Raw genomic sequence first — 129,916 nt, 5'->3', positions numbered from 1 at the left:
GGTTGGGTGGGGTGGGAAAGAGTTAGGCCTGTGGTCTCTGCCAGGGGAGGAGGCTGCAGCCACCCTGGCACCCAAACAAGACCAAACTCACTCCCAGAGTTGGAACTCCTCTAAGCCCAGAAGTCAAGAGGGACTTTGCAGCATGGCTGCCAAGGTTTATCCTTTGAGGGGTGGGGATTTTGATGACGAGGCTGTCTCTCCCTCCAGCCATGTTTCCTAAGGCTAGTCTGCAGCTTGACAGGAGCCCTTCAAATTAATCCAATAGCTTTTTCTCCCAAGCCGAAGAGGTTTTTCCTCTGAACTCTGGAGTTCTGCTCCCTTCCATTTGGCTCCAAGGACCTGTGAGGTTTCTCTGTCCCCTTTCTCAAGAGGAATCTGATTTCCAAGTCCTCAGCTACTCTGATAAATAACTGACACCAATAAGTGCTCAGAACCTTAAGACAGTTTCTTATTTGCATTTCAAGTGGATCTGAGCTGTAGGGATGACAATTAAAATAAACAGAGGACCCCCGAGTTGAGTCCTATGAGTGTATGTATGTGTGTGTGTGTGTGTTTGGGGGTGGGTGAGAGGGGAACTCAGTTTGAAAATATTTGAGGGCCCACCATAGGCAGCTTTATCTCACTAGTGGCCATTATGGAGTGATGGAGAGAGCTCCCATGCTGGGTTAACACACCCTGTCCTCAAGAAGCTCCCAATTGGCAGGCAGAAATGGTCTGCTTGGCACTGGCTACAGACCACTACTGCGAGGACAAATTCTACTTAAGACATAATTGATGGAATTCTTTGCTCCCACACCCTCAGCCCTTCTCTGTGAACATCTAAGTTCTCTCTGGTTGCAACTAACTCAAGTAACTTAGTAGGGAAAGATGGGGCACTGATGGAACTGTCTTACACAGGCCAAAAAATCTTGCCTGCCCAGATCTAAAATACACATGAGAGGTCTTCAAAAGGATAGTGGGGCATGGTCTCCCACTGTGATGTTACTCAAGGCACGGCCCAGCCAAGTGCCCAAAAGAACAAAGTGCCCAATATCACTGCAGGAGCCACAGTCCAGCTGCAGAATTCTTTTTAGAATTTTGCCTGCACTAAAAGCTGTGAGACCTTTGCCAAACTGCCTAACTCCTCGGTACCTCAGTTTTCTCATGTGTAAAATGGGACTGGTAATACTAATTCTCAGCTTGTAGAGCTTGAAGCAGGTGACATAAGTCCATGTAAAGTTCTCACTTCCTGTGGTAAAGGCAACCAAAGATAGTAATATTGGGTGTTGGTGAAGCTTCCATCCAGCATAGTGCCACATGACTGCAAGTCATCATGCCTTGCAGGCCCCTAATGCCACAGACATCATTGATAATTAGGAGAAAATGGATTCATGAATGGTTCCATTTTGGAAATTTCTTTATTTGCCTAGATCTGTAGGCCATCTTACAAAGTCCTTGTTAAAGTAAGGAATTCAGTATTTTTCTTGGTTACAGAGGGACCACTTTCCTCCTTGCTGGCTTTCCGGGGTACTTGGCAATGGGCCAGAGTGCAACGTCTCTTGTGGCTGTTTGAATGGGACCAGCAGTAGGACTGTTCTGCCCCAACTCTTCCCCAGCAGCAGCTCAAGGGACTCCGGCAATGTGTGCCTCTCAGCAGACACCCACGTATGTGTCTCTGGTCTGAAAGTACGGTCAGGTTATAAAACAACATTTTAGAATTATATATATCAATCTATATCTACTTATTTACTTCAGACTTCTGGAGGTCTCGTTTGTCCGGGGCAACTGTGCACCTGATCTTGCTAATCTCCTTACCCTGACTAATTTGTGTCACAGGATGCTACACCTACCACCCAAGAGTTCTGAAATCCTTCCTATCCCCTTTGATCTGGTTTCAGGTAGAAGAGGTAGCCCATGAGTGATGAGCCAAAGTCACATAAAAGCCTCCCAAGGACTAGCTCACACCCTGCTCCTCCAGCCTCATCTGAGGCTGTGGGCAGAGGCAAGAACAATTCCAGCTGCCCCAGCTACCCTGACCTTGGCAGCCTGGAGGATCGAATACCCCAGCCCCACCTAGGAGCTGCCCAGTTGTTCCAGTGTGGAGAGTTGTTTTCCACTCTCCTTGAATAATGGAGAATAGCTATTGAATAATGGAGAATAGCCACCCCGCTCTCCTTGAATAACTATTTCCACTGGTGGAGAGGGGAGATTGAATGTAAGGAGGCTGTAAAAATCCACATTTGGGACTTCTTGGGTGATGGCTCAGGGCTGGGTAAGCTGTTGAATTTCCACCTTGAACATTTTGCTTGTAGGTGGCCATTTATTAGCAACAAATGAAATTCAACCACTCTGGAAAAAATAAAGTCATCATCAAATTAAATCCCTAATGCCTCAATTCAGCTGCCTTTAGCTGCAGGTCCTTCTGCCCCAACAGATTTCAGTGCTAGAGGCCCCTCTCCCCGCCTTCTTTCTGCCAGCCTCAGCCTCCCCACCACCACCCTGCAGAAACCTCAGGTAACCCTTTTATGTCCCAGCGTTGCTACAGAGTTAGACCTCAGGGTCTGGTGCTTCTTCCCGCATAAGCTTTAGATAATTCTTCCTCTCAATGGAAAAACTAAAGGGAGAACTCTGCTTAGCCAAGCACCTGCAAAACCAGCATGAAGCGGGAGAGGGAGTCACATTTAGGGGGTGAACCTGGTAAAACTGGGGTTCCTGAGACCAGAAAGAACAGGAAAAAATTCTCTGTGTAGGACTCATCTGGCTCCCAAGATTTGGCTTTTTGGCCTGAGGCCTGCCGACTAAAGGGCCAAGGGGCTGCACATGAAACCAAGACAAAGCCCTGTTGCTCCCACTTGGCCCCACCATTTCTCACTGTCCTGTCTGTCAGTCCCTACTGAGGATCTTGGGGCTTTGGAAAAAGTCCTAGTCTCCCCCAAGAACTGGGTGGCTCTCCGGGGAGTGAGGGCTGGAAGCTGGGTACTCCTCATATTTCATTTCTTTTGTTGCTTCAGACACCTTGACCTTTCAGGCAATCCCTTGCAGATAAAGGAGAGGAGGCTACAGGACAGCCACATGGATTAAGCTTCAAGAAGCCAGGGAGATCCCGGGATAGTTATGGATTGGGGACAAGAGATGCAGCAGGAGGGATGCGTGTTGATTTCTGCAGACATTGGGGGCAACCGAGTGGGGCCAGGATGTTTCCTCACATGCCTGTGTGTGACGCTGTGTACCCACGTATGTATTGTTTCCACATTCATGTTTGATTCTGCAAAGGTACATGGATACAACGCGTCTGGATATACGAAGTGTTTGCATGCTTATGTGTGCTACTGGATAAACGTATGTCTTTGTGTAGTCACACATGATACGTGCATGATGCTTGTACTTAGCTTCCTATAAAACTTATATGGTAGTTGCTAGCGTACCCGTATTTTTTTCGGGGTGGGTGCACGTTGGGGCCTCAAAACTCGCTGACTTTGGATTGGGTTTTATGGTCCTGCCAAGCAATCCCGAGCTCCTGAGAGTGCAGAATGTTACCTTCCAGCATTGCGGAAGCAAGGCCAAGGAGAGGGGCTAGAGGGCTTCCCAGGAAGCCCCTTCACCTCCTACCCTAGGCCTGACTTTCCGCCTTGGTAACCTGAGGCAGGCTCCTCCCACATGCTCAGTGGGCCCAGCTCAGGCTCGAAGTTACGCATCCTGCATCCTACATCCTGCGAAGGCTGGGAAGGCCGGAGCTGGCGCCTGGCGCGGCGGGCGCACACTGCAGTCGAAGGTCGGGCTGCGGCATTGCGCTAAACGCCGTGGGGAAAGAGAAGCTGGGCCTGGGGGAACAGGATTTCCTCACCTCTTGGGCGCGGCCCCTCCGGCCTGGCCACACAAGGCTCTCTTTGTGGAGGGGCCCTGCTTCTGCGCAGAGCGAAGTCAGCGAACAATAGCGCAATTTTGCGGCCCGCCGCGCCCGGCTCTGCTGGCCACACCGCGGCGGCCGAAGGCGAGGAAACCGGGTGGCGCTTTTTTATAGTCACAAATATAAAATCGGGGCTTTCCCCCCCTTTTCGCTCGCCTCTTGCCCCAATGCCGATAGAAAGCAGATAAATTTATGAAGGGCAAGCTAAGAGAATAATTACAGGGTGAAGGCCGTTAAATTTTATTTCCAGTCCCAAAGGCAAAACCTGCGATTTTATTGCAAACATCTGGAAGGACCAAGGGATGGGCACGCTGCTGGTTTAAAATAAAAATAAAAGATTTTATTTCGTGAAAACAAAAAAACATCATTAAAGACCTTTCACCCCACGGACTTTTATTTTAAAAGTGTGAGGGGTGGTTGAATAGTTAACGACTTATGCGGGTCCCGCAGCTCTCTGCGACTTGAAGGAGCGACTGGAGGTGCGGTCTGCAAGAGTGGGCCCACGCCGCCTCCGCGGAACTGGCGTTGGGCGGGCGTTTCCAGAAATCCACTCCCTCTCCCCATCTCACCACGCCCAAGGGTCCCAGATCAATTATGCTGTCCCATTTCATGCTCCTGTGTTTTTTGTTTTGTGTTGTTTTGCTTTGTTTTGCTTTGGGAGCATCGATTTGGGAAAATATGTGAAAAGTGGAATCATTGACCTCACATTCTCAGAAGATTCGATCACAGCAATAATAAAATCTCAGGTCTGTCCAACCCCAGGGTCGATGACCTTGCCTGCTTTTCTTAGTTGTAAAGTTTTAAGAACCCCTTCACTCTGAGGATAGGGAAACTGAGGCATGGGCCATTAATCGACTTGCCGAAGGTCACACAGTTTGGAGGTGAACCAGACCTGGTCACTAGGCTCCAAGTTCGCCTTGCAGTCTATATGGTTTCTTCCCACCCCATAGACGCCTCATAATGTTTTATACCTACCTTGATGGGCAAATTCATTGTAATTCTCTCACTCCCGCAGGGTGTCCTACCCACGTGTTTAAGGGCAGCCTAATATGTCCCGCTGGCCAACTATTTTTAACTTTGTTTTCAATTACTCACTCAAAACTCCGAAATCAAAGCCGGCTGGTGGTTCATTCACCTTGGTATTGAGGCATTAGCAATGGTGTTGTTTAAGGTGCTATTCAGTGTGGGGTAATGGGACGAAAAGACAGGTATGTGGAGGATGTGGGCACTCCGTTTCTGGGAATGCCTATTTGTGTTTATGACTCTGATCTGTTGCCGCATGATTCTGCTCTTCCTTTGAAAAATCAAAATATCTGGACATGGTCAGTTGTAGGTGAACAGTTACTGTACTGCCTTTCTTTTTCTAACTTTTCCCCCTTCCAAGACTAGGCCTGGACCTCCACTTCCCTGTAAGTCCCTGCAGGTAGCCTGTGAAACCCCAGGGCTCCTCAGACTTCCCAGGTACCCGATAACCTTCGCTTCTTTTTTGGGGACTGCAAGGAGTAAGTGGGAGGCAGACATCTTGCTTGGTCTTTGTCAACCAGTTTCAGGCCTAAAACAGCCCTGAAATTGAGTCGTTTCAGGGTGGATAGCCTGTAGGATCCACTAAGGATGAAAAGCTGGAGCCTGTAGCAGGGAAACCTAGGTAGTGCCTAGGGAATTAGCCTCATAAACTGGGTACCCCACCCCTACCCATAAAGGGTAAAAGAGAGATAAACTGGGATAATGAGGAGAGATTTTAAAAGCCCGTTGATGTAATCAGTAGAAGAAAAATTTGTATCACACTTCCAGGTTCTTACATGTAATCTCCCAAACCCTCCCGCAGCTGCACACCAGTGTACACCTAAGTACATATATTAAGCCATCCCGCTTACTCTTTCTCCAGACTTTCCTCCCCATCAGCAGAGTCACCCACCAAGGAGTGCATGCTTCTGGTAAAAACCTTACATTAACTCCTATAGAGTCACAGGAGTTTTCACTGCTCCTCCCATTTACTTAGAGGAAACCCCTTATTTTCAAGACTGCTAAAACCCAGCCTGCTTTCATTTGGGTTCGATTGGTTTTAGTGGCCTAACCTACAATTCCAGGATATGTATGTCTGTGGAATGGGGGTGGGAGCAGCTTATGTGCAATCTGAAGGAGGGGTGTGGGAACTCTACCGGCTGACTACTGACTCTGCTGAGAGCAGGCTTCGGGAGGATGCAGATGCATGCTGTTGAAAGCATTGCTCATTCCTCTTTGTATGCCTCTCAGATGCTGTGTCCTTGGACACACAGGAACAATCGGACCTCTAGATCTGCAATTAGGTTCCTGGATAACCAAAAGGTCCTCCTTTTTTTTTTTTTTTTTTTTCTATTTTTGAGACAGGTTCTCACTCTGTCACCCAGTCTGGAGTGTAGTGGCCCAATCTCGGCTCACTTCAGCCTGGACCTCCGGGCTCAGGTGATCCTCCCATGTCAGCCTCCTGAATAGCTGGGGCTACAGGCCCACACCACCACACCTGGCTAATTTTTGTATTTTTTGTAAAGATGAGGTTTCTCCATGTTGCCCAGGCTAAGTCCTCCTTTTTGAGAAAATTTCATGGTCTCAGGGAGGGTGAGGCCTGTGGTGTACCCGCTTCTCAGTCCAAACCAGGCCTGTGAGAGACTGTGAAAGGAAAAAGGCTGCCAGAGAGAGATGGGAAATACCGGCGATAGGGAGGAGAAAAGAGCTGGGAAAGTCTAGAGGCCGGCCCTATTGCTACCCCACCAAGCTTGGTAGCTGCAGGCTCCAGCCGCAGGCGGAAAACGCCGGGCGACACCAGAGTTGGGAGCTAAGAGAGAAGCCCCAGCCGTTGGGGAAGGAAACTGCGGGTTCCGGGCTGCCTTGTCTCCAGTTTCTCTGCTGAAGCCCGGTAGCAGTGAATGCGCGCTGACTTTCAGCGACGACTCCTGGAAGCAACGCCAAAGGGTGACTGAAGTGGGAGATCCTGCGCCTCTCCATCCGGGCTCCCGAAGTCCTCTGGGCAGAGAGGCAGGAGACGGGGACCGGTACCCTGCTTCCAGCTTCCTAGCCTAGAGTGCATGTTCGTGCTCCCTGGGGACCTCCAAGCCTGAGACACAGGCTCCGAGGAGGTCAGGTTTGGCTGAATCAAACTCATCCGGTGACTTTTCCATTGTTCTTTTTGCATTCACTGGGATGCTAGCTTCCCGACATCCTGGTTGGATCCTAATTTGAGGCGGGGGCGAAGGTGGGGGGCAAAAGTAGCCTCTTGTCCAAAGAGGCCCAAGATGCATTCACAACACTGTGGTTGCCTTCAGCACCGGAGCACTTCCAACTGTAATAATAAAGACTAGATTTCCCTGGGTCCCTCCGCAGGCCGGCAGAGAATTCGGCGTTTCAGAGGCCTGACAAGTCATCTTTTCTTGCCGCAAGGTGGGAGAGCTGATTCTCCCGGGCCTCGCGAAAACAACAACAACAACAAAAATCTTAACAGGCTGTAGGCCCCTAACCTAAACTTTCAGGTTTGGAGACTTCTCAGGGCCTGGCTGTCGTCACGACTGGACTGCTTGGCCTCTCAGTCTGTCCCCCGCCCCCGGGACCCAGCTCTTTCCGGCTTCTTTGCAAAAGGATAGAACCGTCTGGACCAGGGCGCTAGGACTGGAAGATCGGGCTGTGTCTAGGCCGCTGTCCGCGAAATCTGAGACGTTTTTCCAGCTTGGCTAGGACCGACTTCGCCGCGGGTTTGAGCTTTCTCTGCACTCGGGGGTCTCCTGCCGTCCTCGACCAGTGGCGTAACTTGGGAAGGGGTGTGGGAATTAAGAATGGCCACGAGCGTTGGATTTTAAATTCCTTAGAAATCTATATTGAATGCAGTCCTTAGAGATTGAAAAAGGCGGGGACGGCCAGCGGGGAGATCAGTTGGCCGGGAAAGCCAGGCTCTTGAGGTAACGGGATTTGCAGGGAATTTTGAAAAAGCTCCTTCTCTTCTGTTAAAGTTCCTAGTTGCTCTCGCCTGGCACCTCTCCATAAGTTCTCCGGAACAAGAGCCCGGAATAGGCGAAGCTCAGCACAGCGTTCGGGCCGTAGGGAAAGAGTATTTATTTGCAGCGTGCGGGGCCCAGCTGGAATACGCCTGAGGAGCTCGCCCTAAACCCTGTGCTCCGCCGCCCGCTCCTTGCTCTCAAGGCCCCTGTGTCTCCTTCTCCACCAGGTAGAGCTGGAAAGAGGAAGCGGTCTTTGAATTTTCAGTTACAAGACCCTGGTTAGTAACAGAGCTTTTTGTTTGTTTGTTTCCCTTTGCCTTACCCAGATTTGCTTAGAAAACGTTCAATAGGAACATTAAAAACCTGTGTGGCGAAATCCAGGAGGAACCAGCATATTCTAAAGCACCTGGGGCTGATGCGAGATTATCAGAATCGTTTTCTGGCGTTTTGGACAGGTTAACATTTTACCAGAGTCCCCAAATTCCAGATCTGCAACTAAAGTGACTCTGGGCTTGCAGCGTCTATGAGACCCAGCAGATCTGGAAGAAAAACGTATGGATTTGAGATTTGCAGGAGTTTGTAAAGGCGCAGATCAGACCTGGACTTTCAACTCTCCTACCTCCCTCTTGGAGTAACCCATGGGGAAACCGGGAAGCCAGGGGTTAAAGTCGGCCCAGGAGCATCCAGGGGACGACTGGCGCGCCGCCTTGGCCCGGGCCTCAGTCTCTCCCTTCCTCTCATTGGTTCGCGCTCTCGGGGTTTCTCTTGTTCCCTCCTCGCTATTGGTTGGGGCTGGCTTTTTTCCCCTCAGTCTTTTCTTCCTCCCCTCCCTCTCCCTCACCCCTCGGACAGGAGCGCACCGCCTGCCCCCTGTTCCTCGGGAAGGGAGGAATTTAGCGGAAAAAAAGTTTCCCAGAAGTTTGGATCAGAGGGAGGACGGGAAGGCAGAGAGGAAGAGAGAGAGAGGGAGGAGAGAAAAAAAGAGGGAGGGGAGAGAGAGAGAGGAGAGAGAGACAGAATAATAATAACAAAAACAAGATGAAGTTCAGTGGACACAGCCTGTGAGCGCCTGCCCCGGTGGGTGGGAAGCAGGACTCGGGCGCTCATGCAGCGAGCGGGCGGCACTCGGGGCGCTAGTTCCTAGCAGCTGGGCCAGCGTAGGGGCGCAGGTCCGATCCGGCAGCGGAGGGCGGAGGAGGACGCAGGGGGAGGGTGCAGAGACCCGTGAGCCGCCGCCTCAGCCTAGTCCGCCGCGCCTCTGCCTCTCCCGGGCCGGGCCCGGTGGGCGCTCGGAGCTTCAGGGCGCCGGCTGCTCCCTCGGTAACGGGGGCGAGCGGAGGCAGGGGTGTGGGCGGCTAAAATGAGTGAAAGGAGAAGATCTGCAGTCGCCCTGAGCTCGCGAGCACATGCCTTCTCCGTTGAAGCCTTGATCGGCTCAAATAAAAAACGGAAACTGCGAGACTGGGAGGAGAAGGGGCTGGACCTGTCCATGGAGGCGCTGAGCCCCGCGGGCCCACTCGGAGACACGGAGGACGCGGCGGCACACGGCCTGGAGCCTCACCCGGGTGAGTGCGTCGCAGCCGACCGCGGGAGGCGGGCGGAGAGGGGACGCCGAAGGGCCAGTCGCCAGTCGCCGGTGAGGAGCTAGGCCCTGCCGTTGACGCCCTGCCGTGACCCAACATAAGTTTCTTTTTCTTCGCGCAAATGCCTTGAGCCTCCATAAATTTACCGGAACCAATTTTTGGGGCTGAACTGAACCTTGCATTTTGGTCGCCAACCTAAGCAAGGAGTCCTCTTTGTTTGCATTTCCTTCTTTTGGGAGCAGAGCGCAGCTTTCTGGGTGTCAGTGGGTGAAGGGGCTGCCGGTCCCTGGGATTGGGAGGGGCGCGGGCCGAAGGCAACGACGGGAGCCGAGATCTGGGACTAGCTTTTGTGAACTCGGGAGGACTGGCGCGGCGTTCTTCAATCCAATACCTCAGTCTCGGGGAATGACCAGTTTGTCTCATTTAGCTTTCAACCTCGTCCTTGCCCTTCTCCCACTAACTTTTCGATGGTGGAACATAATTATATTTCTACTCCTTTGGCGTTTACCGAAACAAGAATGGGTATTAGACCCCCTACTCCCTGGGTCACTCTTCAGGGCCCACATCTCTGTGTATTTAGGGTGTGAGTACGATTGATTTGTGTCTCAGATCCTACAGTAACCCATGTATATTATGTGCACGGAACATGTAAAAAGCAGGGCGGATGTCATGTCTGTATTTTAACAGAACCCTAGGAGGGGAGAAGCCAACTTTAACGTTTTGTGTTAAGTGCCAAGATTTCAACTGTGCAAAAACAGCCAGGGGGAACAGCTGTTGTCGGAAGAATCTTGAGTGTGCGCGCGCACACACACACACACACACACACACACACACACACAACGCTCGCAACTTGGTTTAGCGGTTTCAGAAGCTTTCCAGCTCGGACTTCTAAAACCATACTGGAAGGTGCTCCTGCTGAACAGCCAGAGCTGGGGAGTAGACCCCGCTTCGCACGCTGGCAAGCCTGGGGAGGGGGCAGCGGCCTGCACTGGGATAGAGACGGCCTGGGGCTCAGGAAATTGGGGATCCCAACCGCAAAGCTGTCCAAATCACAGGAGGGACAGCTGTCGCTTACATTTTCTCTTTAGGCAGTGACAGTTCAATTTCCATGCTCCCGAGGCTAATAATAATGCGATTAGCGGGTGACCTGCAGAGATAGAGTTTTATGAATTCTCCGTGTTTTTGTGGCCCGTTACGGTATTTGAGTTTAGTGCTGGGGAATTATTTTTATTAGTCGATGAAAAGAAAATTAAAAGGAGATTTATTTCGACCATCCAAGACTTTTCCTGTATTTGAATGCAAGTGCTTGTCCACGCGGACCCCTGCGTGGGCATTCCAGAAAGGGACCCAGGGCTAATGTGTGTTTCCCTTCCCTGGCCAGACCCTATTTCCTCACCTCATTTATCTATTGTCAAAATCTCGCGTGGGCCTTCATACAGTTAGAAGTTCTTGCAGGGGTTATGACACCTTAGAATTTGTAAGTTTCTTTTATTTTCCTCACGGCGGAAAAAACAGAAGTTGTTCAGCTGCGCGTGGCAGACGTCCTGTCCCCAGGAAGTTTTCTCTTGGGAGGCCGCAGTTCGCACGGAGCCCGTCTAGGGCCTTATGTTCAAAAGGGGTAATACATGGGGTCATAATTAGAGACTCAGATCAGAGTTTGCTCTTTCTGCCGTTCTCCTCAGCCTGAGCTCCATTCAGGAGGCGGAAGAGAGGAAAGTTAGGGAATGAGGCAAAAAGAGACCATTCCAGAGCGTGAACGTGGGGAGCTAAGCTCCCGAATTCTATTTACTCTCTCCCGCGGGATGGGGGTGGGGTAGAAGATCTAACAGAACTAACTTTATGTAACAGAGTTCGGGTGGTCATTTCCCATTACGTTATCTTTTTTTTTTTTTTTTTTTTTAACAAAAAGATGGGTCTTTGGATTACAGAAAATGAAATATACTTGTGAGGCAAGGGTCTAGGAGGAAGAAGCTGAAAGCCCAGCACTCTCTGGCTTTCTGCAGAGCTGGGCTACAGGCCGGGCCTAGCCTTTTAGTGGGCCGGGGGAAGCCTTAAGTTGGAGCCCCCGCAATGGCTAAGACTTTCTTAACGATTTGCTGATAGGTGAGAAAAGATCTTTTAGTAAAAAGGGAGCCTTGGCGTGGAGACGCAGTGGTCCAGGGAGCAGAAGAGGTGGCGCTGTGGGCTCCAGACTCAGGCAGTAGCGAAAGGCGCGACCGCGGCTGGGGTTCTTTTTAGGCCTTTATTTTGCTGTAATGTAGCACCCTGACGAACACACACAGGGACACATTTAAAGATCTGTGTATGGAGGAGTAGCACAGGCGACCCTATTGTGCCCAGGGCAGCGTCTCTTCCCGGGTGAGCGTCATTATATTTCAACTCTCTTCTCCTTCTTAGGGCCAAGAAGCCGCTGTGTGGCTCTCCCGCCCTAGGCCGATGACAAACCCGGAATAGGAAAAGAACAAAAAATTGTTTGGGGGGAAGAATTAAACACTCACACACACGCACACATTCATGCCTAGAGAATTCTCACCATCTCTCATGACACGGTTTTTTAGTCCTCTCTGCCGGAGCCTCAAAATTCCGCGATCTTTAGACAACCCTAGGGTCAGATTTTAATGTTTAACTTTCATTCAAAACGCGGCCTTTTCATTCAAAAACGCGGCCTTTTGCTTTCTCACAGCCCAAGTTTCTTTCCGCGTCTGGACAGAGCTGGCTTTAGTTGGCGCCCAAGCACCCGCAGCCTGGGGCACCAACCTGCAGCAACGCGGGATCCGTCCGGCCTGCGCGTTGTAGGCACTCACTCCACGGAGGAAACTATGTATTTCGAAAGTGTTTCAAAAATTCCACCGAGCCTGGTGGCCCCGAAAATCCCTAAGGCCCGCTAGACTTTGGAGAAGGGTCTGTGAGGTACCCTCACTGTCATACCTACGCCGGCACTCGTCTTTTGGAGAAGCCTCTAGGAGTGCCTCAAGACCAGCCTCGGAGGAGCCTAGCTCTCGAGCCTGCTCGTCCCCGCCCTCTCCCAGAGCAACAGAGGAACTTTAGAGCTAGGATCGGCTGGAACAGCTGCTCTGGTTGCGGCCTTGCAAGTATATTTCAGGCCCTTGGCGGCGCCATCTGCGCTCGGACCTCAGCCCCGGCTCCACCCGGAGTCCTCAGCTAGGGCTTGGGCCTTTCCCGCCAAAATCTGCTGCGTGCGGCTGAAGCCGGGTCTCCCGCGGAGCGAAATAATTCAAACCTTCTGTGGAGGGATTTCCTCCTCCAGAGACTTCGGGCCGGGCCACGCAGCCGCTGCGCTCCAGAGGCCTGGGGAGGTGGTGGCGCGCGCGGGTGGGCACCTAGACAGGCACACCCACGTGCACACGGGGCAGGTCTCGCATTCTCGAACGCACCAGACAGCTCAACTCCTAGTGAAATGAGACAGGAAAAGCCCGTGCAGTAAGCGCGGCCGCCCCAGGGCACTTTTTTCTTTGCAGTTATCTAGATCAAGTGGTCACATGAATTAATCTGCCAGTTTATGGTTTGTTTGCTCAAAATAAAACTCGGAGATTTTAATTCTGACATCACCTCTCTACCCACCTCCAACCCCCAATAGGGAAACAGGGTGAACACGGAGGAAGTGACTCTTCACTGACGTTTAAGTAACAAATAAAAAGGGATGAGTTCAAGCCAGCGGGGGAGAATGTGTTTGTGTTTGCGCGGAGCAAGCGCCAGCCAGGGCACAGGCCGGAGCTCCGACCGCAGGGACAGGGTGTTCCGCGAACGCGTAGAGTGAGATGCCGGAGGGTCTGCTGGGGTAGAGTCCAGGGATAAGGAACCCTGATTCGACGCTGCTGTGCACGCCCCTGCACTGGTGCTGGCCTGGAGGTTCGTGGCTTCGAGGAGTCAAGAGTGAGGCCTGGTGGACCTACGCAAGGCACTCGCTTGTCAGGTTAAAATGGTCTTCCGCGGAGGTCACCCTTTTGGTAAGTGACCTTGTGTGAAGGGAAGCGAGAGGGAGATAAGGCCCGAGTTTGTCATGGGCCAGTGAGGATTATTGTTCGCTGACAGATGACCGCCAAGGGCCTTTTTCTGCGCACTGATCTGATCTTACTAAATTAGAAGCCCTTTGGGTGCGCCGGGCTGGGTTCCCGGGCAGCTGAGATGGTTATGAAGACGTTCTAGGTAAAACTCTGGCTCCTGCGCGGTGGCACAAGACAAACCAGTAGGCAAAAGGAAGTAATTGTAACCTGTTCCCACCCAAAGAAATGACCACGGCAAATTGCACGAGGGCAATGGGAAGTTCAGAGAATGGGAAAACCCAGATGCAGAGTTTGGATTGTGATGGGGAGGAAGGTAAAATGGGCTGTGGTTTGCATTTCCAAAGGTCCCTTCCCACCCTAGGTTCCCGCGCTTCAGAAGCCAGTAATGATAGACCCAGGGATCACAAGCGGGTGTGCGGGTCTCTCCCTTTGCTGCCACGAAGTGCAGGGCGATCCCTCACCCGCCTCTGGCGTCCACCTCTGCACCTCAGAGACCTGCTGGGGAAGCACAAACCTCATGGGCAACAAAGGCTTTCCAGGCAACTTCACACACAGTCTACGGGCGCTGGAATTCTGAATTCAGATCTTCTACTCCCAATTCAACGTTATTTCTTACTGAGCACTATATTTGGGCTCTGAGCTTACCACTTTGGGTATCTTGATTCGTATAGGTGAAATTCCCAGAAGGAAAGTTTAATGGGGGCAACCTTCATGCAGGGAGGAAGGGAGAATTAAATTTCTTAAACAGGAATTCAGACTGAAATGATGGTGACACAAATTGTCTGACATTTTTCTGACGCCTCCCATACCAATGACTTCAAATGGTATAAAAATCTTTTAATTATGAAAGAAAAGTTGTTTAAAATAGCTTTTAATATAGACAGCATGTGAGAAGTGAGTGAAGAATGGCATGCAATGCCTAAACTGGGGACCAAAACTAAAAATACTGGGTATTGTGGTTTGTGTTCTCCATTTATCTGTATACGGTTCTTCATGAGTGTAAACATGGAAACGAGTCCCTCGTCATTAACGCTCATATTAGGCCACAAAGAGAAAGGGACAAATACATTTTGGCTTAGAAGGCCTAAACATTGTGTTCATCCAATCCTCTCTTAGGGCACTCAATGCTATTATTGAGTGAAATATTTCAGGTCCATCACAATCGTTCTATTGCCAAAAAAAATTACAAGATGAGAGGACCGCTTTGAGATCCTGATTATAGACTCTGGTAGAACTTTATTTCTCACACCCGAGAGAAAAAACAATTACCTCTTAAATCTGTGAATTCCTTCTCAGGGTGTCTATAGTTTTTTGTTTGTTTGTTTTTTGTTTTTTAAAGCAAGGCCAAACTGTGCAAATTCCATAGGGATAAAGGGCAGATTGCCATGCTATATACCTTTCTCCTTTCTGGAAACAGGACTCCATTCGATTATTATTCTGGGAGCGTAGCTGGTTATTGCTTTCATACTATCAAAAGATAAAGTTGTTCAATAGGAGAAAATATTTAAATGATTTTCCCATCTGAGCTTTATGTTTTGACCTTTTGAGATACTTTTTCACAAAAGGGAAAACTAAGGAACTGGTGGAATGTGGAATCTCTTTTCCTTTCTCTTTCTCATCACGTAGTTTATTTTTGCTTTGCTTTTCCTGGTTTCTAGTAAGTCTGGAATTTTATATGTGCATGACTGAGATACTCAGGGGTCTGCACTGGGAACAGCAATTAGCAAATTTATAAATTAGGGTCCTGTTTACACCTCTTGGGGGAAGGATAATCATTAGTTAATTTAAGTGAGGCCCTTGCTCTAAGTGTTGGAGGTGGAAAATGTGATTTGGTAAGGAGGACCCGCTGTGAAATGGGAAAAGGGGAATTCAAGCAACTGGTGAGGACCAATCAACATTTCTTCAGTGCCATTAATGGCTTCAATTTCAGGCAGGATATCTTGCTGACTGCAAAACTGGTGACGAGCTTTTGATACCAGAAGTGAAAACAGGCCTTGCAAATGACTACTTTTCATTTTATACTTTAAATATTAGCTAGTGTTTTATATATTTTATAGAAAAGTGTATAAAACACATGTTCACAAATGTATGTGCTTATACACAAACTTATATGTGTGAACACCATAATATCACCAGAACACTATATCCGCATCAAAATATCAGTTCTGAATTGGATGTAGATAAAATTTGGGACAAGAAACTGCCATTGTGTGTGTGTGTGTGTGTGTGGCCAGTTTAACAAATTGGGAATGTATAAAATTTGGGAGGCCAAAAGTTTTGTCACCCCTAGGTATCATGGGACGATTCTAAAGCATCCCAGTTTTGAAACTTCCAGGTAATGGGCATTGTCATTTAACTTGTAAATAAACTGATGACTGTGACCAAAGTCAGAAGTACCAGTCAAGGCCGGGCGAGGTGGCTCATGCCTGTAATCCCAGCATTTCGGGAGGCCAAGGCGGGTGGATTATGAGGTCAGGAGTTCAAGACCAGCCTGGCCATGATGGTGAAACCCTGTTTCTACTAAAAATACAAATATTAGCTGGGTGTGGTGGTGGGGGCCTGTAATCCCAGCTATTCGGGAGGCTGAGGCAGGAGAATCGCTTGAACCAGGATGCCGAGGTTGCAATGAGCCGAGATCGTGACACTGCACTCCATCCTGTCTCAAAAAAGAAGGAAAAAAAAAAGTACCAGTCAAAATACCAGAAATTGAGACTGTACAGATGCTATTTAAAAGAACAGGGAGAGTGGAATTTTTCTAACTAAATTTAATTTTGTAATTTGTATTAATTTTGGATGGGCAGAATTGTGCTTTTATTCTAAAAGTGGTTTCATGTTCTTCCATGTAGAAAGCAAACGGAATAACTAAGAAATCTTAATAATAAAAATGGCTTATGGAAATAACTAGAGAAACATCGTGATTTGGGGAAATTAAGAACATAAGGAATGTATGTAAAAGCGTCCTCTTGTCTTCTTATATTTTCTACAATATAGTTGCCAAGGCTCAAATGAGCTGACAGTTTCCAAAATGTTGTCATACACTTTAGAGGATTAAAAAACAAAAACACAAAGCACCCACTACAGATGACGAGTAGAGTTCCCTTGGAAAGGGAACATTAGAGAGGTATTTATTATAGACCTAGCTCGGAGCCTTGGAGTTTTTTTAGCTCCTAGTTCTCAACAGGATGAACTGATTTTCCTAATCCCCTCACCGCTGCGTTCTCTTTTACTGTCCCACACCCGGGGACGTGTAGTTTAAGCCCCGGATAGGGGTCCGGGAAGCAGTTAACCCCCTTACTTGCCACTCACTTCCCCTCCCCCAATTTTCCTCCACGCACGATGAAAACGTCCAGTTCTTCCCCTCTCCAAGAATTTCAGATTCCGTTTCGCCCCAGAAGCAACTGGGATTGCATCTTTTCCGTCAACCCATCTCTGGGAAAACAGAGCAGTTTAGGTGACCTTCACAAGTCAGAATTGGGCCGTGGCCGCGTCTGCCCGTCCTCGGCCCCTCGGCCCGGCCTTGGAGGCGCCGCGGGGCGGGAACGGCGGCCGGGTCAGGCGCGGCTGGGCTGCACCACCTCAGTGTGCCGGCCCGAGTTCCTGTTCTCGCGCGGGGCTCCGCGNTCCCCCAATTTTCCTCCACGCACGATGAAAACGTCCAGTTCTTCCCCCTCTCCAAGAATTTCAGATTCCGTTTCGCCCCAGAAGCAACTGGGATTGCATCTTTTTCCGTCAACCCATCTCTGGGAAAACAGAGCAGTTTAGGTGACCTTCACAAGTCAGAATTGGGCCGTGGCCGCGTCTGCCCGTCCTCGGCCCCTCGGCCCGGCCTTGGAGGCGCCGCGGGGCGGGAACGGCGGCCGGGTCAGGCGCGGCTGGGCTGCACCACCTCAGTGTGCCGGCCCGAGTTCCTGTTCTCGCGCCCGGGGCTCCGCGCTGGCCCAGCCGCCTCGCCTCGCCTCGCCTCGCCGCGCCGCGCCGCGTGCGCCCGGGGTTGTCGCGGGGCCTTGGAAATCCGGGACCCGAAACCCTGAGGGATGGCCACTGTTCTTAGCTCTATTTACATCCTGGAGAAATGTGGGGACCCTGCGCGAACCAGGAAGGCCCTGGCGAAAGACACCCCCCTCACAAACAAAGCAAAACAAAACAAAACAAAAACAAATCAGGAACCCGCCAACAGCAAATCAGAAATGCAAATGGAACCCAAGGGTCTTACACCTCACGCCCTGAGGGGAGTTCGAGCTTTTGCTTTCATCAGGCAGAACAAATTTCCGAGGAATCAAACTGACTTCAAACATTAGCAAGTAGAAACCAAGAATCCGCTGACTTGAAGAACTTTTAATCCCTAACCATTTCCAAATGGGTAAATCTAGGGTCAGTATATATCGTAGCTCGTCTGTTGAAAAGGAAAGTCATCCTGTGAGATCTTGACGTGGAGGATCTCTGGGTGCCAAAGAGACAGGGATGCTCACGCCCAGAAAGCGGGCATTGCCCACCGAGACAAAGAGAATCAAATGATTGTCCTTCACGCTGCTCTTGGGGATTAAAAAACGATGAACTCATTCTTTCATTAAAAAAAAGAAAAAGAAAAAGAAACCAACCAAGTGTAAAAGCAGAGAAGTGACTACTAGTAGCTGAAGTAACTGCGTTCTTTTAAGAAGCCGGCGGGAATGGCTTTCCTTTGAAGCGAAGTCCTGTCCCGATGCATCCTTGCTCCAAAGCTTTAATCTCTCCAGGATACAGGGCTCAGAATTGTAAACCTAGGGGCTAGGTACCTTGGGTGTTTTAGTGCTTCCACTCTTGCTCCTGAAAAATAAATAACTGAATTTCACAGTGGGAAGGGGCAAACATTTGAGCCAACAAGTGATTGTGAACACAGCAGTGCCTTCCCTGGGTTCAGAAAAGTTTTCTCAATTTAGAAACTTAATTAATAATTTAATTTTTTTTTGGCATCAAAGGGTGGAGGGGCTATACCTATGCGCTATTTAGAAAGAAGGATTTAGTTAGAAAATTACAGGTATAAACAAACTTACAGAGAAATACTGAATTGTAAAATATATCAGAAACTTTACTTACTTATGTGGATATGTATGTCTTCACTTTCCTGCAAAGCTTTCAACACAGACCCTCATGTTCTGTATTATATCCATATTTTTATGGTAGAAAGAGGGCTGGAGGAGCTTAAGTTAGGAGTCCTAGATTCTAGTGCTAGTTTTGCAATTGATGTTGGAACCAGGGATATTTGATTAAAAACCAGACATATTAATGTTGAAAAAAAGTTTTAAAATTGTTTTATAGCCACTGATGAGGCCTCAGTGCCTCATTTGTGAAATGAGGGAGATGAGGCTCAAATGACATGTGAGGCCTCTTTAGCTACAAGATTCTGTGATCCTAACTTTGGTTTTGTTTTTTGAAATATTAATATTTTCTCCTAAAGTACTTTGGCCATCACTTGACCCATCCTTACTTTGTTGGAACGAAAGAGTTTTACTGCAGTTGTAGAAATTAACAGCAATAGCAACACAAGGCCAAAAAATTAAAAAAGAGAGATTTTAGAGCTAGAATTAAAAGCTTTGGTACAGTTTTGAAAAGTTTTATATTAATATCACATGTTCAGAAGTCCTGGATCAGTGATTTCCAGTCCTTGTGTATGATGTAACCTATTGTTGCTTGTGTGAACGCTGTTGAAAGGGTTCTACGGCATTAGCAAATTTAAAGGAAATGTAAGTTATTTATGCTTTGAACATTTTCTTTGCCATTCCCAGAAATAACTGGAAAAACTCTGGATTTGAAAAATGAGGGTTGAAAGAAGCAACTTCATCACTGCTGAGTTGAATTGGTGGGCTAATAAAAATCAGTTGCCCCCTCATTACTATTTGAGCCTGATGGAAAGCACTAGCAACTATTTTCCATGTCTAGTCTGCTAAGCTGAGATCTTGATCTGGCAGAGATGTGAGAATGCTAAAAGGATGACTTAGTAACAGGCAAAACGCTTGTCAACAAGATAGATCAGAAGACAGCTTAGCATTCAAGGCCTCTATTCATAGCTGCTGAACTTGAGGGTGGGGTCAGATGCAAAACTGTACCCAGCACATACCTAGGAGGGTTTCTTGTGTTTCTATCTGTAGGGCTTTATTTCCTTACAGACTTCTGCAGGTGGGTTCAAACTCCAGTGATGGCTCCTCACCCTCATCTGATGTCTGCATTCTGTGCAGCCCCTGTAGGCCAACGACCTTGTCCTCATTGTTTTTGTATCTCCAGAACCTAGGACAAATGGCTGTTACATAGGAAGCACTTAATAAATAATAAAACTGTAATAATGATAACATGATAAGAACAGTGATAACAAACAGCAACATTTATTAAATAGGCACTCTGTGCCAGCCCCTGTGCTATGTATATGTGCATATATATGTGTATATAACAATTATATGTATATCAAAACACTCACAAAATACTCTTATTATCATTTCTACTTGGTGCAATGAATGAATGAATTATACAGTGTAGTGGTTAAAAGCTCAGATTCTTAGGGTCAGACTGCATGTGTCTGAGCCCTGGTTTTAATGCTTGCTAGTTGTATGACTTTGGGCAAGTTAGTTAATCACCCTCAACCCTAGTTTCTGCATCTATGAAATTGGAATGATAAATGTGTTCACTAAAGGATTACTTGAGAATTACATGAGATGGTTCACATACAGGAACACAAGATTTAGCATAGTGCCTATTATTCCTATCAATTGAATTGACAGCGATTACTCACCTTAGTGAGCAGCTTGGATAAGAAATTGTTGCAAATTGTAATCTATAGCAGCCATTGCCCCTCTCCCTCATTCTTTTGCTTTAAATGGAATGTTTGGGACTTGAAGTGGAATCCCTACTTTGTTTATAGCCTATGGCTAGAAACAGTACAGAATTTGAGTACCTGTGGCTAATAAAGACGAAAGGAATTTTGACAGCTGTTGCTATTGAAGGTTCCAGTGAGGCAGAATGCCAACCTGAGTGAGCATCTGGGGAAGGGGTGGGGAGTAGCTGACTGGCATACAGTAGGAAGAGGGGGTGAGCAGAAGCGGGGCTGAGGAGACTCAGCCTTACCAACTTCCCTAGGAACTCTGTTCTGAGAAGACAGGAGGGCCTTTCTGAATGCAGGGAAGTGGAATAACACAAGCATGTTTCTCTTTGGTTAGCTTTTGATATTTCTTCCCAGAGCTCAGAAATCCCTAAAAAACCAGACTTTACCTGATAGGAAATAGGAGGATTCATTCTTTGTTTGCAAAGCCATATTCCAATGTACCCCCCGATTATGAGAAAAAATGAGCCAGTTGCACCAGTTAGTTGAAGCTGCAGTAAAGGATTAGTAGGTGTTGCTTGGCTGAATTAAAACAACAACAACAACAACAACAACAACAACAACAAAAAGAGTAAAAGAAGAAAGAGACTAAATTATAAGAAAGCCTATAACTGAGCTGAATGTCGGGGAAGAGGAAATTGGGAAGTCTTTTTTTAGAAAAACAACAGAAACCTCAGCTCTGATTTGCCCGGTTTAGGACTGGACAACCTACATTTGGCAGCCCTGGTTTGCCCAGTTTTCTTCCTTCTGTAAAACAGAAGCCTGGATTTTATAATTTACTAATTTTTTAAAAATTTTTGTTTCACCCTAGACTTTGTTTATATTATTTCCTGGCAACAGAGGGAGAAGGTGGCTTCCCTAGGAAAGAGGAACAGGGAAGAGATCCTCTCCTCAGTCTCCTTCAAGAAGAAGCCCAGGGCCCTTAAGAAGAAGTGCTGAGGTCCTCGACCATCCAGAGGAAAAGGGAGCTGCCCTTTCCTTCTGGAATCCAGGTCTCAGTGTTCAAATTAGACTCTGCCCTATGTTTTATCTGCAAGACAGGTGTTCCTATACTTCTCCAATTTTCTAAGCATTATCTTTGCTCAGTGTCCACAACTCTAACCAGCAGTAGCTTTCATGAATTGAGAGCACACTCTGTACCAGGTACTGTGTGGATGGTTTTATTCACATTCTCTCACTGCATCTACCCAATAGGTCTCGAGGAAGGTAATTCTTTCTCCATTTTACAAATGAGGAAATTAAGGCTCAACAGATTAAATAGCTCACCCACCGTTGCACAGTTCCAGTATACTTTAAGTGACCCAGCCAGAATTTAAACTCAGCCCTGTGTGGCTCCAGAGTAATATCCTTAACCACTAGATTATATTGCCTGTCCTGTAGATGACTCTTAAGAGCTCTAGGGAGAATATTGAACCTTTGTAGGTGGAAATTTATGTTTGCTGCTCACATTGTCACCAAAACAGAAATTGTTAAATTGTGAATGAGAGAGAGGTTATTTATAGTTTCCAGGTCTTTTCATTCCTTGTTTGTCATTATTAGTTCCTCAGCTCCTAAGGTGACTTTTCCATACCTGCTAGTAGAGGTCTCTTTGTGGCAGTGATATAGGGTTGATTTTGTGGCAGTAATATAGGGTTGATTTTCTAAGCCGTGGTCTTTGGAGTGGCGCACTTGCAGCCCTCCCAACATGACCTGCATTTCTTTGACTTTAATGCACAAAAATCTCAGTGTCTGAAGTATAGTGACTACATATTGAATTTTATCTAAAACCTCTCCATCCTAAATCTCCTCACGCAGTGAAATTTGGGGGAAACTTTAACTGTTCTGTTTTACCCATTCCCTTCTCCATTCACAACGGGATGGATGGAATCTTATTGGTAATTGATTCAAAATGGAACAGCTTAGAAACATATCAGTTGCAATGATGGGCAATTCGTGCATTTCTAAGTACTGTTGATTTTTTTCAAACTCAGTAATCACAGCTGAAATCCCTTTGCCATGGATTGAATTTACAAAGGAAGAGATTCTGATTTCCACAGTGGCTTCTTTTTAATGCCTTAGGATTAGGAAACTGCCTTGAGGACCCACGGCAAGTACACCCGCTGTTAGGGTAGAGGTTTTAACTTTAACCTCTGAGTGACTGCTCTGATTCATTTATTTTGTAACAGCTCTATTTAGAGTAGCCTTGTTTGGTATGGTACTCAGCTATTTGCAGAAGTCTCTCATCTCAACGAAGACTTACACCCTGTGCTCCATTACTCTTCTAATGCTGTAAGTGGATGAGATGCCAGCAGTGAGTTTCAGAGAACTCAACAACAGGTTTCATGCTTTTCTGGTGCACCTGTTCACTGTCTTTCCATCACTTTTTCTCCACTCCGAGTAACCTTCCTCTCTTAGGAAGTCTGATGTCTCCAACAGGGATTTGAAGAAAATCCAGCCCCCTGCCCCTGTTTTGGTGCGTGGATTTTAGCATTAATGTGTTTCTTGGCTCTTTAGTTGTACAGTCTGTCATATTCCTGTCTGTTGTGCCCAGTGATTAAAAAAATGGCTTTTAGAAGCGAAAAAGAGAAAGCTGTAAAATCCATCTCTGTTTTAAAGCTTTGCTTTCTCCTATTGCCAGCACCACTCTGTGCAGGCAACTGATTGATGGGATTTGATATGCTCTTGCAGCAACAGAAGCATATGAATCTCTGGGTCCATTTCCTTTCCCAAGGAACCCATAGAGAGCCAAATTCTTGAAATATAGAGTGTGGCAGAGGATGAGATGAACACTGCAATCTTGGGTGATTTACTGGATCTCATCCATAAGATCTATCACATTAGAAATGTAGATTCTGCAAGATATGCAACTAGCCAGGCCTTGGTTTCCCTGCAGTGTTCAGAGCACTAGTTGCATTACCAACATTAATCCTGGGAACATTAGATCCCATCTGGTACAACTGTGCATTACCCAGATTAGACTGTGACAACACAGAGATTTAAGGCATCTCTGTGATATTCTGACTGGGTGGTAGGTACTGCAGGAGGTGCTTCCTAAAGACATAGGCCAATTTGATGGTTGTAGGGGTGAGCAGAGAGTAAGCCAAGCCTCAGCCAGTGTGTATGAGAGTATGTGTGTGTATGTGTGTAGGGGAGCGTTGGGGGCGGTGCTGAGGGATGTTACGGAGAACTGGGTGTAACAGTTCCCTAGCCTGCGTGGGTGAATTGGTTCCGGATGTTAACATTTTTTCTTTGGGGATTGACTACATTCTTCTTTTTCTTTGCCTGTCTGTTTTCCTGCCCAAATTGTTAGGCTTCCACAGCTGTGTGGCTCATTGCTGGTCAGTGCTGAGAATGAAAAATCTGCTTTATTGTAAGGGCAGTTTTTGGGCATTGTATATAGGTTTAGACTTTTGAGGGATTTTTTTATTCAGCACCTTTTCTGAATTCTGAGGGCTTTTTTTTTTGTCCATCATCTTGTCAGCTGACTACTAACCCTGTAGTGTATTGGATGGCCTCTGTTGGGAGATGAGCGTGAGTGTGAGTATGAAAGCATGAAAGCAGACAGCCTTCATACACTAGAAGCAGAGAAAGCTGGTTGGTATGGGAAACTAAGACAGTAGATAAGAGGCCAAAGAAGTAGCACTGAACTGCAGGGAAGAGTCAGGGAGACCTGATTTGAGCAACTCTTTTGGCTGTGACTTTGAACACATGACCTGGGCACACTGTACCTCAGCTGTGTACATGTCAAATGAGGGCAATAATATTGCTGCAGAGTTGTTGTGAGAATTAAGTGAGATAACAAATCTAAGGTGCTTGGCATAGTACCTGGTACATACATCATGTCAATTAACATTTATATCAAATTATCCTTTTCCATCTTAGAATATTCCTGTCATATTTGGTGCAAAATTAGAGAATGCTCAATATTGTCATCTGTCTATCTTGCTCATAATTACACTTTTCATACTTTGAGACAACTCAGACACTCTTTAGTGTTTTTATGAGAAACCATTTGGCAGGGCGCGGTGACTCACGCCTGTAATCCCAGCACTTTGGGAGGAGGCCGAGGCGGGTGGATCACCTGAGGTCAGGAGTTTTAAGACCAGCCTGGGCAACATGGTGAAACCCCGTCTCTACTAAAAATACAAAAATTAGCTGGGCACAGTGGTGGGCACCTGTAATCCCAGCTACTTGGAAGGCTGAGGGCAGGAGAATCACTTAAACCTGGGAGGCAGAGGTTGCAATGAGCCAAGATTGAGCCACTGTACTCCAGCCTGGGTGACAAGAGTGAGACTCCATCTACAAAAAAAAAAAAAAAAAAAAAAAGAAAAGAAAGAGAGAAAGAAAAGAAAAGAAAGTATTTGGAGAGTGTTGGCACAAGATGGTCCCTGGTCCCAAACTACCAAACTACCCTCCTTGCCTACTTTCTACTGCTGCCCTAATCACAGCTCCTCTCCACACGGCTTTTTCTCCTCCTCCATGCCATTATTGCTGCTGTCTGGAGCACCGTTCCTCCTGCTTTTTCCCATAAATTTCTTTCTAAAGAAAGTTTATTCTACTTTCAAGATCTATCTTGACACCAGATATGACAGGAATATTCTAAGATGGAAAAGGGCAATTTGATATAAATGTTAATTGACATGATGTATAAATCCAAACATGTAATGGCTTCAGAACATTACTTATGTCCATGCAGAGCTCCTATGTTTGGATATACTGTAATGGAAGAAAGTTTTTGGCTTCACCAATTTTACCTTTAACTTGGAGTTGGCTAAAGGGAGCTCTTCTTTTAGGGATGTCTTTTTGGTTTCCTCTCAAAATGGCGCCAGGGTGCTTCTGTGGTTTTGTGGTCACAAAAGAGCTCCAGTTAGGTTTTCTGCAACTCTCAAAGGTGTAGCTAAGATTGTACAAATACAAGGGTCCCCCTTTGGCCATCATTATCAGCTCCTCTTGGGAGGGGGTCTTCACCAAGTAACCTGACTTGACCATTAATCAAGGCTCTTGTCCTGCCTTTATCATCATAGAATACCTGCTGGCTTTACACTATCAACAGGACAGTAATTTGGTTTTAACCTGTTATTTTCTTGGCAGGATGCACACCTGTTCGATTCCTTTTGCCCTATTAGATTGGCATTAACCTTTAGACTTTTGGGCAATTGATGCCTATATCCAAAGGGTTGTTGGCTTTGGCTGTCCCTCTTATTCTGTGGCCATCTTTGTGCACATGTAAATGCATATACTCACTCACACAATGGTTTTGGGTGATATTTTCTACATTTTAGAATTGGTCACAGATGAATGGATAAGTTAGAAGCCTGTAAAAACTAGTATTTTGTACCTTTTTTATGACATCCAGCATGTTTTTGCTTGAATTATAACTTTTTGGAAGAAATAGTTATTTTACAAGCCCCAACTAGACTGGAAAACCCTGGAGAGCACTGTGTCTTACTTATCTTTGAATTCCTGTTGGCACTCAGTTAACATTCGTAAAACTGAATTGGTGGTTGTCAAACTTTAGTGATGGGTTTTGTGACCACTACAGCCACTTTACAGATGACTTGGCTTCAAGATGATCCTCGAGCCCAGCGTGAGATGCCTGCCAGTCACCTGTAGGTGTGACCTCGAATGTGTCAGTTAATCTCTGTATATTCTGGAATCTCTATAATAGGAATAAGAACCCTGGACTTAGAGAAGAAAGAAAGGACATTTAACATTTTTGTAGATAGAAATTGTTGAATGCTCATGGAGTCTCTTTTGGAGCTTTTGCCTGATGAGGTGTTAGCATTTAGAAGCATAATGAGTTTGTGGGAATCTCTCTGCCTCCTCTTTTCCTATTTGTTTCAGGATTGTGACCACAGCAGCCTCTGTTTTCTGCCCAGCAAGGGAGAAAAAGCAATAGAATAAAAGGCAATCTGAAAATATCTAGTGTTAAACAGAAGTGCAAAAAAATCTCTAAATGAAAGACAGATTGTGTGTGTTTGCCTGAGAGAGCAGAACTGGGTTAAGCTGAAGCAGAATGACAGAAATTTTTCTGGCTTTCCCTTCCCAAGAGCAGTGGGGAATATGTGCATGAACTGACAGGCGATCCCAGCTTAGGACTCAGCTCCATGGTACCAGGGAAGGAAGATTGTCAGGAGAAGGAACGAGGAAAACCCTCTCAAACACAAGATAATCACTGAGCAAAATGGAGGGTTGAGAAGTGTAAGGCAGCTCTGTGAGGATGCATTAAAAAACTCTACGGTCAAAAGAGTCAGCAGCAGAGATCCACAGAGTGCCAGGTGCTTTTTGGTTCTGATGAATTACATGTAAAATCCTCAGTACTGTTTTGGTTCTGATGCAGATGGTCAAGGAGAAAAACAGCCTCACTTTGCTATTTCCTTTCTTCTTTTATGCCTTATGACCTGCCTTCCTGCTGTTGCTTGGAAACAGATATTCTGACTACTATGGCAGTTGCTTTTCATGACTTGCAAGAGGGTTTCTCTTTAACCCAGATCTTGTTAACAATCCATTGGTTTAGAAGATAAAGGTCTCCTTGATTCAGTGTGAACTCTCAGCTAGTGTGCCCACAGTGGCACTGGACTGCTGGGGCTGACCCAGTGTCATTGTAGGTTCTGCAGGGGTGGTGGTTTCCAAGCCATTGTTATATTCTAAATCCTGCAAAGTGGAGACAGGTGTGGAGGGCCAGACTTACACAAGGAGGCCGTGTTAGTCCATTCTCACACTGCTATAAAGAACTACCTGAGACTGGGTAATTGGTTAATAAAAGATGTTTAATTGACTCACAATTCCACAGGCTGTACAGTAGGCATGGCTGGGGAAGCTTCAGGAAACTTATAATCATGGCAGAGGTGAAGGGGAAGCCAGCATGTCTTCACATGGCAGCAGGAGACAGAGAACACGCAGGGGGAAGTGCCACACACTTTTAAACAACCAGATATTGTGAGAACTCACTATCACAAGAACAGCAAGGGAGAAATCTGCCCCCATGATCCAATCACCTCCCACCAGGTCCCTCTCCCAACACTGAGGATTACAATTCAACATGAGATTTGGGTGGGAACATAGAGCCAAACTATATCAAAGGCCAACAGACTTAAAGTGAATGGATGCCTTGAGGTCCAAGCATGGGAAAAGAGTTTCTCTGCACTTAATATATAAATGATCAGAATAACTTAGTCTATCTTTCTCTAGTTAAGAATCTCTGATCCTGAATCTTGGAGGATACTTCTTCAAGATACGTTTGTGGGTCTCTAAATGTTATTAGCCAACAGACTCTAGAAATTGTTGAATGAGCTGGTGTCTTTTGGGAGAACGCCGCTCCAACATAGTTCTTATTCTGTATCCTCTTTAGACAGGGAATATGACCCAGGAACTCAACCCTAGAAGGGTTGTACAAGATGACTCACCAAGATCTGATTATAGGTCATGAAGCACCCAATTTGATGCCTCTGAAAACAACAAGTCTCTTCAGATGCTGAAGTGCTTTCTGAGGATATATATTGTCCATAAAGATTTGAAAGTTCATTATTCATTCATCTGTATGCTGATCCTTGAGGCTTATAGAGTTCTCTTATAGGCTACCCTTCAGGTCTTTCATGGTCCAGAGTCCAGAATCAACAACTCCAGAGAGAAACCCCAGAAGGTCACTGCTTTGACACCCCTATAATAATCACACAGTTTCAGCTCCCCTATTTTCTGTTTCACAGTGAAGTGGGTCCTATTGAGTGAAGGAGAAGATGGGATGAACCTGAACCGTAGGCTACTGGGCGATGTCTAGCCTTTGAGCTGTACTAGGTACAGGGAGTAAGTCCATTGGTCCATGATGCTAAGAAACATGGTGCAGACACTCTGGGGTAAGGGATCTTCTGACTGCTGTGCCAGTTGCTTTTCATGACTTGCAAGAAGGATTTTCTAACCCAGATCTTGTTAACAATACATGCTAGGTGACATATTAATTATGCCATTTGGGCTGTTTTATCTTAGGAAAACCCCAAAACCTACTTTCTAATCCCAATGGTATTTATAGTTTTCACAGAAGCTGAAGTGCCTGGTATTTACGATGGAGATAGAGGCCTGGTGTCTTTATCAAAAGGTGGGTCTGGGCAAACAGGGAAGCTCCCTGTGCCTGGCTCTGGGGCTCACTGTAGACTGTAATACAAGTTTCACATCATACGGTTCTCTTTAGATGGGAAGTGGAGCACCAACACCCTCTTTTGGAAGCCCAAATCAGAACAGACCCTCAAACTAGTTTCCATGCTGAGAACTTCTAGGTCTTTCCTTTCTTCACCCAACAGCATTGGCAAAACAGCTGGTTAACTCACAAATGCAATATGTATATATTTGCAATATATATATGTAAATATATATATGCCATTGAGAGAAAGCAATTAAGTTTGTTTTTCAGAAAATTTCTCAGACGATGTAAGACTGGGCGTGGTGGCTCACACCTGTAATCCCAGAACTTTGGGAGGCCAAGGTGGGCAGATCAATTGAGGTCAGGAGTTTGAGACCAGCCTGGCCAACATAGTGAAACCCCATCTCTACTAAAAATACAAAAATTAGTGTGATGCATGCCTGTAATCCCAGATGCTCTGGAGGCTGAGGCAGGAGGATTGCTTGAAACTGGGAGATGGAGGTTGCAGTGAGCTGAGATCACGCCACTGCACTCCAGCCTGGGTGACAGAGGGAGACCCTTTCTCAAAAAATAAAAAAAGAAAAAGTCCTCAGATGATTTTGATGGGCATCCAAGTTTGGAAAACACTGTTCTGTACCACTGTCTTTTTCTTAGGAATTCCCAGAAGAAAAAGACTGAGAAGTGTACATTTGGCAAAAATGGTCACAGTGCTCTGGAACCTGTATTTGTAATGCTATTGTAATAGTTCTACCAGTATACAAATAAATGTCTTAACCGAGAACATTCATTACTGTAGCTAAGTCAGAAAATTACTTTTTGTTTTAATAGGAGTGACTTGTGGCTATTGAAATAACGTGAGGGCGGTAAGTAATATCTGATTATAGGCTCCCTAAGCAAATGAGGCCTGGGATGTTTTTCTGGTTGTGGCAAATGCAACTTGTTATTTTATAGAGGTCATGGAAAATGAAACTCCTTCAGGATTTTAACATTGACAACAGAATACCCTTCTGGAAATGAATTAAATTAGAATTAAATTTAATTTGATGCAGGTTAACTCTGGGAGCTATGCTCAACATTTGCAACTGTTAGGATGATATTTAGACCTGAATGAAACACCAAATCTAATAAAACACAAGTTTAAAAGTGAAACATTTGGGTAACCTCTTCTTTTGTCTACATGGCTTTAAACAACTGCTTTGACTATTTTATCTTCTACTTGTCCCTTTCCTTCGCTTAACTGATGGATTTGATTTGCTGAGTTGGCAGATGAGGTGCAGTTTCTATGGAATATAGCTATCTTCGTCAGGCATAAAGAGAACACAAAATCTTAGCTCAGTGGTGGCAGACACATTGTTTTAAATAATTTCATTTGAAATATTGCCTAATTGTGCTACTACTTATAGGTCATTTTATGATTTTATATAGTATTTTGACCACTGTGATATCTTGACAATTTTAGTCCTTCATTTTTGAAATTATTCACTTAGATGCTTGACTAAGTGAAAACAATACAAAGCAATAAATAAAAAATAAAGATTTGGTGAGTCTGCTTGTGAAGGTCAATAATGTAGGTGTCACGAGGTCAACCCTTTTCTTTTTCTCTTGTGGCACTTTGTTGTACCTCTAACAGTATACCGCAGTGATGGTATTGGAGTACAGTTATTTGTTTGCATCTGCTTCTTCACTCGATCTGGTATTTCCTATAGGTCAGGAGTCTGTCTTTATCTCTGTATGTCTAGTCTTCACACCATTCCTGGCTTGCAATAAGTGCTCTATTAATTAACATGTGTGGCAATTAATGAATAATCATAGTTTTGGGTTTTGTCTGTGCTGAGCTATCAGATTAACTGTTTTGACTGAACTAGCTGGCTGGAAAATTTAGTCAAATCACTGGCTTTTCTCCAAAAAGATCACTTGCATAATACTCCTAATATTTTATATTTGTATATTAGTTTATTTTCTCAAAGTACTGTCTGTCCCAGGATGGAAAATCATGTTGACAATTTTATTTCATTCTCTCAAAAACATAGAAGATGAAACTACTAGTTTTATCTTAGAATTGGGAAAGGAAATGAAGACAGCTTAAGCAAGATCACAGCCAGGTATGAGCAGAGCTGTTGGGATAGATCTGTTGCTTTCCTGTTAAAACGCCCAGCCTCAGTATACCTTCCTTTCCTCACTATACTCTCCTCCTTTCCGTACCTCATTTCCTTACCCTGGGCAGTGTGGGTGGAACTTTAGAGGATGTGCTGGAGGCAGGCCGAATACCATTTTACATTCTAAGGGCCTCTGAATGTGCAATGGGTCTTCTCCTAGTTGTCCTAGGAATTGGGTTGAGGGCCAGGCCTAGAGGTACATAGTAGTGATATGGAGGGTTTCCTTCACTTTTTTTTTTTGAGGAGCCCGTGTTTCTAAGCCCAGAATGTCTACCTTTGTGTTTCCTCAGCTGCTGCCCAGCAGGCCCAGGAGCACCTGCTCTTCACGATTTGTGAAATCGCTGCTGGGTGACAGCCCATTAGGTATCTTCTTCAGTGCATGGGCCTCTGGTTTTCCCTGAAAGACTGAATCAAAACCTTAGAGTCACAAGATTGGTTCTATTCTTCTTTTCATCTTAAAGTACCAGGTGCACCGCTGTGCCTGAGAAGATTGTGTTGGCCACAGCTTCTATTCTCTAATAGGCTGTGATACTTTTTACTTCTTCTCCTTTTTTACTTATAAATTAAAAAAAACTCAGATAATTTGTATACTTTGAAAAAATCCAAATAGCCCAAAATGAACAGTGAGAAGCATAAAGTAAAGAGCAATCTCCCATCCCTAGTTTCTGAGCTTCTCCCAGGATAACCACTGTTACGTTTCCTTTTGCATCACTCCAGATACATGTATGATATATATGAGTCCTTATGTACACATACACACATGTGTATATGTACAAACCTTTAAAATTAAAAGAGAAATTGTGGCATAATACATATAGTATTTTAGACTTTATAATTTTAGTTTTGAACTTGTGTTGGAGACTGTCAAATAGTCATTCTTGCAGGTTCTCCACTTCCCCCTCTTTTAAAAGTCTAGTAGAATTCCATCGTGTGGATCTATCGTAATGTTTATTGAACCTATTTTGATGAGCCTTCAGGTTGTTTCCGGTCATCTCCTTCTTTAAATAAGGGTCCATGATTATTTTTGGGCATTCTTGTGATAGCACTTATAGAATAAATTCTAGAAGTAGAGTTGTACAGTTGAAGTCATGGCATTTACAATTTTGATGGTTATTCCAGATTACCCTCCTGAAAGATTGTTCAATTTACACTTCCACCCACAGTGTATGACAGCCCATTTTCCTATCCATTTGCCAACAATGTATTAGAAAATATTTTTGTCTTTGCTACCTAATACCCTTGTATTTGAAGGGTATAATGCTTGCAAATTGATTTCATCATAAATTCTCTTCTGTTCTCCCCCCAACTTCCCCATTTTTTCCAGGTACAGAGCTTAAGTTTATAGATTTGTAGAGTAATTCCTTCTTCCCTTTAAACAGGCATAGGGTTTTGTTTAATATCTCAGGCTTCCCTGTTCCTCCATTTATTACCGATCATTACTTTAACTTATTCTTTTAGGATCCTGGGGTGCAGGTCTTCAGTGCCGGAGGCTTTCAAGGTGTTGAGTAAATAAGAAATGGCAGCAAACATTTCTTGTTAGCGAGGGAGAGAATAAAAGGCATGTCACTCAGGGTTTCTGGGTGCAACTTTGGTTCAATTATCTTCAGATGTTTAAAATAAAGGCTGTTTCCAGACCATTTCAAAGAACGGCAGGGCAACCTGCTGAGAACTGTGTGAAATGAACACCCTGTTACAACTAATTAGTGTTACTGTTTTCCTTGCAGTTGGGGGTGAGAGGAAATATATGAAGGGTGTTTATCTCTTCCTGTAGTAGGAAAGAATTGGAACCACTGGAAAAGCCTGGAGGGGGACCCAAACCATGACTCCAGCTGGCTATTCCCACCTTTCTCCAAAGAGTGGCTGCAAGCAGCTATGAGCCATGTGGCTGATTTGACCCAGTGCATATGCCTTCTTTCACCATGCACAGTCTTCAGGTTGTTTTTATAAGAGGCCTGAGACAAATAGCCCATTCAATTAAATTTGACAACTATTTATTGAACACTTGCAATATGTAGATGAGTAAGGAATAGTCCCTGCCCTAAAAACTTTACAATCTAGGCAGAAAGGATAATTGAGTAGATGTTTGGAGTCCCTGGAAGTTTTCAAGGAGGAGAGTAGTTATGAGCTTAGGCTGGGTTTGAATTGTGACTCTTAATTCTTATTAGCTCTGAAAACATGGGTAAGTTTCTTAATTTCTTTTGACCTCCATTTACTTATCTATAAAGGTTTTGTCATAAGAATTAAAGTAATCAACAATTAGTGATCTATTAATGTCAGTAACTATTACATAATCAGGGCTATGCCTTAGGAAGATTCATGTCACAGTAGTAAATAGGATGCTAAAGCATGGAATGGGGAAAGATAAGAAATGCGGAGATATGAGTTTACTCAGGATAGGTTAGGCCCCATGGCAGTGACAAACAAACCCTGAAGTCTTAGTGGCTTAATATACACAAGTTTATTTCTTGCTCACTGTTTCAGTTATCAGTTTCCGCATTTAGTGCCTTAAAACCCTTAGTGACACCATTTCGTTTGCTCCTGACTCTGTGGGTCAGGTATTCAGGGCACAGCAGGATGGTTCATCTTTGCTCCATGATACATGGGGACTCAGCTGGGGTGGCTTAAATGGCTGACTGAGATGACCTAATAGGGGATGTATGTCTGTAGTCTCCATTTTGGCTGTCAGATGGTCTCCTCTTTCTCCTCCATGTGGCTTCTGTATGTTGCTAGCTTGGATTTTGTCACTGCATGTAAGCTGGACTCTAAGAGGATGTGTTCTAAGAGGACAGGCTCCAGTGTGCAAACATGTATCAACCCTTGCATCATGCTTACAAAAGTCCACTTGGCCAAAGCAAGTCGTGTTACTAAACTCAGCGTCAGTGTGGAAGGAGATTGTACAACAGTACAAATACTGAGAAGAAGAGTTCATTAATTTAGACCCACTGATGTAATAGTCTGTAATACTGTGAGAAATCTGGACATCTTCCAGCATGGCTCTCTTCTGAGAGATGACTCAGGGACCCAGTTTGCTTTCATTTTATAGTTCCGCCATCTCAACACTTGACTTCCAATATTGCCATGGCTAGGGAAGAGGGTTACACTAGGGCCTTAGCCTGTAAGTTAAGTATGTCACAGTCCAAAGCTAATCATAGCCCTAAGTGTAGAAGGCCTTAGCGATGTATTCTGATGCTCAGAAGAAGGAAACAAGTAAGAATGAAACTAGAAATCTTTTCTACTGTCACTAGGGAAGATGCCTGTGGTGGTCCAGGTAAGCAGTAATACAGGTCTGAAACAAAGCGTTTAGGAAGACATTATAAAGGAGAGGATTGATTCAATGAACAAGTGCTTCAAATACCTGGTTAGTAATAGTTTAGATTAAATAATATCCTAAATCAACTTTCTGCTGTATTTTTTAACCTCATAAAAACACATGTTTTCTTTATTTCTGTGAGTTAATATTATAGCTGGGTTTTGCTCTAAGGATGTGAGGTCCTGTCATGGATTATTTTATTTACTTAGATGTGTGTTCCCTACTTTTCTTTTTCAACAAGAATGTTAGGCTTTATAGCATAAAGCTTAGAAAGACTTTCAGAGATTAGACAATGTAATGATAAACCTGAAGGATAAACTTTTAAAAGTGACTTGTTTCTTATCTCCATTTTCCAAATATGCCATCTTCCTGAAAAGCAAATTTCTTAAAAGCTTCATTCTTCCCTTTTCTAGAAAGTTTTAGTTTTAATGGAACTGAGGGGTTGTCATGAACTATTTCTGCTTTTGAGATCTCTCCTACCAACTTGTAATTTAATTATGTAATAACCATTTCTAAATTAATTCAGTTACCTAAGTGGCAGTGTTCATGATGGATATTTTCCAAAGATCATCATTGCCATCAATTTTCTAGATTCCGACTGAAGGCGTCACTGTATAGCTATATAAACCAATAGAGTGAGGAAACTGTAAAGGGATAGAGAGAGTCCCTTAAATCCTAGAGGTTACACTTTTTGGGGACATGAAAACTTTAGTTTAGCACTTGGTTTGGCCATTTTTGAGAGCACTTTGATATGATGCACCAGTATTTCATGATTGATTTAGGGGTAGTGAGGTGGCTCACTGAAGTTCATGAAACCTTATCAGTTTTCCACTGTCCATCTAGGATATTTTGAGGCTTTGGAATGAGCGTCATTGTCATTTAAACACAGAAGGGAATGTTGTTGGTTGCTTTTCGCCACAGAGACAAGAGTAAGTAGCCTGTTTTACTTTTGAGAGAAGTGATGATGGTTACCCTTATCATCAGCTGAATTGTCATTATGTATTGAGGAAATGTAGGCACGATTTGAGGTTATGTAGGCAACCAGAAGTTGAAGGCTGTTTTTAGGGTTTGTCTAAAAAGGCTATAGTCAATTTTTTATTTATCTGATATTGGAACAAATTGTAAGCTCACATAGCCAAACATTTTATCAGTGCTGGTCTGTAGTAATTGACCCTTACAGAGTTTTCCTTAGAGTTCTGCAAAAAATGAATGTGCCTTTTGTGTAACACTGTCCTCATAGAAAAAAGAAATTTTGTTGGCTAGGATTTGAGCCTAATGTACTAGAACTTTTGAAAAATTGGCATATCCTCATGATATAAATGTTAATCCTGGCATCTTGTAGTTCTTCTGGAAAAGTAGAAGTTGACTGTAACTTAAAAAGTTCTTCTGTAAACATCCATATATTGGGTTGTAGGAAGACCAAAGCCATTGTCATTTGCTTCAACATGGGTACCATAGTCTGTCTTGATTATAGGAGAGGGTCTTATCTCAGCACTTAGACTGTACATACCTTGAGGACAGGGATAGTGCCTTAATCATCTTTGCATTTCCCTCAGAGCTCACCAGAGAGTCCCCCAGGTAGTACCAAGGAGATGTTCATGGAAGTGACTCAGCTTATAGTGGGAAAGAACGAGGTTAGACAGATGATACTCCCCGATCTGCAAGTACTGGATAGGAAATTTTGAGCAAATCACTTTTCTTCCCTAGGCCTCAGGATTCACACTTAATATGGGGATCTAGTGAGATGAAACTTCTCGTCCTTATTTGGCCTCCATCATGAAGCTTCTGCTTCAGAGAGTCAGAGGAAGGTTCTAGGAACCTGAATTTTACATAGTAATTGGGGCATTCTTCTGACATGTCCCTTCCCCCCATGCACTTTGAGTAATGCTCCTTCTCCCCAGGGAAGATGGCTTCCTTATTCCCAGCAGTGCTTTGCAAACACTGAGACTGTACAAAAGTACATGCTCAATTTCAGTGGAGAGAATGAATCACACTGTCATCATAGCAATAGTTGATTCACTTATTCAACAAACATGGTACTAGGTGCTGGGAGGTATAAAGATGAGTAAACACCATTCTCTGCTCTTAAGAAGACATACGTAACCAGACAAATGAAACACAGGGTGATGAGTGTCTCGACAGAATATGGACAGAGTATGGAGCACAGAGCCTGAGTTAGGAAGGGGGAGACAGGAAATCATTTTTAGTCTCTTTAGTCTCTTTAGTATCCTACAGCAGGGTCTGGGTGAAGAAGGAACTTGCATGAATTCCCTGTCCTTGGGGACCACCACTCTCCTGCGGTTCCTATAGCTCAGCACAACTGCCACCCCCTTCTTTTGCTCCCCAGCCTTTCCTGCTACTGCTGCTGCCTGCAGATCTCTGTCCATGGCTGCTTAGTGTTGATGACAGCAGCAATAACAAATTGCTCCTCCCTCACACCAAGAGGATGGGTTGGGCCAAGTCCAGGACGATTAAATTGCACTTTGAGCCACTGCTGTGTTGACCAGACCTCAGCTCTGCCCTCCCTCCTCCCTTCAAAGCAACAAGTAGCAAACACTAGGGATGACTGAGTCAGAGTGGCCGCTTGTCCCTATTTCCTCACACCAGCTGGACTTTGGAACATGAAGCCCTCATCCTGAGGGAGACTACCGGCTCACTCAGTAGCCTGCCTGGGAGGCTGTGTCATCTCCTATAAATTAAACCTTGTGCTTTCTACCCTGGCAGGCCTTCCCTGCAGCCCTTCCTCTCATTGTCCAGTTTGGCCTCCTGGTCGCTCAATTTTTTTGTGTAAACTTTGGTACTTTTTAGAACTGACCTCCTCTTCTGGGTCCTGGGAAGCTGGCAGCTGTGGATGTCATAGCTTGGAGAAGCTCAGTCACTGAGTCTGGCCACCCAAGCCATTCGCCTCAAAGGTTAGATGGAGGTGCAAGGGCAGTGAAGAGCTGTAGGTGTTCGCTAGGTCTAATTTGCATCCAGTTGTTTCCATTCAGCTGCAAAAAATGCATGGGGCTTTCGAAACTAGAGCTTCCTGGTGTGAATCAGGTGAAACCTGAACTGAGCGGAAGGTGGCAAGTTTTCCAGTGCGAGCCTAGCAGGCGTACTTGGGTGGAAAGTCACGTCAGGCCCATAAACACAGCAAGATGGAGAGGCCGCCAAAAGCAGAGGCAGAAATAGCCAGGGGGTCCCCCATCCTGCCTCACTCAAACCACAGGCTCCTGCCAGACATTCTTCTCCCTTGCCCTGCCTTCCCTTATTTTCTTCTTCTTCTTTTTTTTTTTTTTTCTCTTTCTCTTCAAGTTTTGTTTTGCTCCAGTGATTCTTCAGCTAGTCCTGCAGTTGTCTCACCAATCTCTAAGTTGCTGGGCCTTTTCTTGGAGTGCAGGAGAGATTCAGAGAAGCTGGTCTCAGTCTAGGGCTTTTCTCTGGGAAGCCACAGGAAACATGCCTCTCTGCTCCACCCCAAAGTACTATATTTCAGGTGTCTGTACAAGGAGAAGAAATTGCCTCCTAACTCTAGTTGCAATCAGAGCATCTTTGGATGTACTGAATTTATTGCAGACATTTGTGTTTATTCTGATTTTGAAGTCAGATTTCATCTCGTTCTCATTTGGTCTATATGTAGCTCCCCTTGCTCACTGAACTGAGCTCATTCAGTATTTAACAATGATGAATTAGGGGGCTGGAGTAGGACTGACACTGTTCTGGAGAACAACGTTCTATATTTTGCTGATGCTCAGAGTGTTAAGTTGGTTTTAGGGAAAACACAATAGCAGTGAAACCGGTGCTGCAGTGGCAGTAACTCCAGGGAAGGCTCAATTCAGCTTGGCAGGGCTGTTGTGGTTTTTCCAGCTACAGAGACTGGAGCCCCTACAGTGCTGACAGAGGTTAGGTACTAGAAATATCAAGGACCATAAACTCTCAGGCCTGAAACACCTTGTACATTTCATGTTCAGATGCAGAAGGCTTGAACACCAGGCAGAACACAGCTGTCTGCCTTCCCAAGGAGAGCTGATGGTCTCTCTTGCAGATGTCTATAAATACATATTCTTATTCACCTGAAGGCTTTCTGGCATGGATCAGAGTGTATCCTCCACAGCCCAGCATTCATAGTTGGGAGGATTCAGTGAGGTAATGTGGGAAGTATCTAGCACAGTTCCTGGTGCAGAGGAGGCCTTAATTGTTGACCTTTCCCACTCTATTCTACATTCCCTTTTTTCCTTTGTTCTTAATTTCTACCCTCTCCCACAAGGAATGTTACCAGAGTATATGTTTAACTTCACACACACATTCTCTCTCTCTCTATATATGTGTGTGTGTGTGTGTGTGTGTGTGTGTGTGTATAAAGATATACTTTCTGATGACCACTAAGACATTTTCTTCCCAAATTAGAGAGCCTCCCTATTAATTAGTATTTATAACACTGAAACACTAAGAATGGTCTTCTACCCATCTTTTACCAATCTTCCTTCTTGTTTACTATTCCAGCCTCTGTTTTTGCTCCTTCTAGGGTGAGACAGCTATTTAATATTTTTCTTCTTTTGAACTAGGCCATCAGAAAGCAAAGGAGGTAGTGGCCAGGTAGAGTTGGTATTAATTGGTGAGCATCTCAACATACCTAATAAGATAAGACATTGGTGAAATACAGTCCCAGGAACCATGAGGATTTAGCTACTTCTCTGGGAGGTGGGAAGTGGAGCTGGTGGGAATATGGAAGGATATTGTAGTGGGAATGGAGTCCTAGACTGTGTCTGTTAGGGTAGGGCCAGGACTACGGTGAGGCAAAAGTTATATCACTAATCAAGATAAATAATATTTAGTACAGTATTTTAAAAATTCAGAATTAATGTAAAAGAAACTATGTTGAACTAAACATCAAAATATTGGAGTGATATTGGAACCTGAAGCAAAAGGAAAAATCAGGAATACTGATCCTGTGTGTTTCAGTCTGCTCAGGTTGCCATAACAAAATACCATAGACTGGGAGACTTAAACAACAGAAATTTATTTCTCACTGCTCTGAAGGCTAAAAGTCCCAGGTCAAGGTACAGCAGGGCTGGGCTCTGGTGAGAGCTCTCTTCCTGATTTGCAGGTGTCCATCCACATGGTAGAGAGAAAGAACGAACTCTCTGCTGCCTCTTCTTATAGGGGCACTAATCCCACTGGACCAGCCCCTACCCTTACAACTTCATTTAATCCTAATTACCTCCCCAAAGCCCTGGCTCCAAAAACTGCCACATTGGAAGTTAGGGTTTTGACATAAGAATTTTGTGGGGACACAAACATTCAGTCCATAGCACTATCTTTATTTTATTAAATATTTTGATAACTTCATTCATGGCAAATTTTTGCACTAATTTTAATTTTTAAAAATATTGCATTGAAATATTATTTATCTTGATTGCTGAATTGTTTGGTGCCCCTCACATTTTTCGCTCTAGGCCAGTGCATTGCCCACCTCACTCCAGTCCTGGTCCTGCCCTAGAGAAACCCACCTCCTGGATTTGGAGTAGAGCAAGGGGCTGAGGCATTACTCTAAGTCAAAGGGGCAAGGTCTGACCCTCATTGGATTGGTCTGACTCTGACCAAATTCTTCATTTCCTTTTTCTTCCTTGATTATTGTCAAGCGCATGGTTGTGTTTTCAATGCTCAATTATTTTCATTGTTCCACAATAGTTTGAATTTTATTCAACATTATAGTAATTAGTTAAATATAACATTCAGTAGCCAAGTATAATTTTCTAAATTTCTCATAGGAATGGAGGTAGGCAGGAACTAGAGAACCCATTCAGAACCTTCAGCTTTGTTAGGTTGAATGTTCTTTTGTTGTGACTTCTGTAATCTTGAAGTATTAGTGGATTTAATCTATTTTTTAAAGGCTGTGAATATTTTTCAGCTTTCTGATGATGTGGTTATTTTTTCAAAATTTTTGGGATGATTTTCCAAAATGATTAAACATTCTTGAACTTCTAATCCTGATGTAATTTTAAGTTTACAGAAAATTTACAGTAACTATTAGAAGGAACTCCTGCATGTATACCCTTTACATAGTTTCACAAATTGTTTATAGTTTGCTCCATTTGCCCTCTCTGTGAGTGTGTGTTTTTGTATAAACATTTATACATAAATACCAATTTTTTTTCTGAACTATTTGTTAGTAAATTGGAGACTCATGCATTGATACAATCTGTTATTTAACCCAGTTGGTATTTACATTTTACCATTTGTTCTAATATCCATTACTAGTATTCTTTTTTACCTAATCTAAGAGCTAATTCAAGATTATTGTCTTAGTCTGTTCAGACTGCTAGGAAAAAATACCATGAACTGAGTAGCTTATAAACAGAAATTTATTTCTGACAGTTCTGGAGGCTGGGAAGTTCAAGATCAAGGTGCTGGAAGATTTGGGATTTGGTGTCTGGTGAGTGCCTGCTTCCTCATTCATATATAGCACCCTCTAGCTGTGTTGCCATGTGGTAGAAGGGGTAGGGCCACTTTCTGGGGTCTCTTTTATAAGGGGCACTAATCCTATTAATTAGAGATCTTCAAGGAGGTTATAGATGGAGAAGCCAGGCATGACCCACAGCTCATAACCGTTAAGATGAGAGGTCTTTGAAGACCTAGGATAAACTCTGTGCTCATTTACTTTGCCTGGAAGGATAACTATTTGGTAGACGATCTTTTATACCTGAACTATAAATCTCCGTGAGGCACACATAGGGAAGAGTGGGCTGTTGTAACTAATCCTTGGGTTTTGTTAAATTTCTGTACACAAGCATTCCATAAAGTCTAGAATAGGGTCAGGGAATTGAAACAGAAGAGGATGACCTTATGTGATTCTCTGCCTTTTTTCACTTTCTAATGGCTCTAGAGCAGGGAGTTCTTACTCTTTGTAAAATGGCTCTGAGAGCTCTTTTTCTAGACTGTAGCAGAAAATGTCTTGCCTCGCAGAAAAGCAGGCCAAGGTTTTTTTCTGGCTGAATAGTTTTGTATTTCCACACTAACTACACACTAGATTGCAAGAGCCTTGGGAGCAAGGTCCTGAATCATTCCTATTTGCATCTCCCATTATTCATTGATTGATTGGTTTTCTGGAACAACCCCAACTGCTTTGGGATATGTGAGATGGGAGATATAGTGAGATGTTGAGTTGTGTATCAGTATAAAGTTTTTCTGTGTTAGCTTAATTTTATAACCCTGGGTGGTTCTGGAGTTTCCCTTGTACAGGCAAAATCACTATAGCAGTTCCAGACTTAACTTTTCCTAAACATCCTTTTTTTAAAAAATCACATTGTTCATATTTAAAGAGCAGATAGCCTTTTAAAAGAAGGGAGTTGCCACATATTTAAAAGCCCCTTTTAGATAAAAATAAACCTGTGGGCTAACTGATCTTCCATGGTGAGGTGTAGGCAAACTTAGGGCAAGGGAGGCCTTCTTGGCAACCCTAAAGTGATGCCATGTAGGTGACTCCTATGCTGCCCATGAAGAGGGATTCTGAAAAGGTGGCTTACCTTCTTCACACTCCCTTTGTGGGTCTCACTCTTGGGCCTGATGAAGCCTGAAGCGTGATATATTGTAATTCTTCTAGCCAAGGTGGTGCTTGGGACTCTTCCCTCTTTATGATGGGGATAGGCTCTGAAGGAACTTGAGCAGTATGCTCAACAAAGGCCTATAAAATCATGCAGTGCTTCCAGCTGAGATGCCTGTGTGCATCAGTTGTGGAAACCAACAGTTGGATTAGAGAATTCCCCCAACCTGAAATGAATATTGGTTTGAATTATTAATCCCAGAAATATTTCCTGTCTTTGAGATTTGCTGGCAGGCCATTCTTGCCTTAACTTAAAGGGTCAGATTTTCCCGTAAGCAATTGAGCTCCCTTGCTATTTTGGGTAATCACCTCTCTACACACAGATGGTTAATCAGGAGCTGGAGCATAGTGAACTTCATTTACTTTGTCCCGTGCCTGAATTAGGATTACTTCCTTGGCCAAGTGAATGCTCTTGATGAGTTTGCCTCCTTCTGTGATCATGTTGTAGGGCTTCTGATTAGACATTGTTGTATGTAATCCACTCTCAACTAGACAGGCATTCCTCCAAGTAAAGATAAGATCTGGCTCGTGGTAGATGATGACTCTTTTCCTGGGATCTCCTGGGGACAGGCTGGTGCTTTTAGAACTGCTTTGTTCCTTGATCTTAATTTATCTGTTGTATTCAATATCATTGAAAGCCAGGAAAAGGCCAAATACCTGACCTCTGTTCCAGTGCTGTGATATTCCAACCACTCCAAGCTTCCTTTGATCCTTGCTTTGCCCAGCCAAGTAGGGAAACTCCTTAGCTTTCCTTGGTCTCCAAAGGTCCATCTGACTGTTGATTTGTGATATTTAGTCTTCCTATTAGAGTTTGATTTGATTACATGTTGGAGAAGAAGAAGGATTTGACAGCCTCTGGAAAATAGCTATTTAGAATGATGCTCTTCCAAGTGTCCATGTGAAGATTAGTGTTTCTCCCATGATCACCTGGATGTCATGTGACAAATCTTGAGGGATAGAACCTTGGCTTTATTAGGTCTTGTCTGGTTATAAGAACCTAGAAGGGTAGGCAAAGGACACTATAGATAGCTTACAATATTCTCGTTAAGTTCACTCCCTCTGCAAATAAAGACAATTTGACTGTTCATTTCAGACTGTTTATTAAAACTAATTCAGATCTGCTGAAATAATATCTACCTTTGTAGGGGCAAAAAGAACATTCACCAAAAAATTTCACGTAGTGAAGAGAATTGTTGACTTTCTTGAGAGTGAAAACCAATAAGCTTAAAAAAAGAAAAAACCTGGAACAACCCTGTGTATAAACTGTTGGTGGTGGGTTAGGAAGACATTCAGATAATTCCCATATGTGTAACATCAAACATATTATAGGCACATGGCCCTTCTCATCTCACTTCCATTCCCATCTGAAATATTATTGTATGAGTTGTAAAATAATGAAATTTCACTTTAAAATGTGTTTTATAATTGGAATTTTGAGGGTCATTCTTACCTTTCTTTCTAACTGGAGTGAGGCTCTAAGGGTCCCAAGGCTCAGAGTGGGAGGTTGGGAACGAGTGAAACAGCAGAGACCAAATTTTTCTCTTGGGGATGTGGAGCAGTTGGAATTTGCCAAGATTCTATTTTATCTCTTCTTATATGTACATTCTATTTTGTATTTATTCTATATCTTGTATTTTATGTTTGGTTGGCTAAGTCAGGTGTTATAAGGGTTAAAATAAAAAGTAGCATTTAGAATGAGTTAAATTCCAGTGACTCATTTATGAGGGTTAGGTTCAGAGGACAACCAAAAAAATCACTAGTCTAAAAAAATACCAGTGGCCTTAATTAATTTAGTCACAAAAGCAAATCTTAAAGAGAATATAGTTAGTTTGCCACAGGTGTATTTTTTATTTTTTTCAGAAACTAGTCCTTGGCAGCATGGAAAAATGTCAGTATTGGGTTTATACATTTAAAAAACATGAAGTGCCTCTCTTTCCTCAAGCCATATTTTCCTACTTCTATTCTGCTTTAAGAAGCCTGAGCTGTGGGTGGATCTAAATATGGGATGTACCATTCCTTCAAGTGCTAAAGGCACTTGGCTGATGACAGTTTTTCCTGGTGGTTTCTTGTACTTGATTTTCCGAGATAGCAGAATTTCAAGTAAAGTAAATACTTGATTTCTGTCTCTTGTGGCTCCTAGTGTAGTTTCTTGGCCAAGGAAAAAGTCCTTATTACCTTTCTGAGCCAAAGAGTTACTAATATTTTATTGGTCAAAACTACTATGGCTAGCCCACTTGGGAAGTTTAGCCATACTTTATGTAGGTGCCTAGTCTGGGCATCTACAGGTATTTAGGGCTATGTTAGGGCAGACTGCCTAGGAGAAGGAGGGATTAGACATCAGAAACTGATGGTTGGCCCAGGACTGTAAAATGTCTTATGAAAAAAGAGGGCATAAGACTGTTGACACTCAGTGAGGGCACTGAGAGAGATGGGAACCCACATTTAAAATACTTGAGAATTTAGAGTCTTGGTTTGAATCTAAAGACATGGTTGATTTTAAGGACAGAAAATTATTTTTTTCTAAATTTTTATTTCTATATTATCGACCCTTGAAAAATGTGAAGGTTGTGATGCCGACTCCCTGTGTAGCCAAAAATCTTGATATAACTTTCAATTTTCCCAAAACTTAGTTGCTGTAGACTATTGTTGACTGGAAGCCTTACCAATAACATAAACAGCTGGTTAGTACATATTTTGTACATGTATTGTATACTATATTTTTACAATAAGGTAAGCTAGAGAGAAGAAAATGTTAAGAAAACCTCATGAAAGAGAAAATATATTTTTTGTTCATTAAGTGGTAGTGGATTATCACAGGTCTTCATCCTTATTGTCTTCACATTAAGTAGTTGAAGAGGAGGAGAAAGAGGAGGAGTTGGTTTTGCTGTCTCAGGGGTGGCAAAGGCAAAAGAAGTTCTACATATAAGTGGACCTGCACAGTTCAAACCCTTGATGTTCAAGGGTAAAGTGTGCTTATATCAACTTCCACTGCAGCCCTACATTCTTGCAAGCTGAAGGCACTGATAGAGAGTCACATTCAGATTTTGAACACTGGCAGAAGCAGGGCCCTCCCACCCTTACCCAGCGATGGCACAGGGAAGAGACATAACCTTGTTAGGGCTGTAGCTGTGGAGAAGCAATGAGGCCCAGATAGGGCTGGGACACTAACATCAAGTTGGTGACCTTTGGAGTGTGTGGTGCGAATTGGCAGATAATGGGAGCAGGAAGCAATTTTGGCTCAGGTTAATGGTGACCTTTAGGTTTTGCCACCTGGAATCAGGAACAAGGAGATGTTGCAACCGAGGGCATGAGGCAAAGTAGAAAAAGGCACCTGTGGTTGCGGCAGGTGACCTTTAGTGATTGCCAAGAAGAGCTCAGGAACCATTTGGAGACCTTGCCAATAAGAGAGGAAGGACCAGGGTTCTGGGACTCCACAGATCTCCTGCCTCTCCTGCCCTGGGCTCAGAGCCGATGAGTGTTATTATTGTTACTCAAAACCCCTCCACTGGACTTTCTCCAGCTGGCAGAGGTAGGGGTGGCACAGGTTACCTCTATTTCTTAGGAGAGAGTTGTCGTTGCTTCTTATTCTGGGAATTGCATGTTAGCTGCTACCTGTGTATTCCAAGAATTTAGAATGCCAAGCCAATTAGGGGAAATGTCTTCTACATTTGGAGGTAAACTCCTTTCTCATGATTTTGTTATCCTTATGACAGTTGGAGTTTGAACATTTCTGGTCTCTGGATAAAAGGAATCTTTTTTCTCCTGTCAAGGAAATTTATTTCAAGCCAGGTTATTTTGTGACATTAAAGATGTAGTCATAGTTTGTAGTTTGTTTTCTGTAGTATCTTATTCTTTTTATAGCTAGCTACATGGCATCTGAATGGTGTGATGATTCTATCTTTTCTCAAAACTTTAAATTCGTTGCAGTATGAAAATTGTTCTTGTGCATTGCTCTTTGGGGGGCAGTAGATGCTAGTGTCTTTTCAGAGTGCACAGTGGCATGTTGGACTTTTTTCTTTTATCACCACTGCATCATTTGGTAAGGAACCAAGACCACATGCTGATGTTTGGACTGACCCACCTGATCCTCCAATGAGAACTATGAGGCAAGCTTGAGAACTGAAGCTGGTTTTTTTCTTCCTTTTTTTGTGATGGACTTTGAAATATAGCTGACATTCTGAGTTAAGCTTTCCTATCAGAGAATAATAAAGGCCCATACTTATCAAGGTATGAATATCAGATGTTCATTTAAGAAACAGAAGAACAACAACCAAGCTACATGAGAGGTCAGGCAGCTCAGTCCACTACCACTTCAATAGACTTTTCTGGGAAGGCCACAGCTTGACCCTGTGCTTGGAGTTTGCTGTCAGGGAAGGTGCTTATATATTTTCTTCAGCTGCTATTAGGAGATACTTTAATGGCCCAACATGGCTCTTGTCTTCATTTAAACTATGTTTAAGGCCAAAGATGAGACCACATCATGTGGCCTCTGCCCCAAGGATGCATGAAGAAAGAGCTCCTCTTTATGTCAGTGAGTCTTGGCTCAGCATGAGCTGGCTTCATCTTGGGTTCTGCATCCTCAATCCTGTCTTTGTCCACTCTCAGTGAAGCACAAGTCAGACAAGAGCCTGTCCTGGTGAAGCCAGAGGCCTCAAAGCAGCAGAGAAATCTCTCCTCCACAAGCCATATATGCCTAGACCCCGAGAGTGTATGACTATTACCATGAAGAGGGAGTGCCTTCTGCCACTGAAAATCAGTCTTTTACAATTTCTTCCTTCACCCTCCCTATTTGCTTCTCTGAGCTGTGTCATGTAGCCAGAATTTTATCAAGTTAAAAGCAAGGTATTTATTGTGTGCCCATGGTTTTTCAATCCAGATAGTAGGAGATTATTTTAAATGCAAATGTATCTCGAGGACCACAGAAGGGAAATAAGTACTGTCTTGGAGAATCTGGATCGGGGGATGGCTACAACTATGGATCATATAAAAGAACTTTAAGACTATTCTTTCTTCAAGGTTGTTTTAAGATTTTTGTGAAACTCACTGAGCGATCCGGAGACACCTGAATAGTGGATCATGAGTTCAAGGTGTCTGTGTTTTTCTCCCATTTTCTCCCAGTTCTGGGGTCCTGGCAATCTGGACCATCTTAAGCCATTGAACCAGTGCTGACGGAAAGGCAGGAAAAGTAGCAGCTGCTTCTCTTATCCTCAGACTCAAGGGCCTCGGCTAAGAGGCCTCACAGCCAGGCCCCTGCCAAGGACATTGGGTTTCTTGAGTGACGATCACACACTGATGTTTCAAGGCTGGGTGCTCCCCAGCTGGAGCCCTGAAAATGCTTGTGTGACATCTTTAGAGAAGGAAACAAACTTGAAAGAAACTCCCGCAAAGTAAATCACCAGGACTGGATGGTTTTCATCCAAGAGTTGGGGAGGAAATGAAGTGTGAAATAGCACAGATACTGATGAAGACATTAGTTCTCCATTAAAACCACAACTGTGTCAGAGCAGAGGAAGTTTGCTAACATGATGACCTTATTTCTAAAGGGGAGAGATTAGTGGCCTCTCAGATGCCTCTGGAAAATCTGGGCCACTTGGAAAGAATAACATAAAAGATGAACAATGACACAATAGCTTTTATTTCCTGAAAGCAGGTAAGAAGGGTATTGTGACAATTCATGCACAGCAGCATCCCAGTAGAGACCTTAGAAATAATATGATAATAAATATGTAATGCATATGCTGCTATTCCCTACTCCTGTGTTCATGAAAGACATCAGTATTCAATCTGGTACTGAGTTCTAGGGGCTGGGTTAGCAGAACATTTATCTCTAAATAGTAATATTTATCTTGTGCGAACTGAATTAAGATGTGTAATCATAACTCAAACCATGGTAGGGTCTTTGTAGAGGGAAGGAAAGTCACTTCCTCTGAGGCAACAAGCAGCATGTTTCAGAAGATCATTTTGAGAAATGAGAATCAATAGCAACATCTTTCATTAATTGTTTCTTTGTGGAGTTGAAAAACAATTGTAAACATTGAGTCCTGCCACCACAGTGACTCTGTGAGGTAAAGGCAAAGTGAGGTATGTTTTGAGAGAAGAACAGCACTGGGGCCCAGAGGGGAAAAGAGACAGGCAGGTTGGACCCTAGAGAAGTTGCACAACTTTATGTGAAACCTGAGGTTTCTTTGGGACTAGCTTTTGTTTTAAGAGGGAGCAGAAGGCCTGCTCTGCTGCTGGTCTCGGAATCCCATAGGGTCAGTCCCTGGAACATTTTGCCATTGGATTGAGCAAAGCCTTCTTTTGCTGAAAATAATTAGAGCAATTTGTCTATACTAATTATCCTGCAGCCTAGTGGCCTCTGTATAAGAGGATATATTATAGAGCTAATCTCTTGGTGTGGACTGTAAACTGACCTTTTAAAGATGTTATCTGCCTCCCCCCATTATAAAATGGGTTATTTTGCTTGATTAGTGAAAAGTTGCTACATATGTTTCTTAACAGAGAATCAGAGTATAGGAAAAGGCACTTAGCATGATAGAGACCCTGACTGTACTGTGATTCTTCATAGAGTCACCACTGGGGAGATGGCCAGGTGCTATGCTTCAGAAACCAAAGGAACAAATGGGGTCCATTGGTCAGCACACTTAGCTGCTAGTTTCCCCGCACCACAAGATAACTCATGACCTTGCTCACATCTTGCAGAATCACAGATCATGGAACAAGATGCTGGGGAGGTCATTTTGTTTAGATCTTTGTCTCATAGGAGCAAGCAGTTAAAGTCTCCATTTTAAAAATGAGGCAAAGGTTGCTGAGCAAGAGTAAGTGAAGTACTGCTGCTGGGGGAGACAGGGACAAGATTGAGGAGACAACCCAGGGTCTCAGCAAACAGGTCTTCTCACTTCACCACTTTGCTTCACCGAGTCTCAGTTTCCTCATCTCTAATGGGCACTGCATGGATTTAGCAAGTATAGATTAAGCATGGTATTTAGAGCACACTGAGAAATCTCTGCAGGGTAGATGATTAAATGTAGTAATGATAACTTACATTTTATAAGGCACTTTATAATTTACAAAGTGCTTTCCTCTGCACTATTTTATTTTGCTGGTGCCTCATTGAGTTGGGTAAGTAGTAGGTTTCCTTCTCCACTTTTCACAGATGTGTCAACTGAGGTGCCACAGGGTTAAATGGCTCCTCAAGATCATATCTCTAGGTGGAGTCAGAATCAGGACTCACACTCCTGCTTTCTGATTCCAAGCCAGGACTAACACTCCTACCTTCTGATTCTGAACCCAGAGTTCCTTTCACCATAAAATGACAAATAATGCAGAGTTGACTGTGTTTACTATTCACTTTAATGACAGCAGAGAGTTTTCAGTGTCACAGTGTGGTAAAAATAGATGTTTAGCTGTGAGGACAAGGAGGTTCTTGGTAGCAAACAAACTGAGCTTACCAAAATGTTCTTCTCATGGGCAGGTTCTGTTGCCATGGCCTTTAGGAAAGCCTTGGCAGGCCTACCGGGGGCAGCCTCACTGACTCACTGTGTCCAGCTTCCCCTGGGGAGCTGCCTCTCAACCCCACTGCCAGATGCAGACATTGCCTTAGAGGACATGAGGTGGAGGAATTTCTTCTGAGATACAGGGACCATTGACTAAGAGCACATCCCCAGTGAGGAGATGGGAGTGCAAGTCCCACAACAGCAGACTTGCTGTGCAGACTTTTGGCACACATAAAGAGAAAGAACCTGGTGAGCTTGGGGTTCCTGTGCCACTAATGTTTTCCTGGGAGACAGCGGAAAAGAGAACCAGAGTAAAAGCAGCAAGGCCAAAGGAAAAGCCATGTTTTCATTCACTCAAAAATAATTTACAATTCATCTGCTTTCCCCAAGTAAGTAGATGAATGTGGATTATAATTTATCCAACTTATACATATGTGTATGTGTGGTTGAAATAAAGATCAATGGAAAATAAGGAACCATACAGAGAAAGTAAGATGGTCTCAGGTGGTCATTTTAATACTCACTACTACACAGAGAAACACAACCCCTTCATCTTCATAATACAGATGAAAATATATTTTATTAAGATGCAGCATTAGTATTCTGTGCCATATTCTTTTGAAGCTTTCTTTCATTGTAAGTATCTGGCTGAGGGAAAATGCATTTTGTTACAGCGGAAGAGAGCTTGGAAAGTTGGATGTTTATTACACTTGAAGAAAACCTTTCAAACCAGTGTAGTCCTTAAGGCCTTTTAAAGTCATAGATTCCTTTGAGAATCTCATAAATCCCATACATCCTCGCCCCAGAAAAGCACACAAGCTTTTGCAAATGTAACTTACCATTTTAGGTGACTTGTAAACCTCCAAAGCCTGTCCATTGACTTTAGGTTAATAACCTCTTCATTTAAATAATTGAAAGTCAGTGTTTTATACATATTTTTTCTTTATAAAAAGATTCATCTCTATGGCTGTAGTTAAAATGTACATGTATAGCAAGTGTCATATAAAATAATCTGATATCTATGAAATTTCCTAGCCTATAACATTTGCATTTCAAACGTGTACTCATCGCACATTCACTTATAGTTTTACTCTAGTCTTATTTTTTAAAAGATGCTAATATATTGTATACTTTATTGTAATTTGCATTTGATAACACTCATGTAGTACTTGGTATAAAAAAGAAAATCTGCCTTCACTCGTAAATCAATGTTGATTATATGTAGAATATGGTATATAAAGTAATACTTTAATATATGCAACAGCTCATACACCATCAATAAGATCTCATCCTCTAGACTTGTAAATTCTTGGAAAAAATTACTTCCACATGTTCCTAAAAGTACTTAAAGATTTTTGACTGGTTGGTGGTCCATTGACTCTGAATATCTGACCTGTCAAAATGCCATCTTTAAACTCCAGTGATGCATAGAGGTTTGGAATTAGCCAGGGTTGAATTTATTACAGAACAAAGAGAGGTGATGATTAACACACCCATCTGAACAGTAGGGGGGGAAAATAATCCTTGAATGGATTAGATGCCATGATCCTAAAACCACATTCTCTGAGTGTTGGGTTCTTGCCCAGGAATGGGAGAGACCAAACACTGATGCCTTTTAAATGACAGGGTGTCTCCAGGGAACTCTGGTTAGGGAAAGTGGGGTAGAGAGTTGGGGTGAATTGAGAAAAAGCCGTTCTTTCTCCTGTGATCTACCAGATTGAGGACCTAGACCTGCTCTGTGTGCAGTAACCCTCAAAACTAATAGCCCACCTGATTAGTGTTACACAATTATCAGTCTGCCTGTGTGGGTGGAGATTAATGTGAATATGTAAATAAATGGACTTAATTTTTAACCACTAACCAGAATTAACTTACAATTTTGGGGGGACTCTAGTATGCTGCTTGAAAGACTGGCATAATTGCTGCCAAGAAGATGAAATGAATTCTTATACACTGTCCCACTTAGTTGTGAAATAGGCTCTCTCAATTCACCGGCATTATCTGGTAGGTTCTGAATACTCCCAGGCTATGTTTTCTGGGAAATTTATCTTTGTAAGAGTAGTCCATGAACAGAGTACTAAACTCATTTTCTGATTGACTTTCCTATTCTCCTCTCTTTCCCCTGCTATGTATTGCAAACTTTATAAAAGTATGGATTTTAAACAGCATTGTGTAATAGCATTGATGGAGATTGACTCTGAGAAGAGGCCTCCAACAGAAGGACGCCATCCTAAGAAGGAAACAGAACATCAGAGGAAAGTCATTTTGACCCCCATTCCCTGGGAGGAGGAGTGCTTGAATCGCAAGCCCAGGTGCCCAGGAAATCTCCTGTCACTCTGAGATGGGCTGGAACATGGTGCCATGTCCAAGCTTCTAAATACAGTTCAGGCTGGGTCATCATGACAGATGCTGAACTGGCACCACTGTGGGAATTGAAGTGGGAACTCTGACAGTGCTTAAATGCCATGGCCCCTGGACTCAAAGTCTTCCTAGGCAGGGACAGGGAGAGGCAGGGCAGAGTCTTGTGGGGAGGAGGGTAGGAGCAACTTTGGCAAGGAAATCCTGCTGTCTCGGTGACACTGCCACTCTTTCAGAAGGCAACAGACACTCAACAGCACACCAGCTATTTTGGAAGCTGTCCGTTTCTGAATTGCTGACACACTTGAAGGACACTGTCTCTTCAAGGGTCATTCTGACCCTTCAAGGTAGGTAGGCCTGGGGAAAAACAGAGGCTTGCTGAAGACAGGGTGTTGACCATGGAATGAGTGGAATTAAGTGACATGGTCAGAATGACTCAAGGAGTCGGGAATGGAGTTAAGAATAACATGTTCACTTTGCGATTCCCAAATCAGCCTTCTACACAGAAGACAGAGTAGGACAATTGCTTACCTCACCCCACCCTCCTTTTCTTGGCCATCATAAAAAATCCACCCTGGGGTTAGCATCCTTTGATGACTCATTCCCCTTTGGGAAGAACTTTAGAGGAAAAAGAAAGACAGGAGAGACTTGGGAGGAAGACTTTTCCTGGAGGGTCTGGGAGCTTGGGATGTGAGGGTGAGATTCTAAGTTTTGCAAGCATCTTAATCTGGGTTTGTTGAGATGTAAATATAAAGACACTCAGTGATTTCATTCTCAATGATTTCCTTGTGCCCCGAAAGTGAATTTCTTTCTGCCATCAAAGCATTTGATTTTAGGGTTTCTGAAGGTAGTGTGGGATGGTGGATGAGGTGAAGTTTTGAAATGGGAGAGACTTGGGTCAATTTGTTCTCTCTGATACTTCTGGGTGGGTGACAGTGGGCGTATTCCCTTGTAGAAGTCTCAAAATAGGGTTAAAATGCCTACATTTCAGGCCTCCTGCTCATGCTCCCTGGGAGCCTCACCTAGGTACTAGATTTTTTTTCTGCCTTCCCAGTGTGTTTTCCTTATCCTGAGCCAGGTGAGTGTTTCTGACAAGGCTGTCCATCTGGAGTCAGGGCTTCCTGCAGCTTCCAAGCTCTGCCCTATCCTTTCCACCTCTCATGAAACAATGCCTTTGAGCAGCTTCTTCAGCCTCAATTGCTCTCTCTTCTTCTCTGTTCAAGGTGAGAGTTTGCTCCCTGGCCCATTTTCCTTACTGAAAACCCAATATACCTCTTTTCTTAGTGGTCTACGTTTTTCTCTCTTCTTTTAGACCTTATCACTTTCCTTCTCAGATATTGTGCCAGGCATTGTGGACCAAGAGAGCATCACTCAAGCAGACCCACACAAAAGCAGGGTTCCTTACACGGCATTTTCATTGTTTCTTCTGCTTTTCCCTTTTTCTGCCTTTCCACCATTTCTCCTAACACCGTTCAATTTTGATAGTTTTGCTCTAGACCCTGAAATATTTTCTTCATCATGTGATCTTTTCCCACTCTATATTTTACATTTTCTTTAGTGAGGTTCACATTTATTCATTTGAAAGTCTTCTTTCTGCCTCTCTGATAGGGACAGGGAAGTGACTGGGAAAAGACTTAACCCATATGGTCATTTTCTGTTCCAAATGATGGAAAGCATTTATATTAAGTATATTCCTATTGTGCGCCAGGGGCTTCACTGAGACACATGGTATCCACTATCTCCATTTTAGATGAAGAAATTGGCTCAGAAAGGTTAAGTAGCTTGCCCAGTCATAATCGGGGTCTGTGGAATTCTAAAGGAGGTTTGTAATCTTTTCCCTTACTTCTCAGCAACTCTGGAAACCCCACTTCATTGCAGACAACAGAGACACTGGATGTGTAGGGGACCTGGTGAGCACAGCAGTCATTCTGTCCCTGAAGGAGAAGGGTGTCTCTGTCTCACTACCTCTCCCTTAGCATTACTAGCTCTAGCATTTGTAGAAGAACTTGATCCTTTCCTTATTTTATCCTCATGACTGTAAGCACCTTCTCTTCTTAGGGTAATGTGGAGGAGAGTTAGTATCTGAGTATTTTCTAGGTGTTTGACTGACTGCTACTCACAGAAGTGACTGAACTCTTTGAACTCAGTGGAAACCCCTGAAAGATTTCGGGTCAGACCTCGCCAATCAGTTTGACACAGCTCACAGTCATGCAAGGAAAAGCTGGTAGGATTCCAGTAGTTCAGGTTATAATGTCAGGAGGTGACCCTGGGATTTAATAGGGATTTCATTGGGAACATATCATGCAATTAAGACACCTCATTACTAGGGATATATTTGTCTCCTGGAAGAAGATGAGAAGAATAGCATTCAAGATTCTTCATCTGGCTCCAGCCTACCCTCCCAGATCTTCTCTGGCTATATCTCTTCTCTTACTTTGCTAAACCTACAGCATTTCATTCATTAATTCATTCAACAAAAACATTTTATTGAGTGCATAATAGGTGCCAGACACTGTTCCAGGTGCTGAGGATACAAGAGGAATAACACTGATGTGGTCAGAATGACATAGACTGCTGCTCTCTAAATACGTTTGGTCGATTTTATTGCCATGCCTCTGCCAGAAAATTCCCTTTTCCTAGAAGACCCCTCTCTTTCTCCCCCATTTCTGCCTTTGCATCTCACAGATGTATCTTCATTAGGCCCAGAAAAAATCCCTGGACTGGGAGAGATTTCTCTCACCTCTAAACTCCCGTAGGATTTTGTTCTTATTTCTCTTAGATAATAGTACCTGAAAATTAGCATTCATATGTCTGGATCTTTTTTGTTGATAAAGTATTAGTGCAAATACACATACATAGGCACCTTGTTAATAGTTCATAAAAGTTTCGCAAAGTAGATACAAATGATATCCTCATTTTACAAATGATAAAACAAAGGCTTAAGAAGTTAAGTGACTTGCTTAAGGTTAGATGGTTGGAAAGAGGAGAGATGAGCTCAAGAACTCAGTCTTTTGGATCCTAAGCCCCAGCATGCTGTCTGCTATGGTGGATTTTGACTATTCTACTTTTATTAGACTTATTTATGGACATATCCTCTCTCCCTAAATGATTGTATAAGCTACTGAGGACATGGATCATCTCTTATTCAATTTTGTGCCCCTAATAGCACCTAGTACATTGCCAGGCCCAGTCTAGAAAATGAATATTAGTTGCTGAACAAATGAATGATTCATTGAATGGATGAATTTTGATTACTGAAGAGGTTGTTACATTGTTGTCAGCCATGTTATATTTACTAAACAGGATGGTTTTCTGTGTTTGCATGGTGAGTTGAGTAGATTTTAAACTTGGAGTAGTTGATGGTCTCCTGGGATCATCTGAAGGGCATTCCTGGCTGTACTCAAATGTTTATCCTACTTATATCTTTGAAACTGCCACCTTCAGGGGCACTCTCTCCAGAAGTCATAGTTAAATTACACTTGTTTAGAAATTGGCCGCTTAGTTCTTCACCTTTAGTGCATCATCATGAATTTGTTTATTTATTGGTGCTCAATGGGAACATTCTAACAAAGTATACAGCAAATGCTTGTAGGGCCTTGGGAGAAAGGCCCACTTTTCACATCACAGAAATTAAAAGATCACTATGGCAGCTATATAATGGTGCTATGACAGTGGCTGGTGTCGGAGGTGGTGGTGGGAGGTTGGAAGTAGTGGTTGCAAAGAGCAAATAAACATTGACTTGAGGATGAGATAATGTATTGCTTCACCCAGGAAAAATGCCAAGAGCCTTAGGAAGGGGCCTGTGTTGATAGCCGCTCACCTGAAATTGACTGGTAAATCTTGAAGACCACCCAGTTTATCAGAATGAACTTTTGAAGGACCTTTGGTGCAAGGGATACTTAGGTTGAACATTTCCATGTGACTGGTGGCCAATTTTTGATTATTCCATTTATGCACTGTCTGTGTGTTCATCAGGAATATTTTCTAAACCAAAAGTTGGTCTCATAAACATTAATCTTGTGGGAAGAATAAAATAAAATATTTGAAATTAGGACTGTTTTAGAAAATTCAGTACCCATATTTGTTCTTTATTTATTTATTTATTTATTTTTGTCTTTCTGATACGCTTGGTCATTGGCATAGAATCTTATATGTTAATTTGACACTTTATTGTTTATGATGTGCTTTCACATACATTATTATCAGCTGAATTCTCTTCAAGCGTAGATATCCACTTAGGACCATCAAAAACTTTTGGGTCCTGCACTCTGACTTGAGTTAAGCCTAAATAAACCAAATTCTGCACAAGTGGGACCCACTTCAGTTGCCTTCTGTCTTTCAATGCTTCCATTAAAATTTCTCAAAGTCCAAACATTTTCCAAGTACCTTGTTATGTTTTACTTATTGGTCTAGGCTAAAGCAAAAGGGTGATTTGACATTGACAGTGATCTTCAGTGTCTATCACATTTGGATCTTTTACCTAGGTTGGATTGGGGATAGGAAGTGAAATACAGCAAAAGAGGCCTTTTATACTTGTACTTGCTTATTAATAATGTTAAATTGATGAAGAGAGCTAAAATATTCCTGAATATAACTGCCCTTGTACTGACAGGGGAAAATTCCCATCAGACCTTCGTTTGAATTTTGCCTTCTCAAAAAACCGACAGTTTTAATTTCCATAGAGCTAACTTCTGATTGAGCAGCCTGAGCATTAACTCTGCATTTCTGAGTCCAGAGCAGGATATGCACAACTCTGCAGTTCTAGTTCTGAAAAATGGGCCACAGAGTATAGTGAAAAGAGCATCAACTCTAGTGTCAGACTAATTCAATTCCCACTCTGACACCTCTCATTTATGTACTGTGAGAGAAATCTTTTAGTCATGTCATGCCTCAGTTTTCTTATATATAAAATGGCAGCAGTAATGCCTACTTTAAAGGTTTCTGTGAAAATTGTGTGAGATAATAATGTATATAAAGTGCCTAATACAGTACTTGCTACTTCTCTTCCTTTTTGTTCATTTCCAGCTTTAAAGCATGCTGGATCACTAAAGTTTTTAATAATTTCATCTTTTATTTGAAATTTCAACTTTAAACAATTTTAACTTTTGTTTTAGATCTAGAGGATACCTGTGCAGGTTTGTTACATGGGAATATTGTGTGATGCTGAGGTTTAGGGTACGAATCCCATCACCCAGGCAGTGAGCACAGTATTCTATAGGTACTTTTTCAACCCATGCCTCCCTCTTCCACCATGTAGCAGTCTTCAGTGTCTGTTGTTCCCATATTTATATCCATGTGTGCTAAATGTTTAGCTCTCACTTATAAAAGAACATGAGATAATTGGTTTTCTGTTCCTGTTTTTTATGTATTTATTTATTTATTTTGAGGCTAGATCTCATTCTGTTGCCCAGGCTGGAGTACAGTGATGCCATCACAGCTGACCACAGTCTCGACCTTCCCAGGCTCAGGTGATCCTCCCATCTCAGTCTTCCAAGTAGCTGGGACTACAGGCACGTGCCATCATGCTTGGCTAATTGTTGAATTTTTAGTAGGGATAGGGCTTTGCCCATGTTGCCCAGGCTGGTCTCAAACTCCTGGGCTCAAGCGATCTGCCTGCGTCAGCTTTCCAAAGTGCTAAGATTATAGGCATGAGCCTCTAGGCCTGGCCTGCTCCTGTGTTAATTCACTTAGGATTATGGCCTCCAGCTGCATCCATGTTGCTGCAAAGGACATAATTTCATTCTTTTTTATGGTCGCATAGTATGCCATGGTATATATATATTACATTTTCTTTTTCTAATCTACTATTGATAGGCACCTGGGTTGATGCCATGCCTTTGCTATTTTGAATAGTACAGCAATAAACACACAAATGCAGTGTCTTTTTGGTTAAATGCCTAATATACAGAATCTTTAAGGAACTTAAATCAATAAGCAAAAAACAACCCCATTAAAAATGGGCAAAGGACATGAACAGACACTGCTCAGAAGAAGACATACAAGTGGACAATAAACATAGCAAAAATCCTGAGCATCACTAATCAACAGAGAAATGCAAATCAAAATCACAATGAGGTACTATTTCACACCAGTCAGAATGGCTATTATTAAAAAGAGAAAAAAACAACAAATGCTAGCAAGGCTGTGGAGAAAAGAAATACTTATACACTTTTGTGGGAATGCAAATTAGTCCAGGCACTGTGGAGAGCAATCTGAAGCTTTTTCAAGTAACTTAAAAGAGAGGTTGAACCTTTAATGGCATTGAGACTTTGCCGGCTCACCAAGAAATAGATATAAAAAATTACTACTACCACTTCTTTGCAAAGACTCTCTCAAAGGCTTTGATCTCAGGGATGACTTTGAGTCCTTGCTATGGTTCTATGTATCGCTGAGAGAGGTGCTGCTTGTTAAGTGGAGAGTGCTGTAGGCAGCTGGTGAGATATGATGTGCCCTTAGTCTCCTTAATTGGCTCATTGGCATGGGAATTGCAGGCTTCGGGTTACTCCCTTTTCCCAAATAGAACTTGGAGGGCATGGAGAGCTCAGAGACACCATTCCATTACTAAAGCCATCTAACAGGCTCATTTGAGTGTTTGCTATCATCATAATTTTAGTTTAATCCAACCCGGGTTATAGTTCATTCCCTTGAAGCTCTGGACTGAGTATCAAATTTGGGCTCAGTTCGTACTCAGGTCAGTGCCAAATGCTCCGCTTCTGCCATATTTAGAGTTACTCTATGAAAAGTTTCATCACCAGCATTCTCTAAGCTACCTGATAAAATGTGATAGCCCACAACCAATTTCCACTGCAGAGGTCCTCTGGAAATAGGAACTTACTTGCTTCTGGTACAGAGAGGGCTGCCTGGGTTTTAAGGTTCTGGTATCTGCCCTTCTATGAATGGGAGCACTGAAATAGTTATGAGAGTTTTGGTTTTACAGACTTTGGGATTTATAAACTAGATCAAGAAGTGGCTGTCCTACCAATATCAGATAGGAAACACTATTCAATGTGGTTGTGTACCAGTATTTGGCAGAAAAGAAAGTAAGATGAATTGTCTATCATCTGGGTTGGGTTTTTCTCCTTTAATTGTTTCAAACTATTTTCTTCCTTGGGGAAAATATGACAGCTGAGCTCCAGTCTTACAGAAGTGACACTGTGCATCTAATCTCAGAGCATTCTACATCTCTTATCTGACTCTACAGCCAGCTTACACATTTCACATAGAAACCAGGCTATGTTGCATCATTCACACAGGAGATGTGGCAAAGCATTAAACTGAGCTTATGGAATTCATGGTCTGAATAGAAGACAGAACTATTACCACCTGCAAGTAAAAGAAAACTTTAGTATGTAGATGATAAAGTCTAAACTCCATATCCTGACACCCAAGATCCTCGGCAATAAATTTTTGTTTGTTCCCTGACGTCCCAAGAGTTTAGAAGAGTGACTGGCACATAGTAAATGTTCAATATGCAGTCATTTAGTTGAGTTGAACCTGACCTTCCATCTTCATCATTTATCTTACCTCCCCTCTCCCTTTACATAATCTAAACTCTGACATACCAGTTTGTTTGTAATTCTCTACAACTCCAAATCCTTAATCATTGTTATTCCCACTATCTGAAATTCTTTCCGTATCATTTTGTTGCTTGTTGGTTTCAAATTTCTATTTCAAGACCATATTCAAATGTTAGCTCATAAAGTCTTCTCAATCATCTTATCGTTGACTTGCTTCCACTTTGAAGCTCCTCAACACTTTTCCCCACCTCTGCTGGAGTACCTTTCACAGTCAGCCTTCTTTAACAGTTTCCATGTCCTTTCTACCAAATTGTGAGCTCCTTCAGAGCAAGAACCTGTTTTATTTGTCTTGGCCCATTAATATGTAATCTAGTCAAGGCAAAGCAGAAATATTTGGTGACATAAAAATGAAATTAAATGTAGTCTTCTGTGCTGGAAATCCTTAGGCAATAGAATGGATGTAACCTGGACTCTGGCATCAATAATGTATAAAATGGAGATAATAATAATAACTCTTAGGCTTGCCTGTACTAAGTGATGTTATGCATGTACAGTCTTGGCAGAGTGCCTGACAAATAGTAAGAGCTCAAATAATGTTGGCCATTAACTCTTTGTGTTAGTTCTTGTGAGCTTATAGTCATCTCCCTGTCCAAAGTCAATAATATTATTATCAATAGAACCATTACACTATGCTTTATCATAAATATATAACTATTTTTTTTAGCAGAAAGGTATCTTATACTCCCACCCCCATGGTAAAGATAAGGAAACTGAGGCCAAGTGAACCAAAGAAACTTTAAAGATCCCACTGCTGATCAGTAGCAGAGCCACAGGAGTATATGTGCTTTGTTCACTGTAGTAACTAATAATTCCTCAAAATTAACTGTTAAGTGGAGATGCCAGGACTGTAAAATATGCTTTTAAAATGTCTAATTTTGATATTAAGTTTTTATTAGAATAAAAGTGTATGCAATTTAGGCATTTTCTATATATGGTAAACAAATAAACCTATTGTAGTTGGTTTGCTTTTGTTAGACTTGGTGGTCTCTAAGCTGTACTACTAATCCACCCATTAAACATTTGAGTTAAAAGGAACTTTATAGCACTTCTAATTAAATGTGCATGTGCTGTGCCATAAAGATTAAGGAAATTGGGGACCAGAATAGTCATGTGACTTGGCCAAAATCAAACATATTTAAGCCACCTTAATTGTGAGGATGGTTAAAATAGTTAAGGGGTGTTACAGAATTACCAGCTGTTTTGGCTGGGTTGAACCTAGTATGCTTTTGGGAAGATCTGACTGTTGGATCAGGATGGAGAAGACCTACATTCTAGTACATGTTAGTTTTCAATTTCTCTTATTTCAATGTCCTTGTCCACAAAATAGACATAAAAATACATGCTATGTCTACCTTATCAATGGGAATACAATATTAGGTAATGTGTAAAATATAAATTAAAAGTTATTTTATTACTATTGCTAGAGTGAGAATTGAACTTACTCTAAGCTAAACTCAGCTTTCTGTGGGAACTTAGTGTTACAGTATGCATTTTATCAAAGTGAAATAGGTCAGAGATAGAAAGTAAAATGATGGTTAAAATCTCTTTTAAAGGATTTTTTTGGGGATGAGAATGGATATTTTGCTTTGGCTCTGTGAGTCACAAAATGTTCTCCAGTGATTTGTAACTGGCTTGGCGCAGGTTACTTAAGTTTTCTTCTTTAGCTGCCTTGGTTATGTGTAACATTTTATGTTCCTGATTTACTTAAACTTCTGTTGAAATATTATTCTGACAGTATCTGATAGCCAAGAAGTTGTGCATCATTCATATGAGTTCCTAATAGTTATTTTTTGTGGACAGGAAGTCACAAATTGCCAAGAATAAATGAACTTGAAAACACAGAGGTTTTTTTTGATCTTTGAGGGACTGACTGATTATATTTCTAAATGGATGATTTAATTTGATTAAAATAACCAGCCGTGTGTTTCTTCATGACTTAGATAACTTGATTATACATCCTAATTAACAGTTAAAAATTTTGATCTGGTTAGCCAAAATATTTTCTGTAACTGTGATTTAGAAATGTATTTTACAAAAGATTAAATTTTATTTTTACCTAGCCTGTTAATCTTGACTCTGAGGTTACTATTTTAAGGGTTTTGTAGGGTTGCTTACCCCACAGGTGGCCCTAACTCTTCATTAAGCCTTTTAAATAAAGCCTCTATAAAAGTAACAGTAACTTTATTTTAAGATTATAATATTTAAGAAACAATTGAGAATAGAAGATTGCATGTGCATTCATGTTATTGCACATGTGTGCTGTTGCTTACATTCTTGATATAAAAGTCACTGGATCCTATTTTGTGAGAGAGTGAAAATCCAGAAGTTCAGGGTATTTCCAATTAAATAAATGTCTTTGAAATCCTCTCCATGGACAAATACTGCCTATGCCTCCACAGACTTGCCCATTTCCTTTCTATTAACCCTGGGTTCCCCAGGAGTGTTCTTGCCCTCTTGGATCTCTTTCTCTTCTGGACTTCTAAGAGACGTCTGGGACGGGAAAACTGTGTGGCAGTTATTTGTGTTGCTCTCTGATTATTTTTGAATGCTCCTAGTCTCCACTGTACTGTACTTGAAGAGGGCTCCCATTGTGTACTTCGTTATTTCCCAGAATCTAGCACAGAGCTGGGCACATAGTAAGCACTCAATAAACACATAATTAATCAACACTGACTGGGAAATTTCTTAAGGTCTTGGATTCTGTTTCTAATTATCTGCATGGTACTTCATCTAAGGCCATATGCTGATAGGTGCTTATTGATTGATTTGATTGAAGCTATAAACTCTTATAGAATACCCACTCAATTATTTAACTCCTATGGTAATGTGAATCTGAGCCCCCAGTCTTTTTCCTTATTTAACTCGTCTTGTTCAAAGAATTTTAAATTTGATGTTTCTAATTGAGGTTACCTGGGTTAGCACTTGCACTGGGGAGGATTCTTACATACTGGTCATTAGAGGTGGAATCCTTAAGTTCATTCTTTCTCATTGCACATTGAGGACTTAGGCCCCCCTGTGGTTAAATGGCATGTCTAAGGTTATTCATTAATTCATTTGATGTTACATTTTGAGTCCCTGTTTTGTTCCAGATGACATAAGGGTAGAGTCTCTTATTTCATAATTCTCTAGCTGTAGTCCCAATTCCAATCTCAACCTCAATTTAGCTACCATTAAATACTTATCTCTTAGTGTAGTGATACCTTTCCTTCCCTTTCCCACTTCCTAAACATACATTGGAGAAATCGTATGTTCAAAATTTCTGCTGGGTCCTACTTAAGGTGTATGTTTTCATTTTTTTGTAATTGTGGCACTTTATGGTGGATTTCATAGCTCTTCACTTCCAAAGCTAGGACAATAATGTATTTTTAAAAATCTTGTTTTGAGGAATTTTTTGAAAAATTTACACTATTCATGAGAAGTGAGGAGCTCTTAAAATATCCAGGAAACAAAATAGGATTTGGGAATCTATGTCTCAGATCTATGTGTGTTTGGCCGAGTGTGTGATGATATAATGGGTCTGCCACTGAAAGGCGTATAGAATCAGGCTAGGATATAGATTTGTCACTCAGCAACAGCTGTCATCTTAGATAAGTAGTTCTACTTTTCAGTGCTTGGAGAAGACCAAAAAATAGCTGCTGTTTAGTCCTAGGTATAAAATTATGTGCTTAGACATGTAAAACCTAGTTATAAAACTTTATAGTTGTTTTTTGTTGGAGGGAGCAGAGGAGGAGGGATAATGAAGTGACTACAGTAGTGATTATGGGTAAACTGAAGTTTTTGGTCAGAAACTTCCCGTTTATTTAGAAGTTTGGTTTGGTTCTTTAACAACCTGAATATCTTCACAAGTGACAGGTGAGGAATTGGGGAGATAGAGAGAAATGACGCTTTTCTGCCTGTGGACACTTTATTCTCTGTGGGCTTTGACACAGCTGTTAGATATTCTTGCCAGAGATGCCGCCTGGGGTTGCAAGAGAAAAAAGTCAGTGACAAAAGGAAAGAAAAGTAAAGGAACCATGAGATGTATTTTTCACAGGGCTGCAAACCTGCTGCAGGTAAGTGAGGTTGGCAGCAGCATGATTTGGCATTCTGTCCTGTTCTTTTTCCATCTTACTAGTGCCAAGGAATGATGCTCAAAAAGCTCTGACCCTTGACACCATTGAAAAGTCACTTGTCAGAGTACAACACTTGGTTCCAGCCTTTACTCATGTATATATTTAAATCCAAGGAAAGCAATCAGAATTCTAGATGTTAAGGGTGGGTTAAAGAAATGGATTCTTAGGCTTGACTTGCAGCATCATTTGACCTAAGAAAATTATACTAGATAATCTGAATTTGAAAAATTTTAGGACATACAGTTCTTGGCATTAAGCTCCTAAAGGTAAATATTTTAAATTCCAGAAAATCTTCCCTGATAAATCTGGCTCTAGCCTTCTTCATCAGTCAGCTTTCCCTGCCCCCCAGCCCCACTTGTCTTCAGGAGTACAGAAGACACAGGAAAGGACCATCTGGCCCAGCATGCCAACTTTTTATTTGGTTGCTCTCAATCCCACCTTCCTGTTTGGATCACCCCTCCCCTCTGCCCATACTTCAGAAACCAATCAAGGTGTCTCCTGAACTCATTTATTCCCTTTGTTTCAACTGCCTTTTTGGGTAACTTTTTCCATATGCTTACATCCTTGACTCACAACAGAAGTTTTTTTCCCATCCAAAATGGCCTGATTAGACTCTTAGGAAAAACCATTTACTCAAATATATGACAAAGTACTTCTAAAGATCCCAAGCAGCTTTTCATTACTTTTGATGGCCATGGCTTATGTAAGTAGAGGAAAAATTTCTGTGTTTAAAATAACTGACAGGCAGCGACGCTGAGTGGTATGGAATTGAAGAACATATTGTTAGCACTGAATCTTTACTCGCACAAATGAAGTAGTCTAATCTAGGTTTGGACCTATAATTTATAATTATTTTAGTTTAATTTGGCATTTATTTTGTTGACCCAGTTTGGCCTCATTCCCTTCAACATGGTGACATTAGTACTATTTATATTGCCTGTTGTGGACCAATTTTCTTCAGCTGTTGCTAAAACTTACTAAAATGCCAGATGTCATGTTGGAAACACGAAACCTGAAAGAAGGTCATAAATCACAAAAACAAACCATAAAAAATAATAAAATACCCTGAGTGCTGTGCTCTGGAGCTTCCCAGCTTTAAGTCTCCTTTTGTTTACCCCTCTCCCCACTTCATTGCGTTTCCCACCCCCATCTTTTAGGGCCAGGGGTGAGGGGAGCTCAGCAGTTTCTCACCTAAGGCTTGATTGTTTATTTTGCAGATTCTGAGCAGAGCACTGGTTCAGATTCTGAGGTACTCACTGAGCGGACTTCCTGCTCCTTCAGCACTCACACTGACCTGGCCTCTGGTGCTGCAGGCCCTGTGCCTGCTGCCATGTCTTCCATGGAGGAGATTCAGGTGGAGCTGCAATGTGCTGACCTCTGGAAGCGGTTCCATGACATTGGAACTGAAATGATCATCACCAAAGCAGGCAGGTAAGGACAAATTCCTTTGAGTGGCCAGATTCAAAGAATTTGCAGAAGTAGGAGCCATTACATTCTTCCATTCTTATTTATTTGTGATGGCATCAATAAAACCAAAGCAGCTTGCGCTCATTTTTCTGCATTTGGACATCTTGGTAAAGTGGTTCTGTTGTGTTTGCTGTGATTGTATTATGTTCCTCCAAGGGCCATTCAAATGTAAGTCATGTAAATCATAAACATTTTCCACCTACAAATGTATTTCAACTAATACTGAAAGTCCATGGTATCTTAACAGCCAAAATATGTATTTCCAAAGCAAGTGTTTACTTCACCATTAAATACTTTCGAGAAGTTTGCTTCCCAGATAACAACTTGCATCTACTAAAGTATTTAAAGAAACAATGCTTTTGTAATAATTTTTTAAAAAAGAATTGGCTTGATGCATATTCTGAGCCCTGTTGATGGTCCATGGTGTTTTATCATTGACTTGAAATTATCCCGCAACTTTATTGGTTACCTATGGAATTTCTTACAAAACTGTTTTTCTAGGATTACAAAGTTTTAAAAACACAGCTTCTCTTGATATAGACACTTTTAGTTAAGCTACTCCTTTATTGGTATGTTTCAGCTTTCCATAGTTAAGTATCTATTTTGTGCTGGACACGCAACACACATCTTTGAAACTTACAGGAATCCTATGAGGTTGGACATAATCATCCCATATATGGATTAGGATGCAGAGGATGAAAGACATTAATTAGCTTGTCTGAGGCACATGGGTACTAAGAGGCAGTTCCAGAACTCTGCATAAATCTGTGTGGCTCTAAGACAGTGGTCTCAACTCTGAACTGTTAAGAAATGGCTGTAGTTCTTGCCCCTTGGATTCAAAATGAAACTATTTAGATAAAATTAAATTTGGGCCAGGCATGGTGGCTCATGCCTGTGATCCCAGCACTTTGGGAGGCCAAGGCAGGTGGATCACCTAAGGTCAGGAGTTCGAGATCAGCCTGGCCAACATGGCAAAACCCCGTTTCTTTTAAAATTACAAAAATTACCTGGATGTGGTGATGGGTGCCTGTAATCCCAGCCACTTGGGAGGCTGACGCAGGAGAATCGCTTGAAGCCAGGAGGCGGAGGTTGCAGTGAGCCGAGATCATGCCATTGTACTCCAGCCTGGGTGACAGAGCAAGACTCTGTCTCAAAAATAAAAAAATAAATAAATTTTGGACTAAGCTTTTCAGCATATAGGAATAGTTCATTGAAATTAAGCAAAACAATTATGCTACTTTTGTGTTTTCAAAGCCGGTGTACATAATCTTACATGTCATGGGGAACAAAAATCCCATCTTACTGATTATGAGCTGTTTTTGTGAACATAGCCATTTAAAGTAAAATAATATTTTGATTGGGTCCAATTTATCTACATGTATATAAGGAAACCTCCCAATACAATAAGATATGACAAAAACATGAAGTTAAAATAAAGCTGAAATTTTATTTATCTTCTTTCTCTTCTGGAACTTTCTTCCTTCTCTCAGTAGTGAATAAAACCATTAAAGGCTTCCTAGGGGGAGCAGCTGGGCTGGATAATTGTGTTCAATACCATCTCTTTTTTGTTGCTTGGGTCTCAGTGTACTTCTGTTCCACATTTTGGGGTGTAAAGTCTTGGAAGAAAGCAAAGTAACTCAAGGAAAACTTTTTTAAGGTTTTGGTAGAAGAGTTGGTTTGGAGAGAGGAGAAATATTACATTTTTTTTTGGTCTGTAAGATTTTCCAGTTTTCTTTTTGGGTTTTTACTTTATTACTCTTGGGTCTGTGTATTCCAGTCATGTTTGTTCCTGGTATCACTCCTTTATTCCCTGTGCTTCAGTGCATTGAGTTCTTTTGAGCATCTCCTTGACAACCCTCTTGTGACTCATTTTGTAATTTCTTCTGCAGTATTTTCATTTTCATATCTCTGATTTCACAAATTCACCTTAATATCTGGATACTCTACATATTCCCCAAGACAGACACATAGTTTGTTCTTTAGTAATAAATGAAATCATGTGTTTAAGTTTAGAAACTACATCAATGCATTCAGTTGTCTTAACTGTTGTTACTACATCTAATTCTTTTCAGGTAATTCTGAAACAACTCAGAATCATACAAATAAGGCTTTCTCTTCTGTGAATTTTCTTCATTCCTTCTCATTTTTCTGGTTGATTTCTTGCTTCTCATTTTTCTTCCTGTACAGTATTGTCAGTATTATTTTCCATTTTAATTCCAAACTCCATCTTCTTAGTTATGTTAGTTATATATGGCTTTCTCTCCTTTTTCTCATTTAGATGATCCTAGTCAACATGTACGTCCTCCCACACCCCGAACTGTGATCCTATTGATTCAGAGCTACTGAAGTCTATAGAGCCCTTAGTCTTTGAGTGTACCAACCCAACCTGCATAATCAGCACCATGGACAGAGGTGCTTGCAAGGATTAATGGGTTTAGAAGACAAAAGAATTGGACTAAATTTAGCCATAAAATTAAAACCAAACACATCTCTTTTTGTAAAACATGAAAGACTAACTTTCCTTTAGAATGTTGTGACTTCACCTGATAGTCCATGCTAAAATGTGACAAAAAGAGAAAAAAAGACTTGCAAAGATTTTAAGAAGAGAATTCAAAGGTAGTCACAGAAATTTAAAGCAGGGGGGCACCGTGGAGATTATCTAGTCGATTTTCTTTGTTTTATAGGTGATGAGGTTAAGTGACTTATCCAAAGTCACATAGTTCATTCATTTTAGAAGTTGGATACTGGAAAGAGACGGGTAGCTTCTCCATTGAAGGTCATATAACTGTTCCAGACAAAACAGATACTGAATTTAAAAATCTAACATCTTTCTTTGTAAAGTTATGAAGAAAAGAAGTCTCTCTTTTTCATGTAATACAGCCTCTCTAGGTGACTGGGGGAAACCATATTTTCTTATCTCAGGTAATAAGTGAGAGGACTTTTGCCCTATCTCTGGCAAGATGCCCTCCAAACATTTACATATAGAGGGAAGCTATAAATCAGTGTTATTAAGAAGGGAATTACTTATCTGTATTTAAATGTATAGATCAAGGTTGCCAAATTTTTGGAATTAATTAATGCAAATTAAAGTGCCTAACCTATAGTGAATGTTAGATTTAGTCAATATGAGTATCCCATCATCAAATTTCATTAGCTCACCATAAGACAAAAGTATGAGGCTTTTAAATAAAAATTGTGAGGGTAGGGTGAGACATTTTAAAATGATATACCCATAGAAGCTTCTGAAGAGTAATAAGGTGAGAAAGATGAAATAGTTACATATTAATTTTGTAACTGTATAAGAATTAGCCACCATCTCTATTAAAGGACTGTGATCCTTCTTGTGCTTTCCCTCAGATATGATTATGATGTCACTGACCTACTGCCAGGGGATATCAGCCTTTTGGGTTGCTTTTCCTGGATGAGTAGTGAGTGTGTAACTAGCACAGAGAGCCTCTCCTGTGACCAACCAGTACATATTTGCAAGATGGCTGTCTGAGGTCAGGGTATGGTCTATGGCCATGAAATGGAGCAAAGCCAATTAGGCCATATGTGGATCAAGTCTGTGACCTTGACCTCATTAGCACTGTGCTCTGCCCAGCTTGACTAACTAGCCCCAGATGGTTAAGCTTAATGCAGCATTTTGCATACAAGTAGCCTCAAGCACATTCAGGGCAATCCAAATTTTTGAACTGAGGACTTTTTATGGCTGGTTTGATACAAAAGAGCTTGAGCTTGATGTTTTTCTTCTTTCTTATGGTTAAAGAAGAATGGTGAACTTTATTCTAGACTTATTGAAACTCAATACCTCTTTTGGGCTGCTCTGTCTCCTCCTCTCTTCAATTATGAGAGAAGTTGTAAAGTGCTATATCCTGACCTCACTTGCTTTGGCAAGTTTAACAAGCCATTGTGGTAGAAACAAGGTATTGCCCAGAGGCACGAGAATTCATTTGGTATTTGCTTCCAATTCCACAGGGTCCTTCTTCTGACACACACGTTGACAGCCTGAGAACTTGCAGAAAATTTTCTACAGTTTTACGCATTAAAAAATCTTGGTGGCTCTTTGTTTAGAGACTGGTCACACCTTCCTTTATTCTTTTTTACTTGAGAGACTATTTTTACAGTGGTCATTTTCAAATAAACTCAGTTGAAAATATTTTATGGTAACTTGCAATAAACTGAAAAGCTCTTTGGATTATAACTTACAGTGTAAGTTGCTGTACTAACCTTTAAAAAGATTATAGCTATACCTGATGCAAATGACGAGTTGATGGGTGCTGACGAGTTGATGGGTGTAGCATACCAACATGGCACAAGTATACATATGTAACAAACCTGCATGTTGTGCACATGTACCCTAGAACTTAAAGTATATAAAAAAATAAAGATTATAGTTAATAGGAAATGTATGCATGACTACACACATCCACACACATGCCTATGCATACATATATGTCACAACAAAGATTAACTAAAAATACAAAGCAGGGTTGAACCCTTGGAGAGTATGAATCATCAAATAGGTCAATTTAAGTTAAGAAGAGATACTAGTTCAGTAGTATAAGTCTCCAGTATATTTTGTAGTGATAATTTCCAAAGTGAAAAAATTAGCCAACTTTGAGAATTAGAGGACATTAGAATTTGATCTGCTTAGAGTATCTAATAAGAATACATTGTTTAGGCCGGGCACATTGGCTCACACCTGTAATCTCAGCACTTTGGGAGGCCGAGGCGGGCAGATCACGAGGTCAGGAGTTTGAGACCAGCCTGACCAATATGATGAAACTCCGTCTCTACTAAACATGCACATACACACACACAAATTAGCTGGGCGTGGTGGCTCATGCCTGTAGTCCCAGCTACTCAGGAAGTTAAGGCAGAAGAATCCCTTGAACCTGGGAGGTGGAGGTTGCAGTGAGCCAAGATTGTGCCACTGCACTCTGGCCTGGGTGACAGAGTGAGACTCCATATCAAACAACAACAACAACAACAACAAAAACAAAAAACATTGTTTTAGCTTTTACCCCTGCTACTTCTCCCATTCTGATTTCTGAGCTTTCTGTTTTATTCATCTACATAGGAGGATGTTTCCTGCCATGAGAGTGAAAATCACTGGCCTAGATCCACATCAGCAGTACTACATAGCAATGGACATTGTGCCTGTGGACAATAAAAGATACAGGTAACAATAACTCTGGGATGTGGAAATGTGGGTATCACCAGCATTCCAAGACAATTCTTCAAACTCCTTAGAGGAAATATTTTAGCAATGCATACTGTACAGGGAACAAGGAATGGAGACTATGTCAATGGCCTGTGGCAGAGCACCAGGTGGAAAAAGTGTTAACTTTGACCTGGGATTCCCCACTATGTCTCTGGATAGAATGGGATTGTATAGTGTCTCCCAAGGTAGCAAAAATCAAGTGGATCTTAAGTCTAAATTTGATTTAATTAATATTGGAAGTGATTAATATATTGAATAATTTGGTTTGTGAAATGCTAAATAAATTGGGCTGATTTATTTTGGAAAGAGAAAGGAGAGGTGGAACAATAAAGCATATTAAAATGTATATTTGATGGATTACCCCATAGATGATGGAGAGGAAGAACAGGAGAACTGGGTAAAATTTCAGGAAGAATATCTACTTAGGGAGAATTATTATTCATTGATATGGGTTGTGAGTGAGATTGTTAAGTAATTTTCCCTCAAACTGATTAAAAGCCAATGTAGTCTCCGTGTCTCTTGGATGGCTTATACATAGTCCTTGCCAGAAAAAAAAGTTGTTGCTTATTTGTTCTCTTGAGGTCTCACTCAAATCAGTAAATCATTACTCATTTTTGAAATATCTAAAGTCTAAGAGCTTGGCCCTAAACCCATGAATAGGGAGGCAAGTGTTGATGAAAAAGGCCAGGACTAGTATGGCAAGCAGGGAGAGAGCTGGCTGAGAGAGACACGGTCTGACTTTCAGCACTTAGGAGAAAAGATGCTTCCAGCTTGTTTTAGGGGATCTTGGGAGTTGTGATTTGGACTGGGTGCCTCTATTTCTCAGGGTCCAGGTCCCACGTGGTCCTTTAGAACTGAGAAGCAGGGAAGTGCCAAATCCATGAAGATGTTTCTTCTGAACTCCGAGAAAATTGGCAAAGTTGGGAAAACTGACTTCCTTTGCTACCAAACGTCTTGTTTCCAGTGACTTTGTGGGAAAATAGTGTAGAAGATGATGTTCAAAACAGGTTCATCAAAGACAATGTGAACTGCGAGTATTTGGTGGTGTTTCTGAAATGGTTGCAGTGAGGCAAAAGCCCATCATAGAAATGTCTCAAAGTCCAGATTCTTAGCAAGGAAATGGTTAACCAGTGAGAGACTTGGAGGGGCTCTGCACATGGCTGCATTTTATAGGACAATATGGAAGATGTTTTTAATAAGAAACAAAATCCTGAACAAATGGCCAAGGGATTATATGGTTTGCATTTGAAAGGTGAAAGGTTGCAGTAAAATGCCTTTTCTATAGCTAGACATGTGAGTTCAGGATGCCTGTGTGCACACAGGGGTGCATGGCATGGAGAGAGGGAAGAAAGGAAGAGGGCTGTGAGAATGTTTTCCTTGCAAGGGCTGTAGATTTGATCATTAACCACAACACTTCTCTGCCCTCCTCACTCCATCTTTTTGTCCATTTCTATCTCTATTTCATTTCCCTGCTTATCTGCCCTTCTCTTTTCCTCCTTTGATTCTCTGTTTCTTTCCCATTACTTCTCCATTCCTGTAATCTCTTTGTTTTTCTCTCCTTTCCCCTGTCTCAACTTGTTTCCTGGACCTCTGTCCCTTCTCTGCCTCTGTCTCTGAATTTTCCTCTCTTTCTCTTTATCTCAGATATGTGTATCATAGCTCCAAGTGGATGGTGGCTGGCAATGCTGATTCCCCTGTGCCCCCAAGAGTTTATATACACCCCGATTCTCTGGCTTCTGGAGACACCTGGATGAGACAGGTGGTCAGTTTTGACAAACTCAAGCTCACCAACAATGAATTGGATGATCAAGGACATGTGAGTCAAAGAATCCTGTCTCCCCTTTCTTTCTCTCTTCCCCTGTTTGTTTTAGAGCTGGCTAGCCCCTGTCTTTTTCAAATAGGTAAAATAAGGAATCTCTATGCCACTTTAAGTCATTTTAAGTAAGTAAGCATAAAAGTGTTTTTTTTTCCAGTTAAATTCCATTTATTACAAATCTAACATTTAGCAAACATCTGTTATACATCAAGTTGTGTTTACCAGACAAAGTCCTTGTGCTCCAGAGGCTTACAGTCTAGTCGAGGAGGCAAGACAGAAAAACAAGACAAATTAACCAGTGTTAAAAGAAATCACAGCATTCAGTAGAATAACCCAAAGGCCATAAAACAAGAGAAACAAGTGAATGACAGTTTCAGCTAATTTGTCAAGAAATTTTTTTTTATAGGGAAGACTAAATCTTAAGGTTTTCCAAGTATAACTGGAGCATGTGATGCTATTAATATATCTTTGGCAGTGAAACACATATTGAATTTTCACTGAATGGCAGGACGCATACTGGGTGCTATGGGAAGATTGAATAAGTTAAAACCATTGCTTCCATCTTCAAGGAAATAATGATTTTCTGAAAGAGTGAAAACCCATATCTACCATTCACTCTCACATAACAAAATAATGTTCACATATTCAATAATGAATGCAAATAATAGGATGTACGATTTAAAGACAGCATGAATACATGCTGAACATTTTAAGCTGGATGGAATAACTAGTCACACGGCAGAGGTTCTGAGACCTTTTAGTGATATGTTGTCCATTGGTACTAGAGAAGTCATTCGGCATTATCCAATTGAAGCAAACATATTACTTTTACCATCCATGTTAAGGATGTTCTGCTATTTGGTTCCATGTAATGCTATTTAATCGCTTAGTTTTTCCTGGCAAGTATATTGATTTCTAGTTTTCTGTACATCTCACCTCCAATCTGTGCTTTTCCTAGTGCTTCTACTTTGTGATGTATTTTGCATGAAAGCAAAATGTAGGTTCCTTAAAGCCAAGCCTGGTACAAGTCGCCTTTTTATTTTAGATCATTCTGCACTCTATGCACAAATACCAGCCTCGAGTTCATGTGATTCGCAAAGACTTCAGCAGCGACCTTTCACCCACTAAGCCTGTTCCTGTTGGGGATGGAGTGAAAACGTTCAACTTTCCTGAGACTGTGTTCACCACAGTTACGGCCTATCAGAACCAGCAGGTAAGAGGTGGCCCTGGAGAGTCTTCTGCTACATCTCTTTTTAAAAGAGTCTCTTCTTGCTTTGGGCAAGAAATGCTTAGTCCTGCATGGCACTGAAGAGTTAGTATGAGAGACAAGAGTTTTTCAGTACACACAGGGCATTGGTGATAACAATATGGTAGTGCCTAGTAACAGCTTACACAGTCTAGGTTTAGATCAGAGACAAGATCTTGACTGAGAAGACCAAACCTATTAAATTATTTTTATGTCTCTCTGTACTTGCACCTGTGTTCATGATCTCTACTACATCCTGGCAAATGATCCTCATCGTTTGGAATTCCTTTGCAAGTACTGAGGTTTGAGTCATGCCTTCTCTCTTATATACAGTTTTCTGTGTATCCTTCCACCAGGCTACATCAAAGGCATCAAGCTGTTGTGGGTCTATTTAAGACCCACCACTTCCACTTACACTTTCAGATTAAATTTACTTCTGTGTGACCACCAGCCACATCGTAAGATCTGTAAGTTTATATCTGTAATACATTCATTCATTCCATAAATATTTATTGAGAACATACTATGTTCCAAGTTTAGCAGAGAAATGGAGCTGATTAAGATGTATTTTTTTTCAAGAAAAGAAGAATTTTTGTTGAATGAAAGACATGTAAATACATAATGATAGGAAAATGAAATAACTCAATGACAGAGATGTAGGCAGAATGTTTCTTGGTTTGTGGAATAATGTAAGTTTTCCTGGAAGAGTTGACACTTTTCTGATGTCGACACACACACACACACACACACACACACACACACACACAGAGACAGACACACACACACACAAACTAGCCAGAAGAATGCAGGAGAAATATGTGTAGGAGAGGGGGAAGGAGAAGTCAAGTCTGGAATTACTGTGGGTATTCTAAACATGTTTTTTGTTTTGTTTTGTTTTATATTTTTTTTTGAGGAAGGTGGCTAGGTGGACTTAAAAGTGGTCTCACTTTACACAACTCCCTAAAAGTTGCTTAAGAATGCCATTTTTATTAATTGGATGGTATTTAATTATTCATCAAAATATGTAATTACAAAGACTCTGCAGTGAGCCTTTCCTTGTTTATCTTGCTTGAAATTGTGCTTACTTTCATTTGGGACCTATGAAAGCAAAGTGAATGTACACTGTTATACTCAATACCTTTTGTATTAGATACTCTGCTTCGTGCTCTAACAGTGAAAGCAATATATAGAAAAACATTCGTTTACTAATTCTTTATCAAGTGATTATTATGTGCCAGGCAGCTGAAGGTGAATTATGTAAGTATTGACTCAGATAGAAAGGGTATTTCTATCTTCATGGTCCTTCTGCATAAGATTCCTTAGGTATTATTTACTTTCAGAGGAATTTGACATACAACAACCCTTAGTCCACTAAAGGTTAAGTACTATACAGTGTTAGACTTCTCAGCAGCTGTAAAGTGTTTCCAACTTCAGATTTTCCTAGTGAATGCCACATTTCATCAAAAATAGAAGAAGAGCTTTAGTTTGGTTTGGGTGCTATTTAAGAAACTATTAAACTGTCTCAAATTCCTTAGATAGTAAAAATGCAGAAGCCATGGAGGATCCATACAGAAAACTGTAATAATTAAGATTTTTCCAGCTCCGATACAAGATATAGCATCAATATAGACATGGACTTTGGAGCAACCAGAACTTTGGGATTAGTTCTGGCTCAGAAGAAGGGGAGTAAGAGTCTGAGTTCTCTGGATAACTGATTAGACTTTTCTAAGAGTACTCCAGCCACAATTTAAAATAGTTAGTTTCTGATGAAGGCAGTGATGTGACAATAAATATTTCAACATCAGAATTTACTTTATAGAACACTGAAGAACAAACATTCTACTGCCTTATTGAGATCAGTTATAGAGACCAGGAGAGCCAGTATTGTAACCCAAGTTGAAACTAGAAAGCTACAACTCACTTTGACAATGAAAGAGGACCAAGCATGGGTTTTTGACAGCCCCTTCACATCCTTTACCTTCTTTCACAGATAGTGTTCTAGCACATGAGTACATTCTATCATAGAAATATTTTGTTTACATCTGGGCTGAAGTGGGAGCAGGATACCATGGTTAAGATCATGAAATTTGGCAGCAGATAAACTAGGTTTGAGTTCTGATCTTTTCATTGACACTGTGTGGCATTAATTCCTTTCAACTTGTATTTCCGGTCTTGAAAATGCACCTGCCTCATAGAGCTATGAGGACTAAACAAGGGAACATGTGTAAATTCACAGATACAAACCTGACATCTAATTAATAGTAGTCAGCCTACGTTGCTCTGTGGCTGGGTCTGAACAGGCATGAAAAGTGGGGCATAGAAGCAATTTTAAATAATAAATTGCTTATTAAGGAAAAAGTGCATTGTTGGAAATTGGAGGAGCTGCAATGGCTCTCAAAGGAATTATAATCCATAGGTAACTACTTTGATCTCTCTGTCGTCATGTCATATTGTTGAATTCATGATGTGCTGACATTCAAAATAGATGAGTCATACTCAATTCTGCCCATTTGGGATCAAGATGACAGCTTTTGCCTGTTTAACAAGCCTCTAATCCCTGGATAAATCAACAAGCATGCTTATTTAACATTCCCTTTGGCTGTGCAGATATGATTTAATATGATACAGTAACTTCTAGTAATACAAAATAACCTTGAGTCTTTCCCCCAGGAATCCTGAAGTTTGCATCCTGTAGGTCAGAGCTGTTACTTAACTATACTTTTCAGACTTGTTCTGAAGATGCCAGGTAGCATAAATTGTTCTCTTTTGTGAGCTATTTTCACTATTACTGTGTTTTTATTCTTCATAAGCTTCTAGAATGAGAACAATCAATATGGCAAAATTATTTACTTCATCTATTTCTTTTTAAGGAAATGGTTAGTAGGCCTGTGAAATAGTAAAGAGAAAAAACTTTAGTGGTAGGTCCTTAGTGTTCTCAGGAGCTTGTTTGGGGAAACACTGAAGAAAAGACAATAGAGGGAATGTAATGGAAATGGAACATTACCCAGACTTTCTAAGGAAAAGCAGTGTCCTGCTTCACAGACAGCAATGAGCTAGACATTTGGAGACCTGGGTTTTAGTCTTAAATTTTCTACTAGCTACACATGTTGCTCTGAGCAAGTTGTGTTTTTTTTTTTTTTTTTTACAATAATCGCACTTCAGTTTCTTCTCTTAGAAAATGAGGAATTGGCCTGTGCTTTACAAGGTCCCTGATAGCTCTGGAATTCTAATTTATCCCTCTTTTTTTCTGCATGATTTTTAATGAGGATTGGGAGCAATTGTTCTCAAACCAAGACAATCAACACGATTTTCAGCTACTGAAAATTATTAGAATGTTCATGTCTGAAAATTGTTTTTATTCACCAGATAATCTATACCAGTACATTTTTAATAAGTCTACACTTGAAAGGTATGAACATGGTGTTTTGTAAATAAGATATTCCCCAATATACTGTTTATTTGTGACTCTTTTCAGTTCTTTTGTTGTTTTTATTTTTTGTTTGTTTTTTGGGACAGGGTCTTGCTCTGTCAACCCAAGCTGGAGTGCAGTGGTGTGAACATGGCTCACTGCAGCCCTGGCTTCCTGGGATCAAGCCATCCTCCTGCGTCAGCTTTCTGTGTAGCTGGGACCACAGGCGGGTATCACCATGCCCATCTAATTATTTTGATTTTTTTTTAGAGATGGAGTCTCATTTTGTTGCCCAGGCTAGTCTTGAACTCCCGGGCTCAAGCAATTCTCCCACCTCGGCCTCCCAAAGTGTTGGGATTACGAGTGTGAGCCTTCCATTGTTAAACACTGTGTTCCTGCTAACTTCCGTCTTGTCACCCAGGTTGAACACCTGGCTGTCACAACATCCAGTCTGCCACTAATGTCTTTTGCTTCTACTGATAGAATATTTTCTTCTTTCTAACCTAATTGATTTTGCCCTTGTTCTGTTCCTGCCTTCCTCTGACCTTGGGCTCTTATGATAGCTTCCAGTTAGGTCACCTGGACTGCAAGCTTAATGTCAAACAAGCCATCCTATACATCATTGTGAAGCACAGCGATAATTGCACCATTTCTATGCCAAAAATTGTCAATGACTCCTCAGTGCCTAGGGAGTCAAGTCCCGGACGCTGAGTCTTTCCAATAGTGTCCTCTGTGGCTAAAAACCAACTACATTTCTAGGCTCAATTTCTGTTATTCCTCCTCACACATCTACAAGAGAGTTGCAATCTGGCCAGATTTTTACTGTTGCCTGAACTTTGTTGCATCCTTGCCTTTGTATGTCCCTTTTTCTTTTCTGGGAATGCCCTTCACTTTCATTTTTATCTGTCTTGATTCCTTCTACTCTTCAAAAATTCAGTGAAAATACCATCCCCTACCACTTCCTTTCCTTTTTTCAGCTGCAAATGAACTCTCCCCAGTTATAACTGTTAGGGGGCTGCACTCTCTCATGACCTCATCACATTGTAACTTTGGCGTGCATCCCCACTCTTCCTCTTGATATTTTGAGCTTTTTAAGAACAAAAGTTGTACCTTTTACAAATAAATAGTATGATGTAGAAAACACGAAGTTGAGACTTAGGAGACTTGAGTTCTAGACCCAACTCTGCAGTTGACAGACTATACTACTTTTGACAAATCACTCTACCTTAGTATTCTCATTTACAAATTGATGATTTGATCTGAATCAGTACTCGTCTATGCAGAAGCTTTTATGGTCCACTGAAAAATGAGAAAAATATAGAAATATAGAGACTTTTATGAATATAGACTCTCAATTTAATAGACTTTATTTTATTTTGTCTTTCCTACTTTTAGGTATAAAATGTCACTTATTTTATGAAATTATGAGACAGGAGAGAGTAGATAGGTTTTAACTGTCTCCATTTGGTAGAATGAAAAATTGGGATGTAATGTTGATTCCTCAAATGATGGGAGGGGTATTAGAATTGGCCTAAAAAATTCTGAAGCACATCTCCATAATTCTAAGATATTTGTGTCTGACCTATACTGCATAGCACTGAATATATATGGTTGGCAAATGACTGAAATGAAACTGAATGAATGATTAGCTGACATGACTCTACCACTGGTTTCTTTATATATCTGGGGTTCTTTTTCTTTGGATGTAAGTAGTAGTGAAGAGAGCTTTTCTATTTTCATGGAATATGTTATGCTTTTCTTTCCCCATTTTCCATTCCTTCCTTCCATCCTTGCTTACTGACCAATACTCTTAGGGCTGCTAGCATACTGAAGTTATTATTACTATTATTTGCTCTCTATGTGCCAATTTGGCAAACCTATGGCAGAGAGAAAGGTGCAGCATGCCCAGAATCTCTTCATGGGGAATAAAGTGGTAGATGTGGGAATAAAGGTGACTCAACACTTCATGCTTTTTCGTAGAAGAATCTGACGCCAACACATCCTCACGGAATTAGCAAGAAATTTCCATTGCAAAGCCTTTGTCTTCTCTAAGGGAAAAGAATGCTGAACGTTGATTTTGTTTTCAAACAGGAAACTAGATTTCAAAAGACATGGCCTTGTTCTCCCCAGGTAACACAGTCTTATTTCTTGATGAGAATTGGCTACATGAACCAGATAGGAAGTCGGAAACCACATCCAGGTTTGTGCGAGCAAATCCAGTAGGATTTCTGAGCCCCTCATTATAGTCTAAACTAGAGAGCTGTTTTGCTGGCTCAAATCAGTGTGGAATTTTTTCATATGGGCTAAGGTTTTTTGTTTTGTTTTGTTTTCCCCCCTATGGAAAACCTTTCAAGCAATATAGTATGAAATAAAAATAACGAAGAGTGTTAATAAGAGAAGGCCCTTTCAGCCTTGGTACTGTAAAACCATACTCAGGATATTCAAGTTTCATTTCCTTTTCAGGTTGTGCTATTTATGTCTGCCTGGTGCACTGTGAAGTATACCTCATTTATTAACTGCCTCCGTGTTACTAGGCAAGAAGTCTGTGACAATGATTAACATTAATGGTGGCAAGTCGGCAACCACCCCCTTATGTGCCTCAGTGTTCTATAATTCAAACTATACAAATTAGTATAAGGTTATGGAAATAAAATCTGTAAAGTAAAATGCTTTTACAACCTCTGTATTTTCCCTCTCTTCTCATTATCATTGGGCCAAGTTTGGACATGTAGACTAGTAGACTTGTTTTAGTCACACAGGAGGTTACCAATAGACCTTGTTCTCTTAGTATAGGATTTTTGTCTCTAATGCCTCTAGTGAAAGCAAATAGAATCAAGAGCATTGTTTGGTCTAGATTCTCTAAAACTTATCATGGTTTTGGGATTCTTGATCCCTAGCTCTCAAATCATCATTTATTCATTCACTCGCTCATTGAATAAATATTCATTGAACATGTCACACTAGGTTCTGCTTAATTAAATGGTATACAAAATAGACATGGTTCCTACCTTTGGTCCAGGGGGAGTTACATTTAATAAACATGTAAATACAAAAATGCATGTGTAATTACCAATTGGGCTAAGTGCAAAGATGGAATTTAAAAGGGTGCAGTTAAGAAGAGTAGCAGAATTATCCTATTTTGGAGAGATGATCAGAGATCTCTCTCAGGAGATAACATTTTGACTGAGACTTAGGACAAGGACTCACGTATGTGCAAATAGAGAAATGAGCATTTCAAATCTGGTTGTAGTGCAAATGTGAGTAGTCTGAACACAGAAAGAGCTTGGCACAATCCAGCACTGGGAGCATCTCAGTCTGGCTGAGTTGCTCAGTCTGCCCTGAGCCTGTGGATCAAGGCAGGGGAGTGTGAATGGGTTGGAGAGGCAGGCCAGAGTAAGGGCCTGCTGGCTCTGCAAGGCTGGGCAAGGAATTTGAATTAAATTCTGAGTGGCAGTGGCCACTAAAGAGAATGACATGGTCCAGTTACATGTTAACAAAGACCAATTGGGGTGCTGGGTAAAGAAGAGGTTGTACAGGGACGAGAATGGAAGAAAGGAGTTCAGTTCTAATGGCACATAGAATAATAGTTCAGTCAAGAGATGATGACATGGGCTAAAGTTTCTGGAATATGTGTCATTCTTTCCCACTTTGATATTCATGCTTACATAGGGCCTTTCTTTAAAAAAAATTTAAATTAAATTTTATTTTAAGTTCCAGGATACATATGCAGGATGTGCAGGTTTGTTTCATAGCTAAACGTGTGCCATGGTAGTTTGCTGCACCTATCAACCCATCACCTAGGTAGTAAGCACCACATGTATTAGCTATTTATCCTGATGCTCTTCCTCTTCCACTCCCTGACAGGCCTCAGTGTGTATTGTTCCCTTCCCTGTGTCTATGTGTTCTCATCATTCAGCTCCCACTTATAAGAGAGAACATGTGGTGTTTGGTTTTCTGTTCCTATATTCATTTGCTCAGGATATTGACTTCCAGCTCCATCCATGTTCCTTCCAAGGACATGATCTCATTCCTTTTTATGGCTGTGTAGTATTCCATGATGTATATATATTACATTTTCTTTATCCAGTCTATTATTGATGGACATTTTGATTGATTCCACATCTTTGTTATTGTGAATAGTGCTACAGTGAACATACACATGCATATATCTTTATAATAGAATGATTTTTATTTATTTGGGTATGTACCCGGTAATGAGATTGCTGGGTTAAATGCTACTTCTGGTTCTAGGTATTTGAGGAATCGCCACACTGTCTTCCACAATGATTGAACTAATTTGCATTTCCACTGACAGTGAAAAGTGTTCCTATTTCTCCACAGCCTTGCCAGCATCTGTTGTTTCTTGATTTTTATTTATTTTTATTTTTTATTTCTTTATTCTTTTTTTTTTGGAGGCAGAGTCTCGTGCTGTCATCCAGGCTGGAGTGCAGTGGTGCAATCTCAGTTCACTATAGCCCCCACCTCCTGGGTTCAAGCAATTCTCCTGCCCCAGCCTCCCAAGTAACTGGGGCTACGTGTGCACGCCACCATGCCTAGCTAATTTTTTGTATTTTAAAGTAGAGATGGGGTTTCAGTATGTTTCCCAGGCTGGTCTCAAACTCCTGAGCTCAGGCAATCCACCTGCCTCAGCCTCCCAAAGTATGAGGATTACAGGCATGAGCCACCATGCTTGGCCTCTTGACTTTTTAATAATCACCATTTCTGACTGGCGTGAGATGGTATCTCATTGTGTTGACTTGCATTTGTCTAATGATCAGTGGAGTTGAATTTTTTTTCATGTGTTTGTTGGCCACATAAATGTCTTCTTTTGAGAAGTGTCTGATCATATCATGTGTTACAGAGTGCCTTTCTTAAGAAATGCTTCCTTTGTTCCTTTTCCTTCTCTTGTGTTTTCATTAAAATCCTACACATCTTTCAAGGCCTGGCTCACATGTTGTCTCTAACATGAAACCCCAGAGCCCTTCAACATGGAGTAATTCCTACTTCGTCTAAGCTCTTAGCCTACTTTGCCTTTATTGTGAACTTTATGACCTTCTTTTTTATATTGTAATTGTTAGTGCACGTCTGCTTCTTTCTTCTAGATTATAAGCTCCTTGAGGAAAAATGGGTGACACATAGCTATACACTGGCTGTATACCACTCTGTCACCTGTGTTGCTTGTCACACGGCTTTGCACACAGAAGGCACTTGATAAAAAATGATAAGTGGCACAACCATGCTCTTCATAAAGCTCTCTAATTCTCACATTAAAAGCTTTAAAACAAGTGTACAGATACTGTTTTTTCTAACATTTGAGGCATTTGCTATTAAATTTCCATGCATACCCATTGGCCTGGGATCCAATGAGCTGTGGGAAATATATTTTCAACCATTTCTCCCAGGCCCATGAAGTTGAGTGCTGTTATATTTACAGGGGTCTGTGGAGACCCCCAAAACATGGCATCACAGTCATGTGTCAGAAATCCCTATCATAAATGAGTTGGACAGGATAAACCAACTTGAAAGAGAAAATAAAATATTATAACCCCAACTTGAAAAGAAAATATGGTGCATGGTTTATTGCTGTGGATTATGGAGGAAGAAAACTGATTTTAAGTCAACACAGAAAAGCAGTGACACTCTTTAAACTCAATACAGTATTCACATGGCAGACACTCAACTTTAGAAAGTCAAACCTTTAGGGTCCTGCTCTGGTCTATAAAATACATGCAAAATTGCTTTGCTACATTATTAGTGCTGCATAATTAGTGTGCAATTTTAAAGGCAAGGAATATTTAGGGAGAAGAATAACTTTGAAGCCTTGAAGACTCTTTCAAGTCAGAGTCTGGTCGTCAGAATCTCACATTGCTTTAAAAGACCTTTAAAGACTGCGGTCTTGGGAAATTCCACTCCGATAAAATGAGGTGAAAGAGAACTAGGAAAGATTTGCAATGTAGGAAACAACTTTAGCTGTCTTAGTGATAAGTTCTGCAATTATCAAAAATATGAAGATGATCTTAAATAATGAGATTCCCTTATTTCTAGAATCACCTTGCACTGAGAGTGCCTTCCTTCTTTCCTGAGCTCCCTAGCACCTATCCCTAAGTCTCCATTGCTTGAATGTAGTGAGTCATTAACAATTGGTGCAGACACAAAGGTACCAAGGCTGAAAGTGGAAACACTAGAGTACATATGGAATATGTTGTTCAGGCTTATTCTAGTGTACAGGCATGAGGGCAATGTATACAACCATGGCAGGGGTTGCCAGAACTAAGATAAGATGCAATGGATGGGGACTTATGTGTTGAGTGGAGGTTGAACCACATGGCCCCTGAGGACCAAGCTGGTGACACAATTGGATGTGCTAGGTTGGTCAGCCTTATGAAACTGTCTCTTTATTTCTGATTTGCTTGTGATTCTTGGAGACTGGATGACATGTACTGCATCCTGTCCCGTTCAGTCTCACATTGTAGATTTTCCTTTGGGTAAGACCCTGGCAAAACTCTGCTTTTTCTGTCCTTTACATGAACATTTCAGGTCATTAAATGAATAATTTCTAGTGGTAGGAAAGGCATGCCTTCAGTGAAATGGCAAATGCAGTCAATTTTTGGGGTCTTTCAGGCTGAGGCAGATTGTCTGGTGGTCTGATTGCACCTAACTGAGTTGACTGAGTCCATTATTAATTATTAACTCACTTGCACATAATTTGTTAACTAATTCATTCAACAAGCATTTTTTAAGTGCCTCCTGTGTGTCATGTACCATGGATATGACCATTGACCAGTTTTCCATTTCAATATCTGTCTAGGCAAGTGATTTATCACCACTTTGGGGCAAGGAAGGTGAGTAGAAGAGAGTTTATAGAGTCACATACTGGGCAAACTTTAGTTTTTATAGAGAAGTGAGTCAGGTGGGTCAGACATCTGTGTGCCAGGCCAAGTTCTATATCCAGCTTCAAATTAAATCTCAAGCTGAAAGGAAATTAAGTAAAAGCAACAGCTGTTATTAAAAAAGTGATTTTTGTAATTTTCTAGGAGTACTAAAAAAGAAATCAGTTAATATAAAAGCAATTCATACTTATTTGTTTGTTTCTAGATTACCAGATTAAAAATTGACCGAAACCCTTTTGCTAAAGGATTCAGAGATTCTGGGAGAAACAGGTAAGAATCACCGGGGAAGAGGCGCTTCTTTTCTATGTGACATTACTTCCCTCACATCCTGCTGATGGCTGATGGCTCCTGCTTTTTAGAAAACACCTGTATGCTCCGCCACTGTGTACACTTCAGCAAAGAGAAATGGATAGCTAACATAAGAATCAAATTCTTTGTTGCATAGCCTAAATCACCACATCAGATCCCTCATGCTGTTTTCTTCCCTGTATCATATTTAGTAACTGAGTCACTTAAAACAAGTTTTATGGTAATTTATTATCATTAAAAGATTGCCATTTTTTCTCTGATAAGTATTTGTAAGTGGCTTCAGCACCTGCAGTGATATCTCATCTATTTTGCATTACTGGGAAACGAGGAGTTGTAGAAAAGTAACATTTTTTTCAGAAAATTACTCCCTTAAGAGCTAAAATAGTGTGAAAAAAAATGTAACTGCTTTTCTCCTGGGAAATAATTCCAAAATATATCAGATGCTTCCTGCTTTAGAAAAGAGAGTTTATAGAACCCCCCTTTCTTGATGACTTAGCCTCAGTCATTATAACTAGGTTATTATATAGTGAATCTCTTAAGAATTGCTGAAGTTTATAGGACTATTTGCTCCTGCTATTTAATGTTCTTACAAACTGTGTCATTTCTCTGGATGATACTTCTTTCCATTCTCTAAATTCTTTCTCACTCCTCCTATATAAAATTAAAAGCTGTTACCTATGGAAAGTTAGGAGAGAATCAAAATGGGTAGGGAAACCAGCTGTATCTAAGATTATTCAATCAGAAAATTTCATCTTATATAGACAATATTGAATTCACAAATGTGACCCATCTGTCTCATAAAGTGCGTAGGCTTTGCAATGACTGTTTAATAGATTATTTCCCCATAATTTGAGGGCGTTTATTTACATTCAAATGACAGATTACCAGGAGTTATCTTCGGTATTCTCTCTGTAAGAGTTTTCAAATCAACCAAAAACTTTTATTTAAAACCATTTTGTGAAATGTGCAGTGCATTATATTAGAATCCAGATTTATGCTAAAAATCAGTTATGGCAATCATTTTCTTTACAAAATGATTTATGAATCACTTCTCTACTAAACGTATGTATATTTAAAATATATTTAGATTTGAATAAAATTGTATTTACCTCAGAATTTTAAAAAATTATATGCACTGAGAAAAGTAAAAATCACTTAAACTTCCAGCTTGTGAATGACAAAATTGAGCAATATATTTTTGATCAAGCAACTACTAGTTAGTGGTAGAGCACAGTAGAACTCAGGCATGTGGACTATATGCCAAATGCTTTTTCCTTTCGATCATTCGTTGTTTATAACAAGACAGAGGCCCTCATTTTCAAAATTTAGCCAGTGAGGAATGAATACCTATTACTTTCATTTCAGATGACCTGTCCTCTTCCATCCCATTAGCTTATTTTACATGTCCAGGTCAGCAGAATGTGCTTGCAAGTCATTTCCTATTGCCTTTTTTCCAAGGTGTTCTGCACTGTGGGCTAACTGAAGACCTTGTTAGTGATAAGGAGATCAAAAATAGAAGCTGGCTTTTTGTAAAGAAGCCTCTAGATCTGTCTTGGTGATTCTTTGGGGCAGGACTTTCATGACAGGCTATTTCTGGAGGCAGGCCGTGGTATGTAAGGGCTTTTAAGACCTTTAGCTTGGAGTACATGGATAGATTTTTCAGGGGTTTCAGATATTGTAGGTAAAGTTGTGTTTGGATGAATAGATACACATTTTTCCTGGAGAGAGGTCTATATCTTTCTTCAGATTTTCAAAAAAGTCTTAAAGTTAAGAATTTCTGCTCTAGATACAACTTTCTCTCTCTCTTAAGGGTTCCAGCCTACTGGTGTTAGTTATTAAACTTCTTCTTTCTTTTTCCTTCCTTCTATATCTCCAACAGCATTTAGTATTTGCTTATTTTATTCTTGGCACTTGAAATATTTTATTTTCTTTGCTTTTTTTCTCCCATTTGAGTCCATGTTTTTCAGAGTTTTTGTTCATTTTTCTAAAGTTGAATTTGATTTCTAAATAAGTACTTTCCTATGAGCAGTCACCCATTCCTTGGAAACTGCCATCTGAATGTACTTTGACCATTTGTTGTCTGCACTGCAAAGGCATCAAGAAATATGTAGGTCAATTGTTGATAAATGCGAAGAAGAAAAATAAATCAGATTAAGAGGTAGAGTGAGAGGTGGAGACATTTTTACAGGGTGAATAGGGTTGGTGTCTCTGATAAGATGCCATGAATGTTGCAAAAGAAGCTGCCAGCTATGTACTCTGGGGCAGCGGAAACAGCGAGTGCAAAGACAGATGTGTGCCAGGCATGTCTATGATACATCAAGGAGGCCCTGTGACTACAAAGCATGACCCCTGCCTGCCCAGGAACATGACTGAGCATCATGAGAATAAAGGTGCTGAGGCATGATTTATAACAGAAAAGTAGGCTAGATAAGCTAGTGTTGAACCAGCATTAGATCTATGTTGTAGGAAATAGAGCCACTCTTTAACTTTGAGAATTAGACTGTTGTATCTTGAAGGATTTGCTGTTGGCTAGGAATTGTGATGACATCTCAGGTCAAGTGCTGAGGCCCTCATTCCTCTACTGGCCTGAAGGCTGGTGACTGTCTTACTGCTCAGGGCGGACAGTTATGTGTGTGTCCTTCCTAATGAGCTCTATTCTCTCTAAGGGCTCCAGGAAAGCAGAACTATGGATCCTCATTAGCCCATTTCCCTGCATTATTTATTTATTCTTTTCTGATAGCATGGGAATTCTTCATTATGTTCCATCAAAATCTGAGGGCTACTTTAAGTACTATCAGAAATCTTATCAGTTAACTTACTGTGTTCCAGACCTTTAATTATGTTTTCTCTAATCTTGAAAACAACTCGTATTTTACAAATGAAACAATTGAGGCTCAGAGAGGTTGGGCAGTTTTCCTACTGTCACATAGTAAAGCTGGAACAGGTGTTAAAGCCGACTCTGCCTGACTTCAAAGCCTGAATGCTTTGTGCTTTATCATGCTAACAGTTTACACTTGGCTTATTTTATCTTCAACAGATATTGAGAACAGAATCCCAACTCTAAAAGGCAGAATCCTACCTCTTAATCTGTGTAAAAACACTATTCAAGTCACCTAGAACCTTTGCTTTTCCAAGCAACACAAACTGTATATTCTTAGTTTGTCTTCATAGCCTACTCCCCGTGACTTCATTATCAACTTTATCCCCGTGTAAATAAGTGTTTTCCTAGTAGACAATGGGAAGCCAGCCTGACCTTCCCTAGCAGATGAAACTATGATATAATGACATTGAAGTCATGTGTCTCATGATGGGGCAAGGATGAATTACTAAAGATAGAAGCCATTTTTGTCCTTTAACATTCTGGAAAACTGGATTAAAATAAATTGTTAAGGCAAGTAAGGAGGTCCTTGTATTTTTCTCTTTAAATATCTCAAAATTACCTGATAATCACACTTTAATTCTCACTGGCTACCCACAGGATCTGATGAGGGTAACAATTATTAATGCCACTTTGTAGGTGGGAAATATTGATAGATAAGGATATAGAGAATTATTTGCAAATCTTCTGGGAACTTGTGGTTCTGCACCAGAATCAGGACCCAGTTCACCACCTTCCATCCAGCACCTCATCTATTGCCCTTCTGTGGTAAAAAAAAAATTCTAATTTTTAAATTTTAAATCTAAGATCTTCCCCATGCATTTTAGACATCAAGTGACTCATGCAGAGGAGCATGGTTGATGAGTTGCGTATAAATGTACCCAAAACATACGGATTGTATTTCCTTTAAAACACATGGGCTTAAAATTATGGGGAAAGTGCTTGTCCAATGTTTTTTGGTTTTGCAGAACACAAAACATTTGTGGAAGACTTTGGAGTTACAGAGTTTGCCAAACCTCAAACCAAAACATGTTCAGGTTTGTCAATCTCAATACATTCTAGTACAATCCAGAGGCTCAAGAAAGGAGGAATGAGAGGAAAGATGGGGAGGACGCAGCCACCCACAACACTCTCCTCAAATGCCTGTGAGAGTCTCTCTCAGCCCATAAGCCTCTCACACTCAGAACCATCTGAGTGTGGCCCCCTGGCTGACAGCTATGTCCTCTGAAGTATAGAAAAGAGTGCTTAAAGGGACCTGTGGCTGAGCATACTAGCTTCCCATTTTTCATATGTTGATGTAAAGAGACAGCCAGCCAGGTGCGGTCGCTCATGTCTGTAATCCCAGCACTTTGGGAGGCCGAGGCGGGTGGATCACTTGGGGTCAGGAGTTTGAGACTAGCCTGGCCAACCTGGTGAAACCCCGTCTCTAGTAAAAATACAAAAATTAGACGGGCATGGTGGCGTGTGCCTGTGATCCCAGCTACTAGGGGTGCTGAGACAGGAGGATCGCTTGAACCTGGGAGGTGGAGGTTGCAGTGAGCTGAGATCATGCCACTGCACTTCAGCCTGGGCAACAGAGCGAGACTCTGTCTCAAAGAAGAAAACAACAACAACCACCACCACAACAAAAACAAACCAGGGATATCCACGGAGAAGTCCTCCTGGCTTCTAGCCCCATCACCTTCTCATTCCTCTAAATGGGAACCAGATCTGATTGGTGAGTTTGGAAGAAGGAACCCCCTAGATTCTTGCCTGCTTACCTGCAGAACATACATTCCCAGCTGTCTTTCCATTATGTGGAAAGTCTAGCAGAGGAGGCCTACATTTCTGGGGCATCGGCTTATTTCAGGGGAGTTCTAGCCAGCTCATTCAGCCTTCTCACCTATGCCACAACCCCCAAACACCTTTATCTACAGTGAAAATGGTATTCTGGTCTCCATGGCATTAGGCTCCTGTGCCTTCCACAGAATAGATTCTGAGCTTGGGTGAAACAAGAGGTGATAGTCATTGGACTGTGTAAGACCCCAGTGGGAGCCCCAGTGAGTTCACGTTCCAGCCCTGTGGTGCCACCGTCATTAGAGCCTGTTGTAGTTCTCCCTGCTCCTTTAGGAAGTGTCAGGTGAGAAGCATGGGAAGGTCTCCACCCTTCAGACTTGACTTATGGAACTGCTACTTTCCATTACCAAGTAATTAAGCCCCTGATGAGAAGTCTTCACTGGGAGCATGTATGCATGTGTATGTGTGTGAATGTTGAGTGTGTGTGTGTGTAAGTAAACCTGTATATGTGTGAGTGTGTGTCTATGTGTGTTTGTATAAGTATTGTAAGTATTCGTATATGTGTGAATATGTGTGTGAGTGTGTGCATGTATAAGTATACCTGTATATGACTGTGTGTGTGTGTGTGTGCGTGAGAGAGAGAGAGAGAGAGAGAGAGAGGAGTGAGTGTATGTGTGTGTTCACATTGTGGGGAAGAATAGCAGATGGCCATTTTTTCTGGAGTGAAATCACTGACAGATTTTGCTTCCAGGCATTGTCTCTGCAATGGGAGGGAAATTGTTTTTTTATTTTTTTCTAAGTTGTTTCTACTTCTAGATTTCTTAGAAATTGTGTGGCCTGAATCTGGCTTTCAGTGTGTGTGTGGGAGGAGAGCAGTGTTCACCTGTTATCAGGCCTATAGCTCTCAGACACAATATCCAGGGTTGCCTCTGGGAGACTTCTCCTACTGGAGGAGACAGTAACACTTGCCCATTTTCAGGAAAAAATAGCTTTTCTCAGCTTAAGTTTTTTTTTTTTTTTTTTTTTTTGGTCTTGTGCTCTGTGTTCCTGGTCTCTCCCCTCTACTAGAATATAAGCTCCTGGAAGACTGGGACTGTACCTATTCCAGGTTTCTGTTCTTGTATTTTTTTTTTTCATGGTGCCAGGAATACGAATAAAATAATAATTTTTCAATTAGCTTCAAAACAGTGAAAAGGTGTTGATGAGTGGCACAGCATATAAAAACCAGGAGCATTAGAGAGAGAAAGCCCTGTCCCAACCAGGGGGAAATCAGGTAGAGCAGCAGTGAGGAGCTAGTTTTGAATACCACATAAGGAGGGAAGAAAGAGCAAATCTCTAAAGAGGCTTAGCTTAAAAATTAATGACAATTTTGATGAAAGTCAGAGACTGATTGCTGCTGGTAAGACATTGATTTAGCCTAACTGCAGATTAGACACACACACCCTTGAGGCCCTCTGATCTGGCTCTAGATAGCTGGGGCATGTCTGTGTGTTCTGGCTCCCTGGAGAAGGATACCTAGCAATTTTCAGTGCCTGCGAGCTTCAGAAAAAAAGTGGTTCCCAGAGACTGAGTTAAAGCAAAATGAGGTTTGGTTGAGAAAGGCCATGCAGTAGTGAACCAAGAGGTAAAATTATGTCTTTGAGGATGGCCACCCCAATGGGGAACCTGCACCAAGGAGAAGACAAAGATCCTGAAGCTGAAGAGGAGCAAGAGTCTTTGCGCTGGGTCTAATTTTCGAGAAGCACCCCTGGGAAGTGCATGTGCAAGCATACCTGGAGAGTCCACTGTGCTCAGCTAGAGGGAGCATGACAACTCTCAAGACCCTGCACATGAAAGACATAACCAAAGAAGTGGAAAGAAAGAGACTTTGCATCTTTCATCCCACATCTGATGTGAAAGCTTTGTCCTTGATAGGGTGGCTGCCAAGATTTTACAGAAAGCACAAGTCAGCTTGGGAAATTTTATATAATTCTCAGGGACTTCCTTCAAAGCAAACACATATGTAAAAATAAGATGATTAAGATTGTGGTCTGTCTGGTTAGTGAAAGGTTCTATGAACTTGTCTTAAACGTGCTATGGAGTGAAAGACTCTGGGATTTCCTCTGACGGAGCCTTCATCCTGTCTGTGACCTTGGGTTTTACCTTTACTCCTAGCCTCCATTGCATCTAGTACAGCTGCAGGCAGGACTGTCCCATCTGACACAGTTTCCTCCAGATACTTCCAGCTGGCACGACACCCCAAAGCCACTGCTGTTGGTCCCACGATAGGGCCCAAGTGGAATGGTCCTTCTCTAGCCCAGGGAAATGGTACAACTTCTTAGGAGTGTATGTTTTTCTCTTTGAAATCCACCGTTGGAGGCCTCAGCCAGAACACTCAAATTCTATAACTTAGAACCTATCAGAAAGGAGTCAGTGGCAGGCTCTGTATCAAAAGGAAGTTTTTTTTTTATGGGTAAGTAGTTTTAATGCATTGCCCCTCACTGAAGAAACAATAGAGCTTGCAGGATGAGGCACCAGAAGACATCTGAGTCTGAGCTTATATTCTTAGAGTGTTTGCAGCCAGCAGTGCTGTTTGCTGGGAATGTGGCTGGTGGCTATCCTTCTTGGTGTCTAGTGTCCTTTTACATAACGTGTCAGAGGATGCTGATCTAAAAATGGAGCCACTCATTGCATTACGGGAATGGATATATTTGCTCACTGAAAAAGGATGTTTAATGAGGTTGATACTTAACCTGAGAGAAATAATTTCTCTCTAATGGTGGTAGAGAAAATATTTGGGAGCAAAGAACTTTCCCGTGACCACCTCTTCAGCAGCTGCTGTCCCATGGCCATGTTTATAAAGAACCACCTCTCTTGGGCACAAATAGGAGTCCCCTGTTGGAGGGCCAGCCCCTCCTCACAACATCCAATAATAGAAGGTGGAATGTAAGGTGAGGAATCAAAGTGCCTAATATTAACAGGAGGAAAAGAAGAGACAAGGAAAAGTCGGCTAGAAATTAATCCCAGGGCCAGCTTGTTTTTGCTGAAATCTGAGACAACTTGTCTTTGGGGGTGGGAGGAGAAAGGGTATACAGAGGATCTCAGTTAAAATTTGCTGATAGAGTTCTCTATTATACCAAGTAACTCAAATCTTATCTATACCTTTATCTGTTAAGTTAAACATAAAAAATACTGTATTTATAGGTCAAAAATGGCAAAATGCTAGCAATTTCATACAGTTTAACCTCATATATTTATTTTTAGCCATTCAAATAATAAGTATACAAACAACAGTAATAATTAGTTCATAGAGTATCTGTGGTCCAAATTGTCCATTTTAATCTCCAAGTTGATGATGTCAATGCACCATTTCCCATTTTACTGATGGTAAGACTGAACACGATGAGGTATTAGCTTTCAGAATTTGTAAATCCAGCTAATGACAGCCTACAGAGAATGATTTAACTCTCTTCTGCTAGGCATAGCTTGCTCGTCAACAGAAATTGTATCTTTGTCCACCTCTGGCTCCCTGTCACTCCTGAAGGCTCACATGGTGAGCTTAGAGTCAGTAAACTGACCACTTGTCTTTAATTCAACCAGCATGATATCTCAAGTGTCTACCTTACTTTCAATTTCTATATTTTCATTTGGTTTCCTTAAAGCCATTGGGTATATTTTTCCAGCCAATCTCTTTCTGCTCTTTCCTGGCAATCTTACCAGCCCCCACAAATTTTGCATACCCTTTTGTTATCCCTGGCATGGGTGCCTTTTTCCATTTAGCAGATCTAAGGAAGCAATAAGTGCTGGACACTCCATCAGGTACTACCACATCTACAGTTCAAGATAGCTGTCCCTGTGCTGGATTCTGGCAGATGATCCAGCTGCACTCCTGCTTTTCATGCAGGCCGTAGCTGTTTATCATATTCCTTGGCTTGTGGTCTTTTAGCCAGTACTTAACATTTTTTTCTGCCTTATTTGTTCTCCCTCCCTTGTCGTGAGCCTTTTCCACCATTGTCCTCCTGGCTGTGTGAACTTGCCAGAGAAAATTGGCAATCATTTTGTTATATGTGGCTTTTGCCCAGGGATGGTGTCATCGAACAGAGGGACGTCTTTTTAATGGCCAACATATTGGAGTCTGAAATATCTGCAAGATAATGAGGCCTACAGGGACTTGAGGGACACGTTTTTGTTTCTTTGAGAAGACAATGAAAAATGGAATTAGGTACCGTATAGCTCCCTCCACATTTAATCCAGAGCCAGATGGCTGACAGAACTTTGGATTTCAGTGAAGTAAGAATATATTCTTCTATTATAGGTCACAATCTGAGCAGAATGGTTGGAATTCTTTCACTTGAGTTAGACCAATGGTCCTCAAACTTTCATTATGTTTTCTCTCTTGTTTTGATACATTTTGTCTTTAATCAGTCTGCATTTTTAAAATCACAGTTAGGAGGAAGTATTATGACTATCTCCATTTTATAGATAGGCAGACTTAGAAATGAAGAGGTTATATAACTTGGCCAAGGTTGCACTAATAGTCAGCAGGGTTGCAGTTTGAAGCCAGGTAATCTAGCCTCAGAGCCTGTGCTCTTAACCGTGATGCTAATTTGTCCCTTATGTGATTTTAGCATCACTGAATTAAAGTTAGACAATTTCAGCAAAATGCAAAGAAACTTAATATTCTAGTTAACCAATTTTGTGTGATCATGGGTTATTACTACACTTCTTGAGTCAGTGAAAACTGTTTATGGACTGCCATTGCTACTGATTCATATGCCAAGGGAGGACAGGGTTCTCAAGTTGGGAATCACTTGGTAAGGAATAATTTTAACTCAACTCCAGGCATCTGTCCATTGGACACTTGTTCTCCCAAGCCATTGCAAGGCACATTAATGACAGCTACTTCCTCATGTAGATATACTTATGGTACTATTTAATGCCAAGTTTTGAATGATGGTTAGGTTTTTAGTCAATTTGCACACTTCTGCTGGATATTTTAGATATTTTAGAATATCCCTGGACAATAAAATTCCTGAGTAATCTGGCTATTTTGATCTGAGTAATTCTATTTCAGATCCAGTGAAGAAGGAAGTATGGAAGGTTTGGCCTTACCTCAACCAAGCAAGAAAATCTATGAATGTTGAGATGTGATAATTATATCTGAAGGAACAGTATATTCTAGTTATATGTCCTTTCAAATACTAGAAGGGAAAATAAAGGGTATCAGAGGCATAGCACCACCCATGGGATAAAATCTAAGCACCTAACATGGAATAAATGTTCATGATGTCTACTGCCCCTCTCCCATTCTGTACCCTAGGCTCCAGCCACCCTGAACTATGTCCTCAAAACATGCCTTCTCTTGCATACCTCCAAGTCTTTGCACATACTGTTAAGTCTACTAGAAAAACTTTTCCTGCCTCTTTTCTGGATGGAAAATGGCTGAGTACCCCTTAATAGTAAGCTTAAATAACTGGCCTTTTGTGGAATCTTCCTCGAGTTTTTCAGGTGTATTAAGTGATTCTTGCTCAATACTCCATGGCATCTTGGCGTACGTGTCTTCAGTGTAACATTTACTGCATAGTTGAGAAAGTAGTCATTTATATCTTGTTCCTTTTTTTAAAAAAACAAGACAGTTGTAAAGAGTAGAGACCCTGTGTCTTTTCTGTCTTTACATTTCCTGAACTTAGCATATAAGTATTTTTTTCTGGTTGGATAACTCTTTTATTACTTCAAGACCTCTGTCTCAGTAGGCTTCCTTTAGTCTTTTTCTATCTTCTACTGAGGGATGACCAATGGCCTTATCAACCCGTAGCATATGTTCCCTTTGTTACCAGTGTCACCAGCAAATAGTATGTGGAAGAGTAAAAATTAAGGAAGTCAGAACTAAAGAGAAAATAAAGGAAAAATTAAAAAGCAACTCCCTATCTCAAGACAAATGAAAAGCAGAAATATGTATTGGAGTGCTACCAAGTAGGGTCATGAAAGTTATTATAATTATTGTCATACTTATCAAATATTTGTTGAACTTTGAAGGAATGATCCTGCCATCTTTTTTGGACTGAAAACGTTGGAAGGATTTTTTTTTTCTGTAGTCTATTTTTCCAAATAAATTGATTTCAAGGCATCATCAATTTGCAAAAGAGGTCCTTGGCTTGCTTTCTTTTCTTCCTCTTTCCCCTTCTCTTCAGCACATTCTGTTGGCTTGGCCAGTGAGCAGCCTGAAAAGCCTAAAGAGAAGAGGCCTGGAAACCAGAGAGGTGATTATAGCCAAAGCACTGAACAAAGGTGGTTTTGATACGGGCTGTGTTGTCACTGGAGCTAACAGGGAAAAATGAGCAAGAGGGGGACACTTGCCAATTTGACTCTCTCTGATTGGAAATCTCAGAGATGACATCAGGTCTCTGGTGTTCAGCAGACCTGAGAGGCTCACCATGTGGAACATGTTAATGGCATACCATTACCTACGACTGCTTTTTTCACCTGTTTGACAATGAATTCACTTTTAAAAACTTGGAGATACAATTTTACAAAACTAGGGTAAAATGATGACAAATGAGTAAACAATATGTAGCACAGGGTAAATCTTGACTAGACATCCAACTGGCTGAAGGTGTTAATAGGTGGTTGGCAAGAACTCTTGTAAGAAAAGGTGGGGGGTGAAATGACTTGCCCCTGCGAGGGAACTCAGACTCTGCTGAAGCTCAGAAGTTCTATGACTGGAATGGAAAAAATACAATGAAAATGCAAACCTCTCTGAGCCCGAAGTTAATAAAGGCACAATCACAATAAGCAATAGAAACAATTCCCAAATCTCTAATACTGGAGGATCTTTTCTGTCTTCAGAGACTTTATTTTACACCGAGTTCTGTTCCTAAGTTTTAGACTTAGAAAAGTGAATGCTTGTTAAAGTGTAAGAATGACTCAGCAATAAAGCATCAATTCCTCTACTTATTAATTCAATGCATATCATTTGAGATCTTACCCTGTAACCAGCACCGTGCTAGAAAACTGGGCATAGAAGAACATGGGACCCAAGCCCTTGAGATGCGAACATACTAGTGGTGGAGAGAGGTGAATTGTTTAATCTTGGCATGGCACTACACCAAATATTGGTATATAGAACTAGTACCTTCTAATAATTAGATCTATCCAATGAAGCATAATAGGGTTGAGTACAAATAAAAGAGGTGGAATATGGTAAATGAATAGGATTAGTTTTTCTAAAAAGCAATACACACTGAATACATAAATAAAATCAATAATATAAATCTATGAGACCAGTATTATTCTCCGTAGGATAGTACGTATTATAAGATCATTTCTATTATAGAATAATTTATATAGATATGCTATGTAGGATATATTTATGAGACATAGATCCACTGTGGATTAATAAGATGGTTAGGCATGTGTGGTCTTAGCCATTATTTTTTTGGGAGCCATAACCCTTCCCACACAATTCCACAACCAAATTGATCCTTGTGTGACAGACCCCTGGATGGATTACATATGTGTCCATATGTGGCATGTTGTACATTATGTTCTTTAGCTAAGGAAGGTCTCCCTGCTGAGGATGTGGCGGGTGGACTCCTTGTGGGAAATGCCTGTCCTCTTACTATTTACTTATTGGTAATGGAACCAGAGGGTGAAAGTTATATCAGATCTATCAAAAAACTGAAAATTTTCCTGGGGATATATATATACCAACAGAGGTGGATAACCATCCAAGATGATATCATAAGAGGTATAGTAGATGACATCCAAGATTCTTCCCAGATTTAAAATCTGTGCTTTTACAACTCAGTTTTTTTAGTTGGATTTTAGATTTGAATTAATGAATAAATGATCACTATTCTATATAGAGTTAACTGCTTAAATAAAATAAAACTATTAACACTTTTGTCACAGTCTTCTTGCCTATTATGAAAATGAAACTGCTGTGGTTTGAACATGTTCCCCCAAGTTTATATGTTTCAAACTTAATCTGCAATACAACAGTATTGAGAGCTGGGACCTGTAAGAGGTGATTAGGTTCTGAGAGCTGTGCTCCATGAATGGCTAATTAACACAAGAGTGATGAAAGAATGAGTTTGGACCCTTTCTCTTTTGCTCTTGCCCTCTCTTGACCTTCCATCTTTCACCATGTATGACTCAGCACAAAGGCCCCTACCAAGTGCCAGCACTATGCTCTTGGACTTCTCAGCCTCCAGAACTGTGAGCCAAATAAATTTTATTGTTTATAAATTACCTAGTGTATGGTAGGTTATAGCATCACAAAATGAACTAGGATAGAAAATGAAGTTCGTTTTCTATTTATTCAACAAATAAAACATTGGCAGTGTATCAGTATATTACTGCAATTTCATAGTCTTCTAGCACTTTATTATGAACTGGGAAGGGACTGTTCTTTGTCCTTGAGCTAATATTTTGTCCTCATCATCAGTACATGTTCCTGGGAAGAATGAACTAGGAGGTGGAACAATAAAGACCCTGCCATTTTCAGTGAGCCTCCTGTGCCATTAAAGGGAATCCTAAGATATTCTGGTGGGTGGCCAACATTCCAAAACAAAGCAGTAAGACCTAAGCCTGGCCTATCTATTTCTTCTATCCATCCAGGCTCAGTGTGGCTTTATCTGCCTATCCCCTTATTATTCTGAACTCCCTAATTGCCTGGGCTCTTTCTCTCCACAAATAGTTTCATGTACTGTATCAACATTAACGTAGAGTGACTATGTGGAGATGTCTCCTATTCCTACTTCTAACAGATTAACAGCTAATAAACACCGTGCAACACTCTCTTGTCTGAATCTCTTCTTAAAATACAGAGTTTGGTTTGCCAACATTGGTGTATTTAAAGCCTCCAAGATTCCAGGGAAGACTTTAGAAAGTTAACTGTGCAAGTGAGGCCTGTTCAGAGAGGAAATTTTCCAACACAAAGAGTCAATCAGTGTATCAACAGTTCTTCTGAGAAGAACCTCAGGGTTTCCTATAGTTGTTGATAAGTAAAGGATATTTGTTCTCACCTAAAATAAAATGTCTTTATTCTTGTTATGTAAGGCTGAAGAGAACTCTGGAAATACATTACCAAGAAAGAAGCACAGCCAGCAGAAGTTTCATCTCAAAAGGGAAAGCTAATCCATTTCAGGAAGGGACGCCATACCACCCACCTTCCACTGACTTTGCAATGAAAAGATTTATGCCATCTGCTCTTTCCCATTCTCCTCCCACCTTTCTCACAGGTCCCACACTTCTCCTCCCTCTATTTAGTTAAGTGAAGCAGTTTTTTTAAAAAGAAAAATCAGTAATTAGAAGCTGTGTTCAAAGCTTCAAACAAAGCCCCAGCTGATATTTTGTTTTGAGGGTATGGATATCAGCAAGAATATGTCTGAGATAACCTCAATAATCATGTGAAAATGATGTATATCAACACTTGCATATGTATTAGAGACATAGTTAATTGAAGGGTAAAAAGACAGTATACACATAGTCCAATTTGTGGAATTTCCGATATAAATGAACCAGGAGCCTTGAAGGAATGTACTTGTAAAATACTAGATACTTCCTGAACTCGGACAGTTTGTGATGACCAAAGACCAGACTGATTATTAGGTTACTAAAATGCAGATGAATATTTAGAGAAATGTATTAGTCTTTTTGCCTGAGCCATAATTTCTGAGACCAAGCCCTTTCTTTATCTTCAGGTAGGTGTTTCTTACTACAGCAGAAACCCAACTCTATTTCATTGCTTACCCCTCCTTTTATTTCTGTTGCCCTACTCATCTCTGTTGATTTAAGAAGGCTTTAAAACCACAGCAGTTTGACGGTTCCATTCATTCTGTACATACCCAAGGTGAGGAGCTGACTCTCAGTCAGGCTGTGTCAGTGCACTGTGGTAATGATGCCGACATTGTTCTGTGCTAGAGAAACAGTCAGTGTTACTTTCTGCACAACTGTACACATGATATTAGTGGCCTTAACCTTTAACACTTACCATGCTTTTTTTTCCCTGCAGACCAAGCCTCCTTTAAAGGAGGGTCAGAATAAAATTCCATCATAGTTGTAGATTTGCTTGCAAATTATCTGAATTGGGTTAATTTGTTATTTCCCCTGCAGTCCAGTATTATTGTACCTTGAGTTTTTTCACCCTAATTTACCCTGATGGTGGTAGATCTTAGTACTTGTTTTTATTACCTGTTTAACAGTCCACCTCTGGGTCTTTGAAAAGTCATTGCATTTCTTGAGATTATTTATGACTTCCCTTGCTGGCTTTTCTCTCGTCAGAACTGGACTTGAAGCCATCATGGAGACTTATGCATTCTGGAGACCTCCTGTGCGCACGCTCACCTTTGAAGACTTCACCACCATGCAGAAGCAGCAAGGTAAAGCCCTGGAGCAAGGCCTCTGCTTAGTGACAGGGCCAGGGACAGAGTGGGGAGCTCAACTGAATATAGCACATCTGGCCTCAGGCCAAGATATGGGTTATACCAATTCTCCTGGAATGGAGAGAACTCAGGAGCTCTGTAAATAACCAAAGCATCACCACTTGGGTAAACAAGCTGGGTCCAAAGGCAGCATTTCATCTGGCACTCAAAATGCTCTCACCCTTCCTGAGAGTGCAATTATATATTTATAATATCATCATTATATGATATATTATTATGATAATGATGATATTATTATTAATATTGCTAGGCATTCACATATGCCTTGGTATTTGAAGAGATTATCTTAATAAGTTCATTTATTCCTCATGGTAGCCTTCTCAGTTTTTCTTAGAATAAGAAAAGTTTTGTGATGAACAAAATCTTAGCTCTGGACAATGGGAATCAATTGTATCAGGTCTCAAGGTGAGGAGTGGGCTGCTGCAAGCCTATCTGAACCTTGCAACTTGTGTTCTTTCCTTTTTTGCTTATATAAAACAACACCCCTCTCAGCTGGTGGACTAAATAGACGTCCCCCCCTACTGCTTTGAACTCTGTGCTTTTTATCCAATTTATAGTTTTTCTTCCCTTGCAGCTCAGGTTGGGAAACCTGTGGCCAGATGGGTCGTGACTTATTTCAGATTTTCTCAGTCTAGTCTGTAGCTTCCACAGGCATAGCACCCATGTATTATATTACATTCCCTTTTCAGAGGAGCTTCTAACATTTTGCACACTGAATTAGGTTTGTAACCTAAACTGCTGAAATCTGTCAGATTTTAAGATGAGTGTAGTGATTAAAAGCATAGACTCTGGAGTCAGACTAGGTCTAGGCTAGGCTCTTATCACTGATCCTTTCTAGCTTTGTGACCTTGGTCAAGTCCCTCAACTTTTCTGACACCCAGTTTTATCTTCTGCATTATATGGAAAAGTAGAATCAAATAGAATTCTTGAATTAAATGAGATCGTCCATTTAAAATCATAGTAAGCATTTAATACTGCTTGTTATCATTGTCTTCATCATCCTCATTATCTTCACCTTCAAGGCCCTTATGTCCCTGTATGTAGACTCTTAAGCAAAGTTGTGTCAGGACCAGGGAATATTGCCTTTCTGATAATGAATTATTTAAAATATGATTAGATTGTTCATTTTCACAGGGATCTGGTGAAGTAAGTGATCCAGAATTTCTAACTCTTTTATGTATTCCTCCCTACAAAGCTGTGATTAGAAGCAGAGTCAATAGTTATTCAAGATGTCACCACGGGTTTGAAGCCCTCATGGATGGCCATTAAGAGGCAGGGGCTTAAAGGGACTTAGGAAAATCTAGGCCCTTATCTTTGATGGTCACACATTCTCTACATTTGAAACAATTTAATTCTATTCCTGCATGCCAGTTTTCTCACCTACAAAAGAGGGATAATTTTTTTGTGTGTGTGAGGAAATTTATATAAACATGCTGTGTAGACAAAAATGTGTCATTGATTTGATTTAGTTCTGAGATGGCTTCTTTGCTTATCTGCCCTTGCTTTACTCACTGCCTTTCCAAGCTCTAGCTAAGCAGGAGTTTGTATCATGGAGGTTGGTCGGAGAAGGTTGGCAGTGATATTGCCAGTTTCAGAGGGCAGGCATTAATGGCAACAATTGTCTTCAATGCTTTATCCCCAAGATCTACCACAGGGCCTGGCACCTAGTACGAACCCAGTGAATAGTGAATGAGATCACTTGGTGGCACTGTGACTCAGGTGTGCAGAGCCACTCTCAGCCTTCATCTTGGAGCACAATCACCTAATGTGTATATATACATGGATATGGAGTGATCATTGAGGGTGACCATTGGGCAGGCACAGACACAGGAAGCCTGCATGGGTTACTTAGATGTGCAGCATAGTAGGTTTCTTGGTACTTATACTAAAAATTTACCAGTATGAAAGGTTATTATTGACATTTTGAAAACAATGGTTTCAGATAAACTGAACTTTCAAAACACTTCAGTGACCCTCACTTTTATCGGAAGAGAAGAAAGAACTTGAATTATTGGATACATATGGTGATGGGATGGGGCTAGAGAAAAAGCCAGGACTCTATTAAATAGTTTAATTGGAATATATTTTTGAAATATCCATTGAAGTTGATCCAGATTCTCATTATTAAAAAATATGTGGCTTGGTTTTTTGACGTTAACAAAGGATGTAAACCCAACAACACCATCCGCTATTCCCTTAAGAACTAAGAGTTTCAGTGACTCTGGACAGTATCAGTCATAAAATGAAGAGAAGAGACACAACCATGCATGCTGAACTGCTTTGCATCTTAGAAGGAATAGAGAGGAATGAACTTCTAGTGGAAACTGCAGTGGTAGTCTATTTTTTACAGTAATTCCCTTTTAATGAGGTGAGTATTGGCAGTGTTTGCACCAAACCTAAGATTCGTGCCAAATATTGACTGACTTATCCAATTGTCCATATCACCTCATTGTTTCAAGCACATGAATATCTGTCATGTCACACAGCAGTCCTAGACAGTTTTGTGCTGCTACTGGTGAGGGTGGATCTGTCTTTCTGCATACATGAGGTTAAGGATGCTTTTTTCATCCTGGCTTTGCTGCCGTCTTTTATTTCTCTTGTCATTAAGACTCATCTGCTGATAAAACTTCAAGGAAAGCACTTAGGTAAATTCTCCACAGTTTTGCAAAATTCAAATCTTTTATTTTAAAATCACATTGAATAGAGTATTTTAAATAGTTGTTTTAGGGAGAAGAATACATGAGATTAATTATCTTCTGCCTTTGACACAAAAAAGAAACTGAAGCCTGATACAGTCTAGTACAGGGGTGTCCAATGTTTTGGCTTCATTGCACCACATTGGAAGATGAAAAATCGTCTTGGGCCACACATGAAATATACTAAAACTAATGATAGCTGAGGAGCTAAAAAAACTACAAAAAATATCATAATGTTTTAAGAAAGTTTACAAATTTGTGTTGAGCTGCATTCAAAGGTATTCGTGGCTGCATGCAGCCCTTGGGCCATGGGTTGGACGAGTCTGGTCTAGTATCATATCTGCAGTTAAGCGGTGGCAGAACTAAGTTGAGAGTATCAATGCAGATCTCTTATTTGACAGGACAGTTTCCTTTCCACCAGATTACGTTATTTTTCTTTTTCTTTGTTACTACAGCTTTAATTTTCCACAAAGATTTTAGTTTGCTCTTCCTATTAATGGTTTTTATTGTTCAACAACTTGAGCATTAACTCTCAATAGGTCAATATTTTATTTTTTTTATAAGTCAAGTATATGGTCTTCAGATGTCTTCAGTTAGACTCAAGGATGTTTATGTGTTTGGAGAGTCTAGAGAGGCTGGAGTTTCTGGAGATGAAGATTCTATCTCAGGAATGGCTTTTGCCTGAACACTGCTAGTGACAGGGAGAAAATGAACTAACCAGGCAAGTTATGCTTGGAGAAAGTGACTGAGGCAATGTAAACATAGAAGGAAAAGGAAATAAAAGTCCAGGTCAGTTATAGCTAAGTGCAATGCTGTTGTTGTTCTGATGGATATCCTTGAATAAAATATGTGCCTCAACTTCCTCATGTATATAATGGAGCTATTTGAGTGGCCAAAACTGAGAGCTTTATCAGCAGTGACTTCAAGCTGTTTGATAACTGTTGTCCTAAAAGGAATCATTCTGGACCAATGACACCAGGACTGCCAACTTTCCATCTGTGGACATGAGGGTACCTGCCATTTACAAAAGCTCTCCATTCCCCAAGAGAGTTGGCAGACATCACTACAGAGCTCAGTACCATTGGGTGTTTCAGTGTTTGTCAGGCAGTTAAAGGGTCAGGATTATGAGTATCTCTGTTGGTGACTGAATTTTCATCAGTTTGACTTGTATTAGTTGAGGTTGGTTAGTGAGAGGGATCAGCTACTGATCAAGTCATACAAGTAAGATACTGGGAAAGAAGGACAATTAGGTGGACATGAGCCATTGAACTGTAACATCACTGTAATGATCAAAACATAGCTGATTTACACAGATCTTATTTATCGCTGAGGTGAGGAATAATGGCCATATGTATAGCTTACCAGTAAATAGTCACATAGAATTTTTTAAAGCACTCCCTTTTTAGCTATAGAAGAGCAATATCCTAATTCTGCACTATAATCATGAAGAGCTCCTGATAGGGGGTAGAGAGTATCTCAATTCAATCCATTAAAACAAACAGTAATTGATTTCATATTTTGTTTTGTCCCGAAAGTTCCTTATGCTCAGCATGTCCAAAACCGAGTCAGCATCTACCCCACAGCCTGGTGCCCTCTCCACGGGGAAGGATAACACTCGATATCCCGGAATTTTCCCTCCCTGCCCTACCCTCATGCCCAACCATTACTAAGTTCTTAAATCTGTCCACATCTCTAACCTTCCTTGCTACCATACCACTCTGCACTGATGTCACCTCTCACTGCATGATCGTAATGTCCTCCATAGTCTCTACATTTTCTTCCAAGCCATTCCTCATGTAGAAATGAGAGTCATTTTTTCAAAACACACATCTTTGTGCCTCAACCTTCTATCTCCAATCTGCTTAAAGCTGCTCAATGGCCACAGTTTACTTGCACCTATGAAAGACATATTCCTTAACATTGTCGCTAGTCCTTGCATGTTCTGGCTTTTGCTGCCTCACCTCTAAAACAGAGATAATAACAATGAGAATTAATGAATGTAAAGTGCTTAGAAAAGAGCCTAGGATTTACTGAGTATTAAAAAATGTTTTCGGCCGGGCGCGGTGGCTCAAGCCTGTAATCCCAGCACTTTGGGAGGCCGAGACGGGCGGATCACGAGGTCAGGAGATCGAGACCATCCTGGCTAACATGGTGAAACCCCGTCTCTACTAAAAAAAAAAAAAAATTAGCCGGGCGAGGTGGCGGGCGCCTGTAGTCCCAGCTACTCAGGAGGCTGAGGCAGGAGAATGGCGTAAACCCGGGAGGCGGAGCTTGCAGTGAGCTGAGATCCGGCCACTGCACTCCAGCCTGGGCGACAGAGCAAGACTCCGTCTCAAAAAAAAAAAAAAAAAAAAAAAAAAATGTTTTCTATGATCATCCTTATTATTGCTATTATTATTACTCTAGCTTCAGCCTATATCACCTCCCTTCGTTCTCTCTGTTGTTTCAGCATCACTCATCTTACTTCCCTTTCTCAAACATGGTGTGCTCTTTCCTGCCACGTGGTTTTCTTTCCCTGGAGTCTCCTTGCTACCCACTTGCCTTCTTAGTGCTATCTGTCTCTGAGATCACAGCTTAAATAGGACTTCCCTGGGGAAATTCCCTGCCATCTAGAGTAGGCCACGTCTCCTTAAGGTGAACTCTTGTTTATTTGTGTCATTCTTTCATTAATGTCTCTTATCCACATTTTTCTCACTATTTTTTCCCCACATGATTAAATCCCTGGGTCCAAACACTCCCAGTTGGTTGAGTGTGTATTTAGTACTCAAATAGTTATTGAATAAGTCAATAAACTCTGCTAGGTTTTATATCATAGGGACTAATGTCAATGTGTTTGGCAAAAATTAACCAGAGACAACTTTGGGATAAAATTTGAAGGGCATGATGATTAGAAAAGAAAAAAGAAGAAAATAAGTGAAGAAATTATTCTAAATTCTTTTCTTTTCTTTTTTTTTCGAGATGAGAGTTTTGCCCTGTCACCCAGGCTGGAGTGTGGTGGTACCATCTCGGCTCACTGCAACCTCTGCCTCCTGGGTTCAGGCGATTCTCCTGCCTTAGCCTCCCGAGTAACTGGGACTACAGGTGCACACACCACCATGCCTGGCTAATTTTTGTATTTTTTGTAGAGATGGGGTTTCACCATGCTGGCCATGCTGGTCTCAAACTCCTGACCTGAAACGATTTGCCCACTTTGGCCTCCCAAAGTGCTGGGATTACAGGCATGAGTCACCGCACCTGGCCCCAAAAATTCTTAAGTGAAAATAACAAGATAGTAAGTTGGGAAAAATTATTTATCATCTCAGAAATCCATGTGTCAGTATGTATAATATGGGGAGTGAGTAAAATGACCTTGAAGCTTTAATACTAAGAAGTAAGAGTCACTTGTTCACTCATGCAGTCGATTAACATTAATGTTTCTCATGCTGTTGTGGGTAATGTTAAGTCTTCTCGGGATAGAAATAATGACAAGAATAGTTAATTAAAGTGATATACTTTGAAAGAAAGAAGCACAGTACAAGAAAAAATATGAGTATTACTGTTAGGGAAGACTACAAACTTCACTTAATTCTAGGCATCCTAATGTTATTCCCACAAGATCACACCATTGTTTTTCCTGCTTTTATTTATATATTCTTCCTTTTATGTCTTATCTAACTGCATTTCACAAACCTATCAGAGAATGGTCACTTTGATGTCTTTAGACACTCCACTTTTATCTTCTCACCATTTGTGGGGTTATATAGGTTTTGAAATTACCTTTTGTTTAGATTTGTGCATTTCTTTCTACTGAACTTTTAGAAAATAAAAAAAAAAAAAAAAACCAGCAGCTGTTGTTTTCTATTCTGTATATTATATTCCTTATTTGTCATGAACACTAATATGAAAAAATCATCTTGCAAAGTTGCCAGCATTTTCACTTCATTTTTAAGCCTGTTCTTATTGATCAGAATGAGGCCAGAAACCATTTAAGAGATTATGTATATTTTTAAAGTAAAGGCACTATCTTATTAGATATTTTTTACAGAGCTAGATGTCTATTTACATAGCTGAAATACCTTGTTTCTACTCATAGGTGATTTATCATGTCTTAGGAAGGAATCATCCATAGCTTCAATTTGACAAAGTGGTTCACAGTCTAGTCCTACCGTTCTCATTTTTATTTCTGTCTCTTCCAACTTTATCTTAATATTCCTACCCCTTCAGTTTCATAGTGGAATTACCTATAGAATTAGGGAGGTATATCAATGAGGATTCTTACTGTTGTAAATAATATAAAACCCAAATGGCAAAGCAAAAAAGAAACTCATTGGGTCATGAAACTGAAATGACTCAAATAGCCAGTTTTAGGCAAAGCTTAATGTAGGCACCCATAAAAGATCATCAACTCCATTTCTCAACTTTGCTATCATCTTGACTTTGTTCTCAGGTTCCCCATGGTATGAACATGCTTACCAGAACCCCTGGCCCTACATATTTTGAGATTTAAATCTGATGAGAAAAGGCATGTACCTTTCTCCTTAGATTTCTACCAAAATCTCATTGAGTCTAATTGCCTTTAATTGAGTCATCTCAATTTTAATTACTGTGGTGGGGGGGAAAATGATGCTTTGATTGTCCAGGCCTGAGTCACATGCCTTCCCTGATTGTAGGGGTGAAGCCATGAGAGTGGGAGAAAGTGTGTAGTGGTGGGAAAACTAGATACTGTTGCCAGAAAGAAGCAGATTAATTCTAAATGAAGATAACAGATGCATGCTGCGGCAAGGAAGGCAGTAAAACAAGTAGCGGAGAAAACAATTAAGTTAATGGAAAGTGAAGAAATGCTGCAGTCCATCTAAGGAATGTGGTAGATATAAAATAGGACCATCTAAGAAGCAGAGACACTCAGAACACAGAGGACCAATGTGCAAAATTGGATTGGATGAATATATTCAAAGCTATTTTAAAGAGAAGGAGTTTAGGTCTGTGCATTCCTTTAGCTTTTATGGAGAATGATTCATTAGGAATCTTTCTAAGATTGAAACCACACGCTTCCTATTAGCACTCTAATGTTCACATTTGCATTATGAGGATGATACTCATCTCAACTAAGTAATTCTTTTGTTGAGATGAACAGTGCTGTGCTCATTAAACTTTATGATCTCTGGGTTTATTCTCTGGGATCAGTCTATAGGGTGCTGATATTTTACCTCTTACCTGTTTGAAAGCCTCAAAGAAGACTTCTCAAGGATACACAGTGAATCAGCACTCCTCAGAGACAGATGCCATTGAATTATACGAGAGAAGAGTCTGGCTCATGGAACCAAGTAATTACATGGAAATTTATTCTTTACTAGCCCAGATGGGGTTTCCCCTTACTGTTTTTCAATTTTGGGGGAGGAGGAAGAAAAGCACAACAAAACAAATTGAAAAGGAAACTGTATGTGAAAGCCCTCATATTACAATCTGGAAATGATCAATTTAGAGATGCAAAAGTCAACAGGTTTAGTATTCAGGATTTTCATGGTCACATTTAACTTGTCTTTATGGTAAAATGAAGTATATTCTAGGTTATTGTCCTCATACGGAATTACTGCTAAACATATCCTTTTTGGTTGTTTTGGCCATTAGCCTTGGATATTGGAGCAAGTTAATGTCATATATGAATTTTCATGTGTGCTGCCTCATATTGGCCCATGGGTAAAATAGGATGAAGGGAGCTGGGGCTGTAGGAGATTGATCCTACAGACCCTACAGATCCTACAGGACCTACAGATCCTATAGATGGTACAGAACTCTTGAAAGTTTTAAGCTACTTAGGGCATTATATTTTAATCACTTCTCAGAAGTGAATTAAGACCTCTAAGGATAGTGGGAAAGACAATAGTCTAGCTATTTGTGTTCTGTCAGTTCCACTTTGCTTCATTTGAGGAAAGATGGAGACACGGGTAGCCATTCTTGTCCTGAACTGGAAGTGAGGGAGGATGGACAGATAATTCAGAGATAAACCAGAGTTAGGTTAGCCTTTGGGAATATGGCCCAGGTAGGGCCATAGCTGCTACCTGGCCTAGTGCTCCATCATTCACCGCAATGGAGGTTTCTCTAGCATGTTACAACAAACATGTAGCTATTGAGACATAATGCTCATCAGGGTGGCGAGAGGCCAAGATGCTTAGCTCCACAGACAGAGTCCAACGCCGCAGAGCCATTCTCATTAGAACTGAAGTTCCTTTCTCCTTCCTTCACTCTTCTCTCATAGAAGAGAATAGTTAATGCTTATGTGCTGGGCTAGGTGCAGTGGCTCATGCCTATAATCCTAACACTTTGAGGCTGAGATAGGAGGATTGCTTGAGCCTAGGGGTTTAAGACCAGCCTGAGCAACATAGTGAGGCCCCAATCTACTAAAAATTATTTTTTTAAAAAATTAATGCCTATGTGCTAAATACATTTATGAGCACTTTGTAATATATGTTATTATATCTTATCTATTTCTCAAAACATCTCTACAAAGTAGATATCAGCAATTCCTTAATAATATAAAAGGCTTGGAGATGCTAACTTGCTACGGTTCTGTCCTTAATCAGTAAGATAGCTTGGATTGGAACTGGGTTTGTTTGACCCTATAGACCACACTCACCCATTAAATAAAATTTCTGTCAAGATGCTCAGAGCACGCAGGACCTGGCAGGTACAGAGGCGAGGAGGGCACAGGGAAGAGAGGCATGCTTTGCTTTGAGAGGCAGCTCTTACCCTCCTGTATCAGTGTGGCCTGGCCTGGCCTCCCACCCTGCCCTAGCTTTTCTGTGATGAGAATCTCTAGTCAGCCAAGTGTTGAAAATGAACAAGGAGGATGGGCTCCCTCTTTGTGCTCATTTTGCCCTTGGCTGGAAATTCCAGTCTTATTTAACAGTTAACAAGCTGTTAGATCATGGGAGGAGAAAGACTTGTCAGTATCTTGGTTTGCTTCTCTGCAAAATGAATACCATAGTCTTCTCTTTCTATGGGGACTTTGAAAAATAGCTGTTATTTGTATTGAGTACTTTATGAGCACATGAGCATTTCTTCAAAGTGCATGGAAGCAAGGTAACCTTCTCTTGGACAGGCTTGCCCCTGCCTCCTTCAAACAGTAGTTCATACGGGGTCTTCTCCCACTCAAGCTCAGCAGGCCACCAAGTCTCATTTCCAGTGAATGTCATTTAAAAGCCCAAGCAAGCTGACTACAAACTTTTTAACATGTGTCTTTCATCTGCTCAGCAGAAATCCCTGTAACTTGTTAATAGTTCCACCCTCCCCCCACCTTTTTTTTTTTTTTTTTTTGTAGTGAAACCAATTGAGGCCTCAAATCAGTACCACTTGTTCCATCTTGGGCCATCAGAGAAAACCATTTAGAGTTGTAGGAAGTCGTCTGTTCCACCTTATGCTTCCTGCTGCAGGGCTAGAACCAGTGCCTGATGGAATATACCTATAACAGGACAGTATGGCATGCTGAACAGGTGGTCTCCTCAGGGACCACATAAACACCAGATCAGGGAGAGCAAGGATGAACTTTCAAAGAGAAGTGACTAGATACTTATCCCATAAAACACATATCTCTTTACAGCTGGAGTCAGGTTTCTCCATTTGTGCCATAGCATTTATTTCAGAGAAGCTCATGGCATTTAGAGTGGAAAATAAGGAAAATGTGTAGGATGCCTCAAAGAAGAACTACACACTTGAAATAAATCCTTGAGATTTCTGCAAGGCACAGAAGGCCTGGCCATTCAGCTGTATAGAAACAAGACAGATGAGATGTTCTTCCTCCTCCTTCTAGAATCTTCTCCTGCCAGACATCCTTCATTATATTAAAATAATTCCATGGAAAGTACTTGTTGTTGGCAATTCACACTTTATATTACTTGAAACCTCAGTTACAGATAGGCTGAGAAGGACAGAAACTGAGGCCCACTGGTTCAAGTCCCTGATTTCACAGCTAATGAGAATGAAGAGGTGGCCTGCATTGCTAGTGGTCATGAACTGGACAGAGGTTAATAAGCCTAGAATCAGACTCAGGGCTCTTTCCAATGTGGCCAGCTGCTGGCTTCCTTCTCCCAGTGGTATTTACAATGTTGGCCTTGTCTCAAATTGTGGAATAAAAATCATTTTACTTTTTTTTTTAAAGGTTTTTTAAGTTGAGTATTATAAATGAGGAAGGAGAAGTTTCTGAAATGACTCTATTAAATACAATTCTTCCTTGAAAGTTCATTGGGGGAAATTCTTTTGAAATTCTTTTGTTATTAGTTAGGCTTTGTTAAAATTTACCTCTGAATAAACTATTATAACAACAAGAGCCAAATTTGTACTTCTATAGCCAGCACTACTACTTATGACCATGGCTGTAAGCTGAATGCTTTTTTTTTCCCTGCTAAAAATTAACCTTGGTTTCCTCTTTGAGGGCATCTGTCTCTTAATTGACACATCTGGGACCCCTGAGTCCTTAGCACACTGTGGATGGTTTCTTTGTATTCCAGTGTCTCTGGAATCCTGCCGGTTTTTTTTTTTTGAGACAGAGTTTTGCTCTTGCTGCCCAGGCCAGAGTGCAATGGTGCTATCTTGGCTTACTGCAACATCTGCCTCCTGGGCTCAAGAGAGTCTCCTGCCTCAACCTCCCAAGTAGCTGGTATTACATGCGCCCACCACCACACCTAGCTAATTTTTGAATTTTTGTATTTTTAGTAGAGACAGGGTTTCACCATGTTGGCCAGGCTGGTTTTGAACCCCTGACCTCAAGTGATCCACCTGCCTCGGCCTCCCAAAGTGCTAGGATTACAGGCATGAGCCAGCGCACCGAGCCCCTGCTAGTTTTTATAACATTTTCTTCACTGAGAAAAACCTTATTCCTGCTCTTTTCTACCTAAAATGCCCCTTACCCTTTTATAATGCTCATCTTCTAAGAGTCCCAACATGAGTGCGTAGGTGATCTAAAGGATATTACATTCCTTGGGGGAATCACAGCTCTTGACAATGCTGGGAAACTCCTAACCTTGCTGTGAAGGAGGAAGTTACATCATGGAAGATTCTCTATGGAAGACAAAGCAACTGCTCTTTCCAGAATTCAAATAAAGGGCCCTGCAGCCCTAGCACTCACCCATGTCTTTAACTTCCATTGGATGAGACAGGAGGCGGATGCTACACTGCTCCTTCCTGACTTTGGGAAAGAGGAGGCTCGTAAAGGTCGTTTTTGGCCTTCTTAAACTATCTGAGAACACACTGAAGTAGGTTGGATTGAACTAGTCCTCAGTCTGTTGGTGTGTCATCCACCTGTCTAGCTCTAACATTCACACATCGTAAGATCAACTCGTTCAAACACAGATTCAGGAACTTTTGGAAATGAAAGGAATCTGGAGTTCCTCTAACCCAAAGTGTGGTCTCTGGACCATCACCTGAAAACTTGTTGGAAATGCAGATTCGTAGGCCCCACCCCAGAGCAACAGAATCAGAGACTCTAGGGATGGAGTCAGCAATCTGTGCTTTAACAAGCCATCTAGCTGATTCTCATACACACTCAAGTTTAGGAAGGACTATTCTGAGTACTTAGAAATGAGGAATTCGGGTTGTATGATTGGTTCTTAAGCCACACTACACATCTGGGGGAGCTTTTAAAACAATACTGCTGTGGAGTTCCCATGCCCAGAAACTCTGCTTTAGTTCATCCGAGGTAGGATCCTGGAACACCAGCATTTTTAAAAGCTGCCAGGTCCTCTATGGCCGAGAACCACTGATCTAAGTTAATTCCTCATCTCTAGATGAAGAAACTGTAACCTGCAGAGGGTAAATGATGTGCCCAGGGTTACCTGGGCAGTTAGTGTGGCAGAGTTGTGAGCAGACCCAGATCTCCTGACTTTCAGGTCAGTTTAAGGCCTGTTTAGCTTCTTGTTCTCATAAATATCGAAACTCCAAAGACTCCATTTACAGTCTTTATTCCAGTCTCTGAGAATGGGCATGATCTTATAAAAGGAGATCAGCAGAGTCTCTGGTTCACAATGATTTTGTTTTGGGTTAGCCTTGCTTTATTCTAATCTAGCCCTTATAATTGTGTTCCCAATGTCTTTCATGTGATGCAACTTCAATCTCATACCCCAGGCTCCACTGCTTGCACCCCCAGGCCTCAATTTTGACTTGGCACTCTCTTCCATTACCCCATTTCCTCTGAGATTAGGGTCCTGCTTTGGTGTCCTGCATGTTTGGCTGGAAGAATAAAAATGGCAAAGCAGGCAACAGCCCTTGAATAAAATGTGTATTTAATGCATTTCCATTAAGAATGGGAAGAGCTGAGCTAGTGGATTTTAATGCTGACATCAGAGGTCGTCTTAGAAAGTGAATTTGATGGTGAGAAATGGCAACGTGAATCTTGGAAGGTTTATTGTTATTTTTATACAAAGGACTTACTAAGGCTCTTACAGGGAGAAACAAACAAAAGAATTTAGTGTTGTTTTTGATCACAGTCTTCTGGAATGTGTGCGTGTGTGTGTGTGAGTGTGTGTGTGTATGACTGTATGACTGTGTATGTGTCCACAGGTGGAATCACTTAGCATAGGTCTGCTGAGTTAAGAGGAAAAATAGTTCTGTAAAAATCAGCCTTATCTTGGACATTTCAAGGCACCTCCAGTATGGCTTGCATATGACTTAGGCAGACTCATCTTAAAAGACTCTGTCTCAATAGTATTCACATTTTATTTTTCAGGAGGCAGCACAGGCACTTCCCCAACCACCTCCAGCACTGGGACACCATCCCCTTCGGCTTCTTCTCATCTTTTATCTCCATCCTGTTCTCCTCCAACTTTTCATCTGGCCCCCAACACTTTCAATGTGGGCTGCCGAGAGAGCCAGCTGTGTAATCTAAACCTCTCTGATTATCCACCATGTGCCCGAAGCAACATGGCTGCCTTGCAGAGCTACCCAGGGCTGAGTGACAGTGGCTACAACAGGCTTCAGAGTGGCACCACTTCAGCCACTCAGCCCTCTGAAACCTTCATGCCTCAGAGGACTCCATCCCTGATATCCGGAATACCAACTCCTCCCTCGTTGCCTGGCAACAGCAAGATGGAAGCCTATGGTGGCCAGCTGGGGTCCTTCCCCACTTCCCAGTTTCAGTATGTCATGCAGGCAGGCAATGCTGCCTCCAGCTCCTCATCACCACACATGTTCGGGGGCAGCCACATGCAGCAGAGCTCCTACAATGCCTTCTCCCTTCACAACCCTTACAACCTGTATGGATACAATTTCCCCACTTCCCCTAGACTAGCTGCAAGCCCAGAAAAACTGAGCGCCTCTCAAAGCACTTTACTCTGTTCTTCTCCTTCCAATGGGGCCTTTGGAGAGAGGCAGTACCTGCCATCAGGGATGGAGCACAGCATGCACATGATTAGCCCTTCACCCAATAACCAACAGGCAACCAACACTTGTGATGGCCGGCAATATGGGGCAGTTCCAGGCTCCTCCTCCCAGATGTCCGTGCACATGGTTTAAAGGCCAGTCCAAACACCACGGAGCATTTGGCAATCAAGGCCCCAGAGTCTTCGTGGTCAGATCCTCTTCTTTGAGAGTCCAGTGCCTTCAGAAAACAGGAACTGTGTTGTTGTTGTTGTTGTTGTTGTTTTTCCTGGAGGAAAACATATCCCCAAGAACTAGAGACACCTTTAAGCCAGTGAGGGATACTTGCGGTAGAATCATCCACAACTCAGTGGCCATTCTCCTGCCTTCCCAGACCTTAGTTTTATAAAGCATTGTCTGTTCCAGAGTGGCCTTTGAAGAGACTGAATAATCACTTCGTCATAATGTTAAGGGAGATGCTAGTGTGTGGCAGCCATGAAAAGTTACACATACACACCCACATACAGACAGACCTACCAATACATACATGCACACACACATATATATTCATACACAGTTCATACACATGCAATCATACATGCACACTGACTCTGAACTGGGTGAACTCTGTGGAGGGAGGCCCAGAATGGGTGCTTTCACCAAGAATTTGTCTATGTACAACTCTAGATGGAGTGGGCCAGCAGTAGCTGCCAGTCTTTCTCCCCTGCAGCTTCCTCTGCTTCTGGAATGAACCATGTATCCTGGAGACCCTCCCCATGGATGAGAGTGGAAAGACATCAGTACAACTGGTCTTGGCTTCCAGAAAAAGATTGCTTTTGAACTTTGGCTCTCTTCACTTGTATGCTATCATTGATATTCCCAGTGGTGCCCGTGGAAAGAGGGAGAAAGAACAGCTGAACAGGAGAAAGACAAACAGGAAGAACAGAGAACAGGAGAGAGGTGGAGAGCAAGAGTGACAAAGAAAGTGTGAGCAATGATGAGAGTTTTAATTCACCAAGGAGATGTGTTTTTGGTTTGTCCCCCCAAATGCCGCCTGCCCCACTACAGGCTATAGAAAGAATCATGGCATTACTGAGGAGTAAACGTCTCTGGCACATTGAGCATGGTCAGGGCGTTGGTCAGAGGGACGGAGCAAGGAATGCATCCTGAGCCCACAGCTCTGACCACTGTGATCCAAAAGAGAGGTGCACTACGTGGGAAGTGCTGATTCCACAGCATGCAGCCTGGTAGGGGAAGGGAAATAGAAGGGAGTGAAGAAGGAATAGTTTTACAATCTCGGAAGATGATACCAAGAGCAGAGGCAACAAATAGAGGCCTGACCTCCAAGTGCCGGATCCAGACGCCTAACCTAGAATGCCTGCCCGCTACCCCTGTGGCAGGAAAAATCCCCTCATGTCCCAGGCAATTGCAGATGGGTCTTCTGTACCTTCTACCTGCCCTTAGCTCTCCATTTTTATCAAATAGTTCATTGCATTTTGAAGTTTTGGGTTTTTTCCTTCATCTTTCCCTTTCCCTTCAAATCTTTTAATAGTAAGAAAGCAAGTGAAGCGTGGTGCAAGCTAAAATTTTTAAATGGTGTGGAAATGCAAATAATACCAAGTAAAATAATACAGATATTATTAAGATTTCTGGTTTTGAGGTGTTGTAGATAAATGTATTTATGTGCCTAGTGGGGAATCCAATATTATGAATATGAAAAAGGGGGCAATATAAGGGTATGTAAAATATGTATGAAGAAAAGGTGTATAAAAATTTGCCCTTATGCACGGAACTCTGTTTCTAAGTGCCAAGCACAGAAAGCCGCTAAATAAAATCTTTGCAATTGTTTTCTGCATGTTTGTTCATACAGAAAAATCAAACAACAGCCTTGTGCATCTTCATCGTGCATTACAGTGAGTATAGAAGTTTTATATATATTACTCTATGTGATCTTTATATAGACCCCATGAAGTGAATATTAGCATCCTTTTATATGTAGTAACTGCATTCCAGAGAGATTGAATGAATTTGGTGGCATTATCCAGCCTGTCACAGAGGGAACGAGGACATGAAACCAGATCTTTTGACTCTAATGGGATTTTTGCCTTCGTGTTAGCTGCAGAAACCTGTGTGAGGCTAATAGTAATTGTCATCATTTCTGTGTGCCACCTGATACTATACCATGTATTTTACATGATTATCTTATCCTCCCACAATTCTGTGAGATAGGTAATATTTGAATCATCATTTTATAGATCCAGAAATGAGCTTATAGAATGTTAAATATTTGACCAAGTGGTGGAGCTGGCAATCTGACCCTAAGGTTAAGTAGCACCGTCATTCAGCAGTACCACGAGGCACTTGGACAGTCAGGAAATAAGACATATCTTAAGGCACTGAGGTGAGAGTGCCTCTGAGGCTGGATTTTGTTTGGTGTATTGAATAATAAGTATACACTATCCTCCTTGAATGCAGCATAGGGAGAGTGGTTTTGAGTTGTCATGCACCAACTGACAAGTTAGACTAATAAAGAGGCTAGGACTATGCCATTTACAAGAACTTTAGTATATTATCTCATTGGAGTCTCACAATAACCATGAAAGGTAGACAGGCCAGGAAGTATTGTTTTGCAAATGGAGAAGTAAAAGATAAGCTTTGTGACCTGCCCATTCTTAAGTGGCTGAGAAGCAGCAGAGCCAGGACTTGAAACCTCCTGCTCTTGCCCCTACTCCAGACTGTTTCCTGGTGGACTGTTACACTGGTTGCTCACTGACCCATTTCACTAGGGTTTGATTTGGTGGGCTCAGGTTGCCAACCATCACAGCCATTCACTGGAAATGGAGGTTGGTTTGGGAGAGCAAAAACCTTATTCATTGCTCTGGTTTTATAAACAACTGCAGAGGGTGACATGCTAGTTAATTCCATTAGCCATCAGATCATTGCCAAAATAGCTGGACAATGACTGACTGAGTACCTCTACGGATTGTAGGCTCTCTGGGCATGACATGCCTCAAAACTTAGAAAACCACTCCTATTTGGAAACCTTGCATCACCCCTTGGTTTCATAATGGTTTAACAAAAACAATTACATGTGAAGCTTATGGTTATTATTATTATTTTTTAATTTAGCAGCATACTAAACATTGTTCACTGATCTAACACCCTTTGAGGTTTGGGGTGGTAGGTAATCATAGTATGCCAATCAGAAAACTTGACATAGAAATCTCCATATTTTCATCCAATAGTAAGAATCATAATTTCAATAATCATTTAGAATATTAAGTACAGAACATTTTGTAATTTGGGTTAATTAGAACAATCCAAGTTAGTTCCATTGAATTATGGCATATGTTTCTATGTGTACCTGAAGAAGTAATAAAAATGTTTTTTAAAAAACAAACTGGATAAAGAATTGTGAAGAATATGCTCTATGCAATTCTCTTTCATGAAATAGTGAGCATTTATTGGAATTGGCATAGTGATTACACAAAGGGGTGTTTACTAGAAGGATTATTCTTCTGTAGTCTAAGGTGCTCTACAATTACTCATTCTTCTAGGGGAAAGGCTATCTTGTTCATCTTTGCATCCTCAATAGCTAGGACAGTTCCTGATCTATTATAGAATCTCAATACATACTTATTGTTTAATTTGTTGACCAAAGCCTTTTTTTAAAGGATGGTAAATAATGGTTGCATGGCTAAATATTATTTACTCCAAGTTAAAGCTACCTAAGTTAACAAAGGTTTATTGTTTTTCATATAGTATTCTGTGGTAGATTAGTGTAAATTTAAATAGTAGCTAGCAAGCATCCATTATATGGAATGAAGAGAATGAAGAGTAAAAAACACACCATGGTTTCTTTCTTGAAAGGGCTCGCTTTTTAGGCAGCCATTCACAATGAGGTGAAATAAAAGGCTCTGGAAATTCAAAGACGACATTGAGGGTAAGAAGAAGAGGTTAATGGTTTTTATTGGTGAGGCAGAACTTCTATTGAACTTTTAAGGATGCTCAGAATTTTTATAGAAATAAGAAATGGTGGGTTGAGAACAAAATAAGATTTTAAAAGATAGTACAATGAATAAACATTGGAGGAAAAATAATAGCATTTCAATTCAAGGAGCAATTTAATAAAGATAGAGATATTCAGAACTTTCTTACAGCCAATAGATTAGTATCTTTTTCTATGGAATATTTTGCCATTAGTGGGAGTTTTGAGAGCTGAGATCCAAGAGCAGAGCTGTTTGGTTGATGCCAAGTGTTTAATTCATTGCTTAGTACTTTGAGGATTTCAGAGAAGCTCTGTTGTACCAATTTGCATTCAGTAAGCTAAAGGAGAGTTGTCTTCCCAAGGAAACCCAGCTGCAAAGATGCATTTCACAAAAGCTTTTTTGCTTATGATCATCAACTGGAGATTTGTTCCCCACAACTATGTCAAGGTTCACCAGGTTCAGTTCAATAAATATTATATAATGCTCTTTGTTAAGCGCTGCTCTAGGCACTGAGAATGTAGCAATGAACAACCACATACGTTCTTGCCTTTAAGGAACTCATGGTCTGGTGGGAGACTGATATTGAATACACTAGCAAGTAAATGAATAATTTCAGATTGCAATGATGACTTTGAGGAAATTAAAAATAATAGAATGATGGAGAATGGCTAGACAATGAGAATGAAGGCTTATTTAGATAGGATTTTCTAAGAGGGCTGCTCTCAGAGGTGATGTTTGAGCTAGTATAAATATAGCCATTTTCTTAGAATTGGCTTACTGTAACTTGTGCTGAGGGCAGCCATGCCTCACTGGAAGATGTGCTCAGCTGGTCTTGTATCAGCGGAGGCCAGGCATTTTTGTCTTTACAATAGCTTTGTAGTATTGATACTCATTTTTTGAAGTCTTCTTGGGACTGGAGTAATTTAGAGACTCTTCAAAATGTGAATCTATCTTCTACACAGCCCGAGTAAAATCATATTTTCATGACGTTCTTAGAGGATGAGAGACATCTTTCTATCTAACTTTGTGAAAGGTTAAAACTGATGATCAACCAACCAATTGATATCAATCAGATTAATGATGAACAGTAATTAATAAGCAAAAATATTAAATATGACTTGGTAGTCTATAATGATCTGAGACATTCTGTTCTAGAAGGAGATTTTACCCTGGTTGAGGAGTCAAGCTACATGCATATGAAACAATAAAAGTATTAAATTGGTGGTAAAGACCATATATGCTGCAAAATTTCAGAAGAAAACTAATTTTTTATTGCGTGTTTATTACGTCTTACACATTATGCAAGGTAATATCCTGTAATCCTTGCAGCCACCCTATAGGATTTATATTTCGTTCCCTATTTTATAGATAGGGAAACCGAAACTTACAGAGGTTAGCAATGTGCACAAAATCATATAGCTTGCAAGTAACAAAGGCAGGGCTCCAACCCAGACCTTTCCACTACTATGTTTTTCCAAAAATGAGATTTATAGGGACTATAATAAAAAGTGGTGGGCTCATGGAGAAAGCTGAACTTGAATCGTACTTCGAAGAATTCATGGAAACTGCCTAAACTGAGGAGGAGGATGATGTCCTGGTGCGAGGGTGGGGCCAGCACAGTAAAGACGCATGTTCTCTGTGTGGTATAATGAGCTATGGTAGTGGGATTGAAACAGAGGATATTCATTTTCTTAAGTCAAATCTCATGAAGTTCTCCCTGCTGTTCCTGGCACCATGACCTCTGGGTTCACTTTCCCTGTGTGAGGTGTCCTTGCTCTGGAACTTGGGCAATTCAGGATTTCCTCCAGTGTCTCAGTGGGAACCTTCAACCTGGAAAGCATCAGTAGGGCCTGGGAGGTGATGAAGAAATCAAGCTGCATCCCCCCAGATCCCCCAACACCTCCACCCCACTCCACTCCCCCAGCTAGGGCCCCAGGGATAGGCTCAGCTGCCACACTCCCTGAGTCAGGCTCTGCACAGAGGCCCTTGCTTTTTCCAGTCAGGCACACAGTGCCACGTGGGATGGTGAAATGGGATCTTGCTGCTTAAAGCCGAGAAAACATTCATCATGTTTTCCTTCTTAGCTCATTTTACTGCTCATAGCACTCATCTTTTATGGCCCAGCCTAACGGCATTTCCCACTTCAGATGCTTCCTACTAACAGTTTCTGCTTTTATTACACTTTACTGCAGGCCCTGCAGAGGCACAGAAGACCAAAGGGGTTTTGAGTCATTTTTAGTATTTTCACCTAGTGAAGCCAAAGTGGACAAAGGGGGCTGCCAAAAGATTGCCAAGTCAACCCCTGGCAGCTCTTATTCTCAGGGAAGCTTTTGAACTCCATGAAGAAGATTCTTGGAGTTCTCTTTATCTTGCCCACACCATGCATCCTTCTACACGTGGGCAGGTAGAGCCCCTCTTAGGCTGTCTCTAGATGAGGTAACAGATAAACTTCCAAATCTTAACATAATAATGTTCATTTCTCACTCATCCCACAACCCAATATGGAGTTTCTCATTGAGCAGCTCTTCTCCAAGCAATGATTTAGGAAAACAATCATCTTCCGTTTAATGGCTTCAATATCTTCAGCCCTTAGCTCAGTACCTCTCCATTCAGCTAGCAGATGAGGAGAAAAAATAAAACTTGTACATGGGAGATACTCATAAGCCCAGTCTGGTGTTGGTGCATGACTTCCTCTCTATTCTAACGGTTAGAACTCCAATGACCACACCTAACTGCAAGGGAAACTGGGCAATATAGTCTAGCTGAATGCATAGGAAGAAGAGGAAACAGATTTGTTAGGCATCAGGGAGTTTCTGCCAGCCCCTGAGCCAACCTAGCCTGAGCCAATCTCAATCTGCTTTTCCTTTATATAAACCCAGCAGGCAAAGATAAGGCTAATTTCTAGTCCCAGCTTCTCAGATGCTTTGCAAAGCAATCTGGAACAGTTAACTTTGCCCCACTGGGGTTCAGTTCATCTGTGAGATATATCTTTTAGTAGGATTCCTTCCCGTTCTCCTAAAACATCTCGAGGATTTATAAAATGCAGAGTGAGCTTTTCTCAAGTGATAAGTATAAAACAAGAAACATTTATCAAGTGCTTATTCATGCCAGCTTAAGTGCCTTAGATAGTACAGTGTCTTATTTAATTCCCAACAACTTTATGAAGCTGATAGTATTATTATTATACCCACATTATAGGTGAGAGAAAAATGCGGAAAGACCAAGAATCTTGCCAAAGGTCATACTCAGGCAATCTGACGTTAGCACAATGAATATTTGATAAGGCAGACTTTTGGAAAATATTTCTTTTCTTGGGCAAAATTCTGAGAATGCTACACAAGCCATGTTCCCTGGCTTAAATAAGCTTACAGTATAATAGGAATCACCTTTTGTTTGGTTTCATTCAGAAAGAGCTCAAGTATGACTTGCATATGGAAGTCATCTCCAGAGTGTCAGGATCACACTCCGCTCAGCCTGTAGTTTTTGCAGGTCTTTGCCTAACACTTCCTACCTCAAGGCAGGAGTGTGGAAGGCCCGATCATGTGATGTTATTTGCAGTCCCCAAAGATTCAGTTTGTTTGGAAACTATATTCATACATAGCTCCTATACTAAGTTTCTGGAATTAGGCTTTGTCTAACCCTGTGGCAATGCTCAGGCCTTTGACCTAAGGATGTTGCTGGTAGTGTTCCTCAGAAAGGAAGCTCACAGGGTGAGGCACCCTCTACAACAACAACTATCTTGGGTTCCATCACTGATTAATCTTTACAGAGAAAAATTAGCTATCCCTTCATCCAGAATGATGCCCAGAACAAATAAGCAAAATGCCACTGGTCCCATTTTCCATTACCAGAGTCTGCTGGTCTCAGGAGGGTTTTTGCTTCATCAACAGAGCCTTGTTTCTATATTCTGGTTTTGTCTCTTTGCAACATGTGCTTACGTACATCTTCTCATTAAAGCTCTCCAAATCTCATCCTAACAAGGGCTCATGCTTCTCAACCATGGCAAGGGAAATACTTTTTTTAAACTGTTAAGAATTAGAGAAGATTAAGGCTCTAGTAAAATAATCAGGGCCAAAGCCAAAGGATCCAGAGTTGGAAAAATCTCAGTTTTCTGGTCAAACCTCTGGGATAGAAAATCCCCCTCAGGGACGTCTTTATCATGTTGCTGAACAGAGAAAACTGGAGATGTTGAGGTTGGTAAAGATTATCTCTGGGGCTCCCAGTCTATATCTGAGACAAAGGCATGCTTGTGTGTCAGTGGAGGGTGGGAAGACCATAGATAAAAAGTTGAAACAGAGGTTGAGGGGTCCATATGTCTTATCAGGCAGTTTAGTTTGGTGATGTCCATGAAACCTTACACAGACTTTTGGGAAGATTTAAGGAAGATAACACTGAAGGATACTGAGATATAGACAAAACTGAAGGCCAATCCAGGTGGCTGCTAAATTCCTTGTCTCCTACAAGGTGAAATCATGGGGAAGTCAGTCATCCTTTCAACACCTTCCCTCCAACAAAGGCATGGTAAATAAAGTTACTCTTTGAGAGTTAAACTAATTAGCCTTTTTGCAGTGATAACTCTAGTGGGCTGTATGTCCTTCTGTCTCAGTGTCAAAACAAGTCATACTTAATATTTCATGACAGTAATGTTGGCAACAGAAAGAGTCACTGGAATAGAATTAGTTCACAGACCTCAAAATAATTTTTACCTTAACCCATTCAACTAAACCTTCAACAATGACTCATCAGTATGTACTGAATGTGTATTTTGTGCAGGACATAGTGCTAAGCATTGATAATATGCAGATAAGTGACAGCTAGTCCATACAACTTAGGAGCTCTAATGTGTCCAGTGTCGTGACAGACCAAAAATAGAAACAATTACTGTAGTGAGGAAATGCTATGATAGAGGTAAACATGGATACTATGGGAGCAGTTGTGTCAGTTCAAAGTTCAGGGGAGGCTTTCTGGAGATGACGATGAGTAGTTGAAAGTGAGACTGCTTAACACAGGCTGACAGTAAGCTGAGAACCAGTGATTATAATTAGGGTGGCCTGTCGTAAGGCTCCAAGGAAATGCAGAAGCCCACTGCCACATGATGCAGTATGCCTATGGATTTCTGGAAATTTTATATAAGAGGAAATAGCTCTGGGATGGTATGAAATAACAACACATGGTCTAAGATTTAGAGTCTAAGGGACTAAGCACCATTAGGTATGTGGAAGCTCACTTTCATAAAAAGAGCCGTGCAGCACAAGGGGCTACACAAATCAGAACAATAGTTATACGTAGGGCATTCATCATCTTGCCATATCCTTATATCCATACTTATCCCAGAAAAGATTGCAGGAGCCTGAGCAGAGCTTCAATGTCCTTTGCGTATTTGGAGATCAATAGCACGTATGACCACGTCATCTTCACACCAGGAACATGATGACGTGAATGTGTGCAGGCACTTAACCCACCACAGAAAAGCCAAGTACAGAGTGAAAAGGTCACTTGTGGGAAGGTGTGAGATGTGTTGGGAAAGCCAAATCACAGAAGAGTTACCCATGAAGGGGCCAAGTCAAGCAAGATTCAACAGGGGCCGTCTTGCCTGGTCAGGAATTTTATAAGCCCACACTCAAGGGTGCTAGCGGGACCGAGAGATCCAAAATTATGAGTTATTTAACTTGGCCTTCAGCATGACTAGCTCTTTTGTGACTTGGCTGTTCTTGGGGATGTCACACCTTGATTCTATTGGGCTTCACTGAAGAATATTTTTTTAGGTGCATTTTATGCTTTCAATGACACAGTCCTTTCTGTTTAGAGAAAAAATTAAAAGAAGAATCAGCAGTAGGGGATATATATTTATTTCAGCTCACTATATGTTGCTTTGAAAAGAGTTGCACTACAAGAACACAGTCACAATGGGACCTCCTATTGTAAACAAAACTTCATTTTTCTCCTACTGCATTAAGCAGTAGACCCTGATTAGAACTAGGTGACATTAAGATGGAGGTGGGAGGATGGGAGAGTAACCCTTAAAATTAAATGAGCATCCATTTTTGGCTTTAGCACTCCTAATTGCCCACTACAAAAAACTCAGTGGCTTAAAGTCCAAGTTCTGTCATCTATCCAATACAGCACAGATTTCCTATGCTTGGACAGGATGGAGTGCTGCTGTGATGAGAGGAGATAAAGAAACTGGCCTGAAGACAAGATTAAAAAATCTGGAACAATGAGAAGTGAGCACAGACTCCTGTAAGGCCTAATGGCAGCAACTCTCCAGCAGTCTGGTCTTCTAACTCCGTTTTATAGGTCAGGAGATGACAGAATGGAATACATTCTTATTTGATTTCCTTTGACTCCCCCCTGGAAACCGAGATTTTATTGGCATGTTTTGCTTCTAAAGAAGCTACAATCCTTGGGATAAATTCAGTGGTTTTTCTGCTATACTCTGGAAGGCAAAACACATAGAAAGAGCTCTAGACCTAGTTGTTGTTGTTGTTGTTGTGTGTGTGTTTTTTTTTAAAGGCCTAGGTTTTAGCCTTGGTTGCATTATTTATTAGCTATAAGATAGACATCAATGCCTCTTAGACTATTAAAGATAATGTTGAAATAATGCAACCAAAAACGCTAATCTCATTGAGGGCTGTATAGTAGATACTTGATAAATGCTAGTTGTGCTGGTGTTTGCCCATCTATCTTCTGGACAGAAAACAACATGTCAGCCCAAGCTATTTAAAGAAAGACATGATTAGATTAGCAAGATTACCTATTCCATTAATGCCAATCTGCAGAACCATTAAACCGGTGAGAATTTTACTTAGGTCAGATTGCAATTGATGAGAGCACCTTCCTAGTAAACTGGGGCACCCAAGAATGCTAGCTGGGTGTTTCACTGGGTCATTCATAACGATAAGCATGGCATGGATGGGCTGAAAGAGTAGTAGATTCACGTCCCAGCTCTGCCACTAATCACCGGTTATGACAGCCTTCAGGCTTTTCTGGGCTTCGGTTTCCTGTCTTTAAAATAGAGGTGTCAAACAAGGTGATTTCTAAGGTCTTTGCCATCTCTAATGTTCCATGAAAGATAGCTGGGTCTTGTCCATGATTTTTGGTCAATCTTTGGAGTACATTCTGTTTAAAGAAATAAATAAGAAGAAAGATGAGTAATAATAAGCTGACAAATCTCATTTGAAAATTACACTAGAAAACTTCGGTATGTCATCTCTGCCCAGGCACTTGTAAGTGCTTCTTAATACTTAGTTATTATTGAAATATATTTTCTTTTCATAGCGATAGCACTCTGAGAAACAGAAAACCTGAAAGAAGACACTTACCCATTAGCATTTGGTAGAGAAACTCCTGGATTTGGAATCACAATCCAGTTCTCTTACTTGCTAACATCACTTTCTCTGCACGTCACCTTCCTTCATCTATAAAATAAGAATAATGACAGTTCTTTTGACTTATGAAAAGAAAGGACTTGACTACTTGAGTTTGAAAAATATTTGTAAACTATCTATATATATAGGCTCCTCTACTGGATTATGATGCTTAAGACAGAAGTTTTTTCTTTGATATTTTTGATGGCATACAGCACAGTTGTGGAGTCACAGTAGGTGCTAAGTTAATAAGTTAATGAATCAATGAGTTGATCTGATAAGGACTAAATATTTTCTTCATATATTCACTTTTAAAATTTACAAAATGACTTCTTGCTTGTTGTAACAAAATGAAATGCTAAAGCATATTCAACAAAAATAAAAACTGTCCCCAGATATACTATTGTTAATGGTTTGGTATGTAGCTTTCCAGATTTTTTTCTCTAAACCTATTCGACCTACATACTCACACATGTGTTTACTCTGACATAAGTTTTTATTTTCTTCCTTCTTTTCTTTATTTGCTTTAACCAAAAAAGGAACAATACCATACATATTATTCTATACATAGTCTTTGAAAAACTCAAGTATCCCATAGCTGTTGGTTGCATACTATTCCATAGTATTGATGTGCCATTTTTTTTTTCTTTTCTTTTTCTTTTTAAGACAGAGTCTCTCTCTGTTGCCCGGGCTGGAGTGCAATGGTGCGATCTGGGGTCACTGCAAGTTCCGCCTCCCAGGTTCACAATATTCTACTGTCTCAGCCTCCCGAGTAGCTGGAACTGCAGGCGCCTGCCACCATGCCTGGCTAATTTTTTGTATTTTTAGTAGAGACGGGGTTTCACCGTGTTAGCCAGGATGGTCTCGATCTCCTGACCTCGTGATCCACCCGCCTCGGCCTCCCAAAGTGCTGGGATTACAGGCGTGAGCCACCGTGCCTGGACTATGTGCCATAATTTTTATGCAGTTCACTGCAGATATTTAGGTTGCTCTTATTTATTTATTTCTTTCTTTATTTAACTCTTTATTTACTTATTTCCAGTATAAATAATGATGAAATAGGCCCTGGTGGTGGCTCATGCCTGTAATCCCAGCACTTAGGGAGGTAGAGGGGAGAGGATAGCTTAAGCCCAGGAGTTTGAGACCTGCCTGGGCAACATAGCGACGGCTTGTTCTCCACAAAAAGAAAAAAAAAAGCCAAAAAATGATGAAATAAAATTTTAAAATATATTTTGACTACCTATAGGCATTAAATTTTAACTAACCCTAGCTCTAGCTCCCTATGGATCAAGTCTGCAGGAAAATTATGCAGGATTCCAAAGATAGACTTTGCTCTTAGCGGCTTATCAAGGCTTCCTCAGCTCTCTCATAATCCTAAAATGAGCAAGGCTTACTCAACAGCTGCTACCAGCCCTGGTTTCCCCAAATGGATCATCTTGTGGGCTTCAGCAGACTTGATTGCGAACACATTGGATGCTGGACCCAATAACCTCCCCCTCTTTTCCACAAATGTCCAGGGCAGGGGCGGGGTTCTCCTTGCCTCTAACCATACATAGACAATTTTAGCAACAGCTTCTCTGGCATCTGTTTTACCGGGTTCTTAATCTCAGGAGCATTAGTAATTGATACCATAAATAATATCACCGGTGAGTGGCTGGAATCTTGGGATGGGCTGAGAATTTGACCTGGAGGTTCTGGGGGATCTGACAAGAGTAGTCTTGTGGTAAACTAATATCTGTGGCAAAAAAAAAAAGGGTGACTCTAGCACATAGCTGAGTGGACACGCAGGTTTCCCAGCCTGGAGGTGCTCCATAAATAAGATAAAGTTTCCTGACCTATCTCTGGGATTATTTGTAGTCATGGTAACAGCATGTGGTAGCTACAAGTCTGTTCTGTGACTAGGGGAGTGGGGGGGGGCTTCAGACTTCAGGCTGCAAGCCAGAGGTTGCCAACAGGTGGTATGTTGTTAGTAAGCATGTAAGCGCTAGATATTGAAAAAATAACTTGCTGAAATTCAAAAATTGAGAAATTTTGCATAGAAGTCTGGATTTCCGGTATCTCTTGGGGCAAATGCAAAGGAAGATTTGGTAATTTTGAGGTCACAGTTTTATGTGGGTGCCAAGTAGGGCTGCCCTCTTGAAAGTGTCGTCAATTATCCAATTCAACAGTCTTCATGTAACCTGCTCCACTGGCATTTGAGTTTGCAACTTTTGGCTTGGATGTAATGATATTTACAACTCAGAAAATATGTTGCTGCTTATTGCTAAGCAGAAGAGGTAATCACTCACATGATGTAAATTTAGCGGCAAACTTCAGTGTTCTCAATCCTCAATTATTTCTTCTTTTATTTACCAGAAGATAAAAATGCCAACATTAAAATTGATTTGACAATAAGTAATAGCCGACATGTGTCCTAGCAGAATTGTTATCCCCATGCTACAGATAAATAAACTGAGGCACAGAGAGGTTAAGTACATTGCCCAAGTTCACCGAGGTGTAAGAGGTAGAGTCAGTACCAGACAGTGTCTGTTCAGAAATTGTACTGGGAATCAATGGATCTCATTTCTTCAGTCCCTTCCAAAGATGGCAAATGCCTCCAGGTAGAGGAGAACTTGGAGTGTTCGTCAGCTGAGACCAAAGGATAGTTAGTTGACAGCTATGTCTTCAGCTTACAGGTATGCTAGGGTATGCCCTGACGGAGGGTGGACAGGGCACTGAGAAGAATCTTCTAGTTAAAAATCAGCTCCTTTTGCTAGAATATGCTCAGTCACTTAAGGGAGTGCCTACAACGTATGACAGACAGGAGAGGGGAGAAGCAAAGTAGCCTCAATTTCTGATAAATCCCTGTTTCCTTCACCAAGAAGTGTCTAAATACTGGCAAGTGTAGAACAGGCATAAACCAACAGGAATTGAAACCCCTAATAGGTGAGAAGAGAGTATAAGAGCCCTAGAAAAAAGGGAGGTGTGACTCAGTGGAGGCAATCTGCATTTGGGATTTAGAAAGACCTGGTTGACTCCAGACTCAGCCTGACTCTAGCTGTTTACAGAAAACCTTGGTCAACTTTTCTTCTGTGAACCTCAGTTTTCCCAGGATTGTGGTTAGGATTAAATGTGCTACGTGTATTAAATGCCTGGCACGTAGCAGACCCTCAGCACAAAGCTGGGTGGACATGCAGGCTTTCCAGATTGGAGATGCTCCATAAAGGAGATAAAGTTTCCCGACCTGTTGCTGGGATGATTTGCAGTCACGGTTACAGTATTTGGTAACTGCAAGTGCTTTCTGTGCCTCAGGGAGTGGGGCTCCAGATTTCCTTAAGCTCAATTCTTCAGCCCAGATGAATCTAAATATGTGGGCACTAGAGAAATATATAGATGAGATGAGGAAATGGTTAGTAATTATTAAGAACATGGATATTGAGAGAGGTCCTGGAAAAATTGGAGAAGGGCAAACATCATTATTTTGAAAGAGAAGTTGGGGGGAAGAAATTTTAAATGCTATAGACTTGAGGTGAAACCCAGGAAATATTCTGAAATGTACTAGTAAGCAGATGACTTGAGAGTACTTGGAAAAGAGCAGTGATGTCAAGGAGTCAGCTCAAGATTATTAAGAAACAATTATTTCAAGCAAATACCATTTTATCTTTATGTCAGAATTACTGAGCTAATTGGTTAGGAGAATGCTATCACATAGCAAATCACACAATAAATGGGACGTTTGATGAAGATTTTAAGATATTTTGGGGACGAAATTGTGAGTCATGGATTGAATGACAATACAGCCCAAGTTTGTAGAACTGAAATACTGTTAATGAGTTGACCACTCTAAATTCTCGAGGGAGCCCCCAGAGCTACACTACAGTGGGTTTTGTACTTAGCCTTATCTTCAACAAAACCTTTGTTAGCAATTTAGAAGAAAATAAATTGTATATCAGAAAAATTTGTAACATATTATCACTGAGAGAAGAAAATAAGACACTGAACAAGGGAATCAAGATTAAAAAGTATATTAATGGTCTTCAAAATGGGTCAGTAATTAAAATTAGCGAACTTAACAGAGGTGTATATTTATCCTTACTTTTAAATTCCAAAATGTTTAGAATGTACAGAAAAAGGGGAGAACTATGTTGAAAATCATATGTGAAAATAAATCTGTTTTTCTTTTTGTAGAGTTATTGACTAGAATTTCAATACAAGTCAAAGTATGTTGTGATTCTTAAAACAGCAGGTTCAATTCTAAGCTGAAGTGACTAGATTAAGTAAGAGAATGCACTGGACTCCCATCAGACTATATGTATAGTAGTGGCAATAGTAGCAGTGGTGATAGAGGTGCTGTTAGTGGTAATGGCAGCTAATATTTATTGAGCATTTCTCTACCTTACACGGTTTTTCCATGGAAGTAATAGCTTAATATACATAGCAGCATTAGACTAAGGGCTGAAAGAACTTTAAAATCTCAGTGACTTCATATAGTAAAATTTTATTCTTGCCTCTGTTGCATACTATAGGTCAAGGGAGAGATGTGGGTGAAGAAATGCGGTCATGCAGAGACTCAGGTTTTCTTAATTTTGTAGCTCCACCCTCCTGTAGGTTCTTGGAGCTGTTTCCATTCAGTAGGCAGATGGAGAAAGAGAGGGAGGATCACACACAAAAAAGATAGACTAAACCAATTAGTGGGGGAAAATAAGAATATGTGGAAATTTGCTTTTAACCTTCTTGAATGAAAAACAACCATTTACTCCATTTAAAAGTACTGATTTATTTGCCAGAAAAGCACACACACAATGTCAGGCTTAGTCTGAAAGTGGTATATATCCTTAGGCCCACCTTCCCTTTCTAGACGTCAGTCGTATGGTCTCTCCTAACTACAAGGGAGGCTGGAATATGGACTCCAGTGTGCCCAAGAGGATAAGCAGAGCACAGATGCTGATAAAAACAAACTGTAGGTACGATTTCTTTTAATGTTCAACATACATCTATGAGGCAGAAAATACTACCAACCCCATTTTGAAGAAGGAAATAAACAGATTCAATGGTGGCACAGTCCAGAGCTGTGTATTATACTTAAAGAAACATGTTTCAAAGCAATGGGATTTTTAAAATTTTTTTTTGCAATGGGATATTTATAGTTATTCCATGGGATCTCTATACATGAAATAGGATCTTCATAGTAAAAGTTTGACAGAACTGTTTCTATATAACCTGGAAAGGATAAGATGACATGGATGCTATGATAAATATCTTTCAAATGGTTGATGAGTTGATTTCAACTTGACTTGAAATTATTTTCTAGAAACTAGAGGCATTCTATTTACAGTCATGATTCCTGGCATTGGTAAGAACTCTTTGAATCAACCTAGATGCCCATCAATAGTGGACTGAATAAAATCCAGAAATGTGGTACATACACACTATGGAATACTATGCGACTATAAAAAATGAGATCATGTCCTTTGAAGCAATGTGGATGGAACTGGAGGCCATTATCCTATGTGAATTAATGCAGGAACAGAAAACCAAATACGGTATATTCTCACTTATAAGTGGGGACAAAACATTGAGTACACATGGACACTGGGACACATTTGAGAGTGTAGGGTTAGGGGAGCAAGAGAATTGAAAAACTACCTATTGGGTATTATGCTGATTCCCTGGGTGACAAAATTATCTGTACACCAAACCCCCATGTAACAAACATGCACATAAACCCCTTGATGTTAAATAAAAAATGGAAAGAAAAAATGTTCCTATGCAGGCAAAAGGAGTACCTCTTATGGATGTTGTTGAAGGAACTCCCAAATTGGGTAGAAGCATCTGTTCTATGATTTTGTGGAATAAAAAAGACGCTATCTGTACTTTAAACTTTTGCCATAGGGCTCTACTTTCTTACTTGGCATTATGGCTGGAAACAGTCTTCTACAAATTTACCACGTGAACACAGTAAAATTTCTTTAATTTAGATGAACTGGGCAGGGTGTGTAAGTGTGAAGTTGTGGGAGTGGTGGTAAAGAGGAAGTAGGGTATAAACAAACTGGTCTGAATTAGGTATGACGAATGAATAAAATACTATTAAAAATAAATTTAGTTTTA

The 129,916-nt window shown here is 41.2% G+C and overlaps 1 protein-coding gene across 2 annotated transcripts; it reads left to right on the top strand.

Moving 5' to 3' along the window:
• The first annotated feature begins 8,675 nt into the window (after nt 1-8,675).
• TBX15 (T-box transcription factor 15) lies at nt 8,676-114,324 on the top strand. 2 transcript variants are annotated; one of them, XM_017869835.1, is made up of 8 exons: nt 8,676-9,416; nt 64,231-64,444; nt 69,561-69,662; nt 71,349-71,520; nt 72,566-72,733; nt 83,271-83,335; nt 98,292-98,389; nt 111,845-114,324. In XM_017869835.1, the coding sequence occupies exons 1-8, from the start codon at nt 9,212-9,214 to the stop codon at nt 112,627-112,629; spliced, it is 1,809 nt and encodes a 602-aa protein (XP_017725324.1). In that variant the 5' UTR covers nt 8,676-9,211; the 3' UTR covers nt 112,630-114,324. The 2 variants fall into 2 exon arrangements, with proteins under 2 accessions (XP_017725324.1, XP_017725325.1); XM_017869836.1 differs by lacking the exon at nt 8,676-9,416 and adding an exon at nt 51,387-51,671.
• The last annotated feature ends 15,592 nt before the right edge of the window (nt 114,325-129,916 follow it).

The sequence above is a fragment of the Rhinopithecus bieti genome, unplaced genomic scaffold, assembly GCF_001698545.2.
Source record: "Rhinopithecus bieti isolate Rb0 unplaced genomic scaffold, ASM169854v2 scaffold_3040, whole genome shotgun sequence".
NCBI classification, from domain to species: Eukaryota; Metazoa; Chordata; class Mammalia; order Primates; family Cercopithecidae; genus Rhinopithecus; species Rhinopithecus bieti.
Note: the sequence above shows the minus strand (reverse complement) of the source record. Positions and strands in the feature narration are given on the sequence as shown.

Coding starts and splice junctions, on each gene's coding strand:
- TBX15 (XM_017869835.1), top strand. CDS start 9,212: ATGAGTGAAAGGAGAAGATCTGCAGTCGCCCTGAGCTCGCGAGCACAT. Junction 69,663..71,348: donor GTGGACAATAAAAGATACAG/GTAACAATAACT, acceptor TCTTTATCTCAG/ATATGTGTATCATAGCTCCA. Junction 98,390..111,844: donor CACCATGCAGAAGCAGCAAG/GTAAAGCCCTGG, acceptor TTTATTTTTCAG/GAGGCAGCACAGGCACTTCC.